Consider the following 121896-nt stretch of genomic DNA (forward strand, 5'->3'; position numbering starts at 1 on the left):
CAGCCATTGGGAAGTGTAACGAGGACCTGGGCTGACCAACAGGGGAAGTGGATTCTGTGTGGGCATGGCCACTCCCTGGGCTGCTGCTGGACATGCAGATGAGGTTTAACATGAAAGTAAATTTGCCAGCATAGTCATCCTTTCCTCCAGAGTATCTGATCGTGGGCCTAGTTGGAGATTGGAAATGAATTATGTGAACCTTTGCTATTACTCAGCCAGGCAGTTTCTGTCTTGCCCTCATAAGCTGATAAAGTTTGGTATTGCTGATGGTGATGACTTGGTCATGTGTTTTGTCTGAGAATGCCTAGACTCAAGTCTTCTCTAAGGCCATGAGTATTCTTGATATTTGTGAGAAATGAGACAACTCTCAGTTAAAAAAAAAATTAAGTAATTTATTGAAAACAGAAAAGTGAAAAAATTACAGAAATTAGAAAAATATAAAAATTTGGGATCCTATGGCTCGGTAGATGGCATGCCCCAGGAGCGCAGGGATTTTGGATCTTCTGGCTGAGACAGCACTGGACCTCAGGTAGAGAAAAAGGACTTACAGTGCTGGGCTGGCTTTTGGCTGGTCCAAAAGCAAAAAAAAAAATATCTCTAAAGGCTCCTTAATAGGAGTAGGCTTTCCCAGCACTGACCTCCATCTCAGCAAGGCTGGAGGGAGAAAGAGGGGTGTGTCCCTCAGTGCCTCGATATTTTATAGTGCCTTTGCTCCGCCCACAGCCCACCCACAGCCCACCCACAGCCCACCCCTTCAGTTTAAAGTGATTGGTGCTTTCCCTTTGACAGATTATCTCTGTCCACCAATGGCTCATCCTTGTCAGAGGGGTGGTATTAGTTGAGGGTCATTAAAATTCAGGTTGCCATGGAGCTTGCCTACAGGGTGACGGCTATGGGGCTAAAAATAGCTGTTGGCTGTTAGAAACTGGGGTTTTTGGAAATTTGCCTTGGAACCAAAGTACAAGTAAAAACACCCAAAAATACATCCAACACATCTTAAAACACTTGTAAAAGTATACAGTAAACACAGGAAAGATAACTCTTATGGTGTACAAGTGATTAATGGAACTTGATTTTTGGTACCTGGGCTGATGGGTTAATTTTAACATTCAATTTAAAAATATTTAACTCAAAATTAATTAATTAAAGCACTTAATATGCAAAGACCAAGCAAATTAGGGATTTCACGTGTGACACTATTAATTCTTGTACTTCATTTGTAGGTATGTTGCAGTGGTGGAAAATAACAGATGAATGGTTGGAGAAATCCTCAATGTTGTAATATGCACCCACCAGCATATTTTGGTAGTTTGTTGACCTCTCAGGAAAAGTCTGTGATATTATGTGTCCTCTTATTCATGTTATGTGATCCATAAATTCAGAATTTTGGTTACACCGTTCATTTTACACAGAAGTGTCACAGGCTGTTCCTTAGGATATAGCTCTGAATCTGTCCTTCATCCAAGTTCCTCAAAGAAAGGAGAGCCTTGCAGCGATAGAATTACATTAAACATATATAGCTGCTTGATTAGAACTGAGATGTTGTGTTCAGAGTTCTTGATGTTAGATACAGAGTCAGCATATCTCACAGCTGTGCAGTTATTTCCAGTGCCAGAAATCAGGTTTGTAGGAAAGAGATTGGATGTCTTGAGTCATCAGTACAGATTATGTTATGTAGTGTAATGGGTTGTCAAACGTCACAGTGACTTTCAGAATGGGTGTTTTTACAACTACTGGTAAAACTTTTATATGAAATTTTATTTTTGACCTGCTGAAATGCAGGCCACCTAATTGCTGTGGTGCATATGATGTTAATGAAAATACTGGGAGGCTTTTCAGAAAAACATTGTCACTGGTTTTGAGTTAGTCAAGCATTCAGTCTCACAAGTTTGTTCCAGTTAGAAGGAGAATTGGATGCTGGAGACAAATGTCTTTCATGTAATCCTGTTTATTTAAAAAGACGTGCCAAGTACCTTTTCCTTGAGCATAGGAAGATCAAACAACAGGAGATTGCTTTCAGCTGGCACCCAGACTCAAAAGCTCTGTCTAGGATTTTCTTTGTGCTGCATCCCACATTTGCCCAGCCTGCATCTGGATTTTCTTTCTAAAATTCTGCTTGTCTGTTGTCCTTTTCGTCATACCCACACACCAGTCAAACAAACAATCCTTTACATAGCTCAAATTCCTGACTGTTCTTTTATATTCCTTTTTTGGCCTGTGATAAGCTGTGGATTGGGTTCAAGACTCTTTTTTTCTTTCTTTTCTTTTTCTTGTCTTCTGTTAGTAACATTATTGTTAAATGGTGTTCCTCTAGTTTGTACTAGGTGAGCACACCTTACCAGTTTGCTGCTTGCAGAACAGAGCAGCTCTGTGGACAAGAGAAAGGTGAATGCAGCATAAAGCAAAACTAAGGCTCAGGTCATCTGCCAACTCATTGTAGAGGATGAGGAATATGCATAAATTTTCTTGAATGTTGATTTCAGTGATTAATGTCTTATTTCCTTTTTTCAGCACTCAGGTTACAGAAGAAACAAACCAGAACTCTAAAGTGGAGATGATGATGATGATGATGATGATGATGATGATGATGATGATGATGATAATAATAATAGATTGTGTCTAGAAGCTGAGTAGTTCTGGTTGTGCTTCATTATTTCCAAACCCCAAGCATAATTTAACATAATTTGTCCAGGCAGCACAGTGCTCTTTATCAGGTCCCTTTCCCAGACCATCTATCCTTCTTGTCGAAACGTCCCCAGATTCTTTCATCTCCCTATGGGAAGCTGGCAGACAGCTGTGTAAATCCAGCAGGCAGAACCAGCTTTTCAGTGGCACTCAGGACTCTTCCAGCAACCCCTGAGCTAAAGGCCACCCATCTGCAGCACCAGAACTGAAGCTTCAAATCCCTTTTCCTCAGCACTCTCAAGCAGAAATGGACAAATGGGGCACAGGGCTGAGTTTGCCACTTCCATACATGCTTGTGGATAACTCACTCTCAGGATATCAGATTTGCAATAACCTGAAGCCATTAGACATGGTTCATGAACATTCAGGCATGCATACATAATTCATGTTAACTGAATACATTTATGTGCATGCTCATAAAACGGAAACAGGTTGCAAGTTATTAGTGGAATAAATGGAATTGCTTCTTTATAGCATGTGTTTTATGCTTCTCCCTAATTTAAAGCTAGATCATTAAAATATAAAGTTGGCTGATAATTACAATAAATATTGCTGTAACATTTCTGCTTGCCAGCTTGTACATAATCTTCCTTTGTTTCTCTTTAAAAACATTTATTCTATTTCAGTTTGTTCAATATATGCCGTGAGGATTTAAAATCTGTGTACTGGTGGGTAACTAACTTCTAAATGAAGGCTTGAGGTAAAATATCAAGTTTTACCTGAGTTAAATTACTTTTAGTGGAGATTCATTGAAAGGATTGAAACCACTTCACAATGGCTGTTGCTCTTGGCTAAATTCCTCCTGCATTATTAGGCAGCTTTACCAATGTTATGTCAATGTTGTCTAGAGGGAGAAAATAACCCACAACAAACATCACTTATGTTGTGTTGAGTAGGAAAAAAGTGGTGGAAACAGGTGTTTCTTCTGCATAAAAATATCAATATTTTACAATATAAACCCTGAAAATGGAATCACTCCCAACCATTTTAATTTACATGAAAAGATGAAGGACCAGATCACATGTGACAGAGGCTCAGAGAGCTGTGTGTTTTTGGGAAATTCATATGTGCCTCAGCACTATGAAGGAACATGAAAAGGTTTTTTTAGCGTATTTTTTTTCAGTGTTTAAAAATAAAAAGCCCTTACATAGTTCCAGTTTTGAGCTTCAGGGCAGTCAAAAATAATTTTCCCTATACTCAAAAATTAATGTCTACCTTGGGGCTTGATATTTTAGCAGATTAATAAGCAGGCATGCAAGTTTAAATCCTATTGCAGTCAGTGCAGGAAAAGGTGTCCTGTGGAACTTAATTTTCAGAAAGGCCTAGAATCTGAGTGTCTTATATGTCTACAATTTAAAATCTGATAATTTTTAATGATTTTAATTATTGAATTTAAACAAAAACCACATTAACCATTTCAGATTTAATTTTTATTAGATGGACTTACATCATAGTGATTTATATATTAGTAAGTAAAAAATGCAAATCCATTCCTCATTTATTCTTCATATCAGTTTAGTACTACCTTATTTTTTGGGATTAAAGACCATATGAAGGAAGGCAGCTTCAAAGCCACAGCTCTTGCACCAAGAGAGTTAGCTGAAGTTAGAGCAATTGGAATGACTTCTATTGATTCTCTAATGCATTCTTTTATTTCTTGCCACAAAGCAAAACAATTATGAATCTTGAATCTGTACACATTGATATGGGATGTAAAACTTTCTGTTCTTCTAATGTTCAAGTAATCATATTTACAGGATTTGATGCATGAAGTTTCTTATATCTCTGTCCTTCCTATTTTTTGAGAGTTGAAATACCAATGGAAAACAAAAAAGCTCTCGATGTTTTTAAGACCTACACAACTGGATGAAGCTTTTCCTCTTCCTTATGTCAACCTACATCCTCATTATTTTCATCTTTGCTGTTCCTCCTTAGAATGAAAATGTTAACAGTTTGTCCAGTTTTATCAAAGCTGACACCCAAAGCTCCATACTGCACAGCTTTCCTGTTTAGAAATGCCCTGAAACATCCTGCTTTTGTTGTGGGGTTTTTGTTGTTGGTTTGGTTTTGTCTGACACAAATCTGTGAGCTTACAGATGCTTTCTCATGTTGTATTAATGAAGGCTGGATGCTACCTGGATATGGGGAACAGAAGACAGGAATGTTTTCAGATGAACTGGGAAGTTTGGCTCTGGCACACAGTGTAAGTAGCAATCATTGCAGTAATCACCCCAATTCTTCTTTGGCAGATTGGTTAACAGCAACCTGGGGTTACGTGGCCATGAGTCTCATGTCTAGGTCAGACTACCCAGGATGGTTAGAACTTTAATTCCCTTGCATTAATCCTTTTGATGTACGCCATGAAAGCATAGCCTGTAGCTGTCAAATTATATATGCACTGTGGGTGTAGTCTGCTTAAGTTCAGGACTTAGCATCATGTATTCCAATTCAATTTATTTTTATATCTCATCTTTCACACAGAGGGTCTGAAAATGCTCAACAGTGAGAGACAGAATAATGAGATAATGCTTTACAGAACTGTGAAGAGTGACTTGCATATAGATAGCAAGGAAGGCAAAGGTTGGACTTGAGTGAGAGAAGACAGCTGTAAATTAAAAGCAGGAGTAGTATAAATACAGAGCAGTTCTGATAGAAGAGACTTGAAAAGTGTATGGAAAAGGTTTGTGTTAACTTCCTGTAAGAGTCAGTAGTAGAATAGTAAAGCTTCTACATAGTCAGTGATGAAACACGGTGCTAAATGATATTTTGCATTGCAGGAATTTGTGTTATTGGGATTGAACAGCATGCTTCTAAATTTGTTACTTATGGGAGAAATAATATAAGGATGGAAAGGTAAAAATCTTCTGATAGCATCTGGCTGATGATAGACAGATTTCCTACTGAGGGGCTTAATCAAGACATGATTAAACTGTTTGAAGGAAGGAAAAATATCAAGAAAGAAGGGTATAAAGATCATTTAAGACTAAACTAACTCTGGTCTGAGCAAGAATCATAATGACGATATGGAAATAGTGGTAAACCTTCTGACAGGGAATTGGGGGTGAGGGGAGGTGACAAAAATATAGGAGTCTGTGGAGATGATGAGGTATCTTGGGCTGGGTGGTCATTCCCAGATCATTTCACATGTCTTTCACCCAGAACATTTTGTCATTTCTCCCAACCTGCTGCAGTATCCAGCACTGCAAGAAGAAAATAGGTTTTCCCATCATGGGATTTTATCTTGGTTTTCTTTGTTAAAGTCTTTGTGACTTTCTTGGTAAGGTCTGAGTCTTGTGATGTTTAGTGAAGTAGTAAAACCGAATTCTTAGCTGAAGACAGTAGTAACAGAATCAGAGAGAACATTCTACCCCTGATCTCCTCTGCAGAAAAAGACAATATACCAATAGATTCACTTCCCCCACATTCCTGAACCACCTTAGTTGCACACACACAACTCCTGATGTAGACCAGATTTGAATTGAGGACCATAAATAAATTTACACCAATTGCATAAAATTGATGGGCCAGCCTGAAACAAGCATATAATACGAGAGGGAAAAAAAAGAGGTTGGAAGCACAGAGACTTAAGCAGTGAAGAATGAAAAAGGCATATAAAGCCTAAAAGTAGAAAAAAGCTTAATATATAGCCTTTGCTCTTCGAGGACAGCATCAAAGGCTGATTGTTGGAAAGGTTTGGGAAGGACAGAGTATAAATAACCAGTGCTCTTCTGGTCACTCATCTCTATTTGACTGTATGTAGACTGCAGTCTGAGGTTGCTTGTGTCCCATGAGACTGAGTGAATAACTGATTTTTAGACAAAAAGCAGATTTCGATGTATTGTCAAATGGTTCATGGTCAGAAGTAGTTGGAAAAAAGGGATGGCAAAAAGTTGAAGTTATCACAGTAGGAAAATATGTCACAAGGAAGATATCAAGAAAAAGTAAATGGTTTTCCTTGTTGGAGACAAGAAGAGCCCTGGCCCAAAAGAAGAGCCCTGCCATGTGAATTTGGTTGGTCTTTGCTGACTTTCACTGAGCTTCTGAAAAGACCTGGTTTAGAAGGTAACCCCACTCTGATTTGCAGAGTTATGAGCATCTGTGTACAGCTTCCTGCAACTTTTTGATATACACCTTAATATGCAGTGTAGCATGCTATAAAATTGAATTACCACAAAAAGCTGCTTTATTCCCAAAGTTCCTTTTATATAAATGAGCTGGCTGGAAATAGTTGACAATTGTGGGCTGTTTCATACCCAGTGATGAGTTTGTCACAGGACCACAATATAACTGGTTATTAAATATTGTGAATATATTATCTGCTAATAAGACAGTCATGCTGTTTAGCATCATTACTCTAAGAAATCACAATGACCCTTAACATAAGTTCTGACACAAATTATTATGGTTTACACAGGCCTCCCAGCAGCCTGCTAAATGCAGTTTGCCAGTCAAAGTTTTGTAACTGATGCTATCATAAGACAGTTTACTCTTTTTCATACAGTACAGGGCTGTAATGCATAAATAAATCCTGATTTCTGCTCCCTTTTCCACATATATTATGAAAACAGAAAGCATGTTTGAAATGGAATTGAAATTGAGAGGATGCTGTCTTGCATCTTCCCTCTCTCCTTTTTATCAATAACTTTGTCATAGTTGGTGTAAAATTGTAGCATGCTGAGAAAGGTTTTGGATCTAAAAGATTTCATCACCTTTAAATGACAGCCAGTGGGGGAGCTTAACAGAATGCCTGCACTTTCTGCTCTGTGGAGTAGTTAATAAAATATGAACTTAGCACACAGTCTAATATTGATTTCTCTGGGAAAGGCTGGATTGATATTAGATAATGATGTTGCATATGGACAGCAAATGACTTAAAAGACCTACTCAGCTTTTTGATATTCACACTGCACTTTCAGCATTTTCTGCAAATGTATCAGAACATTTCCTATTTAACCAAAATGACTGCACCTGATATTTGTCAGAATGTTCATCAGCATTCTCCCTGTGCCTCAGTGAAATGCTTTAGGTCATGTTTTGCAATTTAGGAGCTTAGCTAGAGAAAGCAGTGATGTACCCTCTGAAATTCAGACAAGGAAACCTTCTAATATACCTCAAAATAACAAGTGTTGGCTGTGCTGTCTTTCAGAAAATGAGTCAAAGAATGCTCTGTCCATTCTCTGGGGAAAGCAAAACCTTGACTTTCCATTCCCTTGCACTGCTAGCCCAGAATCTCAGCTGTATCTCTACAAAAACATGAACATAGTCAGGAAAGTGTCAGGGAATGCCAAAAATTTGGTTAATATTAGGGTTGGGAAAGGAAGAGTTCTGTCAGCTACTATAGTGTGTAGGGTCAGTCCTTCAGTAGCTTTTGGTACTGAATTTATCTTAAGGTCTTTCATTCATCAAACCACAGATCTAGGCAAAAGACCAACTATAAAAAAATTCACTTTTGCTCATACTATCTCTTTGCTGAGATTTTAAGAATGTTGTATGGAATAATGATCCATATAATTGAGAAGAGTGTATCTCCTATTTTTGGAGCCTTGTAGTTTTGCAGTAAGCCCCAGCCAGTATTAGGGTACAGTGCATTTTAAATAAATGGTTTAGCAGTGGATAATGAAAGCCTAGCAAAAGGAACAGGGTGGAAATTGGGCTCTGTGACATGTGGAGTATAGAGGGGTGTAGTTAGGACTGGAATTAATGTTGATGTCAGGGGTAGCAATAGACTGTTCTAAATAGGGGGATGAATATTTTCCCTCAATAAAGTCTGAGTATCCTTATGAAGAAGCTACCATAGCTCAGTCTGAAACTATGGGCCTGATCTGGAAATAAGTGAGAGAGGATATTTGGCTTGTGGTATATGATAGTCAGAGTAGATGATAGGAATTGTCTTTTATGGCTTCAAAACTACGACTATTTGTTTTTCAAAGGATCTGCCTCACAAAATGATGAAGTCTGGTTCTGGTTTTTTAATTTGTCTTATAGATAGCCACACTTGGGGTCTTCTGACACCAAATTCTGAAACAGTCTTAATGCCTTAGAAAGGCACTTGCTTACCTTCAAGTAGGGTAGCACAAAGAAAACGTGAATATTTCTCCTTCAAATTAAGTACACATTATATATATGTATATATCTATCTATAGATCTTGTTCTTCTACCAACTTTTCTTTAAAGAATCAAGGCTTAAATGGCTTTCACTAAGTTTATTTGCTTTACACATGAAGACTGAGGTTTTCTGAATGTAAGTGTACAGATAAAGAGCTGCCATATGGAATTTGGTTAAAAGAACAGCAGAACACTCGAGGTAGTTACTTGGTCCATGGTGTCTAACTTATTTAATGTGTGAGAGCACCTTGTTCATTAGGATAAAAGTCCACGTGCATTTCTAAGCGTACTTCAATCTTGTACGTGGTGGCACAAGTTCAAATGTTTCTGTATTTCTTTCTGAAAAGTGTGTTATTTATTTACTACATCTTTAAAATAATGTGGATTGGGTTTTATCAGAGATTGGGGTAGGGGTTTTAAAAAAAATATATATTGATTTTATTTTCTTCTCATAATTAAAACTAATATGAGTAATGCCAAAAGGGAAAAGTCGAAGAATCCACCCAGGGATGTATTTAGTCACGAGGAATAGCTGTGACAAATATTTCTTTTAAGTAAAGCTTTAATCTTGGAGCTTTGGAAGTGGTGCCATGCTCTAGGAGCAATGTGCTGATGTTGTCCTGGTTTGAACAACCTGAACTGTGGTGTCTCAGGAATCTCAGCCTTTTGGCCATTTGCAGCACTGGGCTGCACAAACCACACAATTCCTTACCCTGCTGAAGTGCCAAGAGGAAATCTGACGGGCTGCGACCCCCAGAAGGGCAGCTTGAACAGGACTCCTGATTGCCACTGGTATTCTGGGAAAGATACTTCGGGGTTTTTGTCCTTGTGTGGTAAAAGTCTCTCTTTAGCATCTCTTCCTCCCAGGACATCTCTGGGTTTAACAGCACGTGGGCGCCTTGGTTCCACACCAACTCCAAGGGAAGGCTGCCACCTACTGAATTCCTGCTTTTGTTGCCTGCAACATCTGTATTTGCCAATTTCCCACCCCGAGCAGTGACCAAATCCTGCCTTTTATTGAAAGGAGTGTGTGATGATCAAGGTCCCTGCATGACACACCTCTATATATCATTGCAAACCTGGATTGCTGCAGCCTGGCACTTGCTCACAGATGTATTTTTTTGTTTTGTTGCAAGTATTACAACATGTATTTTAACACACTAATTATAAGAGGCAGAAATAAAAGTGAAGATAACAACAGCCCAAGTAGCATTGCTATTATCTGAGCCTGATTTGAACTCTTCACTGCTGTAAGTGCTAAAATGCACTGCTAAGGATTTCTTTGGAAATCCACTAATAATTGAGGTGATATCTTAGTCCCACTCTCACAAAATTTAGAAGTGTCTTTAGAAAGAATTAAACCAATAAGGCTTCTCACACTTCCCACTAGACGTTCAAGTGAATTTCATCAGATTGTTATGCAAAAATTTCAATTATCATTCCATAAATACGGATGAAATAAGTATATATTTACCCCATAAACTCTTCTATTCATTTCAGGATGATGAAATTTCAGGTCTCTTCATGGTTTTTCCTTCTAAAAAATCTTTCTTTTGGCATAGCAGAGGGAAAGAAATTCCATTTTTGGACATGTGCGTATTCATTTCCAAGGGAAATACAGGATAAATTCAGTTTTGTATAAAAACTGCATCTCACAGAGTGAGTATTTTGGACACCTTTTAGATATAGCTTCAAACTTTTGTTCAAAGTTGGTGATTTGGCTTCTCATGGATCATTTGGATTAGAGGATGACAGTAGTAACTTCATGGAACAAAGACAAGTATCTCCATAACACAAAGCTTTGTTTCACATGCCTCTGCTAGGGGGGAAAAAAGAAGAGACTGAAATAAATACTAAAATGGGAGCAACAAGGGTCTTTCTGATTGGAAAAAGTACTCTGAGAATTCTATAAAAGGATTAGCTTAGATTTGCATCACAGTCTTTTGGTGACCACGTATAAACAAACTTCAGCATCTGATAAATTGAGGTCTTTCCTTTAGGCAGCTGCTGGGCCATTTGTAAAATTAAGATTGTTCATTTCTCCTGCCACACTTCAGCAAAATCACCTGCAGACGCTCCCTCAAAATTTGGCAGAAAATAAGATAATGGATGGCAAAAAACCACAATAGAAAACACAACTGGAGAAGCATCAAATCTATTTTATTTTATTTTATTTTATTTTATTTTATTTTATTTTATTTTATTTTATTTTATTTTATTTTATTATGGTTTGCAGGATTTAACTGTTACCATGCAAAGCAGGCAGTGCTGTTCTCCACATCCAGCCTGGCAGAAAATTATCTTCAAGCAAAATCAGCAACATCTTGTGTCACAATTTAGTTCCTGGTATTGCTAGACCACAGAGGTAACTCTTGGCTAGAAAATTCCCATTACTTCAGTACTTTCTGCAGTTCCTTTTGGTTGTGCAGTGTATTTCTTAAGAGCCATCACAATTCACAATTGGTGGGCTTTGGCAGAGGTGAAATTTCTTCTAGGTGACAGGTGATTCTATATATTCCACATTTTGGAAAAACCAGGTTGTGACTCAGTCACAGCAGAATCTCCCCATACTCCTCCACCTTAGTTTTGCACTCGTTTAAAGGGATTATCTCATGGATTCACTCTTTTTCCTCTCAGGCAATCAGAGGCCCTGCTGTAGCTTTGTTCTTTGGGGATGGTGCAGATAAGACCTGGTACAAATTAGCCAAACTGTTCACTCTGAGCTTGAGGGAAAGAGGGGATCCAGCCCTGTTTTTAGTTTAACTACATCAGCACTGCTTCAGGCATCCTGAACTGGTTATTTTGCTTTTGGAAAAGAGCAGCTGACATAACCACTCTTTATTTTGTGATGAAGCAGAAAATTCAGCAGAAACAAGCTGGTATAATGTGCTTTTCATGCCTTTTTCTTTGCCCTCCTCCATAGTTTCCATTCTTGAGTTCTTTTCAGGTGAGTTCTCCCACTCATAAAAGCTGACAGGTTTCAAAGGGTGCTCAAACAGCTGGTTCTGATGTCATGGCTGCCTTTTCCAGCAGGCATTGGCTTGAAACCCATCAAGTCTCAGCCATCTTTCACAGGGATCAAGGGCTCAATTCTAGAAAATATTAAAGCATCCAAACACTTGTGATTGCAGTGAGATTACTCATGGGCTTAATGTGCTTAGTACCTGGCTGATTCATGCCATAATAGGAGGCTCTTTGTGCTGGAGAAGGAAATAATAAGAGGCTTGACTCTGTAGCTTGTTAGGTGAAGTTCAATAGCAAAGCTCTCATCACCAAATAGTTGGTATTTAGGGGATGCTTCTATTTATAGAAGCACTCTTTCTTTGTTTTATTTCCTTGCACTGTTGATTCAGAGATTTATCTTTTCTGATTATCATAAATATGTAGGTTGCTAGAGGTGCTTTTATATGTCATGCTTCTTCCTCTGTGCAAGAACAAACTGATGCTTTATTTTATTTGCAGCAAATTGTTGCTGAGTATAGATGGTGCAGAGCAGAGAGCTTCATGTGTTTTCTTTGTTTCTGTGCGGAAAAATGAAGTGACAGGTGCTTAGCCTCATTTTTCATGCTAGCTTTGCCATGCCATTTTCACCAATAATGAAGGCAGCTGCCAGAGCTTGAGGAAATCAGGCGAAAAATTCAGCTGGCAGGTAGACCCAGTCACTTTAAGAAATGTAATCTTATGTTAGCAGATGGTAATTAAAAGCCAGAAGAAATAAAATTTTGTCTCAGTTTTCTGCACTGTTACATCAATTAAATCTGCAATAGAAATGCAAGCAGAAAATATAATTTATTTTCATGTGGCTACACAGTATGATTGTATGCAAATCTAATGATTTGTTTTGCAAAGACAATTGCAGGTTTTTTTAACCTAAGTAGAATAACTGATCATTTCCAGAGAGTGTGTGTGTGCAGTAAATCTTCAGCCTTTAATATGCCTAATGCAATGAAAAGCATCTCCTTGTTTTCTATTCGCTGTTAAACCTCAAATTATGTTCTGCTGTCTATATGCTTCCAGCTTTCAGCAACACCAATTTAAATCCCAGCAGTTCAGTCTATCTGAGTGTGGAGAGCTAATCTAGCTCAGGCCTCAGCAGGGGTGCACCCTGTTAAAAGAGAATATCCAAAAAGTGCAAGATTGAACTGGGTAAGAGTTGTTATGATTTTGCAGGAAAATGATGTTTCAGCTCTGACAAGATTTCTAAGGATTTTCTGTTGTTCCTGCTGCTTGCAGACATCTAGCTTTGAGGACAGGGCCTTATCATTTCTCATATGTTACTACTTATGGCTTCTAGGATCACGAACAACATGTGCAAATCACTTGAAGTGTGAAATAATTACATAATTAAAGCTCATTATGGCAGAGGCGAAATGCTGGTGTAGCTATGTCACTGTTTCCGGAGCTGGCTGTGATTTGCAGGGCTTTTATGAGTCATGCACAAATATTCACCCAATTTTAGAAAAATTCACCCAATTTTGAATGTTACAGTAGAATAAAACTTGAATGATATTTTACTAAGTGCTGTTATTAATTTTTAAAAGACATAGGGTTATTTAGTTTAAAATTGATTGACCAGATATTTATTTTGTATCTCTGCAGATCCAAGCCAGGTTTGTCTGTGATGCTGAAACCACACTTCCTTTCTTACCTGACTTGCACCAAGTCTGCATTAAAGACAAAAAGAAATAACTTAGACATGTTGTTTAAAAGTGCAGTTCCCAGTTCTTCTGTCCCATTGACTGATTGCTGATGACTTTGAACATAATGGAAATTTTATCGCTGTAGCTCCCATTCTAGTAAGACTGGCAGAGCAAGAAACATTTTTTTTTCAGTTTTTCTTAAGTGCTCAGTTGAGCAGAAATGCAAACACACTCCTTAAAGCTACAGTGATCAAAAGCATCACTTCAGACCGAGTTAATTCTAGTTGTGTCTGATGAAATTCCTGCTCATTTAAACATACAAAAATAGATGATCATATAAAGATGTTGTATTTTCACAAGTTCTTATGAGTAACAATGAGTATTAGTTTTGAGTCAGAATTCACATTTATTTCACTTTTGCCCATGGAATACCTCCATGCCTTTGCATTTAAGAAAATAAGTAGCATTTAACGGAGAGATTTCACCTAAGAAATTCCAGAGAGAGAAAAACCTGGAGGGGGCATCAAATTTATTGAGAGGGAACCATACCTCTCTTTCCAGGTGCAAATTTTCCAGAGTGGGATCACCTGTCATAAAGAGTGGATGGGATGGGTGTCAGACTCTTGACTGATGTCACACACATCACAGAGTGATGGTGGTGGTGGCTGGAAACACCTTTATCTCCTGACATGGTCTCTGAGGTTGGCTTTTGCTGGGTTCCTTTTATTCCAGGTCACCAGGTTTGCCCTCTGGTCACTGCTGCTGAGCACTGATGTCAGCAGGTGCAGCCTGGGCCAGTGGTAGAAGGGGAGCAGAGGCTGCAATTCCTGTCACACCCCACCCACCCCAGGCTGGCTGAGCATGGAGTGAGCTTCAGCCTCTCTGGGGCCCAGGTGCTGCTTTCATACACACATCAGGTAACAAATCCCTTGACACATCCCTGAAGATGTGGGCAAGCAGAAAGTTTGACTGTATTAAAAAACCCCTCTGTTCATGCATCTGGGCAGCAGCAGCTCGCTGAGCCTGTGGCTGGGGATGCCCCCTGCAACTCTCAACATGTTTCCTTTGCTCTTGCTGCCATCCTGACCCAGAGTGTTCTTGGTAGCTCATTCTTTGAGCTCTTGTTCTCCCAGGACTGCTACTACTTCCACGTGGTGTGGTGCTCTTAAACATTTGTGTCCACAGAGACCACAAATACATTTTCTCTAGAGACCCAGGCTGTGGCTGATTCTTGGATCTGGCTGAAAGGTTAGGGCATTTAACCCATCCCTCCAAATATCAGCTTCTAACTTCCTAGTTTTTGTCATGTTTGTCTAACCACACTGTCAAGCCTAAAGTACTTCTGAGTAACAGAGATTACAAAGGAACAAAATAAATAAAGGAATTAGTGAGGTAAGAGTACAAGTGTGAGAAATTTTCCCTGCTTGCTCTCTTTGTTAAATGGGAGAGCACTCGATAATGTTGCTTAATATTCTTTTTTTTAGCCTTATCATTGCACTTGGGCATTAAGGTACTCCACCACTGTTAAGCCTTTTGCTTTCTCTAGACACTGACATTTAACCTCGAAGTTGTTCAGCTGCAGGTGTTTGATCAGGAAGCTCCATTTGCACCTGGCTTTGCAAAGGTAAGTCTGTAAAAGACTCTGAATGCCTGGGGTAGCTGAGGATGTTCATTGTTGTCTGAGAAGCCAGGGCTGCTGGTTCTGAAATTTTATCTGTGCCCTCTGGGAAATGATTTTTTTGTACACCCAAAGGATAAAAACCCTTCAGCTAAGGCCTTCCAAAAAATGAATGCTGTATTCCTCCTGCCAGGACTTTGTCCTGAAGAAGGAAACAGATGCTTCACTTGATTTCTCCTCTCACACAGAAATCAATAAAGAAAGTAATATGAAGTCAAATTTTGAAAATGTGCAAAGCAAACTCAATGCATGCTGCCACTGGGCATTCTAGAAAATAATGCCCTTGGGAATTTTGTGGCCTTATTCTTAAAGGGCCCTATTTGGGGCACTTAGAGAACACCAATAGTCTTAAAATGCTGAACAGCCCTTCCTGATAAATTTGGGTTACTGGGTGTTTTGCATCCATCACTAAAATCACTGATAAGAAATAAATAAGTTCTTATTTCAGTATTTATGCCCTGTCCTTTGTGAATCTTGTAAGCAGTTTCCTCCTCCGTTTTCAGAGCTGACAGAAATTTCGGGCACGGTTTGAGAAATGGCAGGGGTGTTTGGGCTAGGAAATGCTGTGGTCTGAAAATAAAATCAAAGGGCTTAAGTGTGCTCTAAAAGAGGGAGGTGAAGTGGGAGAACAAGAAAATAGTTTGGATTCAGTTTGAAGTTTTCTTTCATAATACTTGCCCTCAGTCAGCTTGTTCAGCAATAGTAATTTCTCAGCACAATGTCAGGTACATAAAAGAATGTGACAGCCTTCCCTGCTAGCCCAGGCTGCCTGATGGAAATTATCATTCATTATCATTATTAGTGTAACTAACCAAGCCCAAGTCTGATCCCATTCCAGTGGCACTGAAATGGCAACAATCCCAGTCACATCAACAGTCTCAGCTCAGGCCTGAAGCTCTATTATTTGAAGAAATCCAATGGTGATTACTGACTGGATTTCTCTTATTTTATCTGGGATTTATGTTCTGTTTTTTAATGGAGTGTGTTAAATGAGAAGCTTTAAAAGACTAGCTACTACAAGAAAAATAATTTAATGTGATTTTATAGTTTTTATATACATTACCAGATGCAGCCAATCAATCAATAAAACAGCTTTTCTTGGAGAGCATTCTGTTCCAGTGGCTAAACTTCCATAATTACCCTGCCACCATAATTAAAAATTATCTAGACTCCTTCCTTCTAGTTTGTTCAAGTCAATGAGAAACTGGTAAAATGGAGTTACAGTGCAAGTGACATCTTATCACTTGGCAACTTTCAAACACAGAGTGTTTCAAAATCAAATCTCTAAGACTGCACATTTCTTTGAGGAAATGTGTCAACAAAATGCTGTCAGCTCCTTGACTCTCCACAAGCTGTACAGATTTCAGATGACTCTTAACCGTAGCTCGTCCATCAAATCAGCAGATGTCCTTTTTGGCACTATTGGTAGCACATTTAGGGTGGCTGGTGGCTTTTTTTAAAGGCAGGAAGGTGTTTCTGGTTGTACCTGTGGCCTGAGATCTAGTTTTAAATGAGTAGAGAGGAACAAGTGATGCTTTTTGCTGAGGTACCTGGCAGTGGGAAGATGGAAGCCCTGAAGTCTTTGGCTCTTTTTGCTCATTTCATCTCAGATAGGGACGGGGTGTCCTGAAGGACAAGAAGGACTAATTGGAAGCTGCTTCTCTCAGCTCCAGAAAACAAAACAAACGCTCAGAGCACTTGCTCAGGCTGCAAAGTGTCACATGTCTTGATGGTTTTTCCTGCTGCCACTGTAGTATGTAATTTCCACCCTTTCAAGAGGGACAGCACTGAAATAGCACCCATTTCCCTGTCTGAGAAAAGCCTCTGCTTGCGAGGTGCTTCTGGCTGCTGTTACCCCTCCCCTTGTGGATTGGCTCGGCTGGAGAGGTCCAGCTGCTCCTATTTTCATTGGAAGGGACTATAATACACAGATTCAGCAGGTTTGATGTTTTACATGCCAGTTTAATAGATTGTTAGGCTGGAGCATCTTGTCATGAGTTGAGAGATGGCAGAGTGCCTCTCTCAGATTTATGTGTGTCCTGTGGGTATCCTCGTGCTGTACTTACCTAGTGCCTTTTTGGGCTGCTTTTATCCCCTAAGACCACTGTGCATATGCTTCTCAAATAAAACAAAACTAAAGGCTGTTTGTAGCCTACCAAACAAAGCTCTGTAGCAAGGAAAGCTGATCTTTTCCATCATATGGATTCTTCAGTTTTAAATTTAAACTGGTTGAAGTACCTTTGGACAGCTACACTTTAAAGGATATTTCTGTAAAATCTGTGTGCTTTGACTCTATCTCTGCTTGCAAATTAAATCTGATTTCCTTAAATTCTGTAATAGCTTGCAGTTTTGTTTTTTTCTGGCAAAAAAGCTCATTCTGTTTGTCCTTCAGTTAGTCAAAGGTAGAAGGCTCCCCCTGAGAGAGAGATTAGTTTTTCTCACTGGAATTTCAAACTGCAGGATGACAGTCTTCTCTGGCACACACTGAGCTCACCACCATCCACAGTGTACATGAAATCATAATCAAAGACAGATGTTTTTGCCTGTTATAAATAATCAGTGCTGCTTGCATAGACCAGGAAAAATCCTTGTTTAGACTGGTCTTACTTTCTTTCTTGAACCCCTGTATTTCCCTTGGCCTTCCTTTTTTTTTTTTTCATCTTTTCTCTGTCTCTAATTCTAGGTATTTGCCTAAGGAAATAAAAGGAATGGGGAAAGTAGATCTTGGCACTCTCTGAATTCTCGGTGGATTACCCTATGGAGTGAAATTAAATACACATGACATATAAAAGGGAACAGCCTTTTAATTTATAGCAAAAATCCCAGTTCACAATAAATCCGTTCTTTCCTGTTTGTTCATGTGCATGATGAGAACATGTCATATGCTTCTGTGAAGTTGATATAGGAGCTCTTTGTTCTGTGTAGGATTAATTTTTTTTTGAATTGGTGAAAGGTTCTCTGTAAATATCAAATAGCAATTGTGAATACACTTTTAAATTGGTGATCGAGTTCACTTGCTTTTATAGCAAAATAGATGGTGCCAGTACAGCACCATCTATTTTAACAGCTTCTTGTAAGGGCGTTGTCCTGCCAACTACAAATTGTCCTCAAGTAGTGGTGAGATTTCTGTCATCTCAGGGCTCAGATTAGAGCCTCTTTTGGGGGAGTATTCTCAGATCTCTTTGTGAAAAAATTTTGCTCTGGAGGTGGATGCCATTATGATTTTTTAGCCCTGGGCAGTGCTCAAAGCACTCCTGTGCTGAGTTTTGGGTAAGGTTTTCAGCTGCAGACACCACTGTAACAACTTCTTCTAATTCAAATGTTCTGCACTCTTCCTGACTAAACTGTGTGAATGTTTTGCTGTGGTGTTTTGTCCTCTAGGCTCCCCAGTTCTCGTGCTGGTTAATTTTTTCAGGAATGTATGGGGTGACAAGGCAGGGATTGTGAAAAGAGCCTCGCACCACTAATGGGTTGCTGCTACACAACCAGCCATGTCCTGTGTTCTTACAGGAGTTTTGCAAAGTCCTGACATTAAGAAATGAGAATATGATTTGTTTTTTTAATCCCAGTGATTTACCACAAAAAACACCACTACCAGTGCTTTGATAGAAATCCAGGCTGGTCCCATTCCAAGAGACCCAGGCTTTTTTCCCCCAAAGGTCAACTTGTAAATGATAAATTAGGGATTGAGAAGCCTTTTTTTTCTTTCTCCCTGCTTGGTTTGTTGTTTTTTTTAAACGTATGGGCTAATTCCAGTATTGACTGCTTCAACTCTTATTTCACCATGGTAAAAAATAAATTGCTATAGTTGCTTGTCCATTACTATTTATAGCTTTCTCCTTTACTGACTGTTTTCCTCCTCTGCACAAGACCATAAATACATTAAAGAGCAAAGGAAGGAATGATTGGTTTGCCTTTGACATGTAGGCTCTCAAGCTTGTTGATATTTTAGTCACATTAATTAATCATCTTATAGACTATAGGTTTTATTAACAGAAGCATCATCTGATTCAAGTAGTTAATCCACTCCTGAAAAAAATACACACTCTTGGCATTAAGGTGACTTATTGATATGAGTTGCCACAAGAACCCTGCCAGACAGGTCAGATGAGGTTAAACTGGCTCTTGGATTTCTGAGCAGCATTCAGGCTTTGCCTGCCACAATTTTGCCTGATTTTCCACTTTTCTGGGAATCATTTAAGAATATAATAATACAAGTCTAATGAGCTGAAATCCCCTGCTTCAGCTGCCTTGGCAATACTATTTCCCCACTCCTCTGAAGTGAGAAGGATCTGACTCCATTCAGCCACCTGCATTTTCCCCTACTGAAAATTTCCTTGGCCAGCAGTGTGGGGAGTGTGCAAGGGAAGGCCCAAAGCAGTCCAGCCCTTTCATTTATAGCCTGTGCAACTTTGTCACTCTTCTCTTAGGATAGATTCCAGGGAATGAAAACCCTATGGAGCAAGGTACATGATCAAACTACCACTGAAATTCCTGCTCTGTCTGGAGTGGCATTTGTGAAGCCTTTGAGTTAGGAAGTGGCATGTTTCCTGAGAGCAGATACTCTGTGTTTTGGATAAAGACATGGCAGAAATGTCACACTGAAAATATCCCAGTGGGTATTTACACCCATTTAATCATCCTTTGGAGAAATGAGGCAAGTATCACTGGTGATATCAATGCTGTGTATTGACTTTCCAGCTCTGCTGGATATAGCTTAATCAGATTTGGTTAATAAAACCAAAACATAAACTGTGCTTTGTTCTCTGGAAGAGGTTTCCTTTTTTTCCCCCCCTCCTTTGTTTTTTCTTTTTTTCCACCCAGTTGTTTTATTTGTCTGTCTCTGATAAAATGACAAATTAGAATGAAAGCCAATTAATTAGCTTTATAAGAGAATGCTGTCTTCAGGCCACAGTTGCAAACAGAAGCATCTTGTCCAGAAGCATGAATTTCACTAAAATGTTGCATAAAATCCTTTCAGTTAAACCAATGTGATCTGCTTAAATGCTTGTTCTGGTGGATGAGGGAAACCCAGCTGATAAATATTTTAGGATGAATTGTGCAGTTACTACATCAAAGTGAATTAATATAGTTTATGCTTTTGTGATTGACCAGCACAAGCTCTGTTGCTGTAAGCCATCTGCAAACAGTCTTCACCTCCAGCCTTTTTTGAGGCTCTCTTTCATCAAAACCAGGCAGTTTACCTGTATCCTTTGTAGTGCTCTACATGCACAAATAAGTCCATTGCCACTGAAACAGTCCATTAGACTGATTTTTCAAGCACACAAAAGGTGTAAGCACTTTCTAGTGAGTAATTGTATATTTGACCTAACGCACTATGTTTGCAATCCTTTCAATTGATGTCACTTAAAACTAAGCCTAATTTGTCCTTCCCCTCACCCAGAGAAGGATATTTGTAAACCAAAACCCATGCAGCTGTGATTTCATCTTAGTACCTGTTACACGGCTGAGGAGCCTGGCTTAGTGCTGCTAACTGGTAGTCAGCTTGTCTGTGTCAAAACAGTGAGTGAAAAAAGATATTTGCTGTCTGTGCACAGGAGTGCAACATCAAGGATTTCAGTAGGGATGCTGTAAATAAAAAGGTTCATTACAAAAATAACAAGTTATGAGCTATCTAAGGACACTTCACTCTCAGGCATGAGTCAAGTTAGCCTCTAGTAATTTATCAAAGTTCAGGTGTCTTGGACTCTGTAAGCCTGGTTTAGTTTCTCTAATGATGAGTCCACATCACAAAGTCACTTTGAGGAAAGTGCTTTTGGGGACAAACTTGAGATTGGAGCAAGGTGAGTGGCTGGAGTGCAAAGGAGAACTTCAGCTCTGTTTTCTGAGAGGTGTTTGTGTGTGAGATGTCAATGTGTGTACCTGTGCTTCAGAGGCAGGCATGGCTAAATGGGAATGGCCATGAGCAGGGACAGGAGCAACACTGGACTGCTGAGGAGCAAAGATGGAAGGTAACATGGGATGTAACAGAAGCAAAAAAAAGATTGTGAGCTGGATTTGGAGCAGCCTTCCTTTTTAGTTTGCTGGGGGGAATCAATCAATTCTGTCTAACACATTTCAGTTTATATCATGTCCCTCTTACTTTTTGGTAGTCTGCCTCTGCCATTTGCCCAGATGTTAAAATGGCCTTTCTTACTTGCTCTTCATCCTGGCAGTTTTCAGTGGTACTGCCAAGAAAAATAAAACCCTCTTCCTTATTCTTCGAAAGCATAATCAGGGAGTTAAGAAGCCAAGATTAGTCTTGCTAATAAATGTGTACAAGACAACTCCTTTGAGGATTTGTGTTTTTCTAAGTATTTGCTTTAAAGGATTATGAGTTTCTACCCTCCCCCAGGGACATAATTGGAGTTTCTCTTGTCCTTCTCCGTATTGTGGAAGTGAAGAGAAAATACCCAGTCAGTCTGGCTATTGATTTTCCAAAAGACTCTTTTTTCCCCCAGTTTGGCAGTGGTAATGTTTTGCTTTCCAAGGACACTACTGAGACCCATGCCCTGAGGAACTGTGGTCAGTACTATCTGATTCCTCCAGGGAATAACAGCAGGGATGGTAGCTCTGTCAAATTAATGTGTGTCAAGGTCACCATTCCTTGTGGGGGCTGGCTGGCTTGCCTTGGAGAAAGGGACAAGGGTCTCTAGGTAAACAGAAATTGCTGTGTGATAATGAGTGTACATTCACAGATATCCAGAATCCTTACTTTGGGTTGCTTGAGGCTGTGTGAGAACACGTCTCAGCATCTTTGTCTGATCTCAGCTGGTGCACTGGAAAAAGAGCAGGCATGAGTGGGTGGAATTTCCACCTGGGAACAGAAAAGCTGCACAGCAGCCCCATCACACAGCGTGTTAGCCTACGTCAAAACGGGGTGAATGGATTCAGCCTGATCAATGACTTTGTGCTGGCTGCAGCCACTGATTACTCTGAGGCCATTCATAAATTATGGTTTAAACAGTAACATTTTTCAAGGGCTTGAAACAATTAGGTGCATAGATTGAAATAACGTAGTGTCAGGGTAGTTTTACATTGCATGTCTGGAGTATGTGGTATTTAGTCTTTGCTGTTGGAAGCCACCATCTGTGCAAACATTTTAACTGATACCATTCTGAAAGAAATTTGATGAGCGGCAGAAGAAAAATAAGTTATTTAATTAATGATTTGGTTGCACATATGGACATGTAATCCCTGCCCAGATGCATTCAGACATTTTGGGTCTTATATAAGCAGCATGGTAGGTCTTTAGATAGCCAGTTACAGGCATCCACAATAAAGTTAATACTGCCAAAACCCCCTTTATTTTTCGGAGGGTGGGAGGTACTCTGTGTGTGTGTACTTCATCCCTCACCTCCTCTTGTGTTTCTTTTTTGGCCTTTTCAGTGCAGCAACAATTCCTTCAGCTGAGGCCCTTTGGATTGCTTTGATGTAAACATTCAAAAAGATCAAAGAGAAAGCAAGGCTCAGCTGGTGGCCTTTCCCTTTAAAGCAGTGACTTCTAGGCCATGTCTCTGCTACAGATGTTTGCTGGCAGGGCTGTGTCAAGCCAGGTTTGATGGGGAATTTGATCCCTGACAGGCAGATTTGTGTGAGGAGAAGCCCTTGGAGCAGATGCAGTTTTTCTGGTTAAGCTACATGTGCCTGCTTGGCAGGAGTGAGCAGTGAATGGGGCTGGCTGTGCTCATGGTGCACGAGCAACTTTGTCAGTTCAGAAGGAATTTGCACACGGGGGACCCTGTCCCTGCTCACAGTGCCCAGGCTGAGCAGTGTTCATGGATGTAGCTGTGCTGCCCAGGAAGCAAAGCAGCTGAGCCTTTAGAGTGATACTGCTCTATTGGCAAAGACTCTGAAAGAAATCTGGTAAAACAACTGTCTGGTGTTGAACTGTCTTCTGTTTTAGCAACTGGTTTAGTCTGTGCTGGCACAGAAACCTGCTCGGAGGCAGGCTTTTTTCAGCTGGGATGGGTTTATCCTCTATGGTTTAATTCTATCTCGTTTGTTGGAAAACCTTTCTATAAAAGCAAGACATCAGTTTCTCCCCCATAGTTGGGATGTTAGTAGAAATCCTGCTGTGAAGATCAAGAGAGAGATGGAATTTAAAATGTGACTGGCCTCAGAAGCCTTCCGATTTTTGGTGGAAATGCAGTGCTTCAGTGCTTGCCAGAATGGATCATAATTCCAGTGTTCTAAGAAGTGTTTCCTCTTGGTAATGACTTGAACATGTCAGTAATTTAGGTACTTAAGAATTCCTTTCATTTTCAGGATGTTGTGTTTGCAGTGCCAAGGAGATGCATTCTGGGGAAGGCAGCTTAATTTCTGAATGTCTAAAATGGAATTATGGGCTGCTGGGACTGTGCTTGACAGAGGTGCTGCTCGGGACGCACATCTGTGCCCACAACCAACGAGCAGGACTGCACCTTCTGGAACAGAAAAGAAATCACTCTGCTTTCTGCAATGAGAGCTGCTCTTGGCTAAACAAAATTTAGGGTGTGATACTGTTCTCTCCTGCCACAATCCAGACATAATCTAGACTAAATTAATTTAATTTCTTACTGGTTTTGGTTTTTTGGTTGTGTTTCTTTTTTTGTATAGGCACTAAACATGTTCCAGGGTGTGAATTACATGTGAACTTCAGTGCATGTTACTGAGCTCCACTAGTGTGAAATCAGCTAAGTGCTACTTAGCACAAGTTTTGTTTGGTTGGGGTTTTTAGTAAGAGGAATTACCTTTACTGAAAAACAAGCTTTTACAAATGCTGTTTCCTAATGTCTCCATCTTTTTGAACACATTTGGAATTTACCCCTTTCCTAGACTTTTTGTTTTTATTTTATCTAAGGTTTTAGTTTTTATACTGTTGCTAGGTTTATTGAGCTTCCAGTAGAGGATTTTTTAAAAAATAATGATTTGAAGGTGTGGGGCTTTTTTTTAAAGTATGACCTTCAAGCCTACTTTTGCAACAACCTACTCAGTTGGGGAACTGATCCAAAGCTCTCTGAAATCAAAGGAAAACCTCCAGAGGTTTCATGAGCTTTGGCTGGGGCCTTTTTGGGATCATGAGAATGAAGGCATTTTTGGTTTTCACTCTTGCATTCTTAAATCTGAATAAGCAGAAAAATGGATTTATTTCTAATAGAAGCAGATCTACAAAAACAAAGGACCCATAGTTCTCTACTGTAAGGGATATGGTTTGGCAAGATCTAGAGCAGGTAACTCTTACAATGTGAAAAATGTAGACAATTGGAATTAACTGCAACCAAATGTACCCTGGAAGCACGGCTGTAATTTATAATGCAGTCAGGAATGCACTGCAGGCTCCTCAATCAATAAGCTAATGGGAAAAAAGGCTGCAATTAATTACAAATCAACTGGGTCAATATCCTTTAAATGAAAGATATGAAATTGCTAACATTTGGATGGAGCTTCTTTGCCAAGTTTATTTATAAAACTCATATAAAATATGATATTTATAAAAAGAATAAAAGCTCCTTTCACTGTTAAAAGGCAGCACTTTGAATGTTTGATTTCCTTTTGCTCTAAAAATTCAACTGAACTGACTTTATTTCAACAAGTTTTCTACTGTGTATAAAAGAACTGAAGTAATCTTTTACCTTTAATTCAAGAGCTTACAGTGAAGCATAAGAGCTAGAAGTAGGACTCCCAGGGTGATGCTGCCCATGACTTCATGCTCAAAACATCTAAAATGATGAAAGTTTGTGGCCAAATGGTTCTCCCAGTCGATGTCAGGACCTGAAGCGTTCTGACTGGGGATCTTGGCAATGTAATATCTTGTTACATTTATAGAAATAGCCCCAAAAAAGGGCAGCCAGGGCAGCAGGAGGTGGGTTAATGCTGGCACTTGAAGGCAGCTTGTTGTGTGTGGGGTCTCAGCTTCAAACAACTGGGGGCCTTTACAATTTGCTAAACTGGGAGTGCTACTTACCCAGAACCCTTTTCATCTGGCACTGAGGATTTTTTCCATATACATTTTATAACACTTCTGCTTTTTATTAAAAAGGCGGAGGAGACTCATTGCCAAGGAGGAAATAATAGTATTAAACTTGTGAACCTCTACTTTTTTTTTGGTTTTTAGATAAGTTTGTTTCATTACCTTGCTGCATGCTTTTTATTGTCCTTTATTGGGGCAGTGGAAATCAGGGGATTGCATTGTAATTATATAACATTAATGAGACTTCAGCTGAAGTGTAACTATTCTTGAACTGTAACACATTTATTGATAGTGGAGAATGACAATGATAGTGGAGCAGATGACAAAATGCCGTAAAAGACATTGACAATAAAGGAAAAGAAGGACAAGTTTAGGGCTTTATTACTTAGTTTCTGCCCTGTACCTTCACTGCAGAGGCTGCTGGATGTAATCTTTATCATCATAGAATTTCAGAGATATTACTAGGCTTCCCAGGTTGTCTGAGGTTCCTAGGGTTGCCTGTTCACATTAAAAATATACAAGTTGTCTTTGTTGCAGAGAGAAGAGCAATTTTTTTTTTCAACATGAAGACAAGGAAATAAAATTCTGCCCACACAATGTCCCTGGGTCCAGCATGGAAGTCCAAACCACCATATCCATGGGAGTTGCTGAGATGTGATGTGTGAACAGCGTTCCTTTGTTTTCGTCGTCTTTCAGGGTAGAATGAGGCTGCACTTTCCAAGTCAGAGAAAGAAAATATGAACATGTGGAAAGAGGAGGAGGAGGATCTGGAAGAGCCACATGGAAGTGGGTGAGCACTGACCCATTGAAAGAGGGTCTTTACCCAATGGCAAATGTCTGGAGCAACCCCAAGCAGTAAGTGCAGAAAAAGGGATGGTTACTAACTTTCTTGGACTTGCCAGATTCAGAAGTACCTTGATGATGAATTTTTCTTTTCCACTTTGCCAAATTTTATTTTTAAAAAAACTCCTGGAGCCCGTTTTTATTTACTGGTCAAATACTGATAAATCAAGGTCTTTTCATTTATCACAGAATCACTGGATTTGCGAAGTTGGAAGAGACCCACAAAGCTCATCCAGTCCAACTCCTAGCCCTGTACAGGACCATCCCCAACAGCCACACCATGTGCCTGACAGCATTATCCAAACACTTCTGGAACTCTGCCAGGCTGGTGCTGTGACCACTTCCCTGGGGAGCCTGTTCCAGTGCCCAACCACCCTCTGTGAGAAGAACCTTTTACTGATATCCAAACTCAACCTCCCCTGACAAAGCCTCAGGCCGTTCCCTCCTGTCTGTCCCTGGTCACCTGAGAGGTGAGATCTGTGCCTGCCCCTCCTCTTCCCCTCACGAGGGAGTTGTAACTGCAGTGAGGTCTTGCCCTCAGCTGCTCCTCACAGGGCTTCACCTCCAGACCCTTCACCATGCTCCTTACGGTCCTTTGGACACTCTCTAACAGCTTAATGTCTTTGTTTGTTATCACAGAAACCAGGAATTCCTGTGCTATTTAACCCTTTCAGTGTATTTTATACCCAACCCAGAAGTTGTCATGCCACTTACTTTTCACCCCCAGACTTTTACTACTCGGTCATTTCATCTTTCATCTTTCTGGAGACTGAGTTCTGATTCGAGTTCCTATTTCTCACTTGCAGTGACAGGGAGAAATATTGGTGAGGCTTAACCGGAAGAGAAATTTATTATATAAATGTCCAAAATGTTTTTTTTTTTTTAAATTATTATTTAATTATATATATTTTATATAAATGTCCATAGGCTCTTTAAAAATAACCCAAACAAGCAGAACATTTAAAAAAATTCTGAAATGACTGAAAAACTGGATGGCTGATACTATTTTAATAAAAGATAATATTAACACAACACTGACAAGTATATCATTGGTTTAGTCAAAATGTTAGTGGCATCACTGGTGATGATACAGACACATGAAAATTACCAGAGAAAATGTCTGAATTTCACATTTATAGAAATGGCACTGCAAAGCTAATACTGCTCTTATTCCAAACACATTCCACCTGCTCAGGAAGTTGCAGATAGATTAGAAATGTTGATGAAATCTGTACAACAAGAAATTCTGTTACGTTGACATTAGCTGATTTCCCTTCAACCTGCAGAAGCACGACCATTTTTTTGTCTGCATTTTCCTCATTATATATTCAAAAGAAATTAAACACATGATATCTTCATTAAGAACATTTTTTTTATTATTAAGCTACAGAAACTAATTGGCACTGAAATTTGTTTTCACATACAACTCGTGAGATTAAGTCTTTTGAAAATTAAAGCACAAAACAAATACAACCAAGAAAAACCCAATCAAACAAAACCTACAACAGTTTTACACAGAGATATCTGCATTTCTAGTCAACTAAAGAATACTGCCTCCACAGTTCTATTGTAGGCCACACTTGATTTCTTTTGATTTTCTCTTCAGTTAATCATTGGGATTCCTAAGTACAAATGCATTATGACAATAATCAGGTTTTAATTTAAATTTAAATGCATTCCTTAGTGTATCGAGTCAAGCTGTCTTCCTTCCTTCCTTCCTTCCTTCTGATGTGGCTTTTTGGGGGAAAGTGAGTGTAACTTCATAGAATTTTTTTCTGCCTTTGTCATTGTTTAGTCAGTCATTCTTTCAGAGACAGACTCTGAACCTCTTACAGTCATTGGCATGGTGAGGCTGCTGGCATTGACCGGTCTCATGGTGTAAGGAGGAGTGGAAAAGGGTCATAGGATAAGGAATTTGTGATTCTGGACAGAAGAGTTGAGAGAGCTGGGAAGGGAAGACATCTTGAAAAATATGACGCTTGGGGTGATTTCTTGTCTTCTTGTTGTATGTTGCTATTTCAAGAAGTAGCAGTGATCAGTTATTTGAAAAAGAGAAAACACTTATCCCACTACTGCAGGCTTCTTGTGCTTTTTTTATTTGGATGACTAAAATTCTGGGACATACTACGGTATGGCCCTTCAATAGCTGAACAGCTGCCGGAATACAAAACCAGTCAACGCAGCTTCTTTGGTGGGTTAGCTCCCAGCATACAGGCATGTCCTTTCATCTACATTTCAAAGGTAGTGCAATATTTTCTTCTTTAGAAAGGTTGGAGCAGGGGTGTGTTCTGTAGTGTACATGGCCCTTTCTCTGTTGCATGTTATTTCCAGCATGGGGGGGTGACCTTGCTTAATGTCAGCTGCCAACACACCAAGGCAGGCTCTGGACAGCAACAAGCCTCTGTCTCTCTCAGAAACATCTGCTGTGTGGGGAAGGCATGAAGTGGGGACTGTCTCACGTGTGCTGCTTATATCTGATGGCCTGAGTTCAAATAAATAATGAAATGGGATTTCTTGCTTTGATTTCCAAGTGTGCTGTTACTTTGTTCCATGACCTTGCTCATTTCAGTTCAGTTTACCTGTTTGTAAAACGTGTTCCATAATATTTGCTTGATTTACTGTGATTAAATCTTCTGTTATTAGTTTAGATCCATTTTATTCTTATTTAATACATTATAAGAAATTGAAGTCTCTTCTTTGGAGAAGGTATTACCTTCATACATAATGTAAACAGAGCAGCACAAAATTCTGAGATGAATTTGGGGAAGCTGTGCAGCTGGGAACACAGAAAATAACATGGACATTTTTGCAAAGAAAGCTGGAGGTGTTGGGTGTTGAACCAACGTCTGGTAATTCATCCATACATGTGTTATCTGCTCTTTCTTCTAAAGGGGCTAACCTGATTTTTTAACAATTTATTAAAGCATTTTAGGAAATCCTTGAGAGCTCCCAAAAATAATTATATGAACCACATGTGTCTTTTGTGTGAACTGTACAAAGTAAGCCATATAAAACCAACATCTGGTAGGAGCGGGCTTTTTTAAACATGTATTTGATCAAATTGACAAATGAAGAACTTTGTTTTCTAAATTAAGAGAACAGCCAATTTGTCATGAATTTTAATATAAACTAGCTTCTGACCTTTCTTCCTTGCATGTCCTCACATAATTCCTGTAATTGGTTTTAGCAGTCACGTACATTTATTCAAACGCCGTATCTGGAATCAAATACTCCCTTTGATTTAGACTTAAGTTAAAAATACACACGGTCTTGATGTTAAGTCAGCCTATAACAAAGCTCAGTTGTTTGGCTCTTATGAGACAGCAGTGTAACAGTGCTACATGTGGGTTGCTTGAACCCAGCTACTGAAAGGTGTGCTGTACAGAACATTTTCCCGGATTTTTAAAAACTATTTTAGCATCCTGACACAGTGTCTCATTGGTATAAACTGCTGCCAAGAGTAGATATAAATTTAGTGTGTCCCCAGCCTGTTTTGTGAAATTATGGCACAATGTTTTGAAGCTATGCCAGTTTAGGATACAGGGGAAAGTGCTGCTAGCTCTGGCTTGCTACTGTAAATGTAAAACATTAAAATGATGATTAATGTGAAATTGATGGAATTCAGTCCTGCCCAGGAAATTCAAAGACCTAACAGGGAAAGGAGACAGAAATAGATATCACTGTTCTGGCACTTGATTTGTTTTCTTGAAACTTGATTCTCCTCTGCCTGAAATCTGCTAGAAGTTAGGGAAGATCAATAGCATATGATTGTGAGCCTTTGGCAGAAATGGAGTGCTCTAGGTTGTGCTAACATGGGGTAATTTGAATTTGGTGCTATTTTTCCTCTCCACTTTTTTCTCATCTGCCAAATTCACTTTGGCACTGTTTGGCCTGTGACCTTTCCATCTTACTTGCTTCTGGGGTTTGTTAGTTATTTTTCCTTCATTACCATTATCATCTAACCTTTGTGCTTGCCACTGCTTACACATCCTTCTCCAAAGGTAGGAATCAGAATTCAAATCCAGGAGAAAGTGCTTGGACAGCATTAACTGCTGAACCTCAGCTAGTGGGTGAAAGTTAGTAGATTGAAGAGTTGGTCAACACTGGCTTTTCCCCAGTTTTTTAACATAGTTATGTGGCAGCTTGGAGACCCCTCGTGTCACAGGGAGAGGAGAGAGAAGAAGAAAAAGAAGCCTCTTGAGAGCTTCACATTAGCATCTGAAAAGCTGTGCTTGATCTTATGCTGTCCTTGTAGCTATTTCATCCTTCTTCCAAATGCCTCTGTTGCTGCCACTTGCCTTCCTCAGCTGTAAAACAGCAAAAGCACGTCTGCTACCTGATGCTGAGGTGAGTGATTGATGTTTTGAAACTCCTCTGAACACATAAAGTGTGAGGATTGCTTATCTGTTATTACTTTTCTATTATTATCCAAGCAAGTTTCCACTCTGGGCATTAATTTTAATTGCTCAATATATTTATTCGTCAGAAATCCTCTCTCCCCTGTAGTTTGGAAATGTGGATGGATCTGAATGACATAAAAGCAAAATCTGACTGGGGAAATGCTGGTATGGGCTGAAGATATATTGATATGTCCCTTTAATGCTATGTTTATGACAGGTGAAGTCAAGGGAAGGAAACAGTTTTGTCACTTACGCAGAAGATCCTTCAAAAGAAAAAAAATCTTCACCAACACTGCCAGAAATACCCACAATTTCATTCTGGTCACATTTAGGTAAATTAATCCTTCTGTATCTGGTACTTTTTGTTTTGTGGTTGTGTTATAGTTATGCAACAAAATTGAAAAGAAAGAAGTAACGTGTTTGAGGTGAATTTTGTATCATTAAATTGAAGCGTATAATTTCCTTAAAAAAAGTTAACATGGCAAGAGATTTAAAATGTGTGTTAATTTTAATAGATACAAATTACTGTAATCACATCAAGATATAAATTACTATAATCACGTCCGCTTAAATCTTTCAGTGATTATAATGCCCTTGTTTCAGTGTCATGTTTCTAACAAAATATTAATTTCTTGTTGTGCGTGGTCTCTCAGTGGGTATAACCCTGTATGTTAAAGCCCATCGCTCTTGGGGGAGACAACCATCCTTTCAGTGGCCAAAACAAGGTGGGCAAAGGCCAGAGAAGTCACTGTAGGTGGATGTGAAAGTAGGATAATTGTGAGTCCGTCCTGTCATCCCTACTGGAGTGCCAGGTCATCCCTACTCCTATTCTGGAAACAGCTGTGGTGATTGCACAGGGATGCTGGAATCCGAGGAGGCATCCAGTGCCGACATTGACTTCTCCCATCTCAAATGGAAAGAGGTGTGGGGAAGGGAAAGGCTCTCAGCCAGGATCTGGTTGTGTAATACACAGAGAGCCCTGAGGTCTGTGTGATTACAAGGGGTTTTTCCAACAATGCTGTAGAAGCATCCTGGAATTTGCCAGGACACTGCACACACACTGTACAGAGACTCTCTGTAGAGAAACCTGTGCCCACATTACCGTGGGTATTTACAGCGACGTAAGAAAAGTGCCATGACAGTGAAAAGCACTGTTTTTTCTACAAATTTAAGGGTAAAGTGCTATATGATTTAGCTCCCGTTTTCATCAAAATTCATGTGGACTTTTGTAAGTCAAAACAAGAGAAAGGAGTCTGTTTTGTAACATTTTTGGTATGGGAAAGGGAAAAGGAACTGTTTTGTACTTGAGGTTTCTGCAGCATAATCAAAGAGGGGTGTTCAAAATTTAAAGATGTTTCCTGTGTCAGGGCCTTTTTTCCCCCTCTTTCTTTTGGGTCAATTTTCAGGAAAAAAAAAAGGTTGGAAAAAAAAGGAAGTGACTTCCAAACTCCTGACTTGCTTTTCGTCAACTCCTTGCTTGATAGCAGCTTTGACAACCTATAATTTAAATAACTGTACTTTTGAGAAATATATTTTCCAGTGAAATATTTTTCCTTATTTTCTCTCAATGACCGGGACTGTTCATTGAGAATAAATATGTAAATAAGGTTATTACCATGGAGGAGAGTTAATAGCCTCTAATGTCTCAGAACCTGTGAACAATCATGCCCATGAGGAACTCCTTACACAAATAGTCCTGGTAAAATCAACAGGAGTCTTCATGTGGTAAAATTACTCATACAAGTAAATGTTTGAGAGGAAAATGTCACTGTTCCTCTCCCACATTCCTCCTGCTCTTCCATGAAAGAAAGCCAGCACATGAACACCAGAAGGCATTTTTAGTCTAATATGTCCCAAATAAGGATTTAATCTAGACTAAACAACTGTTTTGAGTATTTGCTGTAGCTATTATTGAAAATGTTTTGAATTTTTCTATTCACTTTCTAGCTTTTGGTTCTTGATTTAAATCATCTGTAGTGTTCCTACTTAGTGTGTTCACTTGGTATTTAATGTTTAGAATGTCTGTTTAATACAATTTAATAACCTCTGCAGTTCAGCTGCAGTTTACTTAAAAAGCATTCATTACTCTAAAAAGGTTTTGGAATGAGTGATTCATCAAAGAAGCTAAAATAGCTCAATTTTGTGTCCTGCTAACAAGACACCAGATATTTGTTTAATTGTAAGTGCTTATTCAAAGCATCTACAATTAGCTGTAGTATAGTTTTGAAAGAAATAGTGTCCACAAGGAGCTGTCATTTTTGTGTGACATGAAGTTACTTCAAAAATCACAATTTCCCCTGAAGGTAATAAAGTTATCCAATTACACTTCTAGTTCGTTTATTACAATTAGTGTGTTTTGGTAGAGGTTTTTCATGGATAAATGAAAATTAGCTGATAAAACAGCTATTTTCCTGAGCAACGTAATAAAACTGATCAAAATAGACCTGTGAGTTTTGGGAGCAGGTGTGCAAAATTTCCCATGGTGATTTTAGGGGGTTTGCTTTTTGGGTATGTTTGGGTTTTGGTTTTTGTCTTCTGTATAATCCTTGATCCTAAAGGTAAAATAATAGCTAACTGCTTTTCATTTAGGCTGATTGTGAGTCAAGTCTGTATCTGCTGTGGAAGTTAACTGGTGCACCCTCTAAGTCTCTGCAGCACCTTCCTCCTACATAAATGGGCAGGTGGATTCCTGGCTGTTTTCTTGTGGTCACCAGCGCAGCTGAGGGACCCATCTGAGTGACAGGTACTCACGTTCATTTGGAATTTTTAATCACAGCTTAACACTTGTCAGCTTCAAAGTACACACTGTTGGGAAACTTGTGTCACATCATGTGATGCAGCAGTTGTAGGGCGGCAAAGAAAACAGATTGTTTGATTATTGTTTTTCTTCCATGGCTAAGGTTAACTGTCGGGACAGCTGCGAGTCAAGCCTTCAAGGCACGCTGCTTTATCTGATGGGTCTCAGTCTTGATCTGGCACATGAAAGGAAATGCGAGGAAGTTTCCAGCAGAGATCACTTTGCAAGTGCAAAGATAAGGGCAAGGTCAAGTTCACTTGTGTTTTCACAGTATCTCGTTACAAACATCAACCCAAGTGCCACGCAGACAATGAGAGTTTAGTCGAGCAGTGGTTCACACCTTCAGGAGGTTTGTGTTGCTGGAGTATTTTTCATGTTCTGTTTACCAGCATCAAAAAGACCCACCACAGTAAAGCAAGAGCAGTTGCCTTTCTCAAAAGGTGACTCTTCCTTCTAGGGACCAAGTATATGGTGACTTTATCCAAGTTTTGATGTTTAACTTGAACAGGTGTTGCCAGCCCCTCATGGGGCTTCAGAGAAATGTCTGTACTTAGTTAAGGAGAAAGTTGTCATTATCTGTGTTACATTATTTCAGCCCATAAGGTTTCTCCTGTAGGAAACTGCCACTTCTTCCATGCCCTTGGAGCTGTGGGGGTTACTGCAGGAATCTGTGAGGTGGAAAAATAGAGCTTTTGCTCTTTTTTTTTTTATTTTTTTTTTTTAACAGTGTTCTTTACGGTTATTGTGAGCAGTGTGTGAAACTTGAGACTTGTGGCCTGCAGGGTGGAAGGAGCTGTCTCTGCCCCATGAGGCTCACCAAAAACATTTCCTGAGTTATGGATGAGCATTGCCTTACAAAACCCAATCCTACACACTGCCCTCCCTCCAAAAACTGTTCCAGTCTCAGTGCTGGCTCCTCAACTTGTAAAATTTTATCTTAATTCCACCAAGGTCTTGGTGAGATTTCCTAACTACTTTTTAATTTCTTAATTATGTATATTGTTATGCTGCAGTGCTTTATGGCTTTATGTAATCAGTTTTTCTTATGGCAGAATTGTTGGTTAGTGGTGCACTTCAGCAAAAACCACAATTTAAATTTTTCTTAGCTGTTGCTACAAGCAGTAAATTCTGTGGTTAAAGGAAGGAGCATATTGAGCAAGCCTGTGCACTCTTCCGTTCAATCACCTCAAATGCTGGTTTGTGTATGCTGTGCATGAGGAACAGGTCTGCACACTTGTGACTGCAGTGTAAATGTGATAGTTCTCAACATCTTCCACAGAGAAGCAGAAGTTGTGAGGGTTTTTCTCTCCTTTTTTTTTTTTTTGATGTCTGCAGATGTCTTCATTCGATATTTTAAAAAGGAAAGTTGTCACCAAAGTGAAAGTTAAAATCCATCCAGTCAAGTCAGCCATCTTTCATGAAAATGTTTGCTATCTATACCATGAAAACAGAAGATTATAAATTGGCTGTAGAATTCCTTAATTGCTGTCATGCAAATTATTCTACCACTCACATCAATAAGCACAGTCAGTGCACTGGGTAAAGAGATGCCTTTCTGAATCTTTTTGGGATCTCTTTTCAGAGAGACAATTACAGTGGTGCAAACTATAACATAATAGTGAAGTTAAGGTGAAGTGAACAATGTGTTGCTACACAAAGCTTGCAAAGATAGAGCACTGATCTGTTAAAAATTAGCCATGGTTTTATTTTATTGTAAATTCTCCAATGTTCTAGTCTTTTTTGGATTTTGGGATGGGTGGATGGTGGTAGTCCTTTTGTCTTTGGAAAAGCATCTTTTATAATTCAAAAGGCACCATTCTGGGATGCTTTTATGGTTATTAGGGAGAGCTGTGGGCAAGCTGGCACTAAACTAAACCCTCAGTCCAAATCCCCACTGTGCTCTGAGAGGCAGCTCTTACCAAAAGGAGCATGTCATGTCCTCATGTCTCCTGTGCTGGCATTAATAAGAGCTGGGACGATTTCCTGGGGAATGATGATAGGTGCATGTCCAGCTGTGCTGCAGCAATCAGTACAGAAGTGTCCTCCCTGGGAGCAGAGGTTGCCCAAAATGTCCAGTGCTAGGTGTCAGGGCAATTCCTGCACCATTTTTATCACTTCATTTACAAATGTGGACTGCCTCAGAGCATTTCTCTGCTTTTCCATGCTGTTTTCATCATTTTCTCCTAATACCATGAAACCATGTTTAACTTCATGTAGTGCTTTCTTCCAGGGAGAGCTGAACTCCACACAAATTTATCCTGATCAATCTGTGTCCAATCTGTTACTGGCTTGATCAGATAGAAATGGATGATATCAGTGAAGCTGGCACATTGCTCCTAACGTTTCCTGATGGTATATTCAATACTTGAAAATACCAAAGGTCTAAATTTAAAGGAAGATCCTATAAAATCACTGTCCCTTTTCCAAGAGATATATAAATGTGTATCTCATGTCTTTAAAGTCCCAGATTGAAATCATGTAGTTTTATTCCCATTTAATGTCTGGGTTATGACATATTCCCCCAAAATACACCCCTAGCTTTCAACTTTTCCTCATTATTCTGCATACTTTTTAAAATAAAAGTAATGAGCATTTGCCTTTTAGTGAACCTGTCCTTCCTTTTCAAAGCAGTGATTTTTTTATTATTGACTTTCAAAGAGCAAATCAATCCCACTAAGCTGCCACACTTTTTATCCTAATTATTTTTTTAATTGCTGTGGTTTTTATTCTGCATCTGCATTAGTATAACTTTGGTGTTTTCCCTTTTAAAAATAACATTAATGCTCATTTATGTCTTTTTACTTTCCAGCTTTATGAAGGCACTACTGACTCGCACCTTTGTAAATGTCTGCCCTCGAAGTTTTAAATGTTTGCAATAAGCACACATTTTTGCTGCTATCATTAGCAGGCATTAGCTATAAATTAGCTACTTCATTTCAAATTCAGCTTCCATTTCTCACAAAGTGCCATCAGGAATCCTTCTCTCCTGGCCAGCTTTACACCAGTGGAGTAGGGAGACCAATTTCAAAATTCTAAGAACTACATCAGTACAATTTTGCAGTCAGGAATATACCCTCCTTAAGTATTTTCTTCCTTTTTCTTGGCTAATGGAAATCCTTTGGATATTTCTGACAGTGTATGCCCCCTGCAATGTCTCTGCTAAAATATCCAGACATTCCAAGACGTTGGTGGCAAGATCCTGAATCATAACTGTAGTAAATTTCTGGTGGGTGTTACTGCCTTTTTAGATCTCTGTGGGAGATCATACCTTTAATCTGTGCATCAGAATCTCCTGAGCTGTCGTGACTGTGACTGTGCATGTAAAGAACCACTTGTCCAGCAAGACAATTTATTTCAGTGATGTGTTCATGTGACCTGACTAATTCTGAGGTGGGAGTACTGGCAACAAGGAGGATCTGGCTAGATACGGGCTCTTATTTTGGTCCTTAGATAAAAATGGCATGTGTACTGTAAACATGGGATGGACTATATGAAAGACAACATTGTTTGTGTTCCTCTGATAATCTGCATTTTTAGTTTATTCACTCAACTTCTTGAGTTTGAAAAGCAAAGATGACCAAAAAGAGATTGTTTTGGAGAGAAGTGATAGCCAGTCTGGGGTAGATAACCTCAGTGGTGTCATGATTAAATTGTGAGGAGTTAAAAAGCTCTGACAGGGTCTTCCACATTAACCAAATTTATGTTTTAGATATTCTGCATATTCTGTTGTTGATTTGTAGTTGATATCCTACATCCACAGACATTTATATCAGGTGAACAGCAGTGGTTGCCCAGGTCTCCTGGGAAAGCCCATTGTACAGCAGCTTTATCTCCCTGTAATTCAGTCTTTCCACCCCTTTCCTCTCAACTTCCTGTGGGTTCCTCATGTGCTGATATTTGTGCTACAGATGTGTATCTTCTCCTAAGGTTTGAGAAGACAACTGTTAGCACCTTCTCACTGGAGCAGAAGAGATACTGGCCTGAGTTGGCAAGGTGATCTAAAAGCTGCAGAGTAAGATTTACAATTCTTGGTCCAAGGGAGAGGCCAGAGCAATAACAAGTCATCTTAGAAGATCTGGCTTTAGGTACAGAGACCTGCTACCCTCAAACACATTGGGAAACCACATTGCTAAGCTTTGTCAGTGTCAGTCTGTGGGGAGGTGCTGTAACATAGGCTGCTTCAGAAATCCAAATGCTTTGTTCTCTGATTTTTAATTATTATTTTTATTCTGCATTCTACCCAAAGTATTAATTCCTTTGATAAAGTCACTCCTGATTTACACACAAATGTGCCAGTCCCCTTCTGTTCCTGTCTATCTTAGAAGCAGCATGAGAAATTCAGCTTTTCCTCACTCAATTTTTAGTAAAACACAATAATAATTATTTTTTAAATAGAAAATAGACTCAGGCTAGGGATCTTGCATTTTGAAAGGCACCATTTAATAAACCAAAGACAGATGGTCGCTTGTACTCATAATTTCTTCTTACAAAATGCAATTTGAATCCATCTCGGTGGGTTCAGAATATCTTTTTTTCTAGGCATAAGCCAAATTTCTTTTCCCCTCCAGCTTACAGAGGAATATACACTAGATAACTTGACTTTTCCATCTTAGTAAGCTGTAAATCTATTTTTAAACCACGATTGTGTTCGAGGTGCTCCTTTTTAAAGGGTTTTTTCTCTTCTCTGAAAGGGCTTTCTGGCCTCTGAGTTCTCCAAGTCCTGGAAGATTGATGCCAAATGTCCCCATGAGGGTGGTGTATGTGGATATGGACTTTCAGGAGGGAGATTTGCATGTGTTTCATGTTCAGCAGTAAGGAATGGACACAATACTCATATCTCTAAGCCAGTCGTAGCCAACAGGTTCTTCCTCAGCAGCCTTGCATGGGCTGGCTCCTGTGTGGGGCAAGGAGTCCTGGGGTTGGTTTTTTTGGGGACAATGGAAATGAATGTCAGGAAAATTAATTCACTGTGTTTCCTTCTGGGTCTTTGTTGCATCTCTGGAGGAAGATGGAGGAAATCCATGCATGAAAAATCTACCAAGGGATATTTAAAAAAGACAACATCTGACTTGAAGTCCCTGAGCCACAAATTGCTGGGAGTTGGGAAAGGACACCTGGGAAAGTGTTGATTACTCTCCTATTACAGTCATCTGTATTTATCTTTTATCACACAGGATAATTTGGCTTCAACTAGTACAGCTGTTTGCATGTCTTGGATTTATATGGATTTATTGATACATAGTGGATATTCATGTATCTTTTAACTATTATGTGGTGCAGTTCTTCCTAAATCCTCTTTAGAGCCAAAGGGGAGAAGAATATTCACACAGAAGGTGTTTCAGAGAAACCTTGGGTTCTCTTTGTCCAGGTAATCCTCTCTGCAAAGATAGCAGAGGGAGATAAAACAGCTGAGCTGGCTGATTTAAACTGCACTGTGTCGAGTGGTTTCCACACCACCACTGGAGGTACCCCCTTAACACAGGACATGCACAATCTGGGGCAAAGTCCTGTGTCATGAAAATTCATTTTGTGCTGTTTCAAAACACCACATCAGATTTAACAGCAAGTAACAATCATAATGCAACTACTCTGTTTCATGGCTGCGAGGAGAACAAGACACAAAGGGGCTTTTTGTTGAGGGGTGTGTGGCTCTGTATCACCACTAAGCTGCAGTGTAAAATTCCCTGTTTCTCCTAAGCCCACGAGGGGCATCTCCTGACTCTTCCTGATGCTCGGGAGGGTGGGTGGGTGGGTGGGCAGCTCTTTGTCTCTGTGAGCAGCTGCCATCCTGGTGGCTTTGCCTTTGCTGCCAGCACAGAGCCCAGCAGAGGAACAACATGCAGAGATTCAAGGGCTGGAGGGGAGGCTGTGGTGGGGGATGAGGTCCCACAGCTTGGAGGCTCTGCTGTAAATGTTTGTGACAGGACTTGCCCCTTGAGCTGTGCTGGAGCTGCCACAGATCCTGGTCCCATGGGCCTCCAGCCCCGCCTGTTTTCTCACTTTTTGAGAGAGAAGCACTAGAATAACAAAAGACTCTTTCTGACACTTTTCACTGTTTTTTGCTCCCTCTCTCTTTTTTTGTCTGGGATTATGCTGAATATAACTTAAGCCCTAGTGCCCTCTTCTGATCTTGGAATAGGTGTCAGTTCTCAGCACACCTGTCCCTGCAGCTCCTGCCCAGCAGCCAATTGTTTGAAGTCAGGCAAGCATTTGGGGACACAGATATTTTAATTTGTAATCAGCTTTAAAGCTTTCAACATTTACTCTGATCAGAAACAGGAGCTTAGGCATAAATTAGCCTTTTCTATTTTAAAAAAAACATTTTTTTTTCTCCCCCAGCAGGAGCTGTAGGCTTGATGCAAAGTCCACAGAAGAAAAGGGATAAACCCTTATCAGCTCTGGCCCAGCCCTTCACAGAGCACCTTCTCTGGCCAGTAGAGTCACTTAGGCTGAAAGAGGTAAACTATTACAAGATCTTCAAGGAACAAAGACTAATTAAGGATAATCTTATAGAAAATGTTACTCTTTTTTGGATGTATTTAACATGGGAAATACTGGTAAGTGATAATTGTACAATTCCTTGGCTTTTCAGTGCTAGTAACCCAAATTTAGTTTGTGTCCTTATAGCTAGACATATGTAATACATATTAGGTATATCTCTGACACTCAGATAGCTGCAGACTGTATGAATTAGTTCATTCATCATTTCCAGGCTGCCACCTCTGGGATGGAAGGAAGCACCTGGCAGGGAGCACACAGCAGTTCTCCACAGCAGCCTCAAAGCCAAGCCAGAAACCCTGCATCCAGTTGTATTGTGGGGTGGTTCCACACAAGGGGAACTAGAAACCTCTTTACAAAAATGCACATTTGCTTTCTAAAATCATATTTTTTACTGATAGCCATTGAAAAAAAATAATACAATATTTGCCTGTGAGGCACATGATATATCCCAAATATGCTAAACGTTGCTAAATCTTCTAACACTAAATTTACTACAAAATAAGGTTATGAATTAATTTTCACAGTCCTGGTTTTCCTAGACTGTGTCTGTTTGCTTATGTTTTAAGCAGATAATATTCTGCAAACTGAGAGTTGTGCAACTGCAAATAAACATTCTCTACTGACCAAACTATTTGTTGATAATTTTGGATGGGAATTTTTGAGAGACTGATGGGCAGATTAACACTAAAGGCCTCTCTAGCAAGAGGTTTAACAACACATTAAGCAACAAAAGGGATATTTATAGCATTTTCCTGGAATATGTGTTTTCCAGCTCTCTATTGCCATCTTGAGTCCCTGACTGCCTTCAACAGAAAAAGCAAATTGGGGCGTAACACCGACAGAGACAAAGGGAAAACAGATTTGCAGTCCTGATGACCAGGGCCCTTTCCAGTTATCAGGTGAAAGTCATCAAATATAAGAGAAAGAACATTATTTACTTCAACTGAGGTTGCACACGCTGTGACACACTGCAGGGAGAGCTGAAGGGAAATGCCAGGGCAGGGTGGTGTTGGTGCACATTTGTTCTAAGGGGTTGCAGAATGAGGTTCTTGGAAAGCAGCTGAGCTTCAGGCCCATGGGGAGTTCCTGGATATGTGCACCCTGCAGACACCTCTGTCAGAGGAGCTGGTAAGAGTTTCGAGTATATTTACAGGTGGATTGTAAAAATCTGAAAGCACTACCCTTCCTCCTATGCAGATGTTTGGATACCATTCTCTTTGTCCTATAGTTGCCCTTCACAAATTTCTCACCTTCCTCTGAAAATCAGTAGGATGGGAACTGCAGCACCTGATCCATCCTGTGATATTTTAGTATGTAGTTACTACATAATAAGAAAATCTATGGATTTCCAAGTTCTTTGGGATAGGTGGCATGAGAAAATAGAAGCCTGAGGCCTTTCCTCTGTTGGCATTTCTCTAACACCTCCTGCTTTTTACCTTGTAATGTTCAGACTCCTTTTTATTGGTTTATAACTTTTAGAAGTCTTTCTTTTTATTGTTATTATTCCCTGTTCTCTTCCACTGCCTTATTTCACACTTGGTAGCAGTGTTTTCAGCCAGTGTTCAGAGCTCAGTATTTTATGAGTAATGAGTGTCCCAGGCAGCAGGAATACAATTGTGAGATCATTGTTACTAATTGAATACTTGCTGGGGGATCTCTTCCCCTCTACTGAGTGCTTGACATAGACTAAAAATAAGCTGCTAAACTTGATTCTAATAAAATCTACTGTCCATAGCTGAGTCTTGAGTGTATTTGGGCATAATATTAGCAATCCCAAGTACTTTCCTCTTCCAAACAAAGGATAGTGTTTTAAGGTGCCATTTACACCCTTTCAGTAAATCTCAGAGTAGCTGCTGACACTAACATGGTTTGAACTGTACTAGCACAGGGTTAAATTAAACCCTGATGAAAACAACCTGAGCTGGATTTTCCACCCTGCTTTCTGCTGCTGCTCTACTGCAGCCAATATTGGTCCTCCCTCTTGGTTTGTTGGCCTGGGAGTTTCTGCAGTGCCAGGCTAATACAAAGAGCTTCTAGACCCCCCCTGCCTAGGGCTGGGGTGAGATAGAGGTGCCATTCCTCAATGCCCCAGTGCAGGTAAAACTATGAAGGTGTCAGGCCTCCAGGCTGTTACTCCACAGAATAATTGGCACAAAGGAAAATTGTATGTTTTGTGAATGTTTTGTTCTGGCTGCATTTGAACAAATGGGTGTCTCCCCAGGCCTCTGGAAATCTTGAATCATGTGGTTTTGTACTCATTTCAGTACTTGCTTTGCCTTCCTAGGGTCTGGGTTGTTCTTCAGGTACTGGTAATGTATCAACCTTAGCATCTCTTCAAAAGAATAGCCTCATTTATTGGATTGTGCCTTCTGTGCTCTGCTGGCAATGGCCTTCCAAAGAGGTGCTTTGGCACACCCATCCTGGGCTCTCAGAATTCATAGAGCTGATAATTTTTAATGACATTCTTGGAATAATCTCTGAATGGTGTGTATTTGCATTTGTATTGATGTCATCCCACTGCTGCAGTTCTGTCTTCAATACTCCTTTTTATATATTTCCTGCAAGTGCCACATTAAATGATCATGTGATTCTTGGAAAAGCAACAGGAAATTATATAATGGTGCCCACAAGTCTGTGTATTGACTTTTCCACAGACTTGCTGGTCTCTGAGCCTAAAAATTGTTGGTAAAACAAAGATATTTGATCTTACTCTGTTCTTGATTCTTGTTAGTGTCTGAGAAGTCCTGGTCTTTTTCTGTTCTATTATGGGGAAAAAAAAAAAAAAGAAAAATGATAAAAAGAGCTAATTATAGAGATTATTGTGTTTTTGATTATATGGATAGTTATTTAATTTAGCTTTACATTCTTAAGTAACTATTAGCAGGAATTCAGATGGTCACACTGTGTCATCTGCAAGTAAACGACAGCTTGCACTGAGATGAGCAGAAATGTCTGTGTAATAGAATCATAGCTCTGGTATAAAACTTGTAGGACATTGAAAGAAATAATTGCCTTTTAAGTCTACTTCAAATAGTCTACTTCAAATCATCCAAACCATAAAGCATAACCTATAAAAATGGAGGAAAGCTACAGGGAACACTGTTGTCTGTGGCATTGTTTCTCAGTACCTGTGGAGTACAACAGTACAAGGCAAAGGTTTCTGTGGAAAATTGTAGAAAAACACCTGATGCCAATGCCACAGAAACAGGAATAGCCTGTTATAAGGCCTGTGCTTTTGGCCATGTTCAAGGGGTTCTCAAAATGCTTCTTGGAATATTTTGAATATTTAAAGCGGAGAATTCAAAATCCTTCTCTTTGTTGGCCTGAAAATAGCTTTGCTTTTGAAGATACAATGACTCTTCCTGGTTTCTTGTGGTGGTTTTACCAAATAACTTCCCTCTCTCATGGGTTTAGTTTTTATCTGAGGGATAATATATCCCGTAGACGCTGGAAATAAACAACATATTACATTGCTTAGAGCCTTCCAGCCTCATTTGGATAATTCCTTCAGTAAATTCCCTTCTGGTCCAGGATGATTCCTTGGCCAATTTCAGCACATTCCTTTAGAAGTCTCATCAGTGGGTGAGTGCCAGTGCATGTCTCAGTGTGGCACAGGGTGGGGTGGTGGCACTGCACCGAGAGCTGTCTGGTCCCTTGTATCACGATGCTGGCAGTGACCTGCCAGGAGCCCCGGTGGTACAAATGAGGTGATAAACTGATAGTCACACACCGAGGAGACCAAAAGAGCAGTCAGCCTGCTCTGAAAGCTGCAATGAAGCCTTTCTCTGCGTTAAAATAACTCTGGTACCAGGAACAGTCTAATCTTACCAGGGTGAGGTCAAAAAAGTGCTGTTTTACCCTGAAGCAGAATACTTGACTCAAGCAGTAGATGAAATTAATCTCTCCTGATCTCTCCATTGCAACTGCTGGACGGCTTCCAAGGCTCGAGCAGGCCTGTGGAGCATTAGCTCGAGTACTTCAGGATTCCTGTGGGCTGAAAAAAGACACATCCTATAAATGCTGCTTCAGTTCTCCCCTCACACGGCTGGCAGCTCTGCAGCAAGCAGAGCACAGGATGCAGTGGCAGATCTCGGGGGCTGAGGTTTTCTTTACTGAGCCTCTTCATAGGACTCAAACCAAGTGTAGCTGCCCTGGTTAGAGCTCATCAGTCCCACATTTCACCCTCTAGAAAAGAGACACTGACAGTTCTCCTAAATCATTAAGCTCCTAGATGGTAATTTAAACAAACAAAACCCAGGGACATTCGGGGTGTGACTGCTGGGAGTATTTTAACTCCACCGGCATGAGATTCTCACACCTACGGTAATTCCTGAGATTCCTACTTCACACTTTATTGAGATTGGATATGGATTCATATGTTCTGAATGAGAACAGCCTCTCTTTGGCATTTATTTTGTTAACATACACAATTTGTGACACAAATTTGGGGTTAAACTGACACTGGCTCAATGTAGTAATATACCAAACAGAAAGTTTACTGAAAAACTGTTAATTTTTCCCCCTCCAGCATAGAACCACTGTTTTACTGTGCAACACAAGCTATTTACTTTCTACTGCTTGGGAGTTTAGACTGCTTGGAGAGGCTGCAAATGAAAACAAAAGGTATTGGAAACCTCTAGTGTATTTCCTGAAAAAGTAATCCAACTGAGGAGGTAAATGAGACCGATGGGTTTTGTCATGACTGAGAATGAAGAAAAATTAAGCTTCTCTCCACAGTAAATATTTACATGTTGGGTTGTGTAAAAATTTACTTTGAGGTAAGTATTTACAGTGGAAACACCAACTGTTCTTTAAATAGCCATAATGTTCTGAATTTTGTTGTTGCTAAAGCTTAGTTACTCTTTCTTCTTTGTTTTCTGGCATTGTATGATGAAATGTCAGGTAATACACTTTCAGAGCACAAACCATCGTCCTGTTTTATTGGTTTAATCAGTGTGAAAGGAATGATTTAATTCACTATCCAATTACATTCCTGAGTATGTTCATTTTAATAGGCTCAGTATTTCCCTAATTTATCTGTTAATCATTAGAAATGTATCTCAACTCAGAGACTGCTGTGTCCTGGGTTTCAAGCTGGGATTAGCACAGTTCTAAGAAATCCAGAGCAAGTCTGTCTAATGGAATTAGAGTATTTTGCACACACTCAGGTGAGAGCAAGGGGGGTTGATGGTTTGTGTGCTCAGGGCTGTGTGTGCTCATCTCCACAGGCACCCACAAAGGTCAGGATTGTCACTGGTTGATACAACTTCCTCAGGAGGGTTTAATTACCAGGAAAAGTGCATACAGTGACAGAAAAGTCAGTTTATCATGTGGTTAAATTGGCCTTGCACTTGGATGTTTTTGAGCTGGGTGAGTATTTGTATGTACTTTGTAGTGGCTGTACTGTAAATGGATCTCTGTGTCTTCACTGGAATGAAACATGTTTTTCTGAAAATTTACCACCTGGTAGGAGTCAGGAAAGGGGGAGATTAACTTGTAGCATTATCACAAACTTGTTCAGCACAAATCTGAAAATTGAATTTATAAATCAGGGATTAGTTTTGCTAGGATACTTTCCCCGCAGCAAATTAAATGCCTTGAAAACATTGCTCATCCTTCTTAACTAACAGAAAATACTCATTATTTATTTGTGGAATTATGAATATTATTGATTTCTACAGTGTTATCTATATAACTAGATGTTTATTAGAAATAAGCCAGCCTGAGCAGTGAAATTGAAAGGATTTTTTTTTAGAGGTCTAAAATTTGATCATGGTGTTATTTGGACCTGCCCTAAAGATAGAACCAAGAAGAAGGTTTCTAATAAGTCTCAGGGTATACTGCTAAATAAGAACTTCTCTCAAAAGTAATCTGTTTTCATGTATGATTGGGTGATTCCATAAAACCTTGAGTCTTTATTTCCCTTTTTCCCTTCAAAATGCAGTGCAGTCCATGATATAATGTTCTGTTTCCTGTTGGTTGTAATTCGACCAAGAAAGCCAAGCTTCCCAGACCTCTCCGGAAATAGGCTCATTCCCAAACAGAAAAACTGACAACAAGAGTTATTAATGTCCCCAAAAGCAAGCTCCTCTCTGCAAGATAGATAGAAATAGTTCAGTCTTCTGCAATCGTGTCAGTAGAGTTAGATAAGTTGTATAATATCTGGGGTCAAGAAGAAAAGATAAAGAAATAACTAAAAGTCCCCCTGTAGGCAGTATAATACTTTGTTACAGCTCCAGTATTTAGCAAAGTCCATAGAGACACAACACAGTTTGGATACACCTGTGAGAGAAATTATATCATTTTAACAGAGCTCCTTAAAGTGCAATGAAAGATCTGGTTTGATCCCCTCTTGGGGAAGCACATTTTCATGTTCCAGGATGAAACACTTGTTGCTTTTAGCTTTTTATGTTTCTGGCTTTGCAGTGAGAGTTGATTGACAAACAGCAAGTGCCATGTGCCTCCTCCTCACCCTGCGACCAGAAGGTTGGGGTTAAAAGTGAGAGGGAAAAATGGGAGAAGAATAAATGAGACCTCAAGAAATTTGGCAGCTTCGGAAATCTGTATGTACAATGAAGCACTGAATGACACATTAAGGCAAGTCAGATTAATTATAAATTCTATGTGGTAAATTTCAGGATAAAAGTATTTTAGAAACTAAATCCCATATTGGTATGTTGCATTATCCTGAAGTGACCCTGGGCAGCCAAATGTTCTTGCATTCTGTCCTTGGCTCCTTTTTGCATTATACAGGTTCCTAAGCCAAATTTGCAAAGTTAAACATCTGAGCTGTAAATAAAGATCCCTAAAGCCTAATGTGCTTTCCTTGTTCTAAGAGTCCCTTCACAGTATGGCCTCAATTCAACTAAGTACTTAATATGTACTTAAATCCCACTTAAATCAATGGGATTTAAACATTTGCTTAAATGCTTTGCTAAATCATGGCCTATTAAACTGTCTCTGTTGGAGATCAAACTGTAATTTATATTGCTGTGATTTCTTCATCCGGTGTTAAACATGAGACCCCAAACTACATTTCACTGTAGCCTTGTTTGACTGAAGCTGAACTGTTTAGAGGGAATGTGTGTGCAAGACCTGTATTCCTCATGTGCAAGAAACAGGTTTTATTTATTTGTTGTAAACTTACGGTCCTGATAAAGGGAAGTCAAGTAAGCTCCGTTAAGAGGCTGAAAGTTTCTCACACACCATCATTTTGAAGATGAATAGCATGAAATTTTTCTTTTTCAGTCACGATTACAACTCCTGGTTAAACGTGGGAACATACAGTTATTTGCACAGAACGTAGATACATGAAAATATTTGTAGATGAAGGGAAAAGACTTTTATTCTTTTGCTGATTTGTTGGCATTCTCCTTCTGGTTATTTTTCTTTTTTTTTTTTTTTTTTTTTTTTTTTTTTGCAAATGCAACTATGGTTGACAAGCAAAACAGCCTTTTGTAGCTGAGGAGGCAGCAAGAAAAGGAGTTGCCAAAAGAGCCGTCAAGACTCTCCAAGTAAGAGTGTAGAGAAAATATGTCAAATATATTGCAACTATATATAGTACAAATTTTTTAGAAGAAAGTCAGATGTCCCACTATGCCTGGGATGCCCATGGAGATTACTCTGGCTTTATCACTGTGTTTTTGGAAAAGAGTGAGGATGAATGGTGGGAAAGTGAGGACACTTCTTGACTTCTTCTTTTCTCTGCTTGTAGTGGAAATCAGCCAAAAATACAGCTCATATGCCAAGAAAGCCCCAATGAAGAGATGAGTGGAAAATACCAGATGCTTAAATTTGTCTTGGATTTTCTCAAAACTGCTAATACTGGTTTTCTGCTTAATTAGCCAAATAAGGGACGGAGTGCATTTCTCTTTCATGTACAGATATTTCTTGGATCCTATGAGTTAACCACCTCTAGGGCACTGCTGTCCATGTCAGAGGAAGAGACTGATGTTGCTTTCCTAGACAACATTAAGAGGGATAATTGCTTCAGAGCACATCCCATACTCCTCACCCATAACACTGCTGCCCTCCCAGGATTCCCCCAAGACTGAGATTCCTGAGGCTGCTCGTTGTCTGGAAACCAGTTTACATTTCTATCCTGAGAAGGAATCACTCTCAATACATACATTTTTCCAAGCAGACAAGATTCATTTTCAGTCCAAGCATTGCCTTTTGTTCAACGCTTTGTTTGTTGTGTCACATATAATGACTCCAGTAATATCTGGGAAAAGAGATAACCAGAAAGCCTACAGCATTTGATTAATCTGCTAAGAATATCTGATACAGCCTTTTCAGACAGCAGATGTAAGTGGTATGAATGCATACAATTTCATAGTAATCTCAACATTCCAGTTATTTCCATAATTTTATATGATATACAGATATATTAATATCAACTCCACACTTAGAAAAATGAATACATGCAGGATAGCTTATGTTTGAAACAAATGGATTTAAAGGTAATGTTCATATTCATAATATATTTTCATAATAATTTAGTACTAATATTTAAAACCATGTGTCATCATTTGGAGAAGAAATCCTACTTCAGAATGTAAAACATTCCAAAAATTTAAGGGTTCATCTCTGATTTGAAAATGCTTGCTATGTATTTTTCTATTAATATAGATATATATATATGTATATATATATATATAATATAAGTGTTTCTTAGAAGGATTTTTTAAACTCCACAGTCAACCATTACAGGATTTCTGTGAAAGGTGGAAAACAGTAAGAAAACAGGGGAGGTAACTCTTTTCTCACATGTCATCTGATGTTACAATTTCTTCATGTCTGTGTGTTTATTGAGAAATCTTTCTTTTGCAGCTTCCTTTGTTCCCAAGCCTGGATAAAAATTATAACTACTTTTAAAAATCTTAGAACATTGCAGTGCACTTTGCTTCACCTCAAAGGCTGATCTGTGAATTGCACATGAAAGTGCTACATGTTTTCATGTTGGTTTTTTTTAAGATTTAAGGTTTCCCCAAATATTTACTACTACCCACTCTTTTCTCACAACCAAGAAGTATAGATATAAAAATCCACTCTCTCTGATTTTCGCACTCTTTATCACATATTGAATTAAATTAGAAGGAAAATGGAAAAGAGATTAAATTGCAATTATATTACTTTCTTCAAATGATCATAATTTGATTTAATTTCAAATAAAATATTAATAAAGTGCTAACTTTTCTTGGTGGGAAATTCCATTAATGGAACAGTTTCCCAGGGAAACAGAAGCAAAGTAATTAACTGTTCTTTCTGCTTCAGTAATGAGATCTTTCTAAAATAAACAGTTTTGCCTGTTTTAGCATTTGTCTCGTACTTATGCCCAGTTCTAGAACCTCAACCTATACATGGTATGTTCTGGACCTTGTTTTGGGTCTCTTAACTCTCTGTCACACTTTTTAGAGGTTGTAAATTCCAGGCAAGCTACAAGAGAATCTCCTTCAGATTCTACAATAAGAAATAGGAGAAAAAATCATACACACGTCTAATTTCAGTGACACAGTGACTGAAAGTATTTTTAAAAAATAAATGTGAAAGATGTCCATATGCAAGTTCTCGTGAAAAGGTTCAGAGGTTCAAAATTAGATAATTTTAAGGTAGTCTTGTGGATGGTTTTCAGTTAGAAAATTGAACTCCAGAAATGTCCCCCTGGCTAAAGGAGGGTTTTGCAATGTTGAAATTAATCAATCAACTCTCCAATAAGAGCCAAGCCTCAAATCCACAAGCATGAAACAACAGCTAGTAATGGCTATGTGAATTGATTTCAGAAGGTTAAATGTGCACATTCAGGGCTTAGAACAAAGTCCTTGTGGCCTTATCCAAAGGGGATATCTGTGTGACTCACATACTTTGCATACACTGTAATAATGAAAATTAAGGGACTGGGTTTAGATGAGGCCATGAAGGTTTTATTCATGGTTGAAATTTAGACCAGAGCTTTTTTTTCTTGATGAACAAGGTCTGTAGAAGTCTGACATGGAGTAACTTTGTTCCCTCTTGGGGCAGAAAAAAAGGATGTAAAAAACCCAAATGTACTAAATATATGTGTGATGTTAGATTTTTTTTTTTTTGGTTGATGGTTGGGCATATTTAAAGGATATAATAAGATTTTTTGTTAGACCTAGATTAAAATTGACAACAGCAAAAGTTGTTGGCTTCTATGCTGAGGCTATGGCTGAGGCTGGCATCAATTGTTTGTTTAAACTTTAGGAGAATCAGTCTGAAAAATGGCTCCATGGTAAGAAGGGGATGTAAATCTGAAAATAATCATGCCTAAAGCCTGGCTGGGTAGAAATAGGTAAGCTTTGGTTTACTGTTTAGCCAAAACTTTGCTCCAATATTGGCATAATTAAAGGATTTGAACAAGTGTAGCAATTCTGAAGGACAGAGAAACCAGACAAAGAGCCAGGTTTCAACCAAGAGCGGGATAGAGATGGATTCTGGAGAAATCCCATGTGGGTTTTCTCTGTGGGACTTTCCAAACTAAGGCTGTTACTATATATAGGCTAAACAGGGGATTCTGGGTTGTTTGACATTTAATATCTGTTACAGAAGAGGTTTCCAGGCTAAAATCAAGGCTACGTCCTTCAGACCCGCAGAAAATCACAATTACCATGTAGATCTCCCTGGACTGAAGTGTTTGTGTTACCCATGCTCAAACTGTTTCAGACAGATGAGGTAGAGCTTGGATTTCAGCTGTTCTCACTCAGAGGGAGTGGGAGTCCTTGTCTGAGATTGCTGTTTAGGTGCTGTTGATCTTCCTTGTCAGGGCAACGTTTCCAGGGCTAGGTGACCAGCCAAGCTTTTCCTAGTCAAGCTTGTGTTTAGAATTATGCATACGTTCCTTGGCTGAATTGGAGCTTAAGACCAAAAGCTGGTGTCAAGCTAGGACATGGCATGGCCAGTTACCAAAAAATCCAAAATGAAAAGGAATGGGTGGTGTAGTGACCGGGCACCGTGAGCAGTGAATGGCAGCCAAGCATGAGAAAGATGGAAGGTTTGACAATCAGTGTAATTAACACAAAAAGCCTAATTGCAGAAAACAGAGATGCAGAGGCTTCAAAAGAACTTCCAAAAAAAGATTTATTTCAAAAAAGCAGAAAGAAAAAGTCATCTGATGCCGATGGTTTGAATTGTGTGGAGCATACAACCAAAAACTGAGCAGAACAAAACGCAAAACAGGAAGGGAAAAAAGTCTAAAAAAATCAGGCGAATTACTAATTTTTTTTTTTTTTTAATCCTTTTTAATGATGCTTTGACAAATGTCACAAGGATTTGCATTTTTGAAAGAAGCAGCTTCTTGGGAGTGGCCACATGCATTTGAGGTACTTTGAGCCCTTTAGCTGAGGGCTCTGCATGCTCCCTGCGATGCCCCAGCCTCTGCAGCCCTCTCGTGGGGACACGGCGCCTGGTCACTGAGGAGAGCCAGGCTGGGACACCCAGCTGCTCAGCAGCACAGCCTGGCTGGGAAAGGCTCATCTCTAGGCTTTGCTTCCTTGTCACCATGAGTTTTTACTGAGGCAGAGTAAGCAGAGTCCTACAGCACCTGCCAGTGAGTCTGGCTGTAAATACTGAGGGGATTTCTCATTTACATGCAAATCCTGGGAGTTTTCCCCCTCCCTAATCATCATAGACTTACAGTAGGAGTAAGCACGCAGAGCCTGGGGCACTGGCTGCAAAGCAGCTGAAGGTCCCTTTCATGCTGAAGCTACATCTATGTGTCCTGGCAGAGCACAAGACTTCCCAAAGGAGCCTTGGAAAGGTTGGCTGTGTTTGACAGCAGCACCAATAGGCTGCAAGGCTGAACAATCTATTTCTGTTTCCTCCTCCCATCAATTCAGATGCCTTCTGTTTTTCTTTTCTCTCTGATTATACCCTTACTGATCCTATCCTGCCAACTCAACCAGCCAAATTTGACTTGGGGATGGTATTTCCTCTTTGATAATTGTTTTACTGTCTTCCTCTCTATGCCTTCTTGGCAGTTTTTTGCTCTGCAGATCAGTGAAAGAAAGGATGCTCGTTTCACTGGAAATAGCAATCATTTTCCTGAGGGTTTTGTTTATTCAGCTTACAGAAAGGCAGAGACCAAGCAAGCTGATTTATCCTGACAGGACCAAGTGATGGAGGTACAGGGCCATTCACTTCATGGGTTCTTCTCTAAGGACAATTAATGTCTTTTGACTCTGCTTATCCCACTGCCAGCAGTCAGCCTTTAACCCCAGCAGGTGCTGTTAAATATTCCAGGTGAAGCTTCCCTTTCTGCTTCCAGTGATTCACCGGCAGTTTGGGACACAAAGGGATCACAGGCTGTTAACCCAGACAGGTAGAAATATGTTCATCACACTGAATATAATTTCTTTGAATTCCCAAGGTGGAGTTCCTGCAGATCCCTAGCAGGCTGGCCCACCACCACAATTCCCAGGTGAGCTGTCTGTGTTTAACCATCCACTTTGACAATGGAAGGATTCCAGTCCTCAGGTTTGTCTCTTAATGACCCTTTTTCCTTGATCTGGGGGGCAGAGTGGAAATGGTTTCTTGGTGAGGACTAGTGCCTGTGTTCTAAATGTGTGGGAGGTCATGGCAAAAGGCTGCCAGGAGCTCATAGTCAAGGCTTTGTCAAGAGCTGAGTACCTGCAGAAGCTGTAGCCTTTGTTGCCTTCTAAGGTTCTCTGACTTTGGTCCCCCACTGAAGTTTTTCTTCTCAACTGAGCTTCAGAAATGTGTGCACAGAAAAGGATTTTTTAAAAAAAAAACAACTTTTTTCACTGTTTGATCAGGGAATTGCAGTTTATTGTAGCACTCATTTAAATGCTCAGAAACTATTATCCCCAACAGATGAACTTGCAATGAAAAGGATTAAACAGCCAAACCACCTGTTTGTGTAAAAAGCACCATAAATTGATTAAGCAGTTGTCAACCAGATCTGAGATGTGGGATGAGATATAAGAGCTAAATCGAAGTGTAATTACCAGAGGGGTAATAATTATTGATGTGGCTACCCAGGTTTTCAAAAATGTTTGTTACTTAAAGAAAACCTTCAGACATCTCAACGTTTCTCCTCTAACTTCTGTTCCTAGGAATCTCTCAAGAATTTTCCTGACCTGATAATTTGTCTTTGTGTGTCACTCATGTTATATGCTGAAACACACACGGTCCATGAACAACCAGTGAAACTCACTGCTAAATGATCTTTTACATATTCTGAGACCTGGACATTTAGACAATGTCTGTTTATCACACTCAGAAGAATTCCTTTTGGACTGGTTTGGATATGGTGTGAGTTGGAGCATCCTGGGTTCCAGCCTTAGATCTGATGCAACCTGTTCCCCTCCAGTCTCTCCCGTTGCTGTCTGGTTGCTGCACTGCTACATTTCCCACTCCTATCCAGTTGTACTTGGCAGACACTTCCCAAATCAGGGGACAAAGGCTTTAGGCATTGCTTTCATGCCTTGGCTTTTCTTTCCACTCCAGAGTTTCCTGCGAGGTGCTGCACTGGGCACAGGGAGAATATGACCATCAGGAATGGGTGCTTGAGAGTTTTTACCTTCTAAAGCAGAGATTTATGATCCAGTGACTTGAACCTTTCACTTTCAGGTACTCTTAGTTTCCAACTGATCTACAGAAAAGCACATTGATGTTAAATGTTCCAGGAAATCCGTGTGTGTCACCTCAAATGACAGAATCTTGTTTAGCTACATTCATCTCTGATTCCAATTGTTTTGTCTCTCTGCATGTCTGCAGATTTATTCAGTTGGCTTTTTTTTCCCACAGAGAAGCACAGGTTCCTAAGCTCATTGATCTGGTTTCTTCATTTTAGGTCATGTTACAAATTTCAAATCAGGTTACAAGAAAATCAGATTAGTTTCTTGTGCTTAAACAGAACACTTAAATGTCTAGACCTGGTACTTAAAAACTTATATTTTACAGAATTTGTCTACTTTGGACGTGCAGGAGGAGCAGAGCACTCAGTACTGAATGCATTGCCCTTAATTTTATTTCAAGGACACTTTTCACAATACGTAACCAGTGGATTATACTAATAATGTGAGACAGTCATCTTCAGAAGTATGCTCCAGCAGTTGAAACGTCAGTGCTGTTTCAACTGTGAGTTTCATTTACCTTCTTCAGGAAGGACTATGAATATGACAGATCACATGTTCTGCACTCCAAGCTTGTTTTATGTTCTGGCACTTGCAATATATTGATTTTATTATCCATTGTTACGAGAAGAAAGAAATTAGTTTTTATGAAAATTAGACAATGGAGTCACATTTCTAGGAAACATTACTCATGGGAATCAGACCCCTCCCTTTTGTATCAAAATCATCTAATTACTGATGAGAACGTCACCTTTCAGCAGAAGATATTATTTCTCTGAATGTATTGGTTTGTTCTTGGTCAGAGGGTGTGGGACCAGCCTTTGAACAAAGCTGTTATTGCATCCCCACATTTTCCCCTGCTCCACGATGGCCAATGGATGGAAAGTGGAGTCCTTGTCCTATAAACAATATTTCCAAGGTTTTTATGGCTGGAATCCTCGGTTGCACTAGAGCATCTTCAAAACCCTTAGCAAGCACTGGAAAAAGGACTGAAAACCTTCAGTAGGCTCTGAATGGGAGCTTAAATATCCCTTCAATTAGATTTGCTATCAATAAATGTTAAAAACAATAACATTTTTCTAGCCACCTGCAGATATTAAGCATTTAATGTGGCACTGGATATTTATGCTATACTGAAGAAGTAGTGCCTAAGAAGTTCACTGAATAATTAAGCAAAAAAGGTTAAAGTAAAAAACATTCCATTCTTAATGTTACTGATATTAAAAAGTAAAGGAAAAACCCCCAACCTTAAATGAAAAAGTGGTGCAGTTTATATATCTAAGAGAGGGATAATAAAAGCTTTTTTCCATATTAGGGGATTTTTTTTTCCTAATTAATTGCTCACTCCTTATTAGCAGATCAAAAGAATGGCCTTTTAGTTCTGAACACTGACCTGGACTTCGAGTGGGGATTTAACTGTTTCTAGGCTTTTGCATCAGTCTCCTGTGACTTTAGTGCTCTCGGGTTTATCTTGGCTTCCCATTGCCATCCTATGCTCTGCAATTAAACTTGCGACTAAATCTGCAGCACTTATTTGAGGGGGTTTTTTTAGCTGAAAACACCTTCTTGTCGATGTTTTTTGTACCTCCTAAGAGTTAATCTGTATTTTCCCCACCAAAGGAACCCGTCAACGCCGGGAGCAGCTTGGCCACACGGTGGAGCGTTCGGCTCTCTCTGCAGGGAGAAACGCTCCAAAAGCTGCCCGGCTGCCAGGATGCTCCGGCACAAAGGGATGTTGCAAGTCCTGTGAGTTCTCCTGGAAGCACCGATCTTTATGGTGATCTGTGGTTATACGTGTAATAAGAGGTGGGAATGGCTTTTTCCCCTGCCCAGGTCTGGAAACGACATCTAATGGGGAAATTAATTAGCAGTGCATTTAATTCAGGCCAGCAAATCCAGTTTGCCTTCAGCATTACGGCTGCACTCTTAGCCTCCTGTCACACGCAGGTGAAGGGGTTCTCATCCTGCTGATGACCCCGGATACATCAAATTCATCACACATATACATTTATGTGACAGATAAAAGCAGGGTGCTGTCCTCACCCTGTTCCCCAGTCCTACAAAGCTCATTATTTGCTTTGCCTTCCTCCAGGCTCATCTTGTGCAGAGTTTGACTTGGATCACATGGAAGGGAAAGGCTAAGGACCAGCAGCAGATGCAGGAACATTACTTAATAAATTGCTAATACATCCTCATTAACAGAGAAGCCCTTCCAGAGTGGATATTAAGACAAAGAGCTTTTGGCATTTGTGCAGACTTAAGGGAACATCTGTGTTTGTGATGGCAGAAGATTCATTGTGTGATAATAGAAATGGAGCCTCAAAGGAAAATCCTTTTACTCATAAAAAGTAAGACTTTTTATAAGAACTTTCACTGATGTTCTTTCTGTGTTTTTTTTTCCAGATGTCACTACTTTCATCACTTTTTCTTTCCTATTGATAGATCCATTTAGAAAAGAATACACATCCTCAAAGAACTAATTAAACCAAACACCAGTACTTCCAGTAGTTCTGTTTTCTTGTTCACCTTCATGTGCTTTGATTTACAATACAAATCTAAAGGTCTGCACAGGCTGAGTTAAATAACTTCCTACCTTGGAGTTGGTTTAGTTTAATTCTTTAAGCATTTAAACCAGTTACCCAATTAAACAAGTCAGTATTAGTTACAGCTGAGATGATTTGCAAGTTGAGAAGAGATTGCACTCATTTAATTAAACATTAAAAAAATTGATTGAATTCTGTTGATATATTTTCTTCATTTAAGTGTCACCTTAGAAACATTTTTAAATTGTGAAAAGAACTGCACATCTTGAAACCTTGAGAAGAATATATGGGGTTGTTTAAAAGTGGGAACTTAATGATTATACCATAAGCAGGAAATACAGGAAAGGGGAGTGAAAAAAAAAAAGAAATCAGACTAAGTTTGTTGTGTAATATTAATGAAAAGCTAAATATTAATGATAGGTTGTGAGTCATAATTTTCTTATTAAGATTTAAATTGTTTTGCTTGAGCAGAGCCTCAGAGGCTGCCCATATGCATCTTCATAGCACATCTCAAATCTTAGATGGGTTAATTTAGCAAAGCCCATGCTGGCTATTTAAGAGCTTTCTCAAAACGTTCCACCTACAGAGGATATAAAATGTACCATGAGACCAGTGAGCACAATAGATGAACTTACAAAAACCAGCATGTGTTTAATGTGTGCTGGCAGGAAGGAGATCATTACCACAGTAACTAAGAAAGTCTCCTCACTGCTTAAATGATTTCAGGCTTTTCTTGTAACTTTTGGGCTCAAATGCTTGATGTCCATACCCTCAATGATAATTAATTCAGCAGCAGATAAAAGTATTTGCATGGTGAGATCCTGGGAAGAAAGGACTATTTGAAATACATGTATTAAGATTTTGTTAGTGTTTACCTAATGTTTGTAAGCTGCATTTTGTGTTGTTTTTACAATCCTTTTGCACTGAGGGTAGCACACACAAAAGCCCCCCAAATGCAAACAACAAAAAATTCTGAGATCCTCACTTTAAAAAATGGGTTAAGAAAGGATCCTCCCCTCAAGATGTGAGTGTTCCATGTGGTCTCCCAGGAACTGGGCTATGAGCAGTTAATGCAAAGGCAATGGGACTGACTTCCCATCCACTGAAGGCAGGGGCAAAAATATGATTTTATTCATCATTGCAGTGTTCCCACTGTTCAGCTGAATCCCATCAATTCAGAACACTCAGAAGTTCTATAGTTGTGTCTTTTCCTTTTGAGACTGAAAAGCTATTATGAGAAAATTTGTTTTGTTGAAAAAGTGAGGGTGCTAATGGATTATGAAGTGTCTGGGTTAACCTTACTAGGGATGTTTTCATTGGGATAACTCAATTTAATATAGCATAATAGAATTTTCTAGTGTATGTGAAAGTCCAAATGGTGATGTGTAAAAGCAAAGATGAAAAGTCCCTTTGAGAAATCTGTTTGAAAGCTGATTATCTGAAATGGCTGTAACCTTATAACTGCTTATTCTAGTGATGAGATAATGATATAATTTAGAAGTGGGTGGCTTAGTGATGTATGTTTCATTTAGATTCTTCCTAATAGGTGACATTTGTTGAAAGCTGGCTCTTGAACTGTGCTGCATGCCTTTGCTATCTATCTGCCTGGGAGCTGTTGGAGACTGTAATTGCATTTTGCTTCATTTCCTGTATAATTTATGTGAAAATCCCTCAGTGGTAGGAAAGTACAAAGTCCAGATAATGAGTACGTGACAATGTATAAGATTTAAGATGTCTGTTTAGGTTGCAGCTTGAACTGCCCATGACTCAGGCACTTTCAAGGTCATCTGATATTTACTAAGCTCAGGCACCACAGTGCTTCTGAGGCTGTAGAAAATTAAAAACATTTTGTCTGCTTTTAATAAACATCAATCTCAACATCATTATTCTTAGCTGTAGGGGTGTGTCTTTGGGGTAAGAAGAAATGTCCAAATTTATTGCACTGAGTTACTGCAGCATTTAGCCACGCTGCCTTTGTGTGAAGAATATTAAAAATAGTTTTCTGCAAGGCTGTCATATTTGGAAGTCTCCAAAGCTTTTCTTTTTTGTTATGCTACACTTTCAGAGTTTCCCCTTGGCAGTTTCTTGATCTATTTCTAGGTCTACTTTTTTAAATTAATGTGTTAGGTGCTGAATTCAGGTGATCATGTTATCACAGCCTGGCACCCCCAGCTTTCCCAAGTACAGTGTTGGTGCAATATCCTGGAAAGAAGAGGAATAAGCTCATCTCTGCAGACAGTAATTTGAGTAGCTGCCTTTGTGGTTTTTTCTTGGACAATGATGATTACTGTTTGCTAATGAGTTAAGTATTGTGTACCTAAGCAACCTCCTAGGTTGTAGTAGAATTGCTAACATTCCTTATGCAGTGAATTAAGCTCATCTGAATTTCCTCACCCGTTTTTTATAAACATCTCCTTTGTGAAAAGGTTAGTCAATAAATGTAGGTGAGCTAATCTTACTATTCCAATGCCAAACCCTCTAAAATTAGGGTGCAATTTTGGCCTGGGAAATTGAGTGGATGTTACAAAAAGCAAGGAAACTAGAAATAGATTTTTTATGGATGTCTGCTCCAGACACATCCCACCTCTTCCAGGCTTTTGACTAGTAAGGTTGTCCCAGGTGCCATCACTCTGGAAAGCCCTGGCTATTCAGTTACTTTCTGCCATTGTGAGTTCCTGGAACTCTTCCCCTCTTATTCTAAAATGAAAAAATTCTTTTTTTTTTTTAAATTTATTTATAAAACGTTCTAAAATGATCATCTTCATTTTCACTGACTCCTAGGTCTGGCTTGCAATGACTCACGTAAGTCTGGAAAATAATTTGGTTACAGTGCTTTCAAAAAGGTCTCTGGTGACATGCACATGTCTGTGGGATGCACGTCATACTGCTGGGTAGGCAAAGCTGCACAAAATACTGATTTCCTCATAGCAGAAGTAGCTGCAGATTATGTATTATCCTTGAAAAATCAGTTTCTGATGGTGTTTAATTACTTTTTGCCACCTGAGAGAGCTGCAAGTCCCAGGGACAGTGAGCCAGGCTGGCCAGGGCATGCTGCAAGCCAGGCATCAGCTGAGGTGGCTGTAAAAGTTGTTGAGGCCTGTTCTGTCCCACCATGGGTGCTTGGCTTGGCATGGGGCTGTTTGTTTGTTTTTTTCTTCCCTTGTTTTCTTTCCTTAGTCTCTGTCTTCAGGTCTTTAAAACACTCCTGAGAATTTCCTGGTTTCAGTATATTCTCTTGTGAGTAGTACTGTCACAGAAATTTATATTTTAAAAGTCATGATACTCATCCAAGAATAAAAATAGTCATGATGCTGTAAGATCAGTTAACTGCACAGGAGGAGCTTTTTAAATGGAATATTTTTTTATGTGGGATGTGAATTCACAAAGAAAATTGAACTACAATGGGAGTATTCCCCTTGATCCAAGTGAGATAAACGTCAGTGAGAGTTATGAACATGCTGAAATTGAAGAGCAGAACCTACTGTATGAAATTAGACTGTCCAAACAATCTTATGGGGAGAGAATGATTTACCAGAGCTCAGTAGATCAATTTTATTCTCAGTAAGTGAAAACGATGGCTTTGGCATTGTTACCCTGGAAATCCCATAACTGCCCTTATGTCCAGCTGCACATCTGTGTTACCTCTGGGGACTGAACAGGTGAACTGAGATTGCAATTTGAGAATGAAATGTCTGTCTTTGAAGTCTAGCTGGGGTGTCTTTTGATCTTAGTACTTTCAGCTCTAAAAGTAAAGGCCCCCTAACTAAGAGGAACTTCAGTGTTTTCACACAAACTTGGGTGCTGTACAGCATTATTGCCTATCACTGTGCTCTGTGAATGTTTTCAGCACTTCTGAAAATTAGGTCACTTAAAGATACACAAGTTGTCTTGGTCAGTGTTTCCAAATGCTTTTCCCCCCCCTTTGTTTTATGTACTTAAGGATCTAGAGGGATAATATTCTCTTTTTGTTACAAAGATGAGTGGAAAACTTGTCCCTTTCTTATTTTTTTTTACCTTGAAATGGAGATCAGAGATGTTGTGAACCTCCCAAGCAGGGAGATTTTTAAAAGGTCCCGAGTTGAACTGCAGTGCTGGAATGATGGGTAAAATTTAAACTGTATCTCTATAGGAATAGAGTACATGGGAAAGAATAAAGCCTACTGTTTCCTTGAATTTTCAATTAGCAGAGCTCACCAGCACAGCCCTTTCCTGCATAAGTGTTTGAAAATGCAAAATGATCCTATGGATCAAATGTGAGTCTTCCTATTACACACAGAGAGCTGAAAGTTTTGCAGTAAAAGGCTAATGTCCTGTTTTACATCCAGTTAATGGCAACTGAAATCAAATCTATAACCCCTGTAGTATTCACTCAGACTAAAACAAGCCCACGTAGGTTTCTGGATTCAATAGAGCATATTGAAATGGGCAGCTGGTGTTCTGGTTGCTGAACTGCTGGCTGAGTTGAAAAGCAAAACCAAAACCCTCTTTGTGATCTGAGTTAACGCTTGAATTCTTTAAAGGGGCTATTGCAGGGATCATGGGCAACAGAGGAGGTTGCCAACACCAGGACTAAGCTCTTGAAGCCTGCTTTCTGTTTTCCCTGCATCCTTCTGTCAGATGGGCTCAGAATTCACAAGTCTCTTGCTGCTCGTTGCACTTTTAGTGTTTGGTAGTAACTTCATATGATGGATGTGCTTCAAGCACTGGCACCATTAGAGCTGTATAAATGTCAGGCTTCAATTGTCCCTTTGGTTTTTTTTTAGACTCTCAGATTTCTTCTAACAAAGGGAAACTAAATTTGTCTGCCTCATTGACACGTTAAGATACACTAGCCAATTAAATCTATGTAAATCAGTAATGTTAGTGTTTTAATGGTTTTGGTCGTGCTATAATGCCCTCATATTAAAGGATAGTGCTTTATTTGTGAAATAGAGTAATCTCTAGGAACAGAGGAATAGAGGAATCTCTAGGATGATGTTAGATTTTAGTCTCTCCACTGTGGTTCCTCCAGATGAAAAGCAGGACATCTAAAATCTCAAGGAAAAGTATGAAGCAGGAATGGTGACACAGAAGGAGAAATAGCTGTGTTTCACTCCTGCAGTTTTTGGAGATCTAGCTTATGTTCTCTGGGGAATTCAGGATGTTATTGTGTCAAAACCTGCCTTCTGGGGGTTTCCTTGGTGGGTGTCTATCTGCAACACGAGATTAATGTTTGGGCACATAACTGGAATAAGCAAGGAGTTAATGGACTGTGGTAGGATGGCCTGACTAGAGGGACACTTAGTCTCATGAGCTAAGGCAGCAGAACCTGGCCCCAGTGCTGTGCCCCTGGCTGAGATGCAAAGGACAATAATGACAGCCAAGGAAGTACATCTGAACTAACATATTCCTGCTTTTAAATTATATAATTGAAAATGTACCTTGTGGCATGTCAAAAAAAGTGGTGATGTGGGTGGGTTTGCAGTACTCTGAGCATCGAAGTTTTAAAGGGTGTTCCCTGCATTCAGAATAGTTCTTTTGTTTTTCCAGCTGGGAAGAGGTGATAAGACTTTTAATGGAGATGTGCTTCTGGGCTGATACCTATTCCTTTTGGCTGTTTGCTTTCACTTAATGAGTGGTCTGACAAAGAGAGAGGGTAGTAGGATGAACTGGAAGACAAATAGGAAAGCCATTCAGACGTTTGTGGGTTTAGGAATGGGACAGAAAGACTGAGGTGTCAAAGCTGTAGCAGCCTCTGTTTTGCTGACTTCAAATGAAGAATAATAAAACACAGTGCAGAAAAAAGTGAACTTTTTTGTGGCCCATCCATGATAATCTGGAAACTGGAGTGCAGAGACTTTAGTCTCTATTGTGGTTAAGGGAGGTGAGTGCAAGAGATGCTCAGAGTGAAGTTGGGACTAGAGAGTTCAGTTCACAGAAAAAGCCTCACGCAGTAACTGGGTTTTAGCAGACTTTAACAGTCATCCATATGACACATTCTGTGGTGCAGAATACAGCTGAACTCTGAATAGGGACATTCCTTTACAATTTTGGGGCTCTTCTGCTTTGTGCTAATGGAACTCCCAGATTTCTGGGGGAGCTTCAAACCAGATCCAGCAAGAGAACTAACTCTGGGCTTTATTGTGAGATACATTTTGGAAATGCAGAATCATGTTTATCTGGTCCTTGTCATCTCAGAGATGAAGTGAATTACACCAACTAGACATACTCTTTCAATACTGCAACAAAAGATAAGGCTTGTGACTACTTAGCTCTTTAGTTATTCAACTAAATAAGTCTAGGACAATAGACAGCAAAAAAGTAGAACTTCTCACCAAGTGGGAATATTTCGAGTTAATTCAGGACAGAGAGAAAAAGCAGCCTGTGCTATTCTCTACAGGAAATTTAGAAGAGAGGACTTAATGTTCTTTTTGTTGGGCGCTGCAAACAAAAGTTATCTACAACAGACCACTGATTTATGCAATCAAAATCCTTGCTGCACTGTGTGCAGAGCTATTAAGGAGAGAAAATACCAAGTTAGGAACAAGTGAAAACTCTCTGCAAACTTTTCCTTTCAGTCCCACTTTCTGAGCATCAAATTATGGCCGCAGGAGCTATTAATATCAAGCATTTTTGGTCTATTTTGCTGTGTTTTAATAATGGGACCAGAATATCTGTAACCTCTATGATGGAGAAAAGCACTGACAATTCTCTTCCCTGGCCCCAGCAGAACCTGGAGCAGTTTATTCTATCCTGGCAACCAAGCCCAGTATCACAGAGATGCTGGCAGAGGTGGTGGTGCTGAGCATAGAAAGGGTGTCAGGGGACTCTCCACCATGAAAATTCGAAACCCCATGGGAGAAATGACATTCAGGTTTCTCTGCTAGTAAAGGCCAAAACGCAAACCACCTTGCTTTTCCTAAGCAAGAACCTTCTCTCAAGCACAGGAAGCAGAAACATCAACAGAGCATTGGTTGGAAACACCACCCAGCGCGGGCCAGCGTGGTGCACTGGGATGGTGCTCGGAGGGATGTCCCTCATGCACAACAAGGGGAATTTGGCTGTGAATTAAGGGTTGCAGCTGGGCCACCTCTGAGCTCTGCTTTCCCCCTTGATCTGGGCTTCGAGGGGCCGTGGTGGGGCTGCCGTGTGCTGCGGCTTTAAGGCACTGCCAGGCAGCAGCAGCTTCTCCAGGCTGGAGCACCAGGCAATGATCCTCTGCTCCACGGGGCTCGCAGCACTCGCTGCTCTCTGCTTAATAGCATTTGGCTGCTGCTGAGACGTCTGACCAGAGAGCTCCAAGCTGCCTCCCAGCACGGCAGGGTCCCACCTGCCACCATGGCAGCAGCGCCGGGCTCCCCGGCGCTCAGAGCTGCCAAGTCGTGCAAGAAGCAGCGCACGGTGAAGCGTCAAACGGGCATCTACACCTACCAGGAGCCACCCCACAGGTAAGGGAGCTCCTTTCTCCTGAAGGGAGAGTCTGCTTTATCTGCTTTATCTAGCACAGCAATGGGATCTTGTCTTTTCGCTTTCCTTCAGACAGTGCGTGTCTGAGACTGGAAAAGGTGGTGTGTTTTGAGTAACAGTGTGGTAGCATGGAAATGAGCATGAGAAAAGTCCTTCTCTGCATTTTAAGATACATTTCAAACCTCTTTAGGTTTTTTTTTTATTCTGCCAAAACCGAAATCTACCGAAACATAAACACTGTACATAAAGCAAAGTAACTCCGATGAGTTCAGGGTATAGCATGGTAAGAATTCTCTTATTCTTTTCCTATGTAATTATAAATTTCCCTTGAATGTCCCCTGTGACTGAAGGGACAGGACTGCAGACCAGTGGATTAGTGGTCTGATGAAGTATGTCTCTCAAATATTATTCCACAGCATGGTTTAGGTTATGGTTTATTTCTCAGTGATTAAAAGGCTGCTTTTTCAGCTAAATGGCAGGGAACTTTCCCAACAAGCACATAGCAATACAACTGAGAAACTTCCTGGCTGGTGGCTGCTGCAGTACTTCAGATCCCTTCATGTCATTCAGGAAGAAACAGTCACCACAGGTTTTTAGACCTGAGCCTCTGCAAGAATGAATATTGCTGCTGTTTCATAGACCAACAGGGAATTGCAAGAGCTGTAGCTTAGCAAATGTGGTGACAGCATCAGAAAAGATGATTTGATAATCATCCACAGAAATCTGCATCAAAGCACATGAATCTTTTTACAGGGACAAGTAATTCTTGGTATGTGAGGTCCCACACCACTGTCCCTGTCAGCAGGGAATAGGATTAAATGGTGACCACGACTGAATCCCCTGCTCCCCTGTTCTCACAAGGAAATATTTTATCGTTATTATAATCAAAATAATAGGTATGATTAATAAGTGAATGTTACGTGCTCTTGCTGGAAATGTTTAGACAGCACTTTGTTCCAGAAAAATACACAGAGTCTTGCTAGCATGATGTACAAGCTGAATGGCTGGAAATGCTTGGAGAGGAAAGACTGGGATTCGTGGTCAGGAGTGGGGATAATTTATGACTGACCAGCAAGTGGTGGGGAGGGAAAGAGGCATGTCCTGGAGATGGGGAAATCACCCAAATTATTAATCAACTTTAAAACAATAAGGTCATGTGAGTTCCCTAGATCCCTGTTGTTACAATGCTCTAATAGGTTGGATCCTGTGCAAATCGACACTTTGCTGGGAATCCTCACGGGAATAACCTGTCCTCTTTTTCCTCTCGTGGGGCGTGTGCTGGGCTGCCAGCAACTCAGATGATGATGTGGGTGAAGAGAAGGCTGAGAGCCATGACCCAGAGCAGATCTTTCAGAACATCCAGTACCAGAAGGAGATTATGTCCAATATCCGCTGCCGGCCGTGGCCGATGAGGCAGAAGCTGAGGGCGCTCAGGTAAAGGTGCCTGCCCAGGGGTTTTCAGGCTCACTGACTGTGACAGTGCTTCCAGCCTTGGCAGTTTTTCAGTGTAAGCTGGAAGGGTTTGTGCACAGGAATGGTTAAGAGCTGCTAGGAAAGTGTGCCATGAGGATGCTCTGGGAAGATCTGAGAGCTGGCTGAAGGCAGCAGCCTCCGGGTGGACAGTCTGTAAGTGAAGTTGTTTCTGGTGCATGCCTGTGGCTCCCTTTAGAGATTCACAGCACAAAAGAGAGCAAGAAATCATGCTTTGGCTATTAACTATTAAAAGAGTGTTCCAGCTATTCAGTGGTCTAAGGAAAGGCTGTTGGTAATGCTCCATAATTTCTTTCTAAATTAAACTGTTTCACTGTGTCCCAAAAAGGAGAACCAGTCTGCCTTTTTAAGGTAATTGCATGGTATGTGAACAGAAGCTGGTCATATCTTAAGGCAACATATTGTAAATGCAGTAAATAGTGGACAATTTTAGCTTTAAAAGTAGGGTCAGTGTAGTAATAAAATGTTTTACAGCTTAGGATTTCAATTATTAGAATTCCAAATTGACAACGAAAGAGCATGTGACTAACTCTTTGGGCCACCTGTCTAAACTGTGTCAGGTTTTCACCTCATGCCCTATTTGAGACTTGGGGTGTTTTTCCCTTTTCATCTGGCATTTTCTCTCAAAACCCTGGATGGTTCTCAGATGGCAATATAGCCATGAGAAATCCCTACCAGCAGCAGAGCCCTCGTGTAATGTGGGAAGCAAAGAGAGATTTTTCTCTCTTAGGCAGAGTCTGTGACTTGCTGCTTTCCTGTTGATCAGATCCTGGTGGTCCCCATCACCTTCTGCTGAGGTCAGACTGTGTATGACCAGATGAACATGCACCTTCTTTCCATCTCACAAGAGAGCTACCCCAGGAAAGGTGTCAGTATCCACAGCAGATTACCAGGCTGTAAAGGGGATCTTGTAATTTTGCTCATTTGGGTTCTACTATTTTAAAAGAAATACTTTGAAACAAAAGGACAGAGAAATAAATTAGAGGAACAGAAAACTCCCCCTGCAGTCAAACTCTTGAATGCTGAGTTGTCTCTGACAAAATTCTGAGTAGTTTTAAAGTACCAGCAAAAAGCTCAATAGTCAGAGGAAAAAGCATTGCCTGGATTAAGGGCTGATGGTGAAACAGCCCAAGGCTGTATTTCAGAGAATTTGGTAGTTGCTGCTTGTGCAGAATAAGAGGCCACAGGATCAATGTAGAGACTGAACCTCCACCCTCTTGTGCAGGCAGGCGAAGGAGATCGTGCTGAAGTACGAAGGGAGGCTCACGAGAACAAGAGGTTACCAGGCTGCTGGGGCAGAGGTACGGCTGCTCTGTCTTAAATACCTTAAATTTCTGGTTCCTACAAATAGCCACTTGCAGTTCTGATTCAGAGAAGTGTGTGTTTGCTTTGCAGTCCTGATCCTCCAGCTCAGGAACTCTGTAGAGAGGAAAAAGCAGCTCAAAGCTTCTTTTATTTTTCCTTCTTCTTTTTTTATCACTGTAATTTTATTAATTACATTTTTGCAGATGCATTTCATGTGCTGAGGGATGAATATCCTTCTGCTAATGCAGTATAAGTTTTCTTTTCAGACAGCCTACAAATATTGATGCCTGCTAGAGGGGGTGATGTGAATGGGATAACAACAACACGATGCAATATTCTCTGAAGAGCTTTATCAACAAACTGGGGCCACAGTTCAATAGCTTAGTATGAAAAATCTGTCTGGTTTTTAGTTTGGAAGACAATCCCACAATAGCTTATGGGAAATACATTATTAAAGAAGGGTTTTCAATTGCATAATACTCAGAGAATTTGAATCAAATCTTAGCAAATCTATTTACACCACTGAAAATAGACTCTGGGCTGAGTTTCTGGAAATTTGTAATATGCAGGAAATTGTACTTAATAAGCAACCAAGAGAAGAGTTCTTTAGTCATCTAAGCAGTTGAGAATATTTTTGTCATCATAACAAGTAGACTTTTAATTACTAATTTATCTTAATTAAAAAGACAGGGCTGTACCAATAGACAGAACACCATGCATTTTATTCATGTGAACAAGAGAATAGGTATCTGCTGCTCTGTGATGTTGGCCCCCAGAAGCAACGTACACCTTCCAATGCAGAAAGAGTAAGTTTTCCTTGCTCTGCTTTTGCGTGGGTGGCAAATGAAGTGGAAGTAAAAAATGCTCTTAAAATAAGCTATTTTATTTTAAAATAATTTAAAAACAACCAACTATTTTTTTTTTGATATGAGTGGAACTAGGACTTTAGCTAGAAAGAGAAGTGCTAAATCAGAATGTCAGTAAATCAGAGATTGGGCTCGGTACTTGTTCATACCATTCTTCTTATACAAAACCAGAAGCTTTCATCTTAGAGTTCACAGTAAATAAAAGTTTGTGTCTAATCTAATTGCCTCTATTGTATTTGCTTGAAGACATTCAGCACAGGGATGTAATTCAGCAGTTAATTAGTATTGCTCATTACGTGTAGGGGATCTGTATTCTTTTATCCTAGCACAGATTAGTGAGTATAGCCTTGATATTAGGGCAAAATTCAGAATGAGCTGCCTTTTTTTGGTGTGGGGTTTTTTTTTGTCTGTGCTTTTTTTTAACTGGAAGATTTTTTTTTTCCACATATTTTCTTAGAAAATAGCATGGTGACCAAGGAGACAAAAATTGTAGCACAGCAAAACAAGCACTACATCATCAAAATTAAGAACTCAGGAGCTGAACATGTGCTAAGAACAAAATGCAGCTGCTGAGTGTACACGTATTTACATAAGTTTTTTAAATTTGCAAAATATATACTGTTCATGATTGGACAATCCACTCATGCTATTATTTATGAAAATTTAACTTAAAATACACTTTCACTATCTTGACGCTGAAAGCAATTTTCTTTTTCCAATTCAATTATTTTACACTTGCTTTGTAGTTGTTTGTTGGGTTTTTTTCCCTTTTAAAGCCAGATGCCCATATTGTGGATTCAGAGAGTATAAATCATCTATTCAGCTACACAGTAGGGAGGAAAAGAGATGATAGCTATCAAATTATAATTTTAGCAAATATTACTTCACTGTGGATGCATTGGTATTTTTTATAAATCTGTAGTGCAGCTGGCACAAGCTGCTTGAGTCGTTTCTCAGCCCTATGAACCCTGTTTTCAACTGAAAGTTGAAGTCCCAGCAATTTCCATGCAGTTCCCAGCATCTACAATTTCTTTGTTTAATTAAAATATTTCCCCATTCATGCAATTAAATACCCATATCACCATAAGTATTAATTAACTTTGGCCAAAGAGATTGATTATATTTTCAGTAATTAAATTGTTATTTACTCCTCTTTAATTTTAGGAGGTCAGATTACATGATATAATATTGAAATTGAAATAGAAATATTAAAATGAAAATATTAAAATTAAAATTGAAATATTAAAAATGCCTAAAATATTGGGGGGATTTTAATATCTAGCTGTACTAAAAATACTTTATAATGCCTGGAATACAATTTTTTTTTTTTTCTGTTGATACTGTGAAGTTATGGCTCTAACTCAACAACACAAAAACTGCACTCACTTTTGCACAGGTGGATTTTATTTCTTCTCCCACATGTTCATGCCCACCTCAGTGTGTGCAGGGGAATCCTCTGACCATGCAAAAAATGGAGGTTGAATAAAGACTCTACAAAATACAACCACAGGATTTCTGCAGGTGTCAGCTGCAATACATAGAGTTGAGAATATAGCAGTTGAATTTGCTGCTGTTGAATACAAAAGATTCTTTTTCCTCTAAGAGAATTTCCTCTGAGGCATTATGCTCCTAATAAAACCTTAGTCATCAATGTTTGTAACAATTTTTGTGATAAAAGACATGAGCAAAATACTCAGCACTTCATTTTTAATATTTTTTTTTTTTCATGTGGAGAAGTGTCATGTTTCTCATTTCTCTGCTTTTTTCTCAGCTTTGGAGGAAGTTTATTCGACTTGCATACAATTTTGTGGTAATCTTTATTCCTTGGGAAATGAGAATAAAGAAAATCGAGAGTAAGTATAAAGATTTAATGGTATTGAATAGTAGAACATTCACTAAAATGCTGAGTCTTATGCCATATTTTTTTAATGTACTGCATTAAATAATATTTGAGAGGGAGTTAAATGCAAATTTTCAGCAGGGAATTCTTTATTTAAAACTTAGCTTTTTCTTCCTTTCCGGATACCTTAGAAATGGAACAGTTCTTATTGATGCTCTTAGTTGGGGGCGGGGAGGGGGGGAAATTTTGAAAAAGAGAAATTTTTCCCACTGGGATTCTGAAAATAAAATGATTCCTTCGTTTGCTGAATGCCCTGCATAAGAGAGGTTTTTCTTTTGGCCTGTTATTCAAATAACACTTCACGGATAAATGACACGAGCTTTTATACACTGTGCAGGTCAGGTAACTGGCTCTTTGTGGTTTAAGGTCATTTTGGGTCTGGAGTTGCCTCTTACTTCATCTTCCTGAGATGGCTGTTTGGAATCAATATTGTCCTTACCATAATGACGGGAGCATTTGTAGTCCTACCAGAGGTAAGAACTCATTGTCAATACTCACAGAGAAATGCTTACTGTTGCACTTTCCTTTCTGAATGGAACCAACACCACACTTAAGGTCATGCATCAGTTTGAAATGTACAATGTAAACTGAATTATTTAAAATAAATTCCCCTATTAAGAGGTTTTTCTCTGCCGAAGGGTAACAGATTTTTGCTGTTAGCTTTAGAGATGGTATTTTGTCAACATGGTACTAATGCTTTTAGAGAATATGTTTTTATCTGATTACTAGAATAGAGAACCCATTCTTAAAAGATGTAGTGGGCGTTGAGTACATTCAAGTCCTGTTAGTGTCATTTACAGGGAGAAAAAAAGAGCCTCCCTCTCCAGACTCTGGATTATTGTCCATTAGAAAGCATTTCCTAGAAGTTCTGAATAGCCACAATGTTGTTTAGTTCTTGCATGAAAGTAAGGCAATTTTTTAACTTTGTTAAATTATTCATAAACATTATTTTGCCTCACCTAGCCTGTGCTTTAATAATGTTATCAGAAAACATGGGAATACCTGATTTTATTCTCACTGCACGAAGTAAAAACGTAAATACCGCTCGAACAAATAAAAAGTAAACTGGGAAAAAAAGGTATTCACTTTCATTTTTAAATTTTTAATGAAAAGCAAATTTAATCCTGAAATATCATTTTGAGATCAAACACCGCCCCATTTAATTTAAAAATGCTCACATTAAAAGCATGGCTTTCAAAGCTGGCGCAGTGCTGACACAGTACTGGCTACCCTGAGAGTAGCACCCATGTGGGCTGCTCTGGATGGGTTCCACTCTGCAGCCCTGGCTCAGATGGGCTCGTGCAGCTCCTGAAACCTTCTCTCTCTCTCTTTTGCCCATCTTCTGAGACCTCCTCTCTCTCCTGCAGCTCCTGGCCGGAGCACCGTTCGGCAGCACGGTCAGCAAGACCATTCCCAAGGAGCACATTGCATCCGCTCAGGACCTGGACACCATCTGGTCACTTGGGGCAAGACTCAAACCACTCCTTATTGTTTTGTTGTCACTGTTCTCTTGTAATTGTTGGTTACTGCTCTTACTGCCAGGTTCTGGTCTTTGCAGGGCTACCTCCAGTACTCTGTTCTGTTTTATGGCTATTATGGTCGTGACAGGAAGATTGGGAAAGCTGGATACCGGCTGCCTCTTGCCTACTTCCTTGTTGGAATGGCTGTGTTTGCTTACAGCTTCATCATTCTTCTAAAAAAGTAAGACCTCCCATTTACTGCTGTTCATAAACTTGTGTGTTCAGGCAGTCAGCAATGGTATTTACTCCACCTCCTCCTCTGTGTCCATTCTGTTTCATTCTATTAACATGCTCAACTCTGCTAGTATCAGAGAGTAGACTGAGTTCAACTCTAGATTGCCCTTTTTCTTGTTATCATTGTCACTCTCTGTTCCATTTCCCAGCCTATAAAAGAAGGCCAGCACAGATGATGATCTGTGAGCTTTGTGTTTGTGCAGTTTAAGGCCTGACACCTGTGGAAGTCCTTTCTCCTCTCCTCTTTTGTGTTATAAATATTGCTATGACAGAAATTTATATTTGAAGTGTAGTGCTTTCAGCATTATTATTATTATTATTCCCCTCTATTGAAATACAAATATAAAAATTCCATCCTAGGTGTGATATCATTTGCATTGCTTTAGGGGGTACGTGGCATCTCATTGGAATGTAAGCTTAACTTCTTCGCTGTGGAAGGGCCAGGAGTAGGAGTTACTTAGAGAGAGCAAGACTGCCAGTGCTGACCATAAATCCAGGGATGTGCAATGCTTGGAGAAAGGGCAAGGTCACTCTATCCTCTCCTGATTTGCTTTCTCTTCCCTTCTGGATACCTATTTATCTGGCACAGTGCAGTCCAGGGACATTTTCAGTGCTGCCTGTAATAGCTCTCAGTTTTGAGGTCAAACCTTTCCTTTTCATTTATTTTTATTCTACCTGCTAGTTTGTGCCAAGGGTCTCTGGTATATGTGACACTGATCTATGCATCTGCAGTTTCTGGATATGATTAGCTCTTCTCCTGACTTAGCTCAGTGACTCTTTGCTCAGCTGTGTACAGCTCCCCTTTAGCATTGTCCTTTTAGAGGCCCTTTCTTTCATAAGCTATTAATCTTCATTTCATTTCCTATGCTTTGCAATATTCTGCCACCTTGCCTACCTGACATGAGTAGAAGGGGTTTTCTTTCTTTTTCCCAAGGTCTGTAAAATGGCACTAGGTTTCTATTTGGCTATAACATATATTTTGAGGGTGAAAACAATACAGCAAACAAACAGATTTTGTGCATAATCACTAGTTATATGCCAAACTAGATTTAATTCCTGTAACAGTGATCTCAGTGACGGAATCTTCCAGCTGGATCCTACCTAGAGGTTGTAAAACTGAAATACGTGTAAGTCCACAGTTCTAGGGAGATTTATTTGCTTTGTTTGTCAGTTATAAAGACTGTAAATATTGAAATGCTCTTCCACAGTGAATCATTTCTCACTAGATGCAAAGGGAAGTTCATGAGCTGCACATCACCCTGTTTTATGCCCTTCAGAAGGCTGCCAACAGTGATATTAACTTCTGCAAACCTTTGCTAGCTCTAAATGTGTAAACATCTGAAAACCATAAACCAAACCGGTGACTTCCCTCATTACCATCTTCACACACTAGAGCAGTCAAATATCTGTTACTTTTCCACAGAATGGCAAAGAACTCAAGAATGAGTTTAGCAAGTGCCTCTGATGAAAATTACACTTTCTGCTGGAGACTGTTCTGTGCTTGGGACTATTTGATAGGGAACCCTGAGGCTGCAGAGAGCAAAGCTGCTGCCATAGTCAACAGCATCAGGGTGAGCAACTGACCTTCAAATTATTTCAAGTTGATTTACTTGTTAATCTGTAAGCCATGTAAGTCTTTCCTCTCGTCCTCTTGGGTTTTGGTATTTATTTACAGATCTATTTGCCTAGGGCAGGGCTGGTATCACATCTGTGTGGTATTGCAGGCACATCATATTTGCTGACGTTCTGTCCTGGCAAGGCCATTGTGTCCTTCCTTGGGAGAGTTTTATTTAATGCCCCTGTATGTGTGACAAGAAGTTAGATAACTAGAAACAAATTTGCTTGTGATGAAATTTCACTGAGTGTTGGAATCAAATGTGTGTTAACAATTGATTTGGCAGGAAAATAAACAAATTTATAGAATGTATAATTGTTTTTATGCAAAGGAAGTGTTTTATGCCTCAGGGAATCCACGTGGAGAAGCAGAACAGCTCATATTTGACAAGATGCTTTTTTACATGACAATAAGTTCTATATCTCTCTCTCTGGTTTATAACTTCCTGCACACAATTTATGGTTCTTTCTTCTTTATTTTATCAGCTATTAATCAGGCTCCCCAGGGAAGTGGTCATGGCATCAAGCCTGTCGGAGTTCAAGGAGCATCTGGATGATGCTTTTAGTCAAATTGTTTAGTTCTAAGTATTCCTCTGAGCAGCAGGGATTTGGACTCAATGGTCTTTATGGGTCCTTTCCAACTTGAGATATTCTATAATTCTTTGGTTTATTTAATCTCTCTGTAACAAATGAGGGGCATCATACAGGTCTCTCAGTGTAAGAAAACCGCTAAAAATACAGAAGCTGTGCATTTAGAATTTAAGAGCATATGTGGTTTCATCAAAAGTAATTTATTTCTCAAATTTGGTGTATTGTCATTGAACAAAAATTACTTCAAATTGTGCCAAGGGTAAATTAATAAGCTATGATATTTAGTTATTTCAATGACTGAGGATAACTTCTGACAGTACTGTATTATATAATTGACACCCAGATTTTAAAGGCACATCCTGCCAAAAAATCTGGAAGTGTAACCCTCTGGTTATACCTCCTGGAACATGCATGACTGAAAGTGCACGAATATCTGCTTACTGTGTATTTGTTCCTCAGAAATCTCCATCACTTTTTAATATCACATATCAGTGTTACAAATCAATGAGGACAGTGGTATTTATCTGCTTGCACCTCCAGGATGTGATGGTTTTTTGTTAGTGTATTTTAATTTCTGTGAAAGATACGAGCATTATTTTTGCTGAACATTATTAAAATGGTAATGCTGTGTTTCTTTCAAGGAAGCTATATTGGAAGAGCAGGAAAAGAAGAAAAGCAAGAACTTGTATGTATATAAGATACGAGATACTTTTCAAAGCACTGCTTTGATGCAGATATCAGTGCTAATCTGCTTGTCCTGTACTTCTAAACCATGTTAGAAATGACCCCCAACCTGCTGTATTGGTTGCATCTTTCTTTTTTTCCTAGGGCAGTGACCATAAGCTTAAGAATTATTGCAAATATCCTCGTGCTTCTCTCCCTTGCTGGAAGTATTTACATCATCTACTTTGTTGTGGATCGATCCCAAAGGTTAGAGCGCACCAAAAAGGAATTGACTCTTTGGGAAAAAAATGAGGTACACTGTCTTTATGCCACCTCTGTGTTAGAAGGAGGATTGCTGTCTGGGGCCTTTCTGTAGCAATATTGTGCACAGAGGTGTAAACAGCAAGAGATGAGCCAGGGGAAATGAGGAGTGAGTGGGCAGACCTGGATCTGCCTTGGCATGCTTGCTCCCTCAGCTCTGCAGCCGGGTGTTAGTGCAGCTGAGCTGGGCAGAGGGGGTTGCAGATGCTCATTTCACAGAGAGTGCAGTTCTAGCAGGTCCCTATTTTGTGAGGACAAAGCTTAATCTCTCCCATCACTTACAAATCTACTTTTACACCCAGGACTGAGCTGAGCAAACACTGGGCCAAGAGACTAGAAAGGAATTGAGCTTGATAACAGTGACTGATTCAGTATCAGGGGATACGGAATGTTCTGTGAATATTTTCATTCAGAGGAATGAGTGAGAGTAGGAAGTGGATAGGTATGGAGAAGCCACTCACCCATTTCAGAGGAACACGCTAGCTTTGTATTTTCTCCATGTTAAGTTTTAATTTCAATTAATAAAGTAGAACTTTGAAGCTACAATATCTGGAGTAAAGACTCACGAGTGATATTCCAGATCGATAACTTTGGATCATAACTACTGTTATTACTAATGTCAATAATAACTTTTTAAAGCATCTCCTCCAAGGAAAGCAATCACCAAAGCACGTGCCTCAGCAGTATTTCAATCAGCACCCAAGATTCCACAGAAGATCTTCATCAAACGGTACAAAAATGCCATGTTTCTGTTCCATAGGTAAGCGTAGTCGTGTCACTGATCACAATGATTGCACCCTCTGCTTTTGAACTTGTGGCAGCTCTGGAGATGTATCATCCAAGGACCACTCTTCGCTTCCAGCTTGCCAGGTATGGGCATTGTGCAGTGTAGAAAATACGTGGGGAGAGAGGGAGGAATAGGAGAGGTGTGTTCTGGTTGTGTGTTTTAGTGCAGCCAAACCAGAGAACATATGAGAAGTCAATGGTTACCAATGCTGGTAACCTGTATTTTATTCTCTTTTCAGGGTTCTTGTCCTATACCTGGGAAACCTCTACAGTTTAATCATTGCTCTCCTGGATAAAGTGGACAGCATGAGTGTCACTGTAAGTTTAACTTGATGTTTTCTGATGTGTAAAGCTACTAGACTTCATAGACAGAATTATGTTTATTGTAAAATATATGAAGTCAGATGAAAATTTATTTGAAATTGATTAAAATATTATAGTTTGATAGGATTGTAGAGTTAAGTTTAGATAACAATGTTCATTTACAACTACTTATAGGAGTTTTAAAATTAGTCTTTTAGGACAACTGGATTCATTTGATTGCTGATGTAACAAGATAAATAGATTTCTGTGCACTGCTAAACTATTAAAAAAAAAGTCATCACTCTAGGTCAAATATTTCCACCTACCTAAATCAGCTTTAAGTCCTGCCCTTTGGTGTTCCATCTGACTCTGTCCATTGACAGCTGTTAACAGTTGCCTAACTGCTGCTTGAAAACACATGAAGAAATGCCTGTGTGTGTGTGTGTGTGTGTGTGTGCTGTAGAACGTGCAGACATCAGCACCTATGTGCAGTTAAAAAGTAGCTTTTGGGACATTTATTATTTCAGGACTCTGATGTGAACAACAATGCAAGTAATTCTACCACCTCCTTAGCAACTCTTTCCAAGGATGACAATTTAACCATTCCTAAAGTACAAATGAAGAGAAATGGCTTTGTCACATCGGAAGAGCATCGCACCCAAGGCCTCACGGTCTCTGACTCACTGGTTAACCAAACAATTTCCTTTAACACCCAGAACCCACAGGACCAGTGCTGGGAGACGTATGTTGGTCAAGTATGTAATTGTTTCATTATGCCATCAACTTAGTCCACTTAATCCACATTTGACAAAAAATTAAAATGATGTCATACTGTGTTTAATTTTAGAATTTTTTTTTCTATAAATTCCAGAATTTAGCTAAGGATGGTGTAGGAAGAGTAAAGACTGTGCAAAGTGGTATGGTCACAGATACAAGCTTTGGGTTTTGTTCCGTATCTACGGTATATTTAGTGCTGTTCAAATGTTCTTTTGCCAGGCTTTGGTGTCTGTCTTCAGCTCTGTACAGATCTGTGATACAGATCCTATTTTAACAGGGTACATCCTTCTAACCACTACAGAGAAACAAGACTGTACAGACATATAAGCAGCACCATGCACTCTGTGCAGATTCAGACTGCTGCCTGAAGAGATGGAGATGCAGACCTGAAAAAAGCATGAGATTGTGCTCTTGGTCTTTTGTACAATATCTGAAGTCTCTATACATTCTGCCATAATAAGTCTCTAGAGAACCAAGTGCTCCTCACTTTTTCAGAGGGAGAGAGAACAACACCACAGGGTTTTGAAATACCATCAGTTTGCAGGAATGAGGACAGTTGGATGGCAGTGCCATGTTCCCACAGCTGGGGTGCAGAAAATCTGCAGATTTAATATGACACCTTTTGCTTCCCTACATGTGAAGGGTACATGACTTGTGACTTCCAGGAGCACTAATACATTGAGAGAGAAATTTTAACCACAAAAATCAAAAGATGTCAGTGATCCATTTGAGACTTTGGTCTCTGTCAGTGTCACACTCGTGTCTAAGCCACTGGATTAAAGATGTTAGTGTGCTTCTGACTTGCTGAGCTTCTTGTTCCAGAGTGAGGAATATTAAAGGTCTTGTTTGATCGTTGGGAGCAAAAGACCCCTCCTAGCCTGACTTCTATTCTTGTCTATCCCTCTCCCTTTTGCACAGCCTCATAGAAAATAGGGGAGGTTGAATGTTTGCTTTTTTCCCCAGAATGGCCAAGACATGTATGGAACTGATTTTTTCCTATTTAATTGTATATTTTTAAAGCTCAATTAAATATAGGATAACCCCATTCTTTCGTAAGCACTAAACAACTATCTTTTATGGCTTGATAATCCTATGCCATTGGGTTGTGGGGTGTTTGAATAAGATTTTTTTCATTGTGAAGCACTTTGCAAATATGTATCACAAGAGTCAGCTTAATAAAAGATTAGATGCAATAGAAAAAACCAACCCATTTCAGTTTAGCTAGATACATTTTTAGAACATTAAAAAGAAAGTTTGATACCATAATGACCAGAATTTTATTGCTGCAAGCAATAAAAGTCACTCTGGAAGCTTGATTATATTTATTCTCTTTAACAGAACAAAGGCAAGTAAGGGAAAAGTCAAACAGGAAAAGCTCAAAAGGAAGTTATTTATACATTCAATTTGTATTTTATCAGAATACAAACTTGAACCAAAAATACAAGTAAAAATGCAAAAGAGCCATATGCAGTCCATTTGCTTTCAGAATGACTCAGTATGTGTGAACAATGTGTATTTCAGGAGATGCTAAAGCTTTCAATTATCGACATGATTTTCACAGTCGCAAGCATCCTGCTAATTGATTTTTTCCGTGGACTGTGTGTCCGGTACTTGAGTGATTGCTGGTGCTGGGATCTAGAAAGCAAGTTTGTAAGTACAGTCCTTATTTTATCAAGCTAAGATGTTGAAGATGGCTAGGCTCCTTCCCTCAGTACTAAATGTCCTTGAAGACTTTCCACAGATGAATAATTTCTTGGTAGCACACATCTATAAAGGCCCAGCTCACATGGAGTTTAAATCGGAGGGCACAAGATAAATGTTGAGATTTAAGGTTTTTCTCAAGTCTACTTGCGTGGCTCTGGTGCAAAAATTTTTGGTTTTCACAAAATGAGATGATAGAGCAGTTCCCACACTCTAAGGTGACACAGAGGGCACACAGTTGTTCCCCACATCCTCTTTTCTGCAGCTGTAACATCTTTACCTAACATAGATAGTGGGCCTAGAAACAGTAACCAACAGCACACAGCTCTTTAAGAAAACTACAGTGGTTAATACTTGGTTAGCAAGAAGCTGTTGGCATAAAAGGCTGAGGGCTGTGCTTTGTCCTTAAAGATGTGAAGTAAACTAGAGAGGAATTAGTTCAGTTAATCCCTGGCTGCAGAGTAGGTTTTGCTGTGTTCCCACTGCCTGCCAGAAGTTGGAATTTGATCTGGGTGCTTCAGGCTATGTGCTGTCTGCAAACTGATTCAGTCAAATGCTTCTAATAAATAATCTGAAAACAAGATTAAGACAAAGGTATTCATCTTATACTGTGTTTCTTGTAGCCAGAATATGGAGAATTCAAAATCGCAGAGAATGTATTGCATCTGGTCTACAACCAAGGAATGATCTGGTATGGAGTCCTTCTGTGATTTTTATTGTCCTTTGTGGGCTGATTGCTAGGTCAGCCTGATGATTTAAACAAAACCTATTGAAGTAGGATATTGGCAGTGTAGTTCTTTATATTAAGAGATCATCTGTTAATAGCGACCAGTTATTTACCTGGTGTGGGGTTTGGGGCTTTTTTAGTGTATTCTATTGCTATCAAAATGGCTTCTGGCTGCACTGAGCACTGACATGACATGATTTTTCCAGGATGGGAGCTTTCTTTTCACCGTGCTTGCCAGCATTCAACGTACTGAAGTTGATTGGACTCATGTACCTGAGGAGCTGGGCTGTGCTGACATGCAATGTACCACATCAGCAGGTTTTCAGAGCATCTCGGTGAGTCAAAATGAGAATGAAAGATAAGGAATAAATAAAATGCAGGAAATGTCTTTTGGGCACATGAAAAAAGTGACGGGAGATTTTTAGCTCTAAAAGTTGACAATCAAATGACACACTAACACTGATAGCAAAGGTCTGTGGAAAAAAAAATGTAATTACTGAGAAACTGGAAGGTTTGTGAAACAGGGTAGTTGAAGATGTGCAAGAACTAAAAAATATGTCAGGGACTATTCCCAGAGAGCTATTATGGCCTAACATAAATGCTTTATTTCCATACAAATCTGACAGAGCACAATAACTACGTGTTAACTATCACAAGTCCTATTTCTTGATGTTTCTCTCTTTAAAAGCCATGCAGTACCTGCTTTTGTCTGTTGCATTGCACAAAGATTTCCTCATTTTTCTTTTATCATGATGAATATCTTAATTGTTTATTCAAAGTGCAAATAATTTAGGGCATCGTTAATTCTTAATAGTTATTTCTAACATATTTTTTTAAGATTAATTGACTTCTGCCACTGTTCTTTTTCTCCCAAACACAACTGGGCAGTAAGGGCAGCTTTTGTCAAAGGGTGCAGTAACCAGTTCTCTGGCTGCAGCAGTGGTATCTGGAAAGCCATGAAAATAGAATTTTGCTCATTAAGAGTCTGTTCAAACCAGCTCAGTTCAGACTTTCTAATTATAGCAGAATGATTTTAATCTTTCAGACGATGTTGAACTGGATAGGTAGATTCAGACTTGCACCTTTTATGTTGCCTCTGGTTTTCTCTCTGATTAGTGTAATCTGAAACATGTTACACCTTCTTGCAGATCCAATAATTTCTACTTGGCCATGTTGCTGTTTATGTTGTTCTTGTGCATGTTACCAACAATTTTTGCTATTGCCCGATACAAGCCATCCTCAAGCTGTGGCCCCTTCAGGTAAGGTACACTGGACTAATGAAAATTGCAAAGATTTTATTCCCTCCCCTTACAATAAACTTACTATATTCCATAATACACAAATTACAGATGTAAATTTTTAAAAAGTTGATAGGACAATGCTCTTCTGCTACCAACATTTTACAGTTTATGGTTTAATAAGGTGGATATGTCAACGTTCTGAGTTGATTTGCTTTATATACATAATTTAGTTTATATTTACATAATGCAATGTGCCACTGAGCAATCTCCCAAACATCACTGCCCTGTGTCTCAATTCAAGCACTCTCCAAGCTTGTTTTTTATTCAGTGCAACAAAATGTAGTCAGGATTCCTTACAACTTAATTTTACCTTTTTTCCTTCCCATATCTCTTATAGTGGTCAAGAAAAAATATATGATATTGTTTCTGAAACAATTCAGAATGATTTTCCCACGTGGTTCAACACAGTGATTACTTACATCAGCAGTCCTGTGGTTGTCCTCCCTGCACTACTACTGTTATTGTAAGTACTTTGGTTTTTGTAGGCAGGTTAAATTGAGTGTATTAAGCTGGCCTTATCTCTGGAGACTCAAATGTAGATACTGAGGAACAAACACTGCATTGTTGCAGTTTCATTAAGCATAACTAAAAAAACAATTCCAACTCCCCACTGAATATGTGGTATATGGATCAGACAGGAATGAAAGTATGTTAAAATGAGTGTCAAAAGGAATTTCTCCTTCTGGGATGCTTTGTTAGAGCAAGTTCACTGTACCGTGTCAAGGCTTACAGTGCTGATGGCTCCAGGAAGTTTAAGAACCATTTTCCCTCTAAAGAGTTCCTGAGAAATAAATTTTCCATTTCTTCATGGACATTAGTTCAGTTTGTGACAGTGAACAGGGCTCGGTTTGTCATTTAAAGAAGCTACTCAGTCATCCTGATTTCTGACAAGATAAATCAATTATGACGGTCTGCTCTTAAGTGTTAATGTAATATAACCTGCTGCAGACTCTCCAGTGGAAGTCTTTTCTTACCTGGGTTATAAATAATTGTTCACAGTTGGGAAATAATATTAACTTTGAGCTGTTTGAAATTCACTTTGCTTCTATGAAATGTTCTATTTTGTTTTGCATGTACCTTTGTACCATTTTTTTCCTCTGTATACTGCAGACAAAGGCAGAGTTTGTCCCACCGGTGGCTTTTCAGTCAAATCAGAAAGACCAAAGCAACACTTTTATCTGTAACTTTTTCCTCTAAGGTCCCAGCCATGTAATATTTACAAATTTAAGTATTCCTATTGACTGCTTCAAACTGATGGCTAAGCACATATGTAATTGTTTGTGGTATGAAGTCTAGCTAGAAGACTTTGTCTGAAAGCCAGTGCAATCCATTAGGTCAGGCAATAATCCGCCAGGATCTGATCTCAGCTGTGCCAGGGTAAACAAGGTGTTATTTCAGCCAGCCAACAAAATTGTGTTGGTACAGTTGTGCAAACTCAGCTGCAACTCTGGTGTCTCTGTTCTGTAACCTTGGACTGGGGAAAAAAAAAACCAAGACAATATCTGTCAAAATGAAGTGCCCAGAATTAAAAAAAAAACCCCAAACCAACCAACTAGAAATGCATCCCAGGTTACATGCACAATGAAAAGACCTGCAAAAAGCACAGGTAAAATTAGAACTGCTGCTAAATCTGTTTTCAGTGTCATTTCTTTCTTTCATGTATGTTTGCTTGAAAGAAGGCTGTAATCCATTATTACAGTACAAGGAAATGCTACAAAGCAGCAGCTGAACTTGCACATCATTTTTGACCTATAAACCCTCAAAAAGAAACTGTCAAGAATCTCTGAAGTGACTCATATCACCCCTTGCTCTTCTAGCATGCTAATCTACTACCTGCAAAGTATTGCAAGATCATTAAAATTCACCAACAATCAACTGAGAATGAAGATACAAACAGTAAGTATGGTCCAAAACACTTTTACATGTAATTTGGTGTCTCTTCAGTAAAGAGGCTAATTAAATCTCTGAAGTCACTTCTAGTGTTTCACAATGTAAAACAAATCCTGTATTTTCCATCCTTACACAGCAGGGGATGTACTCTCTAATCCATAATAATTTACAGATTCTCACCCTTCTGCATGTATTTTAGGAAAGAACTGAAGATAAGAAAAAGGTGGTTCAGATGGCAGTAGGTAAGTTGGTGACCTTTAGAAATGCCACTATTAATAAAGCATTTGGATGTGAACACATTTGGATTTCTCATAAATATAGGGAAGTACAACTACAATTTTAAAACTGTATTTCCTGTAGAATCCTCCTTTGAGATGGTTTCTGAGCTCAGTTTGCCTTAATCTTGGCAACACTGAAAGACATGGTGCACGGTTTAAACCTGAACTCACCTGGAATCTTTGCACGGGGTATTTTCCTGCTTTCATCACCAATAGGGCAGAACCTGAGAATCTTTGGGAATTCAAATCATCTCAGAACTTGCATGCAATTCAGAGGCTTGTAGGCAGAAGAAAAAATGTCTTTTTGCCCATTTTGGAATCCTACAGAGCAAAATCCAGTGTTTTTTCTGTGTCCCCAGTACTCCATCTGCCACGTACTGCAGTATGAAGATCCACCCCTTTGTCACCAAGTCTCCCGGTGTGACACCAGTTTCTCTTTTCTGAGCACAGGGGGTTCTGTTGGCCTTGGATCCCTGACTGAAGGGGGAATTTGAGCCACTACATTTATACAGAAGTTTCTAAATTTAGAGACCTTGATAGTTCCTGTAATTTGTTTTCTAGCCAGAATCCAAAATCTGGATGCTAATGACAAAAGACCAGAGCAAGAAACTGATATTATCAGCCAGCAGTCTTCTGTTCGGTCCTCAACACCCCGAAAGAATGGCAGCGTCTTGAACTTTGAATCTCCCGTGAGCAAAGGCACCAGAATACAAACCATTTCCCAGTCTGTGCCCCAAACTGTGCCATCAACTGATGTTGCAAGACCTGCCAACGCAACTCCCACAACTTCGACCTCTTTAACACCAGCTCCCTCCATGTCAAGTGTACAGAAACCAAGAAATGATCATATCACAAACAGGTAAGACTGCTTTGGTTATGAAATGATGCTTATTCCAGCAGCTCCATGCCAAACCTGCTCCTTTACAAAACAGCAGTGTATTCAGACTGTCCGGAGCTGTAAGACAGCAGAAGAATTTTTTAAAAGCAGATTAATTCATGGGTACCATTGATACTGCTGGTGACACCACCTCCTTAACTCTCCCTTAACCGAGATGGGATTATAAACCTTTTGAAAGGAGGTAGCTGAAGAAGTTTACACACAGCTCAAGCAAAGGTAAATACTACACTTGCCCTCAGGCACATAACTAAAATAGTTTGTGCAGGATACCATCTCCATGAACAAAACAAACACGGAGTGAAGGAACTCTGCAGAAAGTCAGTGCAGGTTTAGTTGCAGGAGAACAAGTTTTGGATATCAGTAGATGAGCACTTTAAGCTATCTGTTGGGCTTTTTATCCAAGTGGATAAAGAACAATTCCCAGAACAATAAGAAAACAGAAAGGGAATGAAACTTGAGAGGACAATTGTGTTACCTTTTCCTAGAGAAGAACAAATATATCTCCTAATTCCTACAGTATGTTTCTCAAAATGGTTCTAAAAATGTGGAACAGTGGAGATACGATGATCTCCACTCTTTAAACCTAGTGTTTGACTGCCAGAGCAGTGAATTTTTTTATATCTTTCAATTCCATTAATTGATAAGTGTGTGTATCAATATTTCCTCTCTTTTTCTTTCTTCCTAAAGATACCCAAGTGTTGTTCACAGGAGTGCAAGTGAGCTGTGCAAAACAAAGCCCTACACACCAGTGACTTTCAAAAAGCACACTGAAGACGTTCATTCTGACCCTCTCTTCAGAAAAGCCATTCGGCAGGTAAATTCAGACGCCCTTGGGGCAGGGCCTCCTGTTTTTTTGGGATGTAGACCATGTGCTACAAGGTATTTTCTCGTCAATGAAAACGAGTCCCGCAAAAAATCGCTCCGTTCCACCTCCCGACTCCAAAGGCATCTCAGAAAGGAGGAATCGGGAGACATTATTGAGTTGTACCCACACCACATCAGAAGATACGTGGTTCGAACACCACACCAGATGTATTCCCCCCATCCCAGTGAAGATGAGGAGGACGAAGAAGAACTTGAGCGAGAATTCATGAGCAGATCCCATCGCCCTCGCTCACTGTCTGACCTTCGCCCAGCACCACGGTTTTACCTTGGGGAACATGCTGATGGCCACATTCTAATGAGCAAAGATCTAGCCAGAGTGCATTACAAATCCTGGGATGATGGTTTTGAGATGGACCTGGACAGGCCTCCATATGCTTACAAGAAAGTGCACCTGAACTATCCTGAGCCACGTGTGAAACCAAAATCAAAGCAAAAGCTGGAGCAATCTCTAACAGAGTCTGATTCCATTTCCATTGAATCCAGCAGTGATCCGCAGAACAGCAGCAATGACCAGTACATCCAGGTCATTCATAGCAAGGACAAGTATCCAAAAGCTGGGACAAAACTCACCAAAAAGAAAACAAAAAACAGTGTTGATCTAAGTGTGTCTGAGCCTAGTGAACTGGTGTGCTCAAATGTCTGAGAAAGTGCCCCAGCCTCATTGTGTTCTGAGCAGGTGTAGATGCAGTTGTACTTTACTTGCTGTTTGAGGTCTGTCAGAATAACTGCAACGTAGTTTTTGTAACAACAGTGTATGCAGCCACTCTAGGTGGGAAAAGCCGAGTGTTTTACTGTTTGTTGTACCTTGCTTTAGTATCACAACTGATATGCCGCAAATTTTAGAAAAGCAGGTTATTCCCATTTATTCCTTACTGTTATGCTGTCGAAACCTAAAATCTCTGCCTACTGGAAAATCAAAAGCCATGTACCCGGGGCACTTCAATTAAACCCGTACAAAAATACATCAGATGAGACTCTTTTTATCTGACACAGCCAGAGCTGAAGATGATTCCTAAATAAGTTCAGCAGGGAATCAGCTTCCTGCAAATGCATGTGCTACTTAGAGTACATCTGGATGTGCCTTGTTTGACTATGCTGTGGCCCAAACGAATCAGGAAAAAGGTTAATTAGAGAGAATAGCGAGTTTCTTTAGAGTGTATCACACGGCCAGTGGAGTTATTTGATTGTAGCAATGTGAGTCAGACTTCTAGATTAAATCCTAGATCCTCTGTTAATTTTCTGGTGAGCCTTAGACCAGCCCGGTAAATTTCTCAGTGGCAAACTCTATCCATGGCCTTTAGGAGACTCACTTGATTACTCGTAATTTCTAAATCCTATCCCGTTTTTCACACACCACCGCAATTTTGCACTTCCTTCAGATACTCAAGTTTGGTTGGTTGCTTTTTCGCTTGTTTCTCTCCGTGCCATTGGGTTTGCGATTACACCAACGACGGGCCCGAGGCTGCCCCAACCCTAAGGGAGCAGCGCTCCGCCTCCGATCCCACACACGGCCCCAACCCTAAGGGAGCAGCGCTCCGCCTCCGATCCCACACGGCCCCAACCCTAAGGGAGCAGCGCTCCGCCTCCGATCCCACAGACGGCCCCAACCCTAAGGGAGCAGCGCTCCGCCTCCGATCCCACACACGGCCCCAACCCTAAGGGAGCAGCGCTCCGCCTCCGATCCCACACATGGCCCCAACCCTAAGGAAGCAGCGCTCCGCCTCCGATCCCACAGACGGCCCCAACCCTAAGGGAGCAGCGCTCCGCCTCCGATCCCACACACGGCCCCAACCCTAAGGAAGCAGCGCTCCGCCTCCGATCCCACAGACGGCCCCAACCCTAAGGGAGCAGCGCTCCGCCTCCGATCCCACACACGGCCCCAACCCTAAGGGAGCAGCGCTCCGCCTCCGATCCCACACACGGCCCCAACCCTAAGGGAGCAGCGCTCCGCCTCCGATCCCACACACGGCCCCAACCCTAAGGAAGCAGCGCTCCGCCTCCGATCCCACACACGTTCCCGCTGTCCCGTCCCCGTTTCCGCTGTCCCGTGAGGCGCGGCCGGGCCGGGCCGGCGTCACCCTCAGGTGAGGGGGCGGTGCCGCCATCGGCCCAGGGGCGGCGCGGCGCGGGCGCTCAAAGGCGGCGCGGCAGCGGCCCCGCCCGCCCGACATGGAGTGCGCGGGGCGCGCTGAGGCGGCGGCCGAGCAGCTGCGGCTCTACCGGAGGGACCCCGGCGGCTGGCGGGGCTGCCGCAGCACGGTGGGTGAGCGGGCTGCCGGGGCAGCCAGCGGGGAGGGGCGGGAGCCGGCCCGGGGGCTGAACGCTTCCCGTCCCGCAGGGGGAAGTGGCGGTGTCCTGGAGACCCTCGACGGAGTTCGCTGGCAACCTGTGAGTACGGCTCGTTGCCGGGGCGCGGGGCGCTGCCCGCGGTGCTGCCGGGGCCGGGCAGAGCAGCGCGGTGCGGTTTCGTTTCGTCGCCCGCAGGTACAAGGGAGAGGGGATCCTGCCCGCCAGCCCGCGGGATGTCTGGGAGTGCATAAAGCCGGTGGCCGGCGGGCTCAGGACCAAGTGGGACCAAAACGTGAAGGACTTCGAGGTCGTTGAAGCCATCAGCGATGTAAGTTCCTTACGAACTGTTCCGGTAAGATTAATGCGGTGTGTGTTCAGCAGCGTTAGGCCTTAGGAGACAGCCGATGTTATGTGCAGGGAGGTAGAGAGTCTTAAATTGTGCTGTGTTTCTGGCCGGATCAGCTGGACGATCCTGGGATAAGAAACCTTTTTTGCTTTGTTTTTGTTTTTTTCTCTTGTTCCTTTTCCATAAATGTTACACATTTTGTTAACATATGTATGTATGTAAATATAGGCTTATTTTTCTGAAAGGAAAATCATTCTTGTCTAAATACTGTGTATTTAAAAGATAGAAACGTATGACATATATGTATGTATATCATTAAATATATAACATTAAAGATTCTTGCGGTGTTGTTAATACTGCAAATCAAGCTAAGTGTGATTGTTTTTAGCAAGCTCAGTATGAGGGAAGAGGAAGTTTAGACACCGCAGAGACTTAGCTAAGCAGTGAAGTGTTCACATCATCAGCCATCAATTTAGGTCCAATCTTTCACCGTGGCAGCAGTGACGCTCTGCCCTGCACATCAATCACACCCTGCCTTAACTGGGCTCAGCACCTAGTGCTTTCCCTCTGTCATTAACGTGGAGATGCTACACTTTGAGCACACAGATGAGCAGGGCTATATATGAGCAGCAGCTTCTGCTAACACACTTGTACAGTTTTAATTCCCCTTTTTTATAGCATGTCAGAAAATTAGAAGGGCATTGGATTTAGATCCCCAAATCTGAAGCGGGCGTATGTGCTTGGAGGCAGCCAGGTGCAAACACAGCCAGTCCCAGAAATGTTTCTGGAAGTTCCAGGAAGTTTATTTTTCTTGGGGGAATCCTATAGGCATTTAGTATTCATTATAGCCAACTTCAGGAATGCTGCAACCTGCCAGTTGAAATTCACAGATTTGCCAGCACATACCAGTGTGGTGGAAACTTCTGGTTTTGGGAGCCAATCACAGAAGCAGATGGTAGTGTTAATGTTGGTGCAGTGTAACAAACTGGGTTATCAAGTTGTATCCTGTGTGTACTACACAAAGAAGTTATCTTTGCTGGTGTCCTGGGGAGGACAAGGGTTTTAACTGTCTTACGAGCACAGATGTGCCAGGTTTGCATTTCAGCATCCCTTCTGGTATCTGTCCTCTCTGAACATGGAACCAACACCTTGTCACTCTGTTTTTTTTCTTGTCCTTGGTTGTTCATGGTGCCTTTTGACTGTGCTGATTTACATTTCGTTCAACAAAGGATGTAGTAGAACTCCTTGAGAGAGTTTAGAAAGTGTAACTGAAAGAGTACTGGCAAGTACAGGGATTTTTCTGCTGTACTTCTGAAAACATCAGCTGACATGACTGTCTTGTGATATTCAGACTGTCTCTGTATGCAGAACCACAACCCCTTCAGCTTGCATGAGGATTATTTCACCAAGGGAATTTGTGGATGTAGTAGTTATGAAGCAATATGAAGATGGGACTATGCTGTCTGCTGGTAAGGCACTTGTGTTCTCAACAGGTTCATGTTATGTTTGGAAATAACCAGCATCTATTGGAAGCTATAAAATCAAAGGTACCAGAAATAAACATAAAATTAAAACTAAGTAACATGTTGTTCAGTAGTTGTTGACCTGATCTTGATCAGAAGACAAAATAATAGTCACCTCTCTGCGTTGTTGTTCCCAGAGTATATAAATCATTTCAATAGTCAGATGATGATGATACTCTTGGCCTATGGTTTGTTCCCTTGCTACGCTTTTGAACTTGAATAAGTATTTAATTTACTGTTAAGTTCTGGGTTGAGTGTGTGTTTTTGTTGTTTTAAGAATTTACAGAACTTTCTAAAAGGAGTCCCGTTTAGGCTAAATCCCATTTTAGCATTTTCTGCACAGGTTTCAGTGAAGCCATTGAATAAACATACCACTCCTGTACGTGAAAATAATTTTGTTTATGAAAAGAAATAGTGCTGATTTTTACGGGGCTGCCACTGTATAGAAGGTTGTATTTTTTTTTTCTCTTTCATTCTGTTGTTTAACTGTTACAAGTCAGAGCTTTTATTGCCCCACTGTTCAGGTGTCCCATTTTCCCATCCTGTTCAGAAAAGCCTTGCCAGGAATTTATACACTTGCTAGAGTGCAGCTTTTCAGCAGCCAAGTGATCTGTGTGACATGGATTGTTGGAAGTGACCCAAATGACCTCTTGAGAAAAGCAGTGCTGGCACACAGCATGGGCTCAGTGAAACTGTGTCGAAGTGTCGATGCTTCCTCCTTCAGAGCTCAGTAACAATTGCTTCTAAATTCAACACTTCTTTGATTTCCCCATGCTAAGGACAGAGTGGTTCCCTTTAGTGGTCTTTTCTGACCACTTGTCAGCTCCACACTGGAAAGGTTGTACTGCAGTTCTTTTTTAAATGCATTTTGAATAGTGAGTTTGCTTCCCATCTGGAGCTTTGAGTACCAAGGATTCTTTCCCATCTTCTGGAAGAATGACACTTTCCTTCAATGCTTTTTCTTGCAGCCACCAATGTGGAACACCCGCTGTGTCCTCCTCAACCAAATTTTGTGAGAGGTTTTAATTATCCCTGTGGGTGTTTCTGCATACCTGTTCCAGGGTAAGAGACAACCTGTTTGAATGTCATAAATTCTAAAGACCTCCTTATCCATTGTGTGGTGTGTTTATGTGTATGTGGCCACATGTGACCTGAAGCCTCTTGGCAATGGAATGTTTCTGACTTCCCAGTAATCATTATGACTGAGTGCCCTTCCTTGTTCTCATTTTTGTGCAATGAATTAGTTTCTCCTCATTTCCTAGAGGGAAGTCTTTAATGTTACAGGAACTGTTATCATGGTAAAATTCTCCCTGACCTCTTGAGCAGAGATTCAGCAAAACATACAAGTATGGTCTTAATTTTTGGTAAATGAGTATCTGGTTAATTTGCCATAATTTATAGACAGAGTTGTGTAGCTAATTAGGGCCTGGATAAACTAATTTCATAGCTACATTCATTGAAATTTGTGTATTTGTTTAAAAAAAGGAAAGCTCTTGGAAATAGCTATTCTAATACAAGTAAGAGTCATTGAAAAGTTCTTAATGCTCTTAAACCACTGGCTATAAAATCACTTTCATTGTCTTTGCAGGGAGCCAGACAGGACTGAGCTCCTCACTTTCTTTCAGACGGATCTTGGTGGCTATCTTCCCCAGACAGTGGTGGATTCCTTTTTTCCATCTAGCATATCTGGATTTTACAGCAACCTCACCAAAGCTGTTAAGGCATTAAAAGCATGACAAGACGAGTTGCTGGGATCACCAGCTGAGGGTAGGAAACAACCTGTCAGCTTGTAGGCAAAAATACAAAGTTGGCCTCAGGGCTTTTCCATCAGCTAAGATACTTAAGAAAGGTGACATGAAACAATGAACTGAGGACAACAGATTTTTAAAACAGCATTTGCTACCTTACTCCATGCAGAACAATGCATTCTTATGTAATATGAAATTCTTCACTTTAATGATTAGAAAAATACCACACCAGGTGGCAGCAGTGATGACTGCAAGGAGAAGATGCACATACTGGATCTGTTCTTGGCCACTCTTTGTCAGTGTCTGTGGAGGTGAAGCATTGCTAAAATCCACTTAGCACCACAGCCAGGTGCAGGTCAGCCCTCTTTGGTCTCTGAAGCTCCCTGTCGATTCCTGTGGATCAGTGGTTCTCCCCCAGAAGATGTCTCTCTCCTGCTGCCAGCACTCCTAGAGCTGCCAAGATGCTTCAGTGGGTCCAAGCCAGCAAATGGTGAAAGCCAGAACAAAGGGGATTACGTAGAGGATGTCACTGGTTTGTTCCAGCAGACATCAATATTGATGGTAAATATGCCTTAAGTGCTTTTTTGTAAGTCAAGGTCCAGCAGTGCTAATCAATGCACAGGTGTGTGGGCTGGCAAACAGACACTCTCCCCTCTCTGTACCAAAACCAGTGGTTTCACAGTGTCGTGAAACAAACTGAACCGACACAGAGGCAATAAATAAAGAGGATTAAGCACTTTACTTGCCATTTTTTAAATGGCACGTGGAATGACCATTTTGAACTGTATTTGAATGTGTTTTGGTTTCCTGTGGTGAGAGGTTTTAACGGGTAAATAATCTTTTCAGTAGCTTTGCCTTGACAGGCCATAAGGACATTGCTTTTTTTCTAAGACTGGTTTGCCTCCCAACATTACATTGGGAAATCAGCACCTGATTTTGTGTGCCAAGATGTGTCCATCTTTGGGAGATACCTATGGTGCTGGTTGCTGCAGGAACATCAGACATTACTATGAATTACATATAATTACAAAGGTAAAAATAATTGCTGAATTAGGAAGTTAAATGCAGGTTGTGATTTTAATGTGGTAACTCGATTATTTAACAGGGTTAACGTGCTCTGCTTTCTGTCCCTGTATTTTTTTCTATTTTTTATATGTATAGGGCATGGACTTGCACATTAAGTTTCCCACTGTAAACCTCACCCTATGGAGTTCAAGGAAACAGTTTTTAGTCCAGTCTCCTTTGTATACAAAGATGTAAAAACTTGTGTGAGTGTGGTGAAATAAATATTTTTTCTGCTACACCTTACTGTTTTTCCTGAATCATCCTTTGAAATGGTTCTTCATACACCTGTTCTGCTGTCAAGGAAGCCTAGGAGCTGCTTAGACCTCCAGCATCTCTGAATTTAAGGCAAAAAGAGGGGAAAGGCCTTCCCTGGTGATGGTATGCATACAAGGGAAGAGGTGTTTTGGTGAGAACACTCACCCTCGCAGGTATTTGCCCTTGGTCAGTCCTTATTTCCAATTGCTGCTTCCTATACCTAGGAAGAGTAGTAAGTTCACTGAGAAGAGATGTGGGCCTTGATATCACAGAGTCTTAAATATATTTTTGTAAATGTACTGAAGTTGTTAGGCATGAATTATAATATCTTGGCAAGTCTTTCCAGGATTATCATGAATTTAATTAGCAGAAAGTCCAAGAAGCACAGCTGAGGTCACCGCTCATTATTTCTGCAAGTAATGCAAATTATTTTTGCAGACAATGTGGCTTCTTATTAGCTATTTATATTTTTTTATTGCTCTGAGAAATAAAGGTGGTGAGACTCTTCATAGGAATAACTTAAGAATCCCTTTTCTGAGTGCTCAACACCTTTTATCCAGGAATTAAGAGCCCTTCATGTTCATCCTTCTGCCCTGCCAAACTGGAGTTAGAAGTGTCTTGGCAAAGATTTTTTTTTATACTTTTTTGAACTGGTACTTACGTAATATTCACTCTCCCATTTTTCTCTTTTTTTGGTTGCTACCCAACCAAATTTTTGTTTTGAGGTAGAGATTAGTTTTTGGGAGACAGCTCCAGCTGAGTGTGTGGGGGCAGATGGCTTGTCAAGAATGTTCTTTCAAGGATTAATTTACAGTTGTCTTGTGAGAAAAGGCTGCAGCAAGTTCAATGCCTGGATTTAATTAAAACCTTCTCCTGCCTATCCTACTTCCCTTTCCCTTAACTGCTGTTTTTGAGGCGTTAAGTGTATGGAAAACAGCTCCTGAGCTCCTTAATCTCTTCCTGGTGAAATTGAGTAACTAAAGAAGGGTACAGAAAATTCCCATCGCTGGGAAGGTGAACAGCCAAGGACAATAACCTCTGGCTCTCAGCTGGGGAGTCACTACTTCCATCCTGCCCTTGCTTCTCTCTCTCCCTTTGGTGAAGGAGGTTGCAGAAGATCGAGTGGGTGCACAAGATCATCGTGCCATAGGTACGTGTCTGCTGCTGGTAGAATTCCATACAGGGCATTTAGGATAGATTTGTCTCCAAGTTATTTAGCCTTTTCCAGAATAAACATTTCAGTTCAGAAGTACTTGGGTTCCCAAGTACTCTCACTGGTACTTTCCCTTGCAAAATTAACAGAGACATTTAAAAGAGTGAAGTGTGGTTAGAAGGTAAGATTTTGTTCTGAATGGCCTCGTTATCCTGCTGCTGTAGTCCTCTTGAGACCTGTGGCCAGATGAAGGTTAGGAAAGCTCCCACTACATTACCCACAGCTTCCTGCCTCCCCCTTGGAATACCATGAGAACTCCTCTCCACCCTGTGTTTGCCTGCTGCAGTTGAGATGGCTCTGTCAACTGCTAGTAGAAAGTTACCTCTACAGGTTTGGCTCTCCCAAGTGTTCTGTGTTTTTAATAGAAAAGTTGGATTTTTCTAGGGAACATTGTTTTGCACTGCAGCCCCCTTTCTCTGCCCTACACATTCCCTGAGGCAGTGTTTAGTTGTAGGCTCGTAGACACTTGTTCCTGGGAAGGTAAGGTAGGGAACAGGACTTGGAGAGTACCACTGAAAACACAGAATGTGCTTCTGATACTTGTTAAGTTAATGGCTTTAAATAGGAGAGAACTACAGCTGTCATGTATTTTATTACAACCAGTATGTTATTAACAAAGTCATTATTTATAATTACACACTTTGTAACATCTGTTTCTGTATGTTGAAATGAAAATCATGCCCATTTCCTGCACATCTAAGTTCATCCCAGAGAGCTTTCTCTGTAACTGGCAGTAAGATCCAGTGTACTCTTCATGGGTGCTGAGTATCTTGCTGTGCCAGCCAAGTGCCTGCAAGTAACAAAATCCTTTGTTTGAGTATTAGCAGTAGTCTAATCCTTCCTCTTACAAAGTTTCAGATGACTTGGTGATGACAGAGCTGCGATTCTTCCTCTTGATGATCGCTGTGATGGGCCCGTCAGGTAATGCCTTGATTACATTCCATGCCTCAAAACGAGTGAGTCCTTGCATGGCTGTTGTGTGCACTTGTAAGAGCTCATCACCAGGCTGCACAGGGCTGCTCTGTTCCAGTGCAGTCCCTGGGGAGAGAAAAGGAATTTCCTTTAGTTCTTTCTGTGGGGGAAGCTTTGGTGCATCTTTCACGTACTAGTGAATGGATCACCAGCACGTTTGGTGTAAACCACCCGGTCCCAGCAGGCAACAAATTACTGGCACCAAACAAGAGAATGCTGCATTTGAAAAAATGGCATTTCCATAGTTATAAATCAGCAGTCAGTGATGAACCCCACAAGTCTGCCTGAGTTGGGAAGATGCAAAGCGTGTTTACCTTTAAATATCCTGTTGATGATGATGGGTTTATCTCCCTGAATAGAGCCCTTCCCTCCTTCCAGACTGAATCCTAAACCAGCAGGTGTTTTTTCTAGAGTTACAGTGCAGATTGTATCTCCAGTGCCTGGAAACAAATGGAAAGTTACCAGATGGACAGCATACAGTCTGAAAAGCTAAAACATCTGTTACAAAAAATTAACTTTTGGATTGTTTGCAAAGGTCCTATAAACTGCCAAGTGAAAGAGAAAGCTAAAACTTTTAATTTCTCATGTTGTCATTTTAAGGCCCTCTGGGATGCTGGGGAAAGAAAATTGTGTTCGAATTAATGGGATAATAAGATATTTAGTAAATTGTAAAAATCTGTGAAATGAACAAAATCTAAGGTAAATATTTGACTTCATGTTAGTTACGAAGTTGTATTGACTACAAGGCTGCTAATTTGCAGTATGGAAATAAAGCTACAGATCTCCAGATCATGCTTTAGAAAAAAGACCAAAACCAAAACACAAAACTATTCTGAAAGTGAAATATTCTGCAAAACTCTGACCTTGCTGTGTTTCAGATGTAGCCACCTGCTATATCAAACAATAGCACATTGTTTGTTCAAACTGAAATTCTCTTTCATGGAGACAAGTCTTGTAACAATATTAGAATAAAGAATCATTGTTCACTGAGTTGCCATTATACCTTCAATTAGATGTGTTGCTACAACAACCATCTTTGTACTTCTACAGAAATTCACATAGAGAATCACACTTGCTTTGGTTTTCTTAGGGAGTTCTTTTACTTCAGAGCTCTATTAATTCTTTCCCTTTTCAGTAAAGTTATTTCAAATGTCTATTTTAGGGATGTTTTATTAACTGTGCTGTTTTTAATCATGGTTCACAGGTTTATGCAGCCAATGCTGCTTTTATGAACACCTGGATTTCAGGTGATGAGTAAACACTTATCAGGTGGGGGCTGCAAGATAATGCCACTAAACTTACCAGACTCTTGTGAGGCATCACTTGCTACCGAGGATGTACTAGAGCTGATTGAAACGTTGAGATTTTTTTCTCCATCTTTAGGTTTTCTGGTGACAACAACAGCTTGTCTGGGTTGTCGGGCCTGTCGCATGATTGCTGAGGCATCACCGTGAGTCGCACCTTTAAGAGACTTTCCATTAATGGAGAGCACTTCATCTCCTTTCTGAATAGTTCCTTCCTGGTAGGCCAGTCCATTGGGAAATACTTTGTGAACCTATTGAAGAGCCCAGTCACCACACACACACAAAGGAAGAGAAAAAAAGGACACGTCACTAAATCGCTCAGTTAATTCTTTACACCATGTGCATTTTTCATTCTTTGCCAGGAACCAGTTGCTTCTGTCATGTTTCAGGACTGAGGACTGAATAAATTTGCACAGAGAAGTTTTCCTGAGTGTTAGAAGCTGCGTGGGACGAGGAGCCCGGATCCCAGTGGGGGGAGAGAGACACAGTCCAAACCAATATGGTTGATAAATGAACTCCATTTATTTAGCAGTCCAAAGGCACTTATATAGTATACCAGCTTGTTAGCTCCTAAGTGGCTTAACTTATCAAGACACATTTCTATTTCTACATAATTGGACTTACATTGGCAAGTTTCCACAGTCTTGTTATGATCAAAAGAATTTTGTGCTCGTCTCCCTCGTTTCACTCCCGGACAGCACAGCTTCAAGTTTTTCACTCCCTCTTTTTTTCTCAGGCTGATTGTCTACCTTCACACAGGGACTTTCCCATGGAAAGTGTCTCTCACACACAAGCCTAAAAACTTCCAGCCCTATTGCTTGCACAGTTCTTTTATTGATCCCAATAATTCTATTTCCCAACACCTGAGAACATCCCTCCTCAAGAAGCCAGGGAAGCAGCCTGGCCCTGGTACCAGATGGCTAAAGCCGTGCTGCCCGTGGTACGTACCTTGCATGTGCTGCTTCCTGACCCTCTCACTGCTCTGCTCGTGGGAGGAAGGAGGTGTGAGGCTTATCTCTAACTTCCAGACCCCTGACATGTATTCACCCACCCCATTCCTCCAGACCACTCTGCATGGCCTTCTACGAGCACGTGAGTAAGATGTTTATTTCCTGCACAGGGCTGTGTGTTCTGCCTTGGCTTTCAGAGCTGTTGGGCAGGAGAGGCCCAAGGAAGCAGGACACTGCTGCCAGATACCTGGGGAGGCAGCTCTGTGCAGAAGGAACCTGTTTTCACCTACTGAGACTATGGTCCTTCCAAACTTATCAATACAGCTGCCTGCTTTGGTAATCTGAAAGCCAAACACTGTAGTAGAAAACCAGTAAGGTATGTATTTTTCAGAAAGAGTGTTGATTTGGGAGTATATTTTAAGATGCTACTCACTGTTACCACTTTGTTTTCTAGATCAATGCCCCCTGCTAGGCTGAATCCAAGCCCGGTATCTTCTTCTTTATGCAAAACTGTAACATGAATATCATCAAATTCCTAGGTAGAGAACAGAATAAAGTCAAGAACTTCCCAAAATGTATGTCACAATGATTGGAAATTCAGCATATTTTCTTTTTCTCTATTGTGCATTTTATAATGAGACTTAGTGCCATAAGCATAATATTAAGTTGCAAAGATTAACCAGACACATTCACTCTACAGTTTTCTGAAAACCATGCACGGAAAGAAAAATCAGGTTTACCTTCAAGGTTTCTTCATCTAGGGCTTTGACTTCCTCTATAAGCTTTGCCAGCTCCTCAGGGGAAAGCAGAGAGATGACTGACTGCCCTGACACACCGGATGCTTGAGGTGAGCTGTGTTCCTGTTTGTCTTCCTCCTTCCCTTTGTCTGCCAGGCTCACCGTGTATTCTCTCAGCTCGGAGAGGCTGTCACATTGTGACAAGAACAAAAAAGAAACATTGAGCTATGCAAGAACATACCCACTAAAGCAAAAGGCAGTTTTGGAGCAGTCATCTTTTCATCTTATTAGCATGTCATGGGGGTGGTAACTCCTACAACTACTATAAATATGGGCAAATGGAAATTAATCATGTTAACTTAAAAGAAGTAGAATCCATTGCATAAAAGAATAGGAATAATCTCATGGCCTCAGGCAAAGACACTTAAATCTGTTTTATCACAGAGATACTAGAAATACTGCTCCTTAAACAGGAGGATGTTTGAAATACACATGTGCCTATATATAATACAGATTAAAACCAGAATTAACAGTCATGTGAGTCATTTAACCTTCGTGCTCTAAAAAGTTCTTCATTTAGTCTGTGCTTTACTTCTGTGTGATGCTACCTTTGAACTTTATTCTGTTAGCAGATCAGCACAGCTGCTCAGCAATGCTGGTCTGTAAATCTGAGTTTTAAATATGGTGTCTTACTTTAGGGAAAACCCAGTGTCCAGGTGGTGATTCTCACTTGCAGGTGAGATGGAATTCTCATCTTCCTCCATGGAAGACTGGGACACTGTGTCCAGAGTTTCCCATGCACTGCTTCCAGAAGAGGCTGGGGACTGAGGAAGGCAAAGCAGGGATTTCATTAAAGCAGATGACACCTGGCTGCTGATGGAATAGATTTTGCTGCACTTCTCATCACATGGCTTCATTATCTCACAAGCCTGGGCAGCAGTAAGTGGGAAACTTCGTGACCTTAGGCTGTGTGCTTTTGCTACGGACACAAGATGGGAGTTTGCAACAGCCCCTGGAGTTAAGAGACTTGATGAATTTTCAGTGCTGGCATTGCTGCTTTTCTCTGAGCTGGTTGCAGTACCCTCCCTGCGAGAGGAAGACCTGTCCAGGCTCTTTGTAGCCATGGCCACAGGAGGCTGTTGCTGGCTGCTCTCGCAGTGTTGGAGGAAAGGTTGGTTTGAGCAGACTGGAGCTGCCTCTGCCCCTGCTGCAGTGGGAGAAGGTTCTTTCTGGACCGATGGTTTTGGGCTCAGCCTTCGGGGGGGTTTTTCAGGTGACTGTGGAGCACTCAAGGATTCAAATGAGCTTATTCTTTGCTTTATTGATGATCCTCCAGGAGACACACGTGATAAGCTGGATTGCAGGTTTTTGTTGGAAATACTGTCATGGTTGGGAGGACTTTGATCTGCCTGTGGTTTTAGATCTGAATTTGCTTTCCTCAATCCTTTCAGGCTTTGGCGGAACCAGGTGGGCTTAGGTGCAACAGGAGGACCCTTTTTCACACTGTCATTTTCATCTGCTTTTAGCACTTTGGAACCGACTAATTCTGATTCTGATTTCTTCAGAACTGTCTCGGAGCTGCTTCGATTTTGATTCTCTTTGTTTTTGTCGATGCCAGGTTGCAAATCTAAGTGGACGTTGTTTTCACTCATGGTAGGATTAAATAAGCTTTTTATGCAGTCAGAAATTTTAACCCAGGGGTCTTCTGTTGTATCAAGACTATAATCTACCCGTGCTTGTCTTTTAAGTACAGGCCTTTGTATTGATGAAAGTGGAGTCCCTGTAATAAAGAGACATCCATTACAAACAAACATCCTTCTACCTCTCCACCCCTTCTCTCTGCACCATTATTAATTCATTAAATTTGAATGTCATTCAAGCCTCTGATAGTTTTTTTTTTTAGTTTCTAAGAAGTTTAAACTTTTAAAAAATTCATAGCTCTTGATCTACAAGTTCTGAATCCAGATGCTGAAATTACGTGAAAAACAAGGGTCTTGCATGCTTAAATATGAGTTCCCTTTTTAAAGGGTCTACAAATACTGAAAATCTGGGATGCTGAAATCTTGATACAGGCTATAACAGCTACAAGAGAAGGTTAAAATTGTAATGTTGTTTGCAGCCTAGAGAAAAAGCTGATGTTACAATAAATTCCTTTTAGAAGCATTTTTTCTTTTCTACATTTATAAGTGTATCTTACTCTAAAAAGACTCTCATAGGAAGATCTTCAATATTTATGGTTCCTCAAATTTCTGCAGGCATTTCCAGTTGATTTTTCTGATAAGTAAAAACTTGATTCTAATATGGGAATACTTTTTACATCACAGAGCAATTAAGCATTTTAGTGTTAGACATGATGGAGTTGAATGGCAGCAAATTTCTGTTTGTGCACAAGTACTGTTATCTGCTTCAGTGTCAACTTTTTTTTAAGGCAACATTTTCACTTTTTTTAATGATCTGAGCCATAATTTACAGAATTACATAAGCATTGATGTTGTAAGAGACCTCTTGAGATTGTCTTGTTCCCTTAACACTAAGTTTCCTGGATTCTAACTAGCACAGCAGAAAACTAACTTATCAGTGGTTTGTACCATTGCAACACCAGAGCCTTGAAACTGTGCTTAGAAATGTCCTTTAGAAATGCTAAAACTAACCTTTAGTATCAGATATTCAGTATAACTAAGCAGTTTCATCTGAAGCAATACAGCAATATTGTACCTGTCCATTCACAATTTTTACAATAAATCATCTCTTATGCTGCTTTTGATCTAGTTTCTCTTTTTTACAAAGATTTATCAGTAATTTTTAAAACTTACAGTAAATCATCTCTTATGCTGATTTTGATCTACTTTCCCTTTCTTTACAGAGATTAATCAATAATTTGAAATTTCATCTGTTCACCCCAAGATTTACAGGTATAGTTTGAAGACTACATTTAAAGAGAAGGTGAAATCAGCTCAATACCCATTTTGGAATCCAAATTAAAAAGTACGTATTTAGCTGGAAAGAAAGGTTCATGGAATTAAACATACCTAATTTTTCTTTTCTTTCTTGATCTCTGCCCCCTGGAGCAGCAGTTGTGTGTTCCTTATCATATGCTGTAGGAGAAGTGGTGAAGGCACCGTGGGTTACACCAGTTTGATGTCCCTCTAACACTGGTTCTCCAACTTCCTGCTGAACAAACAGGAAAGAGAAGCGTGTCAGAATGTAATTATGCAAACCACACTATATGAAGCTGAAGAAAGGTCTGAAAAAATATATGAATCTGGAAAAAAACCCCAGAAACCCCATATAAAACTGTGGTGTGCAGGCCTCAGACTGACTCATACAACATTTGGGGGGGAATAAAGGTTAAAAAAAATTTTAAAGCAGTAATAAAACCTTCTCCTAATGATCTGAAATACATTGTGACAAGAAACCCTCTCTCTTGGGTATATACAGATATTTAGAGACTGTCTTAACAGAGGAAGTTGTCTTCCTGAACAGACCTTGATTTTTCATGGATTTTATTGATCTTAAGATTTAGTTTTCTCTCACTGTCATTCAGAATGACTAAGTGCTGAAGAATAAGAAGTTGCAGGGAGTGGTAAGTACAACAAGTACTTATTTCCCTCAATTTTACTCTGGAAGTTGATTTTCTAGCAGCGGTTTCTACTTAGGGGATGGTAAAAGTGACCTTACATAAGGTGCTTAACTGAAATTTTTTTGGATATTAACATTATACGTGGACTTCAGTCTGCTTTATATAATTTTATATTGATCTTTGCAGCTTGGGAACTGTGTGGGAGGCTTTTGTGGGTTTTTTTGTTTTTTTTTTTTCCTTTGCATTGCACTGAGAACAATTCATTTCTGCTGGCATATTACTAAACCTAGGGAAAAGAGGTTTCAGTTTTAAGCAAACCACAATTTCGTTTCAACGCACAGATCTCACAGTCCTTCACACTCATGCAAAAGGGAAACACTCTTTTCTTAGATAAGAGAGGGAACTGAAATTTAGTAATGTACAAATGTACACTGTTTTCAAATACTGTAGATCATCAACAAATATGTATGTGCACCACAATTTAAATGGGTTTATTTAATAACTCCTGGTCTCAAGAAATGTATCTGAGGCCAAGATTGCCTGCTCTACATAATGTTAGTGCTTTCTTCCAATAAAAATCCACTACTGAAACCAAGAAATTGTTTCATGACTACTTCATAAATGATTTGATGCTGTGGCTGGTGCTCCTGAGGAATGGCAGGGACTCAGATTCATTCTTGCTGCTGCTCTCACTGGCATTTTAACTCAGATACCTTGGTATAGAAGAAAGATTTTCTTCAGACACTTCTCTGCCTTCTGACCTTACTTTGAACATAACATTTGGTACTAAACTGGCTTCACTAAGATACCCACCTTACTTTCAAAACAGAAGAGCTTCATCTTCTTCCCCCAATTCCCATGTGTATACATTTTGTCTTTCTCTCCTGCCCTTCTTCCTGCTATCATGCAAAGTCCCTTTGCCTTCCTCTTTCCCCTGCTTCACAAATATGCAGACACAAGAACAATGTTATAAATTTTACTTTACCTGAACACTTGCAGAAGGGGATTCAGCCACTTCTGATGCAAGCTTTTCTTTTCTGTCTGCATTACCCTGCTCATCACACGTGCAGTCCTGCTTGAAGTATTTCCTTGGTGGAGGTTTGGGCTTTGATGATTTGGGTTTTCTAACGAGGATCTCTGATGACTTCTTAGTGTTTTGCAAGGCTTGACCACCTTCACTGCAGCTCGGAGGGGAATTTCTCTCCGAATTACTGGCAGAGAACGAGTACAGCAGGCCAGGTTGCCTGGTGATTGGTACATCTACACTGTGTACCCTTGCCTTCAAGTCAGAGAGCTGGTGCACAGCAGCAGTGGCACAGGAGGCCCGGGGGTTGTAGCTGCTGTCGCTGCTGGAGCGGGTCATGAGCCGCTGTGCCCTGCGGCTGCAGTAACCCACGATCCTGTCCATGTGCTTCTCACAGGGGTGCCTTCCATGCCAGCTCATCTCCAGCCTCCTAACACCTGTGTCAGGAACATGTCGGAAAAGTCTGTTCAGTACGGGCAAAGTGCTCGCTCCTGAGATTCAGCTGATGAAATCTGCAGCTAAATATCATCCTTGGTGGATGCAAAGGTGGGATTAATGCATTGCCTTGTAGGGTGAAGGGTCAACAGCCAAGTTCCTGGACGCCAAAATAACATTTTCTCTCTCTATATATAGGCATGTCAGCAGTATGGTTTTACTGAGGATGACTCTGTTGCCTGTTGTTCCTTTAGAAGACTCTCAAAGGAATATCATTCCAATACATTACTGTGAGAGGATGCCATACCTGAGCTGGGCAAATAGCTCCAGCTGTGACTGCATGTGCCTTTCCTCACAAATAAGGGATTAACAAGGTTTGCCCCAAGGCCATTGCCTTCATTGTGCAGTTCCTTGTTGCCATAGTCCTGTCACCTACAGACATTTTGAAAGGCTCTAAGCAGAGGTTGTGAACTGGAAAGGATGAGCAGCTGTGGGAGGAAGTTTGCACAAAATTTTTTGTTGTAATCAGACAGACTTTGGCTGTTCTCATCACTCTGGTAACATATCATAGGAGACATGTTAGGAGGGTTGTCCTGTGAGATTTCCTCCTCTTTTCTGCTCTGGGTTACTTGATTGTTTCCAATGATCCTAATATAGCATGTACTCATCCTTGATGTATTTTAAGTCAAAATTACCATGTCTCAGTGAATGCATTTATTCCCTTACCTTCAGTACTCCATTGGTGTCTCTCCTTTCCGAATCTGTTGCTTTCCACAGCTTGTGCAACAGCTTCTTTTAGCTGTTGCTCAGACACCTAGGAAATATCATGCCATTTTACTCTCATGAGGTGAGTTATTTGCACACCATTATATTTGTATATATCTCAGTATATATGAAGTATATCTATGGGTGCTGGTTTTAGTGGCTGTTTAAGTAAAATGGGATCTTTCAAAGGTAAACATTCTTTTTCAGATTTCACTAGAAGTGGAGTCCTGGATTTACCAGTATAAGGTAACTTAATACAGCATAATTTATGCAACAATTTAAACTTGGTAATCATTTATACAGTGTTTGGTGTTAGGAAGCATTTTGTAGAAAAACCTTAAAAGAATAAAATGTTGTACTTCAATATTAATTTAACTATAAATATTGGTTGGGCAAGACCTAAATTTTAATTACTGAAAACCAAGTGTATAAACATTTAATTCCTTTTGGGCAGGTATGTACCCTCTTTCAAGTTATTTATTACTGTCAATTCTTTCTCACATAAGAACTATCTTTTGGGTTATTCCTTAAACGTTATTTCTGTATTTTCCTTATTCACTGCACAGAACCTCATGTAAGACTGTCACCAGTGACCTTCAAGTCTTAAATGATCCTATTTAAGGGAGTGCATATCTCAGATTTTTTTGTGTGCAGCAATAATCATAAGGAGATCAGCATTTTTGTAGTCAACATTTTTCCACCTGTTTTAGATCAGCACTTGCTCCCTCTTAGTTTTCAGTATGTGCTGTATTGAAAGTCAGAAAGAATACAGAGTGTGCTACCTGCGGTTCAGGGTGTCTGCTAATAATGATTTGTACTGCACCAGGGTCACAATGGCTTAGCACAGCATAAACTTCATTAAGAGTTGTATTTTGTACTGAAGTTTCATTAATTTCAAGAATTTCATCTCCACACCTAGAGAGATATTAAGAAAAAAGAGAGAGGATGTAAACAAAAGGGATTTTCTCCTGACCTTGTCTCACCCATGTGGCAACAGATAAAAAGCAAATTCATAAGGTCGACCTCTAATTTGATTACAGATTAAATCTGTCATTCTGTCCTGTTACAGAAAATGGAACAGGAGCGAGTTGCATGTCAAGGGGTTTGGATCTGCCATGTTGCACACAACCTCTGAGCTTCCTGCACGTTCAGCTGTGCACACTTTGTGATCTTTCTGCTGTCTGCAGCTCAGCTGCTGCTTCCACCTACATCTTCCTTCCTTCCTTTCAAGTTAACTCTTCACTTTTCATGTCTTTACATTATGTTAGTGCTATTTAAGGTCAGAAAGGATGTTATGTTTCTGCTACATATGTGAGTAACTTGTTAAAAGAAAAATTCTGATGACAAACTATCAGAATCTGCTAAACTGGCTCTTTCTGGATGAAATCCAAATTTGGCTCATATGGAAATTGAGACTGCCTTGCACTGCTCTAGTGCCCACACACATTAAGAGAGGCTGACTGAAGGCACTGATTTGTATCACACAAATATTCAAATAATTTAAGACTGAATTTCTTTCAGCTAGAGTATTAGAGAGGAGGGTTACAGAACACCTAAATTTAAATCAAAAAGACTTCACCAAAACTGCTGTGTTCTGTTCAGTTCTCAATATGTTCAACACTAATAGTTGGTAAAAAAAATCTCTGAAAGTGCATTTCTACACTCCCACCAAAGCTCATTTTAGCAAATCTGTTTTTCTATTGGGCAAGAATTTGAGGAGCTTGTATCAGAAAAAATCTAGTGCTCAAACAAGCCAAATTATGCCATATGTTTACTTTCTATTTGGAAATCTCCTCCAGTAGCAATGCTACAAGCTTTTCTGAGACCTTCGAAGTTAGCCCAGCTTGTGCAAGAGGCAGTGATTTCACTGGGTTGCTGTATTTCTGGAAATCCTACCTATCCTGAAGACACATGCTCCAACCCTGAGAATAGCACACGTGCTTTAATCCTGAAATTCCCAGAAATAAATATTCCCTCCTGCCCAAACAGGTCAAAAAAACCACCCAATAAAACAGAGCAATGAGAAACTCGTGGCATAAGACAGAAGACAGACAGCCTTTCTCATCCTACCTGAGTCTCCCGTCCATATGTGCCACTGAGCCTGGCGAGAGGGTGTGAATAAAGATCCCTGAAATACACTGGAAGTAAGGGATGCTACATAACCCAATTCCAAGGCCAACACCCGGCTCTGAAAGAATCAACAATAATTTTAGAAAGGTGTAAGGAACAGCCAAAGCAAACCATTGAAGAGCTTCTTTAAAAATTAATTAAATTTAATTTTTTCTTCTGTACAAACAGAACCAAAGTCCTGTGTTCATGAATGTTGCACATTCAGTATTTGTTGCTGCTTCCACTGCTTTCTTCTATTTCTTTCTATTGTTTTATTGTGGGGTTGTTATGGGAGGTTTTGTCCCCCTCATGAGTGAAGTGTCACAAACACAATGCAATGCAGGTTTATTTTGCAAAATATCTGTCATTACAGAAGGATTCAAATGGCTTTTCAAGGAGACAGAATACAAAAAAAAAATTAAGGAGCTAAAAAGGGGAAAAACAATCTAAACCTAAGGATATATGGCTATTGTTAGCTATATAATTTCAGTCCTCTTTCAGTTTTGTATGATACAGCTTAACACTTCTGTGAGTTTACAGCCTTTTCTCTGTGCAGTCACTGATGCCAGATCCCATACTGTGTTTGGTAAGTCACTGGTACCTCACAGAGACTTTGCTTTGTTTGTCACTCTCATGTTCCCATATTTAAAAGTTTATTTCACTGTGCTGGTAGTTGTTTATAAGTAGAAGGTGATGACAGTTGGAGGGGAGGTGAAAGAACTATGAGAAGATACAGATATTTTTTGGTTCTAAGCCTTTTCAAGAGTGAAATTAACTGCTTGCATAATTATGGGTAAGAGTTGCACAGTCTGCTTAATAAGTGGCAGTTGTTGACAAGAACTTTACTTTTTCATGGGAAGGATATGAATGTGACTCTGATGTTGAGTGACAAAAACTCAGTGATTGGCTCTTGAGGACAGATGGTGTTTAAAATCCTGCTGTTGATAGATACTTGTTAGCACCCACAGGCACCAAGACCTAATTTGTTGTATTAAAAAACTTAGATCAGGATAAGAATCAGGTTAGTGAGGAAAGACATTCAGAGTGCAAATGAACAGTGGTTTGTCAGTCAATGCTTTGTGGGCAGTGCTCAGTTGATGTCAACACTTACCTTTGTTCAGGGTAACTTCCATTATGACTCTGTCATTGGGCTTTGTAGGATTTAATGAGAATGCTGCATTCTCCGAACTGAAAGAGCTGTTTTCTTTGGTTAGGCATGTACTGGAGCTCAGTGACTGACACAAGAGGGGTGACTGACAGCTGGAAGCAAAATGAGGTGTGCTGAAGCTTGTCCTGACTGTAAGTGTCAGAAGACCCTTTTTGGCCTGCTAGAAAGAACAGACAGTGAGTGAACTTGTTGAGCTCACATGCACATTGTGTCTAAAAACAGAGCTTGTTCTGGAAGCAGAGTGCATAACCTTGAATTTCTGCAAAGCATCATAATGTGTTAATCCATGCATGGATTCTCCATTCAGCTCCAGGATTTCATCACCTGTTTTGAAAGAGAAAAAATATTAGTGTTACTGTATTGTACAATAAGTTACATGATGCATTTACTCTAAAAGAGTCTTGCAAATGCAAAAATGGATGCAGGTGTAAAAGTCACTTATGGCTCGTTTCAGCTGCAATCTGTCATTCAGTCACTTTTAGGGAAGTGGGCAAAGGGAGAGAAGAGGGCTTCCCCACCTTCTTGTAGCCTTCCATCAGCAGCAGCAGCTCCACCAGGAAAGATGGTTTTGACATAGATGCCTATTGGTCCATAAATGCTGTCTTTACCACCAACGATACTGAAGCCCAAACCCTAATTTATGGAAGACAAAGTGTGTGAGAACTCATGTTCAATTCTCATAACAGCTCATTTGCAGTTTCTTCTGCATTACCTACATGGGCAGTATTGTCAGGGGAGTAGTATAATACATGAAAAAACAGTCACATTCCTGGAGTAAAAGTAAATGGGAATTTCAGCACAATCCCCTCATGATTTGCTTTTTGTTTGTTGCAATCAGTTAATTCACTACTAGATGTACATAGGAAAGTGTCTAAATTATTTTTGTTTTATTTTTGTCGGGATATGAATTGGCAGCCCAAAAGTGGCAACATTAATACCTGCAGCCACTTCTCTGCAGTTGGCAGATTACATTTGTGAAGTGCAGTAAAACCCACTGTAAATCAACAGAGCCAGTCTTACCTTCCCTTGTCCTTTCATCAGTACAATGTTTGAAATTACTGAAGCCTGTGAGCCACACGATGTGTGCACTAGTTGTGCTGTACTTAGGGACCTAGATGGCCTCGAAACTGCCTGTGAACATTAAAAAAAAAACAACCTCACAATTCTCTTTTATGCATAAGCAGAAGTTCTTGAACATTCATTGCAGCAACTTGTTTATTTTAAATTTTATTCCTTATAACTGATGGTACTAATTTTTTTTTTTTAAAGTCTTTCTAATGCAGAAGCCATTTGTTATTCAGAAAATCACTGCTCACTGAATTTGTCCTGTAGGGATTAAACTGGAGAAAAATTAGGATGTTGGTCCTTGAAGTGGTGTAATGGTGTAGAAAGATATATTTGTGCTCTCACTCGATTCCCCATGCCAAAATCCATTTGTGGTCATTAGGGGACATAAACAAGTATTATAATTTTTGCCTTTAAGAACTGAACTAGAATCAAGACATTCAAAATCTTTCCTTCGTCTTATGACTAAAAAGCTTTATCTTGGGACATACCAAACCTAGTATTTGCCCCAAAATATGAATTTGTACTGGATTTCTTAAATTCAGCCTCTGAGATTTATCCCATTTTAATGAACTTTTAGTGAAATATTTAGTGAAATGGTTAATGAAAACCTCCTATTTCAACATGGAATTGGGCATTACAAGATAATTTAAGCACTGACAGAAGTCATTACCCAAAGCTAACTATGCATGAAGTTCAGCAGGGTCAGAGTTAATTGCACTCATTACACATCCAAGAGGGTTCAACACTTTTATTTTATGCAGCAAAGTGAAACTAACAGTTGTTGAAGAGTGTGGAAAATCAGCCAAAATTTTGGTTTCTGCACATGCGAGAACGTAAGTCTCGGTTTTGACATGAAAACCAGATTATCTATTCTGCATGGGATTGGGAACAGGATTAAGAGGTAAACATGGAACCCCAAAAACACACCTCCAGCCCAGTGCAGGTGACTTGGGAGGCTGGTGGCACCGGGGCTCGGAGTGGGGTGGTGTGAACCACCCTTGGGGGTTCAGACACACCATAAAACCTGCTGGGCAATGGGAGGGAGAACCTGCAGAAACAGGGGTTTGCTGGCACGGAGCCTCTCCCTCTCTTCTGCCCCTCACAGAGGAGCTGTTGGGGGTGGAAAGCAGAGGAGGCAGAGTGACCATCACCCCTGGCAGGGCAGATGGGTTCTGGCAGGAGAGTGGCTGCCATGGTCACCCAGAGAGCCCTGCTGGGGGTGGCATTGTGTGCTGTTCAGGTGGCTCCTGCAGCTCTTACCGGGGCCCTCCCTGCAGGGCAGTCCAGCTGCTGGGAGAGCGATTTTCGGCTGGCGTGGAGAGCGTGGGGCTGTCGGTCCCTGAGGGGCACAGCTCTCCGGGGCGCTGGGCCCTCCACCTCCCCAGCCCAGAACGGGCTCCCACCTGCCAGGCGTGGGGAGAGAGGTGTGTTACTTCACAGGGGTTGGACACATTAGCACAGTCACTCTATCAGGTAAATGTTACTTAGGAATGTTTTTCCCTTTGTCAATCTCTCTGTGAAGTGGTGGATGTTTTCAGCTGTTTCTTTGGGGATAGCCATTAATGTTAAGTATAGCAGAGAGCAAGTGTTCCCTACCAAAGAACTGTTGGGCTGTTTAGAATATACCATAAAAAAAGAGCCCCAAACCATAAAGTGCAAACCTTATGCACAAAACCCGGCTGTGGGATGTTGTGAACACACAAGCCGATGACTTTAGAAGATTTAGAATTGCATCAGTGATTCTTAGCTAAGGATCCCAGACTAAATTTGTACAACAGCTCTTTTAGCACCATAGTACCATCCCACGATGGGGGGCTGTGCTCTGCACTCCCTGAATATGACAAGAAAGCAGATTATTTCTCTGCAACTTACTGGTGGAGTTACTGCGAGTCCGCTGACATGCAGCCTTACCGTGCCGAAAACCATTCTGTGTTTCCAAAGGCCTTTCCTTGCATGTTGGTGTTTCCTAAAGCAAAACAAACAAACAAAAACCCAACAAGCAAAACCTATTGCTATGCGAGACATTTCCAAAGTGATCGAATCTTAAAAGTAAAATTTCCTCTAATTTGGCATCCACACATTTCAGCCTGAGTCAAAAAACACGGAGCAAAATTCATTATTTAAAATAAATAGGAGGATAAATGGGAATGAAGCTCAAAATTTTGCTATAAAATGATTATAACAAAGTGGTAAGATATAAATAATCAAAACACAATTCAAGTGTTTAAAAACTCCTGAGGACTAAGTTTTACTGTTTTCAAAAAAATCAGTACCTTCCACTTGGAATCTCCTGTTGCTTTTGAAAATATGGCCACTAATCCTAGCATTTAAAAATTTGAAGATGAAACATTCCTCTTTCTGAATGCAGGTTTTTTAGAGCTATTTGGAAATAAATGCTCACATCTGAATAACAGTTGATGTTAAGAATAATTTCTGGATCTGGGTGGCTCCTGCAAGTCCTGATTCTGATCCTGTTTCTGTGACACAATTATTTTCATCCTGAGGGAATCCCAGTTAAAGGGAGGACATTACTAAATACAGACAGCATGTGGAAACGGATATACATAAAACAAAATGCCAAATTTTTGCTCAGTGATATTGTGCAGGGGCTGAGAAAGCCACAAGAGCAGCGTCAGAGCACGATCTGTATGTTCTAATCTAACTGGAGCCAAACAAGACAAACACTTTGTTCCAGAATCCTGACTTCAGGAGTTCTGTCTTGGGACACGTCAAGACCTAATGAATGCTAATTTTCCTCTTGGACAGCAGGTGGGGGTATTGCCAAATAGCAAAATCCTGCTAGGGCTTTCCAGTCCCCTTCCCTTAGGGAACTCGTCAGAATAATAAATACAGAGAAGATCCTTAAAGACAAATTTTGAAAATGATTTTTCAGTATTTCTCCTACCAAGCTAGCTAGCTTGAAAAGTCTTTGCTATTAACCACAGATCCTAGATCCACAAAACTACTTCATTACAGGGCCTGCTCTCTGGCTTCTCTGGGATTCATGGATCTTCCCTTAAACCCACTTCTGCCTTTCTTCAACTTCTAAATGGAAAATTAACATTGACAAGCTGTGTGTTTCTAAAAGGAGGGGTTGAACATCCCTTGCTAGAATTTCCCAAGGCCTTGGCCTCCCCACAGCCTCTGTTTATCTGGGAAAAAGCTATGCTGAAAGTCACCAGAGTCTGACCACAAGAGGTTTTGGGTTTTGTCAGCAAAGGCAAAATCATATTCTTCAAACATCTGATGAACAAACTCTTCTTCTCTCTAAAGTAAACGTCCAATCACCCCACAGTTGCTCATGCTTACTTTGTTAGCCATCAGGATGTTCACCAGCCTTGTCACTGGGGGAATGAGAGATTCAGCCTCCTTTCTGGACAGGTCTTTCAGTGATTGTGCATTGAGCGTTAGCAGTTCATCCCTTGGGCTCAGACAACCATCCCTTACAGATAAAAAAGAAACATTTGCATATTACTTCACAAGGAATAATACAGCTGTATCCATGTGCTGCCTGTCTCACTAGCTGAGGAGTCAGCTGCAATTCTTCCTTTGCCTTGACCTGGCTGCCATCAGATGCCTTGATGTGTGATACACCCCATCCCCTGCTAGGAGTTTTTCCTGTTGCTGCTCTCTTCTGCTCAGTCCTGGTGTTCACTGGCTGCCTTTCCACACACAGCTAACATCCAGACAAGATATTCCTCCTCTCTCACCGTCTTGCATTTGCAAATTGATCAAAGACTACATTTACTCCCTGTCAGGAACCTTGGCTCACATTGCTTTCCAGCGGCCTTGTGGGCTGGTGCCATCCTACACTGCCCTCTAACAGGGCATCACTGTTTGAAAACCTGGTGTTATGTACACTCTCTCCTCCTTCCAGGGTTATTTCTTAGTGTAATTGAGCAGCATTCGATCCCTGAGGGGCACAGATTTACTTTTCTAGAATCTTGACCTGTGTCTGGAACTGGAAGCAATGTAAGAAATGATTCCCAGACACCACTTTTTTCTCTGGAGCTGAGCTTCAAGGCTTTGGCACAGAAAGCTGGTCGTGCAAAATATGAGCGAGCAAATGTCCCTGTAAGAACTTGCTAACTCCACATGTACTGTACCTGTTTGCTGAGCCTTCAGCAGGCACGTGGCTGCCTGTGAACCCTTTCCAGAAAGATGCACATCTCGGACTCCTAGAGAGCTTGATTCCCGAGCTGCTGTTCCCTGATGTTGTACACAGCCTGCAGATGCAGCTGTCCTGATCCAGAACATGAAAGATTGCATGAGAGAAAATGCACTAAAGCTGTTGAAAGTTACTTACACTTATTCTGAGCCTTTTTAAGAAATACAGAAAGTGTTCTTGTTCTTAGAACCAGGTTGCCTCCAAGGAGAACAGGAGCCTTTAACACTGTCCATTTGAGAAAGAACAATGGTATTATAGAGTCAGTGTTTTACAGAAGTTATTTTCCTTAGGACTTCAGTGGCTTCTGGCTACAAGAGGGAAGAATTAAAATATAGTGTCCCTTTGCATGAGGGGAAGAGAACAGATAATAGACTTTTCATAGTAACTGGGTAAACTTTGCCTATGCTAGCTATTGTAAGAAAAGACAGGGAGGAAAATAAACACATGCCAGAAAATTAAATGCTCTGGAAGACAGAAGTGGTCTGAATGGAAAATAAGTGTGTACAAAACACTAGAAGCTCAACCCCTGCTGCTGACTTGTTAAGTGGGGGCAGGGCACCAGAGAGTTCTGCAGCAGTGGAAAATTCTTTGTCCACTCCAGACTGGTTGCAGTTGCTGTAGTCTGCGTTGCATCTGGAGGACGAATTGTAGGCATATCTTTAATGCAGTTACGAATCATTAACACAGGGCCATACAGAAGGAGAAGCAGTGTTTTGAGACATGTAAAGAAAGCAAAGAATGTAGCAACAAAGCATATGAAGCACAACACCTTTGACTAGGAAATACACTCCTGTGGCACAAATGCGTGAACACCTAAAAATTCTAAAGAGGTGAGGAAAGCTGGAAAGTCAGCACACAATTTCTTTTCCATTTGCTTAGTATTTCTCCTGATTCAAGTATTCACTCATTCTGCTCCCATCTGAACCCACCTCCTCTGCCCTCGCCAGCCTCTCCATACTCCACAAAGTGAAGAGGGCTCTCAGTGTATCCTGGATCCAGGCTTGTTCCCAAGAGATTTGTATGACTGAGGTATAGATTTCTGAAGGGGAGGCAAATTTCATATGTTAGGACAGGCCACAAAATATAACAGTGGTCAACTGTCTGTACTGCTCCCAGGGCCCCTGGTCAAAGTGGCATAAACTATTTCCAGTAATCTGTAGTCCTCTGAGAGCACAAGGAAAGCTGTGTAGCCACTTTCACCATCAGTAGGGCTTCATTTCTGCCCTAGGCAGAGTTCATCCAGCCCTGAGGATGAGAATCATTATGCTCCTTCACCCCAAATCAATAGGGATCACATCACACCTGACTGACAGCAAACACAAGCTGCAAATTTACAGCAATGTCAATAAAGGTCATTATCTTTTAGGCTGACTGCCGAAGCCTGGCTCCCATTCTGAAACCTGCCAGAGTAAATCTAAGGCTGTGAATGAATGAAATATTTAACTTGGAGCCCTGGGCTCACTGCAGGCTGAATCCAGTAGGTAATGGATAAGGGCTATGCTTGTATTGACTGACTCATTAACTCTGTGGGTTTGCTTACATTCCAGATTGTCTGCCTTTAATGGGGAGTGTCTGAATTTTACGAAGCCTTTTTTGTTCGTGAAGAGTGTTTCTAGTGAGTAATATGTTGGTAAGGATATAAGCATGGACTGAATTCTATCTTAAACCAGCTTGCTTGAACTCTAATATTACTTTTGGAGCTTTAATATTTATTTTTCACCCGAGATAAATATCTTGGGAAATACTTACTTGAAATCAGGATTACATTATGTTCTATTTTTTTTTTTTTAATCTTATGGCAGTGCTTTGAAGTCTTCAGCATGGTGACAAAGATTAATATTCTGTTGCCTTAAAATTTGAGATCTTGAGTAGCAAAAAATGAGAGTTCCCTTTTCTGTTTGCACTGTCCTTTATTTCAGGTATGATTATGAAATTACAGATCACATTCTGCATATGTGAAACAGCCATTAAAACTCGCAGGGTTTTCAATAAGCTGGTGTGCTTGTTTTAAAACATGAGAAATGTAAGACAGCTATTAAAGGTAGGAAATTATTCTGCCATTTGCCTGAGTATTTCTGAGATGTCAGCTGCTTGTGGATCGGGGCTGTTGCGAAAGAATAATGGTATTAAAAACTTAGTGTTTAAAGGAGTCATTTCCTTTCTTTCTCTGGTAGTCAAAATCCAAGTTTGGGCTTGCCAGCTTCCCTTCTTAGGAATCCCTACTCTTGTATAATGCTCCCTTGGAAGATACACGTATCCTCTCACAGATACCTGTCAGACACACGCAGGTAACTTTGCATAGCTGCTCTCCACACTTCATTCTCTTGATTTGCAGAGGCCTTTTCAGCCCGTCCCTAACCCACCTCTGTTAAAAGCAGAGTCACACTTATGCCTTTCCTACAGCTTGTTCACAGTGCATAGCTACAGTGTTTGTGTTTATAAATATTTTCATAATTAATTGTCCAAAAGTGAAGTGTCTCTGCCCAGTTTCACAGGACGTCACCGAGCTCAGGGGGGTTGGCTCTGAGGTTTTGCCTCACAGCACCACGTAAGTCCTTTGGGGAAGGTGCTGTATTTTGTACAATGGGACACGTGCCAGGCTGGAAATTCTGGCTTGTATTGGGACATAGATGTGAAATGTCACCAAATCAAAACTGATAGGAAGATTTTTCCAAGAACAGTAAGTTGCAGGCACTTAGTCATTAGGAAAGTAGAGATTAAATCCCTTGCACACTGCAGAAAAATCTTGGGAACAATTTTTGTTTATATATGTAGTCATCTTACCCAGTTGGGCTACATTTCAAATGAGCTCTGTGTCTCAATCATTGCTGCAATTCATTTAGGTGAATTACTAAAAAAAAAATAAAAAAATAAAGTTTTTATTGGGCTACAGACATGTGGCAAATATCTGTATGTTGTCAACATCTGTATTTTTTGGGTCCTGGATATAGATCATTATAGTCATATCCAAATTATTGCAACATGACAGAAAATTAATAAAAGCTGTTCTTCAGAAAAATAAATGTTTGACCAATTCATGTGCCAGCAGTCAATTTGCTTTGGGTTTAGTTCTTTAATATCTTTTTTCCTGTCTCTCTGATTATTTTATGCATAGAAATACTGCTGATGGTTCCAAGAGTAAAGACAGTATTTATTTTTGTATCCTTCTCCTTTTTAAAGTGTACTGCTTGTTTTGAAAGGTGATTCATAGGTCTGAACATAGTGAGAACTGAAAATCTGCTAAAGGAAGGCTGGCGGGTTTGGTGTGGGGGCAGGTGGATTCTAGGTCAACCTCGTCTCTTCATTATTAGAACAAATATTTAAACATGTATTAGCTGCCAGTGAATTAACTCTCTGCTTTGTCTCCCAGCATTCAACACTCTGGGGAAACTTTTGTCTGCATTGTAAGTTCCACTCAAAGCAAAATTTGTATTTAAACTGAGCCTGCTTGGCTGAAAAATAAAAATAAAAGGAGTTTAAGAGCCTTCTTGAATTTTCCACAGGTGAGAATAGATTAACTTTTCTTGTGTTTAATTCTGGAAAAGTAATTTGCACATCCAGGCCAGCTCTCTCTTCCTGTTCCCCCTTTTTTTCATTCAAAATGCAAAGCTTCTGAGGATGGTTTTTATCTGCCATTTAAAAGATTTCTTTTTCCTTCGTGCTTTCATTAGACATTTCTAGCCCAGAGTCCTGTCTCAAAACATCTAATTCCAGATGTTTTTTAGAAGTAAGGGTAACCATGGCATCTGTGGAAAACTGAAAAACTTTTGTGCACTCTTGAAGTAAGACACAGTAGTTAGATTGTCTGAACTGAAATGTTATACAAGGCTAGTTCAAGTAAGGTCTTGGACTCAGTTAACCAAGTGCATGACAATGAGCTAATTGACTGCTGGTTTAAAAAAAAAGGAAAAAATAATAAAACAAAAAGAAATACATATAACAGCAGTACAATAATGTATTTAAATATTTATCTTTTCTAGTTTTATGACTTTGAAATGGCTGGGATTTCCAAGAGACTACAGTCTTTGGGGATTTTCTTCAAGAAGGATTTTTTTTCTGCATCAGTTCTAACAGAGAAAGGGCCAGAGTGTCTCTGGCATAAACTCACTCCACTGGTTCTGACGTACCCAAGCCCAATGCCTTGGTCTTTTAAAAAACATTTATAGTAGATGTAATTCATGTTCCCAGCAGCATATTCCCTTTGAAACCAGTAAAATGGCAGAAGCTGGAAAGCAAGGATGATGCAAGGAGCAGGACATGGGACCAAGTTTTGCCCTAGACAGACAATTCAGCTCATCAGATGTTACAGAAGGACCTTTCCACCCATCATCTGCCCTTTGCTATGTTTCCCTGGGAGCCTCTGCCTGGCCTGCGCTTTGCAGCACACGCTGTGTTCATGGAACAGCCCCTTCCCAGCTTGCTCTGAGCATGACCTGACTGTTGTGCAGCAAAAGCAAGAAGGCTGGGAAGACAGAAAGAGACAAGTGTGAAAACTGAGGAGAACACATAAATATCTAAATGAATGCAGTCTCCTCTCTTGGCTTTGTTTTTCCATCCTGCCCGTGGGCTTGTGTTTGAGACATTACAGTCTGTTGCCATAGCACTTGTCCTGGTATCACAGGGCCAGCTAACTGGCATTTGCATGGAGGCAAGTTAAGAAAATTACATTCTGCTGATGTCCAAAGGAGAAAAATTACTTTTTGCTTTTTCCCTCCTTCAAGCAGAGGGTCAGGGACCAAAGGAAGCAAGGGTGCAGAAGTTTCTAGAACCAAGCAGAGCCATGCACTCAGGTCAGCTCAGCTCCCATATTTATTTCATCAAAAGTCAGCCCTTTTGTATTCTGGTTTATTCTAGATGCTATTCCAACCCTGCTGCCAGCCCCACTGGTAGCTCTCAGTGCTTCCCAGCATGCTGGGGGTGCAGGGAAGAGGGAATGCTTCTTGAAGGAGTAGAAGTGCTTCTAGAAGCAGCTCTCACACTCAGCAGAGCCTGCTGCTCTCTGAAGGAGTTGATATCGTCTGTTCCTGCCCAGTTCCCCAACAACTGGAGTGATTTCAGTCTGAGCAGGAAAAGGCATCTTCCAGTGTTTGCTGTGCCCGTGCTCATGGTATCAGATACTGCTTACCATTTCTTTGGTTTCTTTGCCTTTCAGGCCATGTGAAAATTGCTGATTTTGTGAGAAGCAGACTATAAAGGAGACCTGCTTGTTTATCCATGGACCAGCTGGCAGTCCAGCATACCAGACCAAGCACACCTCATCTCAGAAAGTGTCTGAACAAATGACACCAAGGTAACCACGGGCCTCTAGACACAGCAAGCAGTAGTCATTACAAGTGAATAGTGGATCACAGAAACCAAATGAATTAAAAAACTGTTCATCTGCTCTCATTGCTGACAGAATATTGGAGAAGGAAAAAAAAAAATCTCTGTTATCTTGTCCTGAAACACTGTTTGATTTGCTAATGGTTTACTGCTTATGGTGAATCCCATGCAGTCAGTAGAGTATGGCTCAGAGAAGTAGTTTAAGGTTTTGAACAGAAAAAAAGGATCTTGCATTTTGAATACTGATGTTACAGGTTCCCCCTTACTCTGGAGAAGAAATGCACTGGGAGCATTAAATCATGCAGCACTTTTAGGCATACTTCTCTCCTTCCTTGTGACATCAAATATTAAGTTGTTCAGTTCTGTGGAAATTATTAACACCTTCAGAGTCACACTTAGGGCTGGAGGTGCTGGAACACAGAAGAAAAGTGGAATATCCTCAAGAACACCACACAAAGAATGGAATCAATTTCCTTGAACAAAGATGAGGATTCTTCAGCTCTGAGTCACACATCATGAATTTCTGAAGTGTCACATTTAGACTGAGAGAGAATTACACTGGAACATGAAAAAATACTTGTTTGACTCCTCTGTGAGAGAAGTCTTAAGCTTAAGCTTTGTAAGACATGTGGCACAGAAAGATTGTTCTGACAGGCTTGTGCTGTATGGAAGGCAGAGATCACTGCTTTCATACTGGAGGGGGAAAGCCTCAGCAGCAGCAGCACAGGACAGGGCTGGTGTGGCTGCTACCAATGTTCATCCTACTTAGCATGCCAAGATAAGGCTGTTTAGAATCACTCATTGATCCATGACTCTGAAAGGTATGGAAGATTAGCAAGTAGCATTTGAAGAGGTTTAGATTGCTATGAGAGCTCTGGAGTGGGAATTTAATGGTACCCACAGTCTACAGCAGCACTAAGCAACCCAAATGCTGCTGTGAGGGACTGAGCTGCTGACTAATTTATGTCAGCATCCATCTGACACGTGTTCTTCAGTGACACTGATGCTTCAGCCTGAGAGTGGATTTATACAGTTCTATTTTATATGTGCAAAGGCATTGAGGGGCTGACTCTGTTCCCCAGATCCCTATTTTAGCTGCTTGCCAGCTATAAAAACAAATGATCTAAACTTACAACCTGCAGCAAGATCCTGAGCAGTTGCACATGGATATGGATCACAACAGTTGTTGGAGCCCTGCACACTTAGGAGAGGTGCAAGCAAATAGACTGTGGCAGCTGACACACACCTAAGTGCTTCAACTTTTTAAAAGAGATGGGGGAGTGCACAGAGGCCAGCTCCTTCTTCCCTCACAGAGAGACATCAGCAGGGTGCATTTGGACTGCTTCCAAAAAGAAGGAATTGTATGGTTTTGCAGGAGACTGAGTGTGTTTTGGGACTTGGGTCTTGTTTTCTGTCAGAATGCAATAGCAAGCTGGTTTGGTTTTGTCTTCCTGCTGGGACTTTGCCAAGGGTTCACACACCTTGCATCCATCCTGCTGCAGTCTTTGCAATGCTGGGCATGCCGTGGTCATTATCAAGAGTAAGGGGAGATTCTGATTTTCAGGAGCACTTGTGCCACTGTGTGTTTAGACATAGAGGTCTAATTTTAGCCTATATATATTTTATTTTATTTTATATAAAATGAAATAGAATATATAAGAAATACAATTTAGGTGAAAGAATCAGTTCTTTCACATAAGCACCTATTTGCACAGATAAAAGGCATGTAATAAAGGATGTGCCAGGAGGACACTTGCAGTGAGGTCCCTTTTACACACCACAGCAGAGAGAGAGCAGGTAGAGAGAAAGTGGAAAAATTAGGATATCCTACAGAAAGAACTTTCTAAAGGCATCTAAAACATATTGCTCAGACTGAAAAGTTGTTCAGATTGTTAGGGTTCACATAGCTGATTAAAGAGTATATTAAATTAAAGATTAAAGAATATATTAAAGAATAATATCGTAATATGAGGCTCTCGGACTTCTTGCATGTCTAGGAAACGTGACATCTCTGGTGGTTTTAGAGCCATCACTACCTTCTTCCTGGATCAGAGGGAAAGAGCATCTGCCTACTGCATCTTCTGTGCCTTACACAGTATTGACACAATTCATGCTTGCGTGGGGTGTGAGGGTACCACACTACAAGTGCACTTTGCTACAGTGACAGGTTTGTATTTTGAGCTGAAGACTCTACTGCAGATAGAACAAGCTGTGCTTGTCTGAGCACTGAGTGGCCTAGAGGCACTGATTCCAGCAGATTGTCCATCAGCAGGGTGCAACAGCACGGCAGGGAAGCCAATATATTTTCATGCTTTTTATGCAGAGCGGGAACACTGCAGGCTCATAGGCTCTGAAAAAGCCAAGTAGAGCCCTCAGTTCCTGAGAAATATTAATTAATCCATTTAGAAATTACTGCAGTGGGGAAGATTACAATACACAGCACAAGTTGCCTACCTTGGTGAGGAACTTTCTTCTCGTGTTGTTGCAGTTCTCATTTGCTGCACGCTTGGACTGGAGAATGCTGGTGACCACACGTGGAGGATCAGGTGGGCTGTCTTCTGTCTCTGATGTCCATGGCAGCTGTGTTCTGGGACAGCAGTCAAAATCCTCTTGGCCCCAGCTGGTGGAGATCTCAAAGGAATCGGGGCATTTCTCGTCGGGACTTGAGCCGTCATCGCTGTTTTTGGCGTTGCAGAGTATGAGTGATCTTGAAATGGAGCGAAACTTTCTTGACTTCCTGTTCCCAGCATGGTTCTTTTGATCCATCTTCAGAGAGCCGCTGCTCTTTTTCCTGTCATTCTCCCATTTATGTGGCATGATACTTTCAATAATTTTCTCTGCTTCTCTTGTGCTAAATATCCTCCAGGAAAGGAAATATAAAAGTAAGTTGTAATATACCCCACTTTCTCCCACTTAATAACCTACACTACTGGAAAGCCCTAATGAATAAATCGAATCAACAGAGCCTTTCAGTCTGAGAACAGCCACGTGATATCTCATGACTTGCTAATTCTGCTTCTGTGCAGGGCTCTACTAGATTCTCCTTCACCTTTTCATTCTCTTGCCATGTTACCCAAGCAGAGTGGAGTGCTTTTAATAAATGTTTGTGATGCTTCCATTGTCTGCTTGCTTTGGGCATCTGCTGAATTTGCATGTTGAAATCCCAAACTGAAAAGGAGGATACTTTAAAAGCATTATTCTATCCGCCTAATACTATTTGGAAAGAAGAAGCTCCTTCTGAAGTTTGATTCATGAAACCACTATAATTCAAAGCAGATTAATCAAATTGTCGACACTAAGTTCTCTGCCTGGCACATCCGAGTTGTAAGTGGTTTAGCAAAAGTAGATCTTAGCCTTGAGAGAGTAAGGAATGTCAAGCTGCCATAAAATTTCAACCTTTGCAAACCAGAACTCACTTAAGGCTGTGCATTTAAGAGTAACAGAGAGATCCAGTGAAGCACTTAAGATGTGAATATCTGATTAGGGATTGAGCTCTGCAAAAGGATACAGCTCCAGTACATCAATCAAAAAGTGTCCTATTACAGAAATGGTTTGTTTCAGCACATGATTCAGCATATAACATTAAGATAAATTGGAAAAAAAAAAGATAAACAATCAAAATGTAGCAAAGGTTGGAGGTTTTATAAAATGAGTAACATAATGAGCATTTTAAGATAACAAATGGGAGCTCTGTAAAATTCTTCTTTTTCTCTCAGAAAAAGCTTTCTAGAAATGCTGTGGTAAGTAGGTGTCAATGCTAAAAATTCAACACAAGGACATCTTAATTAATTACTTAAATAGTTGATTAAAATTAATTACTTTGACTCTCTCACCTTTGTTTTATCATCATATTTACTACACAAACTTTCCTATTCTCCTCACAGAACCTAACTGATACTGTATGTTGCCATTCTGTAGAGAATAGAAATTTAAACTTAATTATTGCCTAAATCAAAGATTCTGTGGGTGTATAGGAGTATATGTCAAGTTCTCCAAAGCTGGTGTGCTTTCTGCCCCTCTCTGTGTGTCTTTGGGATCCTCTCTGCTCCTGTGGGAGAGTCTGAACCCCCTGGACTGGAACAGGGCAATGGAAGTCACTGGGCTCCCAGCCTCCCTGACATTGGCATGAGGGAAGCTTTCAGAGTCAACCTGAGCTTGCATATTCTCCATTCCCTTCAATTCACAGAACATTCCACTTTTTTCTTCTTTTAGAGTAGCCTCTCTGAGGAATGACGAGATTGGTGTGATGGAGAACTGCCCAGCAGCACAGCCACGCTCCCTCCCTGTGACACAGAGCACACCAATGTAAGGTCTGGAGATCTTGTTTGTGTCTTTTAAAAGATGCACTTTTTAGTGTTTTGGTAAGCCTCAAGCTTTAGGCTACCATCATATCCGTGAACTAAATTGCAGTTTTTGAATTTGGAAATCCCTGCTAGCATCTCTGCTGTATTAGGAAATTAATCTTGCTAAAGCCTATGATGTTGTGTTTCCTGCATGTCTAAATGAAGGTAAAAAGGCAGCCTGGCCCATTAGACCAGAATGGGGAGTTGAAAAAGAAAGGATGTCTGGGGTGAGGGGAATTTCTGCAAGTCTCTGCTCTCAGCACCTGGGTAGGAAGCAACAGGGCTGGAAGTGAGTGGAATGTGCATCACTTGAAACTCTGCAATAGAGATCAGTGCTCCTGGCAATTGCTGTTAGACACTGGTAACAACAATGTCACAAATGAACCCCAGTTACACATCCAGACCCAAACAATCCTGCCTGTGTGGGAAAACTAAAAGAAAGGACGCTTTTCATTCAAGGATTTCAGTGTTGTACAAACATTAACCACACTCTTACTTTTCTCGAAGAGGAAGAATTTTAAAAGAGCTATTTAGCATTTGGATAAGCAGAGGACTTGATAGCTTAATGGTCAAAATGCAGCTCTCTGGAGACTGGCATGATAGAATGAAGTCCTTTCTTGCTCTGCCTGAAGCTGTTGAGCTTAAGGAAGAACTGCCACCAGTATTAAATCTCCAAGAGGTGCCTCTCTGGCTCTGCTAAACATCTGGGATGCAGGGACACATAGGAGCACCTGTTGAAACAGTGAAGGAAACACTGGTCTAAGTGCATTCTTCTTTCCCATCCCCCTGTAATGCTCCTGAGGAGTTTCACCTTATGCAGAGAGAACTCTTTGCCCTGCTGCATCAGCTGTTTCCTCCTCCCTCACCCCCATGAGAGTTCCATCCACTCGAAGACCAAGTTTAACCCTGAATGACCTACCTAATCCCACAGTGAGCCAGTGGCTGATGTGAAAATAAACCCAGTAGACCTGAAGACTTCCAGTTAAATACTTGCTCTTGCTATAAGTATTAGATCACAAGTCCTAACTAAGGCAACGTTCTTTCCAGAGCTGCTGATTCAGGGTCGCATAAGTGACAGAAATATAGGAGGTACCAAAAACATAGTCTATAAGTTTTCCAATAAAAATATCCAGAAATGTTATTTTATGCAGCATACAATATCACCAGGGCCAGAGAAGCTCTATGATTCATTGCCATCTTCCACCAAATTTAATTAGAGATATTGATGGCATGGACAATTACTTCTAAGTCAATTCTCCAAACCATTCATCTTTTTCTCCAGTGCACTCACTGCTTGTCATTTTCTTTTGCCATTCTTATACCTCCAGATCGCCTGATGGAAGCTGTCTGTGGTTTGTAATGCAAACCAAATGTTCCTTCTCTGTTTCATTTTTTTTCCCCCAAGCTTTATTTTTCCAGCTTTAAATCTAAAAAGCCCAAACTCACTCTGTCTTCTGCAAACAAAATACATGATCTGAGCTGTGGCCATTTGGTTCAGATTTTTGGTTGGATATTAAACCAAGCATTTACAAGATACAAATAATTTGGTGTAGTTCCCAGATTGAATGCAAATGCTCTGCTGTTAACCAGACAGTAGGAAAGACAGAACTTTACTAGCAAGAACAAGATGAGTTTTACATTACCGAGGGCTAGCAGCATCCTCTTTTAATCTAGATCCTGCATCCTAATTTAATCTAGATCTTGTGATCTTACTCAGATTCATTACTGAGCAGTACTATTAGCACTGAGCTATTGCAGATGTCTAGGGTTTCCACACAGTAGGAAAAGCTAAAGACTTGGAAGCTTTCTAATAAAGAGTAAGAAACTCTCGGAGAGTTGAATTAAAAAATAATAATTAAAAAAACCCCTAATTGTAAAATAAAAATTCAAAAGGAGGAACTTACAACAGCGAGGCAGACAAACCTGACTCCTGCAGAAGGCTGTTCCTCTTCATAGGCCTGGCAAAAAAGACAGAGTGAATAATTGAAAACACACTCTCCTGGTGCCACGTGACTCAGTTTCAGTAATTCTGCTCAGTACATTGGAACGGAGCTATTGTTTCCTAATTGAGGAAAATGTCAGCAAGGCTAGATAAACAAAAGCAATGGGATGCAGTATTGGGGAAACTGTTTCCAGCAGGCTCCCAGCTACCCAGAGATGGCAGGACCATTTAAGGAGTTTGTGTCATTTGTTTTTACCCATCACTCTCTGGTCCTAGGATTGATGAGGTTCAGGCATGTTAAACCTACCTGAGGGGA

General features: G+C 40.3%; 3 protein-coding genes and 2 long non-coding RNA genes across 6 annotated transcripts; 4 read left to right on the forward strand and 1 right to left on the reverse strand.

The window, feature by feature from the left end:
* The first annotated feature begins 14244 nt into the window (after positions 1–14244).
* On the forward strand, positions 14245–25844 carry LOC138116701 (uncharacterized). Its single transcript, XR_011154309.1, has 3 exons — positions 14245–14347; positions 14977–15054; positions 25757–25844. It is a non-coding gene; the product is annotated as an uncharacterized lncRNA (long non-coding RNA).
* A 4689-nt stretch (positions 25845–30533) lies between these two features.
* Positions 30534–39552, forward strand: LOC138116700 (uncharacterized). The gene is made up of 3 exons (XR_011154308.1): positions 30534–30635; positions 32893–33046; positions 39443–39552. It is a non-coding gene; the product is annotated as an uncharacterized lncRNA (long non-coding RNA).
* Positions 39553–63074: 23522 nt separating this feature from the next.
* TMC3 (transmembrane channel like 3) lies at positions 63075–84228 on the forward strand. The gene is made up of 22 exons (XM_069025676.1): positions 63075–63184; positions 64494–64637; positions 65920–65995; positions 68637–68718; positions 69132–69238; positions 70133–70231; positions 70324–70466; positions 71943–72090; positions 73366–73409; positions 73553–73700; positions 74469–74578; positions 74734–74812; positions 75325–75552; positions 77096–77224; positions 77899–77966; positions 78209–78337; positions 79151–79261; positions 79641–79766; positions 81121–81199; positions 81393–81435; positions 82033–82330; positions 83057–84228. Exons 1-22 carry the CDS (start codon positions 63075–63077, stop codon positions 83895–83897), a joined length of 3342 nt encoding a protein of 1113 aa, XP_068881777.1. The 3' UTR covers positions 83898–84228.
* A 1175-nt stretch (positions 84229–85403) lies between these two features.
* STARD5 (StAR related lipid transfer domain containing 5) lies at positions 85404–90463 on the forward strand. Its single transcript, XM_069025249.1, has 6 exons — positions 85404–85513; positions 85593–85642; positions 85739–85871; positions 87241–87358; positions 88381–88474; positions 89001–90463. The coding sequence occupies exons 1-6, from the start codon at positions 85424–85426 to the stop codon at positions 89146–89148; spliced, it is 633 nt and encodes a 210-aa protein (XP_068881350.1). The 5' UTR covers positions 85404–85423; the 3' UTR covers positions 89149–90463.
* A 1803-nt stretch (positions 90464–92266) lies between these two features.
* Positions 92267–121592, reverse strand: IL16 (interleukin 16). 2 transcript variants are annotated; one of them, XM_069025251.1, is made up of 21 exons: positions 121543–121592; positions 117750–118155; positions 109912–110048; positions 109139–109247; positions 107678–107771; positions 107066–107208; positions 105758–105868; positions 105256–105370; positions 104988–105061; positions 104681–104894; positions 103531–103648; positions 102243–102375; positions 101422–101509; positions 100222–100697; positions 98686–98824; positions 96350–97436; positions 95660–95843; positions 95353–95454; positions 93968–94220; positions 92980–93105; positions 92267–92731 (listed from the first exon to the last, which is right to left on the reverse strand). In XM_069025251.1, exons 1-21 carry the CDS (start codon positions 121590–121592, stop codon positions 92538–92540), a joined length of 4353 nt encoding a protein of 1450 aa, XP_068881352.1. In that variant the 3' UTR covers positions 92267–92537. The 2 variants fall into 2 exon arrangements, with proteins under 2 accessions (XP_068881352.1, XP_068881351.1); XM_069025250.1 differs by having other exon boundaries at positions 98686–98827; positions 109115–109247.
* Between the last annotated feature and the right edge of the window lie 304 nt (positions 121593–121896).

Source organism: Aphelocoma coerulescens, chromosome 10 (genome assembly GCF_041296385.1).
Source record: "Aphelocoma coerulescens isolate FSJ_1873_10779 chromosome 10, UR_Acoe_1.0, whole genome shotgun sequence".
NCBI lineage: Eukaryota > Metazoa > Chordata > Aves > Passeriformes > Corvidae > Aphelocoma > Aphelocoma coerulescens.

Bases quoted from the DNA above. Each gene is read 5' to 3' on its own strand.
- TMC3 (XM_069025676.1), top strand. From the start codon at position 63,075: ATGGCAGCAGCGCCGGGCTCCCCGGCGCTCAGAGCTGCCAAGTCGTGC. The intron at 77,967-78,208 runs GTATGGAGTCCT...TGATTTTTCCAG, and splicing joins TACAACCAAGGAATGATCTG to GATGGGAGCTTTCTTTTCAC. The intron at 78,338-79,150 runs GTGAGTCAAAAT...ACCTTCTTGCAG, and splicing joins CAGGTTTTCAGAGCATCTCG to ATCCAATAATTTCTACTTGG.
- STARD5 (XM_069025249.1), top strand. From the start codon at position 85,424: ATGGAGTGCGCGGGGCGCGCTGAGGCGGCGGCCGAGCAGCTGCGGCTC. The intron at 85,643-85,738 runs GTGAGTACGGCT...CGTCGCCCGCAG, and splicing joins ACGGAGTTCGCTGGCAACCT to GTACAAGGGAGAGGGGATCC. The intron at 88,475-89,000 runs GTAAGAGACAAC...TTGTCTTTGCAG, and splicing joins TTCTGCATACCTGTTCCAGG to GGAGCCAGACAGGACTGAGC.
- IL16 (XM_069025250.1), bottom strand. From the start codon at position 121,592: ATGAAGAGGAACAGCCTTCTGCAGGAGTCAGGTTTGTCTGCCTCGCTG. The intron at 109,248-109,911 runs GTACAGTACATG...TTTATCTGTAAG, and splicing joins GCTGAAGGCTCAGCAAACAG to GGATGGTTGTCTGAGCCCAA. The intron at 95,844-96,349 runs GTAAGACACCAT...ACAATGTGACAG, and splicing joins GACACTGGGTTTTCCCTAAA to CCTCTCCGAGCTGAGAGAAT.